This window comes from Camelus dromedarius, chromosome 8, assembly GCF_036321535.1.
Source record: "Camelus dromedarius isolate mCamDro1 chromosome 8, mCamDro1.pat, whole genome shotgun sequence".
In the NCBI taxonomy this organism is placed as follows: Eukaryota; Metazoa; Chordata; class Mammalia; order Artiodactyla; family Camelidae; genus Camelus; species Camelus dromedarius.
In genome coordinates, this window is record NC_087443.1 from 2389066 (window position 1) to 2530630 (window position 141565).

Below are 141565 nucleotides of genomic sequence, written 5' to 3' on the forward strand. Positions count from 1 at the left end.
TAGCAGTAGGATTCAAGAGAAAACTATTTGTCAAAAGGTCCTTTTTTTGACTCTTACTTGAGATGAAGCAGTTTTGCAAAGCATCAGCCTTACTGCCTATGAATGACAAAAAGACTTTTAAAAAGCAAGGTTAAAGATCTGGCTACAAGGTTTTCGACAAAGCAGCTTAATCAAGTCTCTGGACATACAACTTTTTAAGATAGCTAGGCTAGGACTGGAATTATGACTGGCAGCATTATACCAGCACGTATCTAAATTTCAGGAACCTTATATAATTTCCAGAATGTCCATGTTAATAACATTTTTCAGCATCGTATACTCTGAGGAGGCTTATCACTCATTTGACAACGCTGTGTAATTTAATGTACTAGCCAATCCTAGTTGGTTTAATATTTTTCTCTGAGCTGTCTCAGGGGTCCTCTGAAGCCTCCCAAAGTCTGCTGAAGTCAAAAGAACTTTGATTAGAATTTGACAGGAAGTTTGTCAACAACATCAAAAAATCTCATACAATCTGTTGTCAGAAGCATCTGTTATGACAAGCAAGTAAACTTCTTTCTTAGCCCGGTGCCAGGATTTTACTAACAAAATCCATTTACCGTTTACTTAAGTTTAATCTCAGCCTGACCATGCACAAGACTCCTCTTTTTAGGGGTCCCTTTCTACAAACTTTTCCCCTAACAAAATACAATTCCATGCCTCATACTTTTCACTCAAATCATATATCCTACCTCCTCACTGTATACTGAAATGTTTCCTTTATTATTTTTAGTAGCTTTAGTGACATATTTAAATTAGAATCCCCAACTCTTAAAAACCATAATTTCTAGTGAAAACCAAGAAGTCAGCATTTATAAGCTGTCTTTTACGTTCACATTCTGTAGATCGGCAAGCATAACTACCAGCAGTTCCTAATAACATGTGCTTTTTACAGAACATACCTCAGCGTGGCACCAAACATATTTAATAACAGTCCTAAGCACCTTTAGTTTCTCTGTAAAGGGAGGCCAGTGCTCAGCAGACAATGTTCCAGTATCTTCCTTTGTTTGGGAATGAGCTAGCTGTTCAGCAAACTTCCATCATCTACCTCTAGGACAGCTCTAAAATTTTAAGTTACCAAATATCTGGAGAGATCTTTTTTTTTTTTTAACAGTATAACTGGTGTCTTTATTTTTATTTTTTTAAAACTTTTTTTTATTGAATTATACTCATTTTACAATGTTGTGTCAAATTCCAGTGTAGAGAACAATTTTTCAGTGATACATGAACATACATTCATTCATTGTCACGTTCTCTTTCGCTGTGAGCCACCGCAAGATCCTGTCTATATTTCCCTGTGCTACACAGTACAATCTTGTTTATCTATTCTACATTTTGAAATCCCAGTCCCTTTCCACCCCCCTGTCCCCTTGGCAACCACAAGTTTGTATTCTATGTCTATGAGTCTGTTTCTGTTTTGTATTTATGTTTTTGTTTTTGTTTTTTAGATTCCACATATGAGCGATCTCATATGGTATTTTTCTTTCTCTTTCTGGCTTACTTCACTTAGAATGACATTCTCCAGGAACATCCATGTTGCTGCAAATGGTGTTATGTTGTCATTTTTATGACTAAATAGTATTCCTCTGTATAAATATACCACTTCTTTTTTATCCACTCATCTGTTGATGGACGTTTAGGCTGTTTCCATATCTTGGCTATTGTGAATAGTGCTGCTATGAACACTGGGGTGCAGGTATCATTTTGAAGTAGGGTTCCTTCTGGATATATGCCCATGAGCAGGATTCCTGGGTCGTATGGTAAGTCTATTCTGGAGAGATCATTTTTAAGTAGATATTCCTAAAACAGAATTATTTCCAATGAATTTACCCAAAACCTCTTATGTTATTTGCATTTAATTTACTTATAAAGAATTTTGTCACACCAAGTTAATTAAATTTTTTTTTTCTTTCTGACAAACTCTGCAACACAAACAACATGAACCTATTGACCTTCATTGAACCTGGGCACAATGAGAGACATGTTTGTGTCGATGACACCAACAAGCTCAAGCCAGGTCTAACATCAGATATTCATTTAATATTGGCCACTTCCTAAATCACATGAGCCTGAAATTTGTTGTCTAGCTTCTTTTATACTTAAAAGTAAGCACTTATAAATTAAATACTTCTAAGTCAATTAAGTAGAGCTCTTTTACATGTTAATTTTTATGTAAAGACAGAACCAGAGATCTCACAGGTTTTCTGCCTGAGTTTGAAAAAAAAGCTTTTTGATACAACATTGTAAAATGATTATAAATCAATAAAAAATGTTAAAAAAAAAAAAAAGAAAAAAAAAACCTTTTTGCTAGAGAGCCAGGTGGATCACTTACATCTCAAAGGCACAGGAAGAGAAAAGCAAATTCCTCCTCTAATGGTTTCTACAAACTCAATCATCTTGGCTATTTTCAGGGATTTTTTTTCTGGTTCCCAAATATCCACTCCAGCTTAAAGAAATAACAATCATAGAGAAATATATATATATAATCATTCACTCCCATTCAGATGCCTCACTTTCAGCAAGAGTAGGAAGAGAGAACAGGATTTGGACTCAGGTACCAGGATACACACACACACACACACACACACACACACACACACACACACACACACACACAAAAGACAAAAGCCAAATTGCAAAAGGTCCACTTTGATACAACGGCAGAGCCGTCAGGGCCACTGCCCTCCAGATCGCAGGGAGCACTGAGGTCACACAGCATTACAATAAACATATCATTTTTTTTTAAATTTATGGGAGCATAGCTGAATATCTCCCAGTTTTGCAAAATATACTCTAGGAGGACTATATATAAGATGGAACAGAGCTCTGATCATCCACACTTAATTACTGACAGCCGATGGTATCAAATATCCAGTAAACAATAATTCAAAACGGTCCCTCTGGGTCACAGTTCCCGGGCCCCAAAAGGGAGACTCCTGACTAGAGCCCTGTCAGCCCACAAGGGGCAAACCCCCCCAGTGCCCCAGCAGGGATGAAGCTGAATGGAGGACCGAGGCTACGCTCCGCCCAGGCGAGGCCAGTGCAGAAGGGAAGGACACTCTGGTGCCGTCACACCGAGCCCTGTTACTCAAAGACGTCTCAGCTGGTCAGTGCAAGTCTGACACACACATACACGCAATAAATATTTTCCCACAAACAAAAGATCAGGCAAGGTGTAGCCCCCAAATCCCACTCCCACTCCCAGACGGAGGCCTCCAAACAGGTGGGCCCAGCTCCTGAGAGGGAACCCCCCAGAGCGGCTCCCTTCCCGGTGGGAATGAGCCCAGATGGATGGAGAGGGTTCCCGGCCTGCGCGAGCCCGAGCCACTCACCCCCAGGCAACTCACAATGCCGGTGACAGTAGCTCCAGCAGTTTCTCGGCTCCACACAGCCTCATGCCGTAGGGCAGCCAGCGCCTGTTGGGGATAGTCCTTCTCGGTTCCCTGGAGTCAGCTGAGCTCTGGCAGTTGCTGGGACCCAGGCAAGGGGCTGCCCCGGCCAGGGTCGCCCTGCCACGGCACAGACACCTGCGCTGGCTCATCAATCTGTTACTGAAGGCAAGTTGGTGTGCCCACCGCACCGTGAGGCCAAACAAACTGAAACATCAGAGTTTGGAGCAGAGAAAGGTTTACTGCAGGGCCGAGCAAGGAGGACGGGGTGGATTGTGCCCAAGAAAACCCTGAACTCCCTGAAGGGTCTCAGCAAAGCATATTTAAGGCCAGGTGGGGTGGGGGTGGTCACAGGGTGTGTGATCAGCTCGTGCACAGTCCTCTGGTGGCTGACGTGGAGGTCACAGGGCGGGCAACACTGTCACCCCCTGGGCGCCAGAAGGTCTGGGGCCACGTGCTCTCCATCATCAGGTGGTTATTTCTTCACTTTGGAGGTGGTTTTAAGCATCTGAAAAACTCAGGAAATACACATGAGATACTATTACCTGGGTCCTTCAGAGAGGGGCTCCCACAGAGGGCATGGGGGAGGGTCTGACCCTGGAAGGCCCCCCAGGGTCCTCCTGCTCGGTTACAAAACTGGGGGCCATTGTCAGCTAGATCCATGACACCTGTCACCTGCCTCCATGGGTCAAACTCACTTTAATTGTTGATTTTCAGGAACTCAGAGGCAGCTGTGTCCAGTTTGAGCCTGAGCAGGTCAAGACTGGTTAGGACCATTGACCCCTCAACTGGGCACGCGTGTGTGTCCGGCCAGTGACCTTTCCACATCAGAGGCTGAAAACCCCACAGTCAGATCACGCTGACGCTGACGTTTCTGCACGCATGTCCCATGAAGACTCCTGTAGCTTAGCTGCACCTGCGCAACACCATGGCGACCTCACCTGTGTCTTATTGACAATCACCTTTCTCCATGCTCCCTGTACCACAGATCATCCTGCTCCTTATCCCATAATATTCTGAGCCCTCGCCGCAGAGGAGGTGGATTTGAGATTTGTTCTTCCATTTTCTCGCTTGGCTGCCTCATGACAAGACTTTTTCTCTGCTGCAAACCATGGCATCTCAGCATTCGACTTGTTGTGCATCAGATAAGTGAAACTGGTCTGGTAAGAAGCCTTTTATTCTATTTTATTTTATTGCAGTGTAGTTGATTTACAGTGCTGGGTTGCTTTCAGGTGTACAGCAAAGTGATTCAGTTACATACACATTTTTTCAGATTATTTCCCATTATAGGTTACTACGAGATACTGAATATAGCTCCCTGAGCTACACAGTAAGTCCTTGTTGCTGATCTGTTTTGCGTAGAGTAGTTTGTATCTGTTAATGCCAAACTCCTAATTTATCCCTCCCTCCCGGCTTCTCCTTCGGTAACCGTAAGTTTGTTTTCTGTCTATGAGTCTCTGTTTTGTATATAAATTCATTCGTATTATTTTTTTAGATTCCACATATAAGTGATATCATATATTTGTCTTTGTCTGACCTACTTCACTTAGTAATATCATCTCTAGGTCCATCCATGTTGCTGCAAATGGCATTATTTCATTCTTTTTTATGGTAACAAGCCTCAGGGTGGAGAACATTCCCCAGCTGAGGTCAGAGAGGGACGAGAAGGGTCAGAAAGCCCCAGCACCCTGCTGCTGGCCTGGAAGCCAGAGGGGCCATGAGCCGGCGAGGAGTGGGGGGTGCTGCCGGCAGCAGCGTCTAGAAGTCGAGGACAATCTCTAATCACCCTCCAGCCAGAGACTGGGGCCCTCAGTCCCACAGCCACAGGGGACTCAGGACCACCAACAGCCTGAACGGAGCCCCCAGAAAGCAAGGCAGTCCTGCCGAAGCCCCTGACTCCAGCCTTGTGAGAGCCAAGCTGAGAAAACCAGCCCAACTCAATGGATTTCTGACCAACTGGTTGGCTAGATAATAAAATTGTGTTGCCTGGAGCCACAACATTTGTGGCAGTTTGTTCTGGCAGCAACAGAACACTAATCCAGATATCCTGAAGAGAAAAGAAATAGCCAAGAGACTGATGTGCAAACAAACAAACAAAACCACCATGCAGCATAGAGAGAAACAGAGAGAAAATATGAAAGAAAGTTTTAAAAATACGGAGGGTGTGCAGCAGTCTAACGTATGACCAGTTGGAGTTGTAGGAGGACCACACGGAGATGGGCGGGGGCAGAAGTCAAGGAAGTAATTACATTAGATTGTCCCAACAGATGGGAGGTCCTAGTCCTCAGATTCTGGGAATGTACTGAATTTCAAGCAGGATAACTAAAAAAAAAAAATCCAATGGAGATTCCTCAAAAAACTAAAAATAGACTTACCATATGATCCAGCAATCCCACTCCTGGGCGTATATCCGGAGGAAACTGTAATTTGAAAAGATCCATGCACCCCAGTGTTCACAGCAGCACTGTTTACAGTAGCCAAGACATGGAAACAACCCAAGTGTGCATTCATAGGTGACTGGATAAAGATGTCGTGGTATAGTTATACAATGGAATACCATAAAAAAGAATAAAATAATGCCATTTGCAGCAACATGGATGGACTAGAGATTTTCATACTAAATGAAGTAAGCCAGACAGAGAAAGACAAATACCATATGATATCACTCATATGTGGAATCTTAAAGGACACGAAAGAACTTATCTATGAAACAGAAATGGAGTCACAGACATAGAGAACAAACTTATGGTTACCATGGGGTAAAGCGGGTGGGAGGGGATAAATTGGGAACTTGAAACTTGCAGCTCTTGAGGAGTGATAGAAATGTTAGCGTTCTTGGTTGTGGCGGTGGCTTCATGGGTGGTGGCTTCGATAGAATCGAAATTCATCAGATTGTACATCTGAAATATGTGTAGTTTATGTACAGGAATCATACCACAATAAAGGTGTTTAAAATAAAGAAAAAGAAAAAAAAAAAAGAAAGAAATCCATACCCACACACATTATGGTGAAACCACAGCGCAGCAAAGAGAAAGGGCTCTCGGTCAGAAAACCCAGACAGTTTGCAGCAAAGAAACAAGAGTTAGATTCTCAATTCCTCAACATCGACCACATAAGCCAGGAGACGGCGGTAAAGTGCGTTAAAGCCTTAAAGCTATGGCACTTTAAAGAGAGTAAATTAAAGACATTTTCAGGAAAAAGAAAATCTGAGAGAAATCGCACTGATAAACCCTCACTGAAAGGAATGTAGTTTGGAGTAGGAATGCAAGAAAGCACACACAAAAAAGTGGCAAAAACATCTTTTTAAAGATCAGCTACATATCTGCAGGAAACAGTAATAGTAATAAATGTCTTGATGGTTGAAAAATCAGAGAGAATAGACGTACGGTAGAATATTGTTCTAAGTATGATTATTTTCTCTTTTTTTTATAATTTTCTTATTATAAGTACAGTAAGTTGAGTAGTTGGAACAGAGACCTTATGTAGCCAACAAAGTCTAAAATATCTACTATCCAGCCCTTCACGGTGAAAGCTAGCCAAGTCCTGCCCTGAAGATCACAAAGGTAACTGGAACACCATTTCATTTTCCCTCTATAACCCCAAAGTCACTTGATCTTACAAATGCCCCGGATTAGGAGGGAAATCGGTGTCTGGGCACTCAGGACTGCTTGCAGAGCACAGAAGAATGTTCTGGGAAAATTCCACGTAGAAAGGAAGACTTCATCGTCTCCAGTGCTTTCCCATCATTAGCATTTCATAAAATTTGAATATGGAAGCATCTTGTTGCTTAAAAGGAAATCTAACCAGCCACCCCCCCCACACAGAAAATCACAAGTGTCAGTGAGGACGCGGAGAAACTGGAGCCCTGCGCACTGTGCACGGGCACATAAGACGGTGCAGCCACTGGGGAAACCGGCATGGAGAGTCCTCAGAAAATTAACTGTAGAACTATCTCATGGTTCAGTGTATGCCCCACAAAACTGAAAGCAGGGATTCAAAGAGATACTTGTACACTGATGTTTACAGCAGCATTATTCACAGTAGGCAAGAGGTGGAAGCAACTCGAGTGTCTATTGGCACATGAATATTCAAGCAAAGTGTGAAATATATATTTCATCCTTAAAAAGGAAGGAAATTCAGACACATGCTCCAACAGAGGTGACTTTGAGGACATTATTTAGAGTGAAATAAGCCAGACACAAAAGAACAGATACCACATACTTCCATGTATAGGAGGTCCCTAGAGGAGTCAGATTCATGCAGACAGACAGGAGAGTGGGGGTGGCCAGGGGCTGGGGGAGGAGGCAGTGGAGAGTGACTGTTTAATGACTATAGAAGCGGGGAGGGGGCAGCCCAGTGGCAGCATGTGTGCTTAGCACACACAAAGTCCTGGGTTCAATCCCCAGTACTGCCATTAAAAAACTACAATAAAAGTAAATATAAATAAACCTAATTTCCTCCCCCCAAAAAAAATTTTAAAAAAAATGGGTGTAGAGTTTCAGTTTACAAGATGGAAAGTTTCTGGAGATGGAAAGTGACGATGTTTGCACAACAATGTGAATGTGCTTAATGCCACTGAACTGTACACTAAAAAAACTGGTGAAAATGGAAAATTTTATGTCATGTATATTTTGCCACAATAAACAAAATCAAGATTAACTTAAAGGCATAACAGCGATAGCATACACACTGGGAACAGGTGCTCAGCATCACAGGGGTCTAAGGTCCTTGCGTCATCGGGGAGGAATATGAAGGCGTGTGTAACTTCAGATGTGAACGTACATATCACACTGTTACTCCCAGCTAACGACTAACAGAATAGAAATACAGTGGCGAGCTCTCAAAGTGGTGAAGGGGGAAACTGGATGGAGAAAAAAGAAACAGCTTTATTTGTAAAAACGCAAGAAACAAGAAAGGAAAACTGCAAAGTAGGACATATTAGAGCAAATTTTCTTGTCGAGGGCGAGAATGCAGAAGGAAGCAGGAGAGCGATGACTCGGGGCAGAAGTGGGAAATTTGGAGTCAGGTCTCTGTGAAAGAGGAAGGAACTGGGACCGGAGCTTTTGAGGAAGGGACAGGGGCTCCACTAAGGAGCAGACGTGCACAGATGTGAGTGGCCGTGGACCTGGTCCCAGGAAGAGGAGGCGCTCCCGTCCGGTGGCTTTTACAGCGAAGTGGAGGAGGCAAGGGCGTCAGCTGAGAGTCAGAGGAAGGGGGCTGGGGGGCACCAGAGAGATGAGATGTTCTGCCCAGAAAAGGCAGAATGAATGCAAACGGAGGGGAAGAAAAACTCACCCCTTCACGTTGTGCCTCGTTCCCCAGAAGACTGCTTCTAGATGGATGTCAGAGGCATTTAGAACTACAGCTGAGCCCAATTTGAAATGATAAAATGGAAAACGAAACCCCCCATTTTATCTTTGCTTCATTATCCATCCCCAAACCTTCCTACTTTGCAAATATCCCTGTCAGATGACACCACGGAGTTACGGAAGCTCGGTGTCTCAGAGCCTGGAGGACATTGGAGGTCATTTTTACCGATGAGAAAGTCCCAGAAATATTCATCCAGTTTTCCTTTCTCAGACCTCTGTTTTCATTAATTTTATTAAAAAAAAAAAAAAAAAAAAAAAAGACTGGATGGGTGGAGGGTGTATCTCAGCGGCAGAGCGCGTGCTTAGCATGCACGAGGTGCTGGGTTCAATCCCCAGTACCTCCATTTAAAAAAAAAAACTTGCATAAAATTACTTAAAAAAAAAAAGACAACTCTGGTCATACAAGATGACTAGCAGTTAGTATTTCTGTGGGATTTTGTGTGTGTGTGTTTGAAACTTAAATTTTACTATTTGAGCCATTTTTAAATGTGGATTTCAGTGGCACAAAGTACATTCATCTTGCTGTGTACCCATCACCACCTTCCATCTCCAGAAGACTTTTATTTTCCTAAGTTGAAGCTCTGTCCCCTGTGGACAGGATGAAATAGGGTATCAATCTGAACCCACATGGTGACTGGTTTGACAGCTTCATCTGGACAACAATGGTGTCTCAGCCCCCTTCAAAGCAACCCCCAGTGGTTTTTGGAGAATTTAAGAAGGGATTGTCAAATGTTCATAGAGCGATCTGTTAGCATCACGTCCTCACGGTGCCAGACCTGCCTTTGCGCTGCCGCCTATCTGGCAGAGCAGCCCTGGAGCCTCGTTCAGTGACTGCCCATCGGTAGGACAGCAACCTCTGAGCCCCGGTGCTCCTAGGACTCGGGATGTCAGAGTGCCGTAGGATTCTGATTCTGTGCAGAGGCCAGGGGGCGGGCTTGCGTGCCATCTTCCTCATCTGGAACACCACAGAGCTGTGCTTGAACCGAGAGTCTCCGTCCTTGAAAAGTCCTTTCACCTCCCTGGCTTCATTCTCAAGACCCCTTCACATACCAGAGTCTCTAAACAGAAGCTGGTCCAGCCTTTCCCTCCTCTTTTTGACTCTTGTTCTCTCTCCAACCACAAGCTCTTCTTTCTACCTCCGGGACAAAGCACAGTTTCTAATTGCATATTGGTTGAGGCAAACAGATGTGCACCTGACTGTGTCTAAATGCGTGTGTGTTTCGGGGAAGAGGGAGGGTGAGGGGGGAGAGAGGTGAGCTGTCACGTACCTTGGCGGCAGCCCTGTCACCCATCAGCCGCCCTTGGACCAGCTGCATTTGGCTCTCAGCATCTCCCTATCTCCATCAGCAAGATGAATAGAGTTAGGTTTTCTAGCAGATGAAGAGCTTCCTGTACACAGAAAGTTAAAGACAAGTAGTTATCAGTTCCAATGTGGACAAGATGATTTATTTTTCTGTTGTTTTCCTCACTGTCCAGTTACCTGGGGCTGTTGGCACTGTGATTGCTTCCAATAACACTGTATGCTACTGCTAGAAAATGTCGTATTTTAAAATTTTTAAAATTATAGACTGTTAACACTTGAATATGTGTTTAGAGACCATCAGTGCAATCTCCATATTTTATAGACAAAAAAAAAAAAAAAGTAGCCAGAGGAAGTAGGTGACTTTACCAAGGTCATATAGCTGGTCTTCCGACACCAAAGTTAATGTTCAAGGCATCATGCTGTGTCTACACGTCAGATCTTTTTTTGTGAAAGCAGTATTTCTCAACCCCCTTTTCATTATTACTCCCCCAGGAGTCTTTTTTAGCCTTTTCCCCCCAGAAACCTGCCCCTCCCCCATGTAACTGAGATACGAGAGATAATTTGTATATTAATTAAGGTACTGTATGTGTATCTGTGTTTTATACATAAAAAGAGTAGGATTTTTTTCTCCCTTTCATTGAGAATGCTTGTGTTAAAGCAGTACAGAGCGATGTAAAAGGTGTAATTAAAAAAAAAAAACACCACTACCAAGAACAAATAGAAAAACTTTATTATGTTAGGACCCCTTCAGCTAAAGTAATAGGAAGTTTGACTAGCAGTCACTTAAATAGTAAGGAAAATGTATAGCCCCACATAACCGGAAATCCAAAGGTAGGAGATTCAAGCCTGGTTAATCCTTTATTTTACTGTAAGTTTATATAATCTTCAATTAATAGGCTTACTTTTTGAGCCATTTTAAGTTTGCAGAAAAATTGAGCTGAAAATATAGAGGGTTCTCATCTACTTCCTCACCTATTTCCCCTATTAGTAATAGTTTCCCCTACTATTAACATCTTGCAATTGGTGTGAAACATTTCTCACAACTGATGCACCAACATTAACACGTTATTGGTAACTATAACGTCCATCGTTACATTCGGATTCGTTCTTGGTACTGCACGTTCTAGGGACTTTGACAAATGTGTATGATGACCTGTGTCCATCATTATAACATCCCACTGAATAGCTTCCCTCCTTAAAAATGTCCTGTGCTCCACCTGGTCATTGCACCCTCTCCCCAGACCCCTGTCAGCCACTGATCATTTTACTGTCTCAATAGTTTTGCCTTTTCCAGAATGTCATACAGAATCACACAGTACATGGCCTTTCCAGAGTGGCTTCTTTTTTTATATTTAATTTTTTTTCTTTTTTTTATTGAAGTATAGTCAGTTATAGTGTGTCAATTTCTGGTGCACAATGTCCCAGTCATGCATATACATACATATATTCATTTTCATATTTTTTCATTAAAGGTTATTGCAAAATATTGGATATAGTTCCCTGTGCTATACAGAAGAAATTTGTTTTTTTTTTAATCTGTTTTTATATATAGTGGCTAACATTTGCAAACCTCAAACTGCCAAATTTATCCCTTCCCATCCCCTTTCCCTCAGTAACTACAAGATTATTTAGTATGTTTTGTAGATAAGTTCATTTGTGTCTTTTTTTTTTCAAGACTCCATGTATGAGTGATATCATATGATATTTTCTTTCTCTTTCTGGCTTACTTCACTTAGAACGATGATCTCTGGATCCATCCATGTTGCTGCAAATGGCATTATTTTATTCTTCTTTATGGCTGAGTAGTATTCCACTGTATAAATATACCACATCTTCTTTATGCAGTCATCTGTTGATGGACATTTAGGTTGCTTCCATGTCTTGGCTATTGTCAATAGTGCTGCTATAAACACTGGGATGCATGTGTCTTTTCAAATTAGAGTTCTCTCCAGATACATGCCCAGGAGTGGGATTGCTGGATTATATGGTAAGTCTATTTTCCATTTTTAAAGGAATCTCCATACTGTTTTCCATAATGGCTGCACCAAACTGCATTCCCACAAGCAGTGTAGGAGGATTCCCTTTTCTCCACAGCCTCTCCAGCATTTATTGTTTGTGGACATTTTCATGATGGCCATTCTGACTGGTGTGAGGTGATAACCCAGTGTAGTTTTGATTTGCATTTCTCTGATAATTAGTGATATTGAGCATTTTTTCTCGTACCTATTGGCTATTTGTAAGTCTTCATTGCAGAATTGCTTGTTTAGGTCTTCTGCCCATTTTTGGATTGGGTTCTTTCCTTTTTTTTTTTTTTTATTAAGTTGTATGAGCTGTTTATATGTTCTGGAAATTAAACCTTTGTCAGTCACATCATTTGCAAATATTTTCTCCCATTCCTTAGGTTGTCGTTTTGTTTTACTTAGGTTTCCTTCGCTGTGTAGAAGCTTGTACGTTTAATTAGCTTCTTTCACTTGGTAACATGCTTTTAAGGTTTCTCCATGTCTTTTTATGGCTTGATAGCTCATTTCTTTTTTTCATTGAATAGTACTCCCTTGTCTGGGTGGACCACAATTTGTTCAGCCATCCACCTCCTGAAGGACATCTTGCTTGCTTCCACGTTTTGGCAATTATGAATAAAACTGCCATAAACATTCACATGTGGGTTCTCATATGGACCTAAGTTTTTTAAGTATTTGGGTAAGCAGTAAACACTATTTTCGGATCATATGATATGAGTATGTTCAGTTTTATAAGAAACTCCAGGTGTCCTCTAAAGCAGCTGCTCTGCTGTGCACTCCCACCAGCACTGAATGCGAGAGTTCTTGCTGCTCTAACCCTCGCCAGCGTTTGGTGCTGTCAGAGCTTTGGATGTCAGCCATGCTAACAGGTATGTGGTGGTATCTCATTATTGGTTTAATCTGCAATTCCCTAATGACATATGATGGAAAACATCTTCCCATGTGCTTGTCTGCCGTCTGAATGTCTTGTTTTCTGACGCATCTGCTGGTATCTCATTGTTGAGTTTAAGCGTTCTTTGTATATTTTGGGTAACAGTCCTTCATCAGAGATGTCTTTTGCAAATATTTCCTCCCAGTGTGTGACTTGTCTTTTCATTCTTTTAATAGTAACTTTCACAGAAGTTTTTTTTTTTTTTTAATTTTAATGAAGTTCAACTTATCATTTCTTCCGTAGATTGTACTTTGGGTCTTGTATTTAAAACCTCATCACTAGACCCGAGGTCTCCTAGATTCTCCCCACGTTACCCGCAAGGAGTTTCACATTTAGGTCTACAATACAATCTGCTTTCTTTGTGGATCAATACCGTCCACGATTTCCCATGTAAGTCATTGTACTGGCAACTGTTTTCCATTTACAAATGTAAATTGCACTCTGAACGTTAAGTTTTCCTCTTACTTTCTATCCCACTATGTTTATTTGCTTCCTTTCCACTGGCATTTCTTCTATAATAATCCTTCTGTAACATCTGTATTGTTTGGACTCATACAGTATCTTCTTTCCTCAACCGCATGTTATCCAATTAGTCAGTTGTCAAGATTTCTCATTTGCAAGTGGGGAAATAATTCAGGCCCTAAAAGAAACTAGCTTAATACATACCTAACTCAATATAAGTCAGCAACCCAAGTGCAACGGCACAGCTGAAAGGCTGTGAAGATTCGTCAAGTGGCCCCTAAAATGGCACATTCAAAGAAAGCACGGTGTTCTAAATAAGCCTGGAGCTGCACTCGCCCTTGGCAGCCTAACACATACGGTGACAGGTGGAGAGACTGCAAATAGCCTCGGCCTAAGAATGGAAAGAATGCAAAGCTGGGCCAAGGCTTTCAAAGGGACTTAGCGGCAGGAATGCAAGGGGCAGGCCTGCGGATGCAGAAGAGGCCTCGGGGCTGCTCAGACCAGGAGAGGAGCCGGCAAGCCTCCGTCGTGGGCTGGGCCGAGGTCCTTGGGTCCACACAGCGTGAGTCACAAATTCCAGCTTCTTGAGCACGGCCACGCCCTCCGGCAGTCCTTGTCCTCACACCAAACTGAGCCGGTCTGAGCTGCACACTTCCTGGGGTGATCAGCTGTGTTGGTTCTCACTGGGTTTTTTTTTAATTAAAAAAATTTTTTTAATTGTAGGGGGTGGTAATTAGATTTATTTATTATTGTATTTTTTAAAAAAACAACTTTGTGGTATAATTTCTGTACGGTAAACTACACATATTTTAGATGCACAATTTGATGAGTTTTGATAGATGTCTACACCCATGAAGCCACCACTGCCATCAGGAGAGCTGACATTTCCATCACTCCCCAAGAGGTGCAAATCTGGAGCTCCCAGTTTATCCCTTCCCACCCCCTTTAACCCCTGGTAACCCTAAGTCCTTTTCTCTGTGTCTGTGAGTCTGTGTCTGTTTTGTAAATAAATTCATTTGTGTCATTTTTTTAAATTCCACATATAAGTAATATCATATAGCATTTGTCTTTTTCTGTCTGACTTACTTCGCTTAGAATGATGATCTCCAGGTCCATCCATGTTGCTGCAAATGGCATTATTATTATTATTTATTATTATTTTAATGGCAGTACTGGGGGTTGAACCCAGGACCTCGTGTATGCTAAGCACTGCAGTCTAGCCCTGAGCCACACCCTCCCCCCGTGTTGGGTTTTGATGCTAGCAGGAAGTGGACAGCCACCCAGCTCACCTGTCCACTGTATCGTATTACCTGAAGACCGAGCACGGGGCCACGGGCAGGGGATTTGGGAGCATTGGGGATTTAATCCCAACTCCCCTTGACGACTCATTGAACACTTCTGGCATTTCGATTTCCTCATCTTTAAAATTGGGATATGAGCTGGCTCTACTGGGGAGGTGGCTTGGTGCTTTGAAAATTCTTCAGCTGAAGAGTAAAGAGTGAACCGTGAGCACTGGGCCTCGCCTGCTTCTCCTGGCCCCGAACTTCCTACCAGTATGGGATAGGCCGCGTGACCCCTAAACTCCCCTTTTGAAATCTATCACTCTAGCCATTGAAATCCGCCACAGGGAGCGGTTCTCAAACTTGAGCAGGAGACAGAATCACCTGGAGAGCTTGTTTAACCCCAGAGAGTGATACAGGAAACATGTGGGGCGAGAGGAGGGCCATGTCCCAGGTCTCAGGAGAGTCCTTGGGATGCGCCCCACCAGGTAAGGGTTCTTGGCTTCACAGCCTCAGACCGTGGGGTCTGCTAGGAAAAATGAGCTCCACCACGAGCGTGGGGGTGGTTAGGTTTTCTGGGCTGGGTAACGTCATATGCTGACAAGTGGGAGTACTGTTCCCACTGCTTTGGGGCAGGGCTGGGGGTCCCCAGATGGGCCGTCACTCACCCTTTGACCTTCCGTGGGCAGCCTGGAAACTGCGCTGGCACCTGTGGGAGTGTCACTTGGCGGCCACTGTGTCCAGTGAGCGTGCGCTGACGCACACAGTCTACTGGGAGGTGACCCTTCCACCACCTTGGTGCTGATGGCTGTGCCAGTCCTGTAACGGCTGCGCCCTGCCCCCTCCCTCCTGTCTCAGTAGGCGCTCACGATTGACATCTCCAGCCAGTTCCCAGGTGTTGCTGAACTGGCTTTCTGGGGACCTCAGCCCTGAGAACAAACCCTGGCTTGTGGCAGTTGAGAAAACTGGTCAGAGAGAACTGGTGAATAAAGCAGGCAACCTGGTCTGGACCCCAGGCTCCCCACCGCCCCTTGGAAGGCTCCCATGCTGGGGTTAACGCTCTGCTGTCACCACCCACTGGAAATTGTTCATTTTTGAACCAGAGGTCTTGTATTTTCTTTTTGCACTGAGCCCCGTAAATGATGTAGCCAGTCCTGTCCCTAGTTTTGGTTCTACAAGTAAGCTCTGGCTCATGAACAAATGTCATTTCGGAAAGGAATCTGAAAAACCACTAAGAGCCTCTCAGCTGCTTCTACACCCGAGAAATAGGCTTATTTAGAAATTGTTCTCTGTTTCAGGCATTCTGCCAGTCTGCTGGTCTACCTGGCAGAAGCCGGTGTGTGTAAGACGGCAAGCCCTTGGCCAGCAAGATCCTACCTAGGTTCCGGCAAAGGGCTGGCTTTGCTTCTGCAGCACAGGATTAACTGAACATCCTATCTCCTCTGAAACTTTCTTTTCAAAAGGTGTCTAAGCATACTGAGCACTACCGTAACACCACCTGGACCAAAACCAGACGTGCTCTAGGAGGGGAAATCTGGCCACAACACTATGCAGAACCCTCCTGTCCCGTAACAGGTTTGTCTCCCCCAGTCTGAACTGAGCGCGTTGCTCATATGAAGGGTTCTTACACTGAACCAGGTGCCGAAGGCAGCGCTCTGCACACAGAGGATCAAACAGCCTCCACCCCTGCCAGGCGGAATTCTCACAAGTCGTGCCCATTGCCGAGAGGGCTGTGCTAAGTTCAGATCAAGGCAATATCTGCTATTTTCAGAAGGACTGAAACCAGAATCTAAATCCTCGAGTCCCATTGCTTTGGTGGATCCCATCTTAATTGACTGCTTAGGGACTAAATAAAATTTGGATTTCTTAATCCCTTTGATACCAGTGACAACTGACATCCGAAACCATGTCTTCCTTCGGGCTACTCACGATAATGATGCTTTAAAATATCAGGGAACTAAATTGCTGTCCCATCGTGTCACCTGCTGGTTTTGTCCTGCGCTTACATTCAGACCCACAGGGGTAGCTCAGGCTACACGAAGAGTATGGTGTGTGTTCCACGTCACCTCCGTGCCAAACCGCTTCTGCCCTCGTCTCTGTCAGCTGAGCCCAAAGGAGGAGAGCAGGACTTGGCACACAGCTTCTCAGGACACGACGGTCGCACGCTAACATTCTACTGGGCTTGAAATGAAAACGACAATTCTGTATTTCCCTGTGAAGGAAGCGCTGATGAATGGTTTGGTTCGGGTTTTCAGAAACAAACATCGAAAATCTGGAGGTCTCGTGGGGAGAGGAAAGAGTGGGAAAGAAGCCAGATGAGAGGCAGTGGGCAGGATGCTTCTCGCCATGATCATCGTCCACAGTCCCTCGCAGGGTGACCAGGATATGTGTCTCCAAGCCAGCATGCATCTGAAGGGGCAGGGTCAGGAACGACCACCCTGTTGATTACACGCTTCTTACCTGTTGGGACTACAAAGATGCCAAAAATGCAGCTTCTTCCATAGGAGGCTTAAATGCAGTTCAGTGGGGTGAGTGGGTAATAGCTCAGGGATACAGCACATGCTTAGCAGGCATGAGCTCCTGGGTTCAATCCCCAGTCCCTCCATTAAAAAAAATAGTAAAACCCCAGTTTAGGTAGTGAAATTATGTGAAGGCTTCACTGCTGGCTGAAACTGTCCTGAGAAATGCAGGTGAGCCAAGGATGTGATACACATAAAGGACTCAGAGCAGCGAGAAACTAGAAACAGGCCTTGGACGCCAGTGCCGTGCTGTGGATTGGAATTAAATTGGCAGTTCTCGAAGTAAAGGACTGTGCGACTCACTAGATGTGAGAAGACGAGGGGGCTGATCCTGTGTCACTAGCAGAGTGGACCACTAGTGACACAAATAGGGGTGCTTAGAAGGGCGGCCCTTACCCGCACGTCTTACCGGGCTTTCGCACCAGGGCGTCCAACTGGCCTGCCTTGTGTTTCCATCGCTGTGTCATACTCCGCGGCCCAGCTGTACCGAGTCTGTTTTTTGTTTTGTTTTGTTTTGTTTTTCAACTTGATTCAATCTTGATCTCTCTCACCTTTTGTCAAGCTTTACACTTTCAGCTCTAAAGTCCTCTCCTTGTGCATCCGCACCTTACAAACGTCAGAAGAAAATGTGTGGCTTGGTAACTGTGTGCTTTGAGGATGCCGTGCATTTGGCATGAAAAACGTGTATCAAAAGGCATCCGTAAAGTCTGACTTGGTGAACCAAATTTTTCTGTTCAGAAAACACTGAGTAGTTCCTACATGCAGGTCACAGGTCATGGTGCTTTGGTCTTGACTTAAGGAATTTAGAATCAAACAGAGGAGATACACAGGCAAAAAAACCCACATGTAATTATATATAGGTATATATAAAATAGATATTGCAATTAAATATTTTCTAATTAAACATGGATACCAAGTGATCTTGCAAGGTATATTAATAACTACATGCTGAGTGTGAATGTATGTATGTAGCATGTTACCATTTATTACTACTTATATTTAAAATACCAATTTACTGCTCATTAGATACATCATTTCTGCTTCCGCCTGTTTCTTCCTCTTACCTTTTCCTTTTCCTTCGTGCTCTTCTTTCTCTTTTGTCCTCCTCCTCCTCACCTTCCTTCTCCTTCCTTGCGTTTTCTTAATTTAATTTTTAAGCGAGTTATATTTTTTTAATTTAACTTTATTTTTGAGTGATATTTTTCACTGAATTTTATTTTTGAGGTGTATTTTTAAATTTTATTTTATTTTTAACTGAGTTATATCATTGCTTTTTTAACCGCAATACAAAAAGTCTTCCAGTCCCATTTTTCCAGGGACCTACTATAATCCTTAGAGATAAAAGAATATTCCATGAGATTTGGGGAATCGGCTTTTAGTCTGCCTCTTTCATTGTTAACCTAAAAGAAACCCCTTCATCTTCTTTATTTGTCCAGTGATTTTTTTCTTTTCTTTCTCTAATATTTCCTTTTTCCAGTACGAAATTACACGTAAGGGTCAGCTCTCCCTAGTGCCCGGATCGGCCTCGGCTGTGAATCTGTGCAGCACTGGAGCGCAGGAGAGCCGGAACGCGCGGGGTCTGAAGTTCAGCAGGCCCTCGCCGTCCCTCTTTCACCAACAGTTTCTTTATGTGGTTGGGCCGTGGAGGTCATGAGGTCAGCATCCTATGTTAGACTCCCTCGTGAGCCGGTCAGAGTCCTGAACTTCTGTGCTTTTAATCCAGACACACCTTCTCTCCCGAACACAGACCTCGGACAGGAAGAAAGTGCACCTGAGGGACCAGCCAGCGGGAAGAAGGGAGGACACAAGGGCCCGGGGGCGGCTCTCCTCCCGCACGTGGCTCCCTGGAACTGCTCAGGTGTGGTCAGTGAGAAAGTCTGCGCGCACAGGCCAGGTGTGCCGTCTGCCCCTCCCTGGTTGTGCTCCTGCAGCACATAGCAGTTCACCGTTTGCCCTTCCTCAGAAGGAGTGTAAAGGAGAGAGAGAGAAAGAAAGAAAGGAGGAAGAGAAAGAGGAGTGGGAAGGGGAGGAGGGGGAGGAGAAGAGACAGCGCTTAATCACAGATGTCCCAACAGCACTGTCTAAGCCCCCTGTCGTCTGGGAAGGGAACCCCCAGGGCCAGAGTTGTGCCGGCCAGACTGGCTGCCCTCTGTGAGGCTCCGTCTAGGAGTGAAAGGCAGAAATTAAGTTTTGTAGCAAACAAATGGAAGACAGCGCATGCATCCTACAGAGGTGAAACCTGACAGAGAGAACCAGGGCCTGAGAAACTGGTGCAAAGAAACAGAAGAATGGGTGTGAACTCAGTCCATTCTGTCCCCGAGCAGGACACACCCCACGTCACTCCCTGTGCAGTCCTTCCGTCCCGGGTCCGGAAGCTCGTCTCTGACAACAGAGGGACTCTCCAGCCTTGACGACCAGGGTCTGGGGGAGTCCAACGGGGCATCCCGTCTCCCACCCCCGCCATCCATCCACCCACCCCCCGCCTTCTCCTTCACACACACACTTTCCACCTGTGAAACAGTGTCAAAGCAAACGTAGGCAATCTTAAGGGGAAAAAATAAGGCCCAAAGGAGGTGTGCCCTGTGAAGAATATGAGAGAAGTGTGAAAGGGGCCGAGGCAGGCGGGCCCACCTGCCGTCCCGTCTGCTGGGACCCCGGCCAGAGACCGCAGCTCAGGACAAGAGGAGCAGTGACAAACGATCAGGTGCTTCTGTTTCCAGACATTATTTTCTCACACGTCGTTTTCCCGGATGAGGGTGTCTGATCGTTGAAAGTGGCCGGATCCCCTGCTCCTCCCCTGCATGGGGGTGCTGGGCTGGCTTGGCCAGACGACCACCGAGGAGCTCCTGGGGGTGCAGGTGGTTGTTAGGTTCCCAGGGGCCAGAGCCAACAGCAACAGTTTTCACCTAGATTGATGGGGGATGCAACAGATGGAGAGAGTGCACCTGAACCTGTACGCTGAGCAGCCTTGAGAACCCAGAGGAACACCAAGCTGGAGAAGCCAGAATCAGAGATAAAGGGCCGAGTGTGTGGAAGCAGAGTCCTGTGTCCCAGCGGAGCGGTGAGGCGCCCCCAGGGAGAGGCTGATCTCAGCGCGTGGGTCCCTGGGCAGCACTGGGTGGGCAGGAAACCGTCGTCCGCCCAGCCACTGATCTGTCAGCAGCTCTCAGAAAGCACACCCGCCCTGCCATCCCACACAGTTTCTTTGTGTGTGTTGTTTTTGGTTTTAGGCACAGAGTCGTCTCTAAGTCTGTGTAAGGGAAAGAATGGAGTAAGACATTTTTCTCAAGGCAACCAAAATCCACAGTCCTGCCTGTCACGGGTGTAACGTTTAGAGCTTCTTAAGTCACCGAATGCATTAGCCGTGCTTGGGAGGCTGAGGCCAGAAAGCCAGACTCACAGGGGCTTAAACAAATAGTGTTTATTTTCCTGTTTCCTGATCCTTTGTTCGTTTTCCACAGTTTCTATAGCAGAACCACAAAGACTTCTTTTTTTTTTTTTAATGAAGTTTTTTTATTTGTTTTGGGGGAAAGGTAATGAGGTTTACGTATTTATTTATTTTAATAAAGGTACTGGGGATTGAACCCAGGACCCCGTGCACGCTAAGCACGCGCTCTACCCCTGAGCTATCCCCTCCCCCCACAAAGACTTCTTATTTATCAAGGTTGTACCTCTCAATATTTACCATATGAAACCTGAGAAATTTGATGAATGTTTATTAATTCATTTTAGAAAAACCATAGCGAACCCATTATGTGGTGACATACATTTCACACAAAGAATGTATTTTTATGAAACATAACTATTTTTCAAAAAAAATGAGTACAGTAGCATTGTTTTGCCTTGGCGCACGTTTCTTTATCGTGTATCTTAACAGAAGGCAGCTGAAGTCTCCTGTCTGCTCCTGCAGGCTGATTATCCACGCCGTACAGCGTGGGGAAACTTGCCTGTCCGCTCACGAGAGGACGGGAGCGGCAGCGACCAGCACAGTCTTAGTGCTGGGAAAACAGCTCCGACCCGCGCAGGCCTCGGGCCGCTCTGGGAACCGCCGCGCGTAGATGTGGTCATTAGCTTGGAAGTCCCTGTGTTAGCCACCAGCAAGTGAGCGTCTGCCGTGGTCTCATTTTCCAGTTTTGGGTTTTGCCTTCTACTTGCATAACTAAATGGCCAATTCAGGTGTTAGCCAGAGGGCCAAGAATCCGTCTTCCCCACGCTCACGGGCAGTTCTTCAGGGCTTACCAAACAGGAAGCGACCAGCGGTTTTGGATACACGGGCTCATTTTGGTCTCCCTAACATGGAGGAGTCAGCGGGGGTTGGGGGTGGGGTATAACTCGGCGGCAGAGCGCATGCTCGGCGTGCTCACGGTCCTGGGTTCGATCCCCAGGGCCTCGGTTAAAGGGAAAACCAACAGCAGCAACAAAAAGTCACAGGGTCGTTTCGGTTATGGCTCAGATAAGTGATGTCTGTGCTTCCCTCTCCCAGGCTTCTCTGCACGGAGGGCGCTTCCCTCCCGAGCTCACAGCACAAGAGTAGGATGCGGAGCGGGGAAGATGCGTGACCTCCACGTCTGGCTTTTGCTCCAGGCTGCGCAGCATACCTGTTCTGCAGGCATGACGGAAGACGTGGTGGATGACGTCCCAATTTACCCCTGCAATCTTCCGCAGCTCCCAGGATCAAACCCAAGACACTCAGTCAACTGTTGTCAACAGTCAGCCCCACGTAAGTGTGAGAAAGTTCACAGGCAGCCTCGGGGAGGGAGGTCTGTGTCACCGTCCCTAAGTGCCTCCGGGGTTCGTTCTGATGTGTCAGGAGTATTGTGGGCAAACTGCAGGAAAAACCAGACAAGGCCTCCATCAAAATCCAAGATGCAAGCAGGGTACAGCTCAGCGGCAGAGCGCAGGCCGAGCACGCGGGGGATCCTGGGTTCCGTCCCCAGTACCCCCACTGAAAAAACAATAAATACACAAAACATAAACCTGATACCACCCCCACCCCCCCCGCAAAAGTCCAAGATCTGTGCCAGTGGTTTTCGGAAGAAGCGCCGGGGTTTGCAGGTGAGGGGCAGAGTCTCCCCGGTGCCTTTTCAAACTCTCCCTGCTGGTTCCTTCCCCCAGCCTCCTAACGGCGGACCATTCCACGCCCCCATCCCGGGTTGCGAATCACTGATCTGGGTTGTTGGGAAAGAGCTTTATTAAATTTAAATTTAGCATGCGAGGCTGTGAATAACCCGATCTCTGTCTCTGAGAAACAACTGTTTACTATTCTAACATTCCAGAAACCGGGCAACCGGGGAAGGGAGGATGGCCAAGCTGAGCGCACGGAGCTCCTGCGCAGCTGCTCCGGAGGGGACCCCCGCCCGGCGCGCTCCCAGCTGCCCCGCTCGGTGTCCAGGTTAGGAGGGGTCCGCCACCGAGGACTCCTCAGGAGCCCGAAAGGGCAGCCGGGGCCTATTTTTGACGGTCCTGAGGATTATTAAGAAAGGAAATTCCATAAAGCCCATGTAGCTCTCAGAAAGGATTTCGTCCCACTGCTTTATTCGTCTTTCTGATGCTATTTCTGGGTGGTTCCCCCCCTCCCCACTTACGTTTATGGACCTGGAACAGAACCGCGATAAAATGAAAGTGATTGTCCTAGAGAGAGATTCCTGGGTGGGGACGCGGTAGGACGGCAGCCTGAAGCTGCAGCAGGAGTCGCGGGGGCGCTGAAGCCCTGGGTGCCCTTGTGGGGGAGGATTTTTTTTTCCACTGTCACTTACTCTAGGGAGAAGGTGACGCGGGTTACAGCTACCTACATACTGGGGCTGAATTTGTCCCTGAACACGGAGAAACTGCCTTGCTCTCACATTCTTTTTGAGACATTTGCTGCGGGCAAATGTTTAGACCCTCTTCTTCTAAATCACACGCACGGACATGACACTCGGAGTGGGAGTGGGAGTGAGCGCCCTGGACTGCAGAAGCAACAAACATCCCCGGTGTCCCCACAAGTGACATTACAGACATGCCGCATGATCCTCACAGCTAAAATGAGACTGCAGACGTGGAGGGAATGGAAAATGATGACGCAGGACACCTGAACAGTGCGGTAACCTCAGATGACGTTGTCGGCCAAGACTATATGAGCTGAATGGATGGGAGCGGAGTGCCTGTGACCACATCGTGGACCGGGAATGTGATGACGTCGCGTGTTCTTCCCTGCTTGGAGTGGCCCACCAGCCTGCTTGTGGACTAGAAAACAGAGCTTGTAGACGTCATCAGTATTTGAGGTTGGAAATGTGCCCCAGAAGAGGATAGAGTTTATGCACTTAAAGGGTATGTTTTAGCAAAATTTACCCCAATCCAACTCTTCTGTGGTCATCTTTAACACTTTTGTTCAGCAGACAACAAATACCTATTCAGTCCTTCCATGGTCAAGGCACTGTGCTAAAATCAGACAAATGAACAAAGAGAAGACAGACTTGGAACCTGCCCTGAAAAGGATTACAAGCCAGCAGGAGAGGAATATACGTAGAGTTGTCCCATGTGCCCACATATAAATATGTCTTCCCACATCTTACGGTGGTCCAGTACCTTTCCTTAAGTACATTCTACATAAATAAATGAATCGGAGACAGGAAAGCAAGGCTATTTTTATGGGTGATGCACAGAAATATGCTCCTGGAAAATTTTCTCCCCTAGAATTCTAGAAGCCAGAGTGAGATTTCAGAACCTTCTTTTAAACAGCCATTAGTTGCTGGTAGCACAAAACTGACGGTAAGATATAATGCTCAAAAAAATAAACAAACCCTATACAAATAGCTAATGTATACTCCTTACAGAACTGAATGAACGAGGTCTTTATCAGATGACTTTGTAAGCGCACAGGCCCCTCTGACTCCGCAGCAATTTCTGCAGGGACCCAGGGGGAGGAGGCTGCAGCTCACTGTCCAGCCACTTGGGGGGCTCTGTAGCTAAATGGAGATTTTTCCACATCATTCTCCGGGAGGAATAGATCTTTTAGGACCTTGTGCACTGGGGAAATGAGCCTGAAAAGTGCGTCACAGCCTGCGTGCTGGCGAGCATCAGGTATTGTCCTTGTCTCCTGCATAAAATCCCCCTGAACCCTTCGTGTCTTGAAAGAAGCACCACCATTTGTTTGTTCGTGATGTTGCAAATCTGGGCAGGGCCTGGTGGGGGGAGACTTGGCTTCACTCCGTGAGGTACTGGCTGAGGTCACACGTGCAGCTGTGTTCAGCTGCGACTTCCCCAGGGCTGGGACGAGGAAGATGGCTTCCTGAACAGGGTGCAGGGAGCCCTACAGGGGGCTGCTGGACCTTTGCTCTCCGTGTGGCCTCTTAGAATTTAGTGGGCTATCCCAAATTCCTTTTTCAGACACCTGGATCCCCAGAGGGTGAAAGCAGAAGCTACAATCCTTTAACGTCCTGAGACAGGAAGTCCTAGAATGTCACATGCGCCACATCTGCCTGTATTCTGATAAAAGAGATTTTCATATCTTGCAGTCTGGGGAAGTCATTCTGGCTTATCCATGAGTCACCTTGAATTTGATGCTAACTAAAATAGCCTGTTTGCGGCCTGTCAAACAGACGTTGTACATCTGCCTCAATTATTTAAGAAAAGGGCACATAGACCAGAAGTAAAGGATGTCCATGTTAGAGATTAAATGCCCCTCTTCCTGGATGCCAGTGCTGGTCCTCCTTTGATGACAAGACCACCTTCCCAGGTGCCAAAGCCACAATGACTCAACCGGGTACGTGCTGGTCTGTTTTTTGTTTTGTTTTGTTTTGTTTGAAGAAATGTACCCCTGACTTGTTTAATATCCTTTGTTCTGACAAGACATAAAACCACTGGAAGTCCTGCTTCTCCTGAGCAATTTCACAGAGTAGCCTGGGAAGCAGGCTTCCGGGCTCGTCCTCGGTTTGGCTCACATAAAGCTCTTTTCTCTGCTTACTGGTTGTTTATTGATTATTTTCATCAACAGTTCAAAGGCACTAGAGATGCTGAAAATAAGACACGATTTTATTTTCCAACCCAAGAGGTTGAGAAATGTATCTTCTAACTTTTGCTTGAAGACAGGATAGATCCTTTTTTTTTTAATGGTTAAAATAATCAATGTTATTTATTTATCTTTTTACCACCATAAAAAAATGATACATCTTCTGCCTGTTTCTCTTGGAAACTTATAGCCATGTTGTGAGGAAGCCCAGACCAGGCTTGGTGAGGAGGCCCCGTGGAGATGCTCCAGGTGTGGGTCCAGACCTGCTGAGCTCCCAGCCGCCAGCCAGCACCCACCACTGGGCTGTGGGTAAGACACCAGCAACGCACCCCCACCTTCCAGGCTCCCCAGCTGAGGCCCCAATGTCCGTTTCAAGCCCTGACCCACAGAATCCAAAAAGAGTGTTTTCCGCCACTAAGCTTGGCAGGGGTTTGTTTCCAGCAACAGCAGCTGGAGCAGGTGTCTTGGAGATCATCAGTTTCCAGGAGTGTCTCCCCTCCTTCTGGCAACCATTCCTTCTTCAGCTAATCTCTTTCTTCTTCTCCTCCCACTTAAAATAAGTCAAGGGGCACTTTCCTCCTTCTGCTGGAAAATCTCCTTGGCAGGCCCCACAAGGACACAGCCAAGGCCATGAGGTACGTGTTGAAGCTTGGTCCCCTCAGCCCTTCTGTGGACTTACTTCTTTTCTAACTGGAAGTTTGTACCTTTTGACTCTGTAGCCAGGCCTAATGGTTCAAACAATGATTATGTATTATTTCTCACAGTTCTATGGGTTGGATGGGCAATTCTCATGCTCTACAAATTGTTGGCCAAGGCTCACTCGTGTGTCCTCGTTCAGCTGCGCCTTGCTGGAAGAAAGGCTGGGCCCCTGGCCTGACCATCAGTGGGACACCTGGCTTCCCCTCCACGTGGCCTCTCTCTCCAGGTGGCATTTCATCCACCAGGGCCTCTCCTCTCTATCCCAGAACGGCCTGGACTGCCTCACAGCACGCCCTCTGGGTTGTAAGAAGGCAGAGTGAAAACTACCAGGCGCAACATCACTGCTTTTTCAATCTGCAGGTCAGAGCTGGTCCCAAGGCCAACCCTGATTCAAGGAGAGGAAAAACAGGCCCCACCTCCTGATGGGCGGAGCAGGCACCGACGGGAGATACTATCAGTGGTCGTATGGATAGGACAAATGACCCCATCAGGTCCAGCTTCCTTCTCCATCCCCACTGACCTCCCTGCTGGGACCTTGCAGAGATGCTCACCTCGTCAGGACTCGGGAGCTCACCTGAGTCCCTTTGGATGCATGTTCAGCCCTGACTTCGGCCCCTGCTTCACGTCAGTGGGTTTATCCACTCTTCAGAAAACCCAAAGCTTGAATTCTATAGCAAGTGTGGTAAGCAACCCTCTTTCTTGCTCTTGTTGAGGTAAAATGACTATTGTTATTAATCACTAATGTCTATTAAGCCCATTTTCTGTGTCAAGCAAAAACCTTGAGGGCCTTGCATTATCTCTGTTTTGTAAACGAGGAAGCCATGATCCAGCCCACGTTAGGTGGTCCAAGGGAGTAGATGGCAGACAAGAATCGGAGCCCTGGTGGGGGAGGGTACAGCTCAGTGGTGGAGCGTGTGCTTAGCATGCACGAGGTCCTGGGTTCAGTCCCCAGTGCCTCCATTAAATAAACAAACAAACAACCCCAATTACTGCTCCCTTCACAAAAAGAAGAGTCAGAGCCCAGGTTGTGTGGGGTAACAGCTGTCGCACCACTCCTAAGCTCTGCTCACTCCTTCCGGGTTGCGTTTGCCCGACTCTTGCCAGCTCTCCTTCCCTGAATTAGGTTCTGATCCCTCACCCCCTGCTCTGTGCTGAGCTGCTTCCTATTGTTGGCCCTATGTCTTCTTTCTTTTAAAAAAATTAAATATGTATTCTATTGAAGTATATACCATCCAAACAGAAGAGAGTACAGCGTATAGCTTGGTGACTTTTTTTTTTTTTTAACAAACTGTACTTACTGCCCAAATCAAGAAATAGAACATTACCCCAGAAATCCTGCTGCCGCCTCCCAGTTAGCAGCTGTCCCCGCTTGGCCAAGAGAACCACTGCAAATCCTTTCCTTTGTGACAGGTTAGTTTTGAACATTTTGTTCATGGACATAGGATCATGTTCTAGGCGTTCTCTTGTTTCTGGCTCCATGTTGCTGCACATTGTGAGCGTCTGTCTGGGGTGCCCGTGAGCGCCGGCTGCTTTCTTCTCGTTGCTGGATGCTGTTCCATCGCGTGATGTTTCCACAGTCAGTACCGTTCTTCTGCAGATAAACCCCTAGAGTATTTCCATGTTAAGCCGTTAGAAATAATGCTGCTATGGACCTTCTTGGACGTGCCTTTTGGTGCACAGATGCATGCATTTCTATTGAGTTTATACCTGGAAGGCATAGTGATTATGAAACAGCAGTTTTACAAAGCGTTTGTGCCACTTGTCGCCTCCACCATCAGTATAAGAGAATTTTAAATGTTCCACATTCTTACCAACACCTGGGGTTTGCCAGGCTTTTTATTTATTTATCTATTTTAATTGTATTTTTGATTTGGGTATAATTGACATAAAACATTATGTTAGTTTCAGGAGCACAACCTAATGATTCGATATTTATATATATTATAAAGTGATCACCACAGTAAATTTAGTTGAAGACATCACCATACATAGTTAATACATTTTTTTTTCTTGTGATGAGAACTTTTAAGACACATTCTTTTGGCGACTTTCAAATATGCAACACAGTATTACTAACTGTAGTCACCATGCTGCACATCACGTCCCCAGGACTTACTTATCTTATAACTGGAAGTTTGTACCTTTTGACGCAGATCACCCATTCCCCCTCCACCACTTCTGGTCATCACTAATCTGTCCTCTGTATCCGTGAGTTGTTTTGCTTTGTTATTTTACATTCCACGTATAAGTGAGGTCATACAGTACTTGCTTTTCTTTGTTTGACTCATTTCACTTAGCACGACACCCTCAAGGTTCATCCATGTTGCTGCAAATGGTAAGACTTCCTTCTCTTTTATGCCTGAATAATACTCCATAGTATTATTATGAATAACAAAATAGATAAAATATATATTATGCCATAAAATGTACCACATTTTCTTTATCCATTCATCCATTATTGGACATTTAGGGTGTTTCCATATCTTGGCTATTACCAACAATGCTTCGGTGAACATGGGGGTGCACGGGTCTTTTGGAGTTAATGTCTTTGTTTCCCCTGGTTAGATACCCACAAGTGGGTTTGTGGATCATGTGGTAATTCTATTTTTAATTTTTTGAGGAACCGCCATACTGATTTCCATAGTGGCTGCACTAAATTACATTCCCATTGACAGTAGTGCACTAGGGTTCCCTTCTCTCCACATCCTCACGGACACTTGTTATCTCCTGTCTTTGGGACAAAAGCCGAGTCTAACAGCCTTGAGGCGATATCGCATTGTGGTTTCGATTTGCATTTCCTGATGGTTAGTGACTCCGAGTACCTTGTCATAGACGTGTTGGCCATCTGTATGTCTTCTTTGGAAAAATGTCTGTTCAGATCCTATGGCCATTTTTAAATCAGATTTTTTTTTTTTTTTTTGCTATTGATTTTTGTGAGTTCTTTGTATGTTTTGGATGTTAACCCCTTATCAGACATATAATTTGCAAATATGCTCTCCCATTCAGTAGGCTGCCTCTGCATTGTGTTGGTGGTTTCCTTTGCCGTGCAGGAGCCTTTTGGTTTGATACAGTTACACTTACTTATTCATGCTTTCCTTGCCTTTGCTTTTCATGTCAAATCCAAAAAAACAAAACTCATCACCAAGACCGATGTCAAGGAGCTTATGGCCTGTGTTTTCTTCCAAGCATTTTAGAGCCTCAGGTCTTATATGCAAGTCTTTAATCCATTTTGAGCTACTTTTTGTGCGTGGTGTAAGAGAGGGATCCAGTTTCATTCTTTTGCAAGTGGCTGTCCAGTTTTCCCGACACCGTTTATTGAAGAAATTATTGTATATTCTTGGCTCTTTTAATAAATTACTGACCATATACGTGTAGACTCATTGCTGGGCCATCCGCTCTGTTCCGCTGATCTGCGTCTGCTCTTCTGCCGATACCATCCTGCGTCTTTCCAGCGTTCGCCATTCTGGTGGCTGTGTAGTAAAATCTCCTTGTGACCTCAGTTTGACTGCCTGCAATTGATGCCGAGAATGTCTCCATGTGTTGATAAGATGTTTAGATATTGTCTTTTTGGAAATGACTGTTAAAGACTTTTGCCCACTTTTCTTTGGGGTGGCCTATCTTTTTGACTTGAAGCAGTTCCTTAAATATTCTGGATACAAGCCATTTGCCAGATAGACTTATTGCAAATACTTTCTCTCTATGCTTTGGCTTGCACTGTCTTAGTGGCGTTTTTCAATAAAGTCTTTTAAGTACCGCTGCTCTGAGATGACCAGCTGCTAAACTCTGCTTCCCACCGGGGTCATCCCGCTCCTCCGCACCCTCTCTAGTGTTGGTGGCTGTCCGTGCCCTTGCCTTCAGGACTACGTGTCCTGCTGGCTGCATCAGACACCCTCAGAGTTCAGTGCACCTGTTCCTGTCCTTTTGGGGCCTGCTCCAACCCAGTGGGCAGATCTGGTTCCAAGTTCTGGCATTTTCCAGTCTTCTCAGACTCCCTGCAGTTAACTAGCTGTGCCCAATCTGTTCTGAAAATAAGTTCAGGATGTCCAAACAATCAACTTATAAATGACCTTAGAACCCATGACTCTGTCCACTGGGGAAGTCCTCGATGTTCTGTTCACCTCTGTCTTAGTCACTAGGCTCAAGTACCTCTTCTAGCCAAAGAGAACTGAAACATGAAAACCATAATTGTGGTTTTTTGTTGTTGAGTTATATGAGCTGTTTGTGTATTTTGGATGTTAAGCCCTGATCGATTGCATCATTTGCAAATATTTTCTTCCAGTCTGTAGGCTGTCTGTCTGTTCTGTTAATGGTTTCCTTTGCTGTGCAAAAGCTTGTAAGTTTGACTAGGTCCCATTTGTTTATTTTTGCTTTTATTTCTGTTGCCCTAGGAGAACTGCTACAATTAATGTCAGAGAATGTTCTGCCTGTTTTCTCCTTTAGGAGTTTTGTGATGTCACATCTTGTATTTAAGTCTTTAAGCCATTTTGAGTTTATTGTGACGTATGGTGTGAGGGAGTGTCCTAACTTCGTAGATTTGTACGTGCCTGCCCAGCTTCCCCAACACCACTTGCCAGGGAGACTGTCTTCTCCATTGAATATTCATGCCTCCTTTGTTGAAGATTAATTGACTGTAGATGGGTAGGTTTATTTGGGGCTCTCTATTCTAATAGTTCCATTGACCCATATGTTCAATACCTAAACAGTTGAATATCTTCTCCAGAGAAGACAGAGATGACCAAGAGGCACGTGAAAAGATGCTCAACATGGCTTATTATCAGAGAAATGCAAATCAGAACTAAAATGAGGCATCACCTCACACCAGTCAGAATGGCCATCATTAAATGTCTACAAATAACAAATGCTGGAGAGGCTGTGGAGAAAAAGGAACCTTCCTGCACTGTTGGTGAGAATGTAGTATGCTACAGCCACTATGCAAAACAGTATGGAGATTCCTTAAAAAACTAAAAATAGACTTACCATATGATCCAGCAATCCCACTCCTGGGCATGTACCTGGAGAAAACTATAATTCAAAAAGATACCTGCACCCCAATGTTCACAGCAGCACTATGTACAACAGCCAAGACATGGAAGCAACCTGAATATCCATCCACAGGTGACTGGATAAAGAAGATGTGGTATATTTGTACAATGGGGTACTATTCAGCCATAGAAAGAATGAAATAATGCCATTTGCAGCAACAAGGATGGGCCTGGAGATTATCACACCAAATGAAGTGAGTCAGACAGAGAAAGACAAATATGATATGATATCACTTATACGTAGAATCTAAAATATGGTACAAATGAACTTACTTATACATTTATTTGTGTATCCCTTCAAATACAAGTTTCATGTATTTATGAACCAAACAAAAACAAAATCTCCCCAAACTGCAGTCTCTACTTCTTCTGGGGAATCATCGAGGCTCCACCTTTCCCAGTGCCATCCACTAGTAGAGGGTAAAGGTGACAGGTGACATGGCTTCTGTGAAAGATGGTTTAGATGGGTGAAATTCACAGACAGCCTCGTGTTTCTTGTTTTAATCTATAGTTTCAATTGTCTTCCTTGATACTGCTTTTGAAATGAGTATTGATAAGAAGAAATCAAGGGGTTGTCACTATGTGTCCTATTCTGAACCATCACTGTAGGAGTTGGTAATAAGTATCCAGTTGTTTTGGACTTTAGGGTGGGTGAGGAGGAAAACTAAGAAACCAAGTAAATAACATTTGTACTATTGGGAACGTACTATAAATAATGCCTTGCTGTTTTTCACTTCACCCAAAGCAAACTCTTACTCACCAAGAGTGAGCGGATTTGAGGTGTTTTTAGCCAAGAATACTGCATGGTAACACGTCACGACTTGCTTACAAGTTGTTCTTTCAGCTCTGCATTTTAGCGCTCGCATTATTTTTAAGGAATATGGGCAAGTATAACTGGAATCCTGTGTTACAGAGGGGAATATTAAGGCATGGAAAGAGGCTAGAGAAATTTCACAAGATGGAAAAGTCAGCCGCCTATCAAATAATAACTATTAATATTTTTACTCTGAGAGTCAGTGGCCCATCACATGACAGATTTTAACATCATGGCTTCATCTGTCCGTGTAAGTGTGACTCAGACCTTTTAAGCTCCTAATCAACATTTTCTTAATTCCTAAGAAAATAAAACAGCAAATAGCTAATTAGGTCCTTTGTCTTCCCTTCTTCCTTCTGCCCTTCTACTGTTTTATGACGATTAACTCAGGTTCCCCTCTTCAGTCCACTCTGCCTAAACATGTGTCAGGACCCGAGGCAGCGCTGGGTTACCGGCTCTTCCAGCCTCATGTGCGAAGCAGAGCTGTCTGCCAACGGCGGAGTCCCGGCAAGAGGCGGCTGGTGTGTGGCGTCTTGCTGGGTTTTTCCCCTGGAATGGTGGTTTCCGCCCCAATTCCATCTAGGTTCCAATAGCTGCTGCATTTTCCTCATTTATCATCCTAGCAAACAAACAAACAAAGACTCTGCCACGTGCTAGACACGGTGCTGAGGCTTGGCTGGAGGATGGAGGGTGGGATAAGGAAGGAAGCCCCAGCAGGGGCAGCCCAGGTGTGGCTGCTGCTTTCCTGTGCCCAGAAGAATGTTCTCGTTTCCCTCTCACCCTGTAACACGCCTTCTTTCTCTGCCTCCTTCCATCACGTCCCCTCTTGGAAGTCCCTGGCTCTGGGCATCCCCCATCTGGGATCTGAGCTCCCCCTAAGTAAGCCAGCAGTCAGCCCGCTCACCTCCTTTCTCTCTTTTCTTGCCTTCTGGCCTCCTTTTCTCCTTTTACTGAAGTCCATTTTTTCTTTAAAAAGATCAGGCTTCAATCAGACCTCTCCACCAGCAAGGAGACACACAAATTAATAGGAGGATATGTCACTCTCTCTTCTGGGAGTGCCTGAAGGGTTTTGTCTATGTATGATAAGTGTAATTTCTTTTTTTCTTAATTTTTTAAATTGAAGTAGAGTCAGTTTACAATGTTGTGTTAATTTCTGGTGTACAGCATAGTGATTCAGTTACACACACACACACACACACACACATATATATATATTCCTTTTCACATTCTTTTTCATTATAGGCTATTAGAAGGCACTGAATACAGTTCCCTGTGCTGTGCAGTAGGACCTTGTTGTTTACCTATTTTATACGCAGGAGTGTGTGTCTGCAAGTCCCAAACTAGGAGATCCTGAAGTTGACTATTGTTCCCAGAAAAAGACAGTCAGGAATGATCGTTTTAGATTATATTGGCTTCCAGATCTTCTTGAAAAATGTTCTTTTCTGGTGTCAAAAGTAAATACTCCTTTAACAAAATGAGAAAACACAAGGAAGCTGAGAAAAGAAACCTGAAATCGGAGTCTGTCACCCAGACTTAACATTAATGTTTGCATCCATTTCTTTCAAGCTCTTACTCTATGCCTGGGTGATTACATACAAAACATGCAAGTTTACTGAATAGGGACACTTTGAAATACAAATTTTGGGGTATCTCTTTCTATTTAGCATAGTGTTGTGACATTTTCCAACATAATTAAATATCCTTTTAAACATGTGACTTTCTTAAAGTGTACCCATGAATGACTTTGAGATGTCTCATTTCATTTATTAATTGGGGAAAAGACCAACTGAATAATTACAACCATTTCGAAAATTCAAAAATTCTAACTCTAAAATTTTAGAGTTAAATTACTTTAGAAAGAAAGTAAGTAAAAGGTATGATTTTAATTTCCTGTATTTTTTAAGTTTAATTTTAGGGATTAAAAATTGCTTTGGAAAGTAATTAAATTGTCTGATTTCCTGCTTTCATCAAGGCAAATCAAGGCAAGTTGGCCTCCTGGTCAAGAATATATTCTTCTCAAAAAAATTTTAATCCCTAAAGTTAAATGTTCATGTAGGAAAAGCTAATATTGCTGTAAATTTTAAGATAAACAAATTTCTCATGTATTTTATTCTGTTTAATGGAGAGCAGTGGTGCTCTCCATGTGAATACCAAAATGCAGCTAAAAATAGCAACCATCCCAAGTAAGACCGCAGGAGATGCTCTCAGAACAGATGAGGAAGCGGGACAGCAGGTGCCTCTGTAGTCTGCGAATAGCCTTGTGCTCTGTCGGAATGTCCATCTTCTGTTCAACCACGGAATCACATCCAGGCTAATTTCAGTCCTGTCTGTGTGGGCCAGCGGTTAGGGAAGCGGTCAGAACTGGTCGTGTACGTAAAAGACAGTAACTCTAAACGAGTATCTCCCTGATGATTACAACAGGACATAGAGGGAAGAAAATGAGGAGAATATATTGCTGACCAGGAGGCTCAGAAATGGATCTGCCTTGATAAAGGCAGGAAATCATCCGTTTTACTGACTTTCTTAAGAAATATGAGACCTGACTACATCTACGTTCAGGCAAATTAGACGTTCAGGCAAAGATCCCTCAAGGCCCTGCTCGAGGAGGAAAGCACCCCACCTGGTTCGGAAAACGTGGGTTCTGGGCCTGTCATTTTTACTACGCATTTAAGTGATTTGAACAAGTGACTTCACTTGTCTGAGGCTCAGGTTTTTCTTCCCCAAGAAAAGAAGAGAAAAGAGAAAAGTAAGGACAGAAGCTGGACATCCTCATTGTAAAACTCTTCAGCAGTATTTAGGTGCATAAAGTGAAAATGGACTTGGCCTCACTTTCTGAGTCTACTGCGTGGTTTAAGCACTATGAGAAATTTGGTGTATACCCATTACTACATAAAAAACAGATAAACAACAAGGACCTACTGTACTGCACAGGGAACCACATTCAATTTCTTGTAACAGTTCATAATGGAAAAGAATCTGAAAAGAAAAAAAAAATACGTACGTCTACGTATAACTGAATCACCTTGCTGTACACCTGAAAGTAACATTATAAATCAACTACACTTCAATAACATTTTTTTAAAAGTTATGTTTATGTTAAAAACATTTGGTGTGTATCGCTGTATATACATCTTAATAGGTAGTTAAATATATTTTTAAAATAAAAATGAGATCAAACTACGTAGAATCCCGTAATTTGCCTTTTCCACTTAACACTAGGTCGTGCACGTTCTTTCTGGCTGCAGTCTTAAGTTTCATGGCACAAAGATACCCTAATTCATGAAGCAGTTTCCATTACTGATGGACATGTCCGTTGACCCCAATTTTTTGCCATCTAAAAATCGTGAAACAAGCATATTGATACATATATTCTCCTAGGTATGTATTAGGTTTCTTTAGGAGACAGCTTTTTCAAAATGAGCCAAAAGGTTTGTGTATTTTAAATTTGTGTAGGTTGCGCCAAACTGCCCTCCAAAACGTACCATGTGGTGTTTCCCCTAATCGAGCATGACCCACTCCTCCTGCACTTCTTGACCAAGATCTGCTTCTGTTCAAGCTGATCAGTGAACATGGAATCATATTGAAACTTTTTAAAAAACATTTTTCCTTTTCTTTCTTTCTTTCTTTTTTTTTAAATGGAGGCACTGGGGATGGAACCCAGGACCTTGTGCACGCTAAGCATGCGCTCTACCACTGAGCCATACCTTCCCCCCAAAACTTTCTTAATCTATACGATGAAAAGTCGGATTGTGTGATCCTAAGGACATCCAGGTTCTAAAACGCTATGTGTGGAATTATGCAGAAAACCTAATTGCCTTCCCTAAAGGCATACATGTCTGGCGTCATCATGGGCTTTTCTGGACCCTTCCTGACCCATCTGGAAAACTGTAGTGCACGGTCCTGAGAGTTTCTGCCGAGAGTTCCAGAAAGGGTGGGACGCCCAGTTAGAGACAGGGGACCTGACACGCTCTTCCCCAGCAAAGGAAGACGAACATTGCCATCTTCAGCAATTTTAACTAAAAGGGAGAAAACAGTACCAAAAAAAAAAAAAAAAAAAACAAGAAGAAGAAAGAAAAAAATGTATGAGCCTTTCTTCAATACTTCATCTTACAAACCATGGACAAAAGCTCAGTATCTAGGATCCAGCATTTGACAGGGACTCCATAGCTGCTGATAATAATTCTGCTGATGAAATCATCTCAGTGTCTTCTTTCTGGCTAAATCTGGGGTATGCAGATATTATGCTAATGCAAATAAAACTTTCAGTTGGCCCCAGGGGAAAAAAAAGATTATGACGGAGCAATGGAAAATCTCCGTGGGGGAGAGTTACTTTGATTGATGTGCCCTTCTGGCTCTGGCATTCGGTTGTTCCATTAAGAATTACGATGTCTTTGAAGTAGCAGTTTGGAGGCTGCCTGGTAAATGTAAGGCACTAGCGACTTCTCCCCCAGTTCTGAATGTGGGTAAAGGCTTCTCTCTCAACTACCCCTGGTGTTTGTTTGATGCCTTCCTTTCTGGTGGCTCTTTTTATTTCATAAAATCCTGGTGCAGTTGTAAAACCTTTAGCTTTCGGATTCGCAGTCAATCACACAGGGAGAAGGGAGGAAATCATTTCCAAATGGCATCTGCAGGGAAACTGATTCGCTTGTGAACAGAACCCCAGTGCTGAGCTCTCGCAATCACCTCCTCCGGGTCTCTCCGCCACCAGTTTCTGCTCCTGTGCCCTGACCCACAACGTCCCTGCCTTCCGGGAGAAGATCTGGCTGAGAACACCCTCCATGCCTGACCTCCGTTACCCACTCCCAGCTCCTTCTTTGCCCTCGTCCTTCCAGCGCACCCCGCGCTCCAGTCCCGGCAGGCTGGCTGTGTCTCCGGGATCTCTGCTCCGTGTCTCCGGGATCTCCGTGCCTTTTCACAGGTGGACCCGCTGCCCGGAATGACTGTCCCCAGGATGTCACCCCCTGGTTTGTTTCTATTCAGCCTTTCAAGACGCAGCTCAAACGCCACCTTCTCTGGCATCCCAGAGAAGGTGAACTCCCCGGGGAAAGCTGACCCCGTGGTGTCCTCACTCTCCAGTCTGGGGCCTGTTAGATGACGGAGGTTACTTTAATTGGCTGCTTCTGCGCTGGACTCTGCTAACCTCTTTCTGGGTAAACATGGGCCCTGTGGATTGGCCACCTTTCCGTTACTTATCAAAGTGCCAGACATACTGTTGAGACACAGCTAGTATTCATTGAATTGGCTTGAATTGAAAGATACGGGGGCAAATCTGACGTGACTTGAAGACTCATTTTACTGCTGATCGTGGCATGAGTTAGAACAAGGCATTGCTTTTTAAACGACACTTACAGATTTTGCCAACTAGCAACGAATCAGGTCCTGGCACAGTGATCCCCAGACTCCTTATTACTGGAAGAAGGGGGCGTGAGAGACAGTTCATTCTGTTACTTTTCTAGCCTTGATGTACTTCTTGTACAGCAGCCATTCTGCAATCCTTTGAAACGTTTGAAAGGACATTCAACAAAAACACGAGACTCACAACACGTGTGAAGTAAAGCAGAACTCACTTTGCTAGCGTTCATCCAAACAATTTGTTAAAGGCGTACCACCATCCTTCCAATCTGTAAAACTTTCAAAAAATTTTGACCTGACCAATTTTAGAGCTTTTAATGGAATGGATTGCCTCTTTCTCTGTCTGACAGTCCAAAATAATAACTGCCCATGTGGAAATATGTCACCCTTTAATTGAGGGCCTTACATTCTTCAATGTCTGCAATTACACTTGTAGCTTAAAATTTTTGTAATAATGACTTTCACAGAAAGGTTCTCTGAAGATTTCCCAGTGTCTTTAGAAGTATGTTGAACGCAGGGACTTTATTTCATTACTTCTTCTGTTACAGAAGACTGATTCCAAGAGCTGAATATCTTCTTCAAAGAATGCTGTTTGTTCCCAGGTTAAAGAAAGGCCTTTAAAATAGCATAACCCAACTCAAAAGGTACAAACTTCCGGTTACAAGATACATAAATGCCGGGGATGTGATGTACAAGGTGCTGACTATCGCTGACATTGCTGCATGATGTGTGGAAAGTTGTTGTGAGAGCAAATCCTGAGAGTTCTCATCATAAGGAGAAAATTGTTTTGCTTTCTTCTTTCTTTTCTTTTTTATTGTATCTGTAAGAGAAGACAGATGTTAGCTGAACCTTCTGGTGGTAATCATTTCACGACATCCACAAATCAAACCACCATGCTGTACACCTTAAACGTATACAGTGATGTAGGTCAGTTATTTCTCAATAAAACTGGAAAAAACAGCATAACCCAAAAAGTGCATTTTAATTTAAATACTTGTTAACATATTGTCTCTAATAAGCTATATGGAACTATTTATGAAGAAAAAGGTTAACTATATGCATTGGGATCCAAGTATTAGAGGCTGATTTAAAGTGGAAAATTACATCATATAAATGTGGTTGGTATGCATAGATAAATGAGAAAAAGATCTTAAAATTATCAAATTACTGGTTTTTTTTGTAAGTTTATATTTCAAAATGTATTCTTAGATTAACTGTATATTTAAACATATCTAACTATATTTTTAGAAATCCACCATCCCATACAATAAAGTGACAACAGTCTGTGACTGTGGAATGTTGCATTGTTACAGAATTCCAGCAATGGAATTAGGAAGTTAATGAGTACGAACACATTTTGAGTTCCTGATGCATAGTTCTTTTTTTTCTATTTAAGGCCATTACAGTAGCAGTTTTATCTGTATTTGTTTAAGATGTTGGATAGGTTTTAATTTTTTTAAATTGTAGTATAGTCAGTTTACAATGTTGTGTCAATTTCTGGTGCACAGCACAATGCTTCGGTCATACAGGAACATACTTATATTCGTTTTCATATTGGTTTTCACCGTAAGTTACTGCAAGATATTGAATACAGTGCTATACATTAAGTCCTTGGTGTTTATCTATTTTATATATATTAGCTAGTATCTGCAAACCTCGAATTCCTAATTTATCCCTTCCCACCTCCTCCCCGCCGGTAGCCATAAGTTTGTTTTCTATGTCTGTGAGTCTGTTTCTATTTTGTAAATAAGATTTTTTTGGTTTTTTTTTTTTTCAGATACCACACATAAATGATATCATATGGTATTTTTCTTTCTCTTTCTGGCTTCCTTCACTTAGAATGACAATCTCCAGGTCCATCCATGTTGCTGCAAATGGCATTATTTTATTATTTTTTACAGCTGAGTAGTATTCCATTATATAAATATACCACAACTCTTTATCCAGCCATCTGTGGATGGACATTTAGGTTGTTTCCATGTCTTGGCTGTTGTAAATAGTGTTGCTGTGAACACTGGGGTGCATGTGCCTTTTTGAATTAAGGTTCCCTCTGGATATATGCCCCAGGAGTGGGATTGTTGACCATATAATATGTAAGTCTAGTTGTAGTCTTTTGAGGAATCTCAATACTGTTTTCCATAATGGCTGCCCCAAACTACATTCCCACCAGCAGTGTAGGAGGGTTCTTTTTTTCTCCACACTCTTTCCAGCATTTATCATTTGTGGACTTTTGAATGATGGCGATTCTGACAGGTGTGAGGTGATACCTCACTGTAGTTTTGATTTGCATTTGTCTGGTAATTAGTGATACTGAGCATTTTTTCACGTGCCTGTTGGTCATTTGTGCGTCTTCACTGGAGAATTGCTTGTTCGGATGCATATTTCTGAATTGCTTCCGAAAGGGCGACACTACGTTTCAGTGTCATTGGTAATACATGAAAATATAAATTAAAATCTGCTTTTTCTAAGAATAAACAGTCTTGCTTTTTTTAAAAATAATGCTAGTTTAGTGTGTATAAAGTGCATTATTCTAATCTACATTGTTCGCCTTCTAACTGAGTTCAACCTTTTCCTGTAAATTGAATAGTTGGATTTTGCATGTGTGAATCGTTTGGTCATGGTTTTCGGTGGTTTATCTGTTGAGACCTTAATGTTTTTTCTCATTACCGTTATGAGATTTGTGTTATATCTGTACACATATACAACACCCTTTTGTCTTCTACGTTTGTTTTTTCACTCTGTTTCTATTTAAGGTGGCTTGGTTTGTCTACGCGTTGTTTCACTGAGCAGGAGATACTTAAGTCTGTAGTTTATATGTGTTACGGCTTGACCTTTTCCTCAACGATTGTTTTCTGAAACTTCTAGGAAGTCCTTTCTCTCTCTCACACCGTCTCCCAAACTGACACATATGTGATCCCATCGCTTTCTGGGTTTCCTACTACTTAAGTAGTTATATTATTTTTCAGTGTTTGACTGTGATGGGTCGTGGCGTCACTTCCTTCTGGTTTCCCGTGTGGGTGTTTCTTGAGCTTCCTGGATCTATGGATTCATCGTGTTTCGACGAGGTTGGAAAATGCCCAGCCATTATCTTGTCAAATACTTTTTTCTGCTGCCCCCTTCCTTTGTAGGTACACATACATTAGTCCACCTGAAGTTGTCCCGTAGTTTACTGGTGCTTTGTTCATTTTTTAAACATTCTCTTTTCTCTGAGTGTTCCGTTTTGAATAGTTTTTATCGCCAAGCTTTCAAGCTCACTGAGCTTCTCTTCTGTGACACCTGCTCTGCCCTTGTCCCCGTGCGGTGTGTCTCTCATCCCACACGCAGCTCTCTTCTCTAGCAGCTCACGCAGGTCTTTGTTTTCTCTCTAACATCCCATGTCTTGTTTAACTTACTGCACATGTGGAATGTAGGTATGACAACTGTTTGCTGTCCTTGTCTGAAATTCTAGCACCTGTGTTATGGGCCTGTTTCCACTGGTGTTTCTCCTTCTATTACGTTGTACTTTCTTCCCTTTGGGCACGCCTCCTAACTTTTTTTTTTAATTGCCCGTCAGACATTGTGAAATCTACCTTGTTGGGGGCTAGATACTTCAGTATTCCTTCAGACATCCCAGAGTTTCGCTCTGGGCTGCGGTCAGGTTACCTGGAGGCAAGTTTACCCTCCGTGTTAGATGTCAGGTGGGACTGGCGCAGGGCCCGGTGGAGGGCCGGTGGGTCCCCACGTCGGAGGTGAGTTCTGTGCAGCTGTGAGGCTGCTTCTCACTGGGACAGCGGGCTCTGTTCCCCGCCCTGTGTGGCTATGATACTGTTCCCTCCAACCTGCTCAGACTGGCTCTTTCCTAGACTTGAGACAGTCCCCTTGCAAGCAAGCGCGGGCCAGTGCCCAGGGGGCCCTCTGCATTCTCCAGAGCCCTGCGCATTCCCGCACTCTGTCCCGTAGACTCCAGCTGCCTCGTGCTCTCTGGACTCTTGACCCTGTTTCCTCAGCTCAGAGACTCCAGTGCTCTGCCTGGGAATGCTCTGCTTGGACTCCGGCCGGGAGACTCTCCCAAGGCAGTAAACTGGGGCAACCCGTGGGGCGCCCCTCATTAATTTCGTGTCTTTCTAGAATCACTGGTAACTTAGTTGCCTGATGTACATTGTCTTGAAAACCATTGTTTCATTTATTTTATTGTATTTTTTAAAATATATTTTTATTGAAGTATAGCCAGTTTACAATACTGTGTCAATTTCTGGTGCACAGCACAATACTTCAGCCATATAGGAACTTACAGAAAACCATTGTTTCATGTATTTTGTCCAGTGGAAGAATAAAATGGCCCCTGTTACTCCGTTCTGTTGAGAACCATAATTTCTTTAGGTATCTGGGAGCCCTTCTTGCATATGGATCAAAGTGAATATCTAGTTTGATTTTTTTTTTTTTTTTTACTCCACCAGGATAACTTACCCCAATACCAGTTAGGGAAAATTTCTCACATGTATGGAGCTCTGTTTCCGGATTAGCTCTGTGGTGCTAAGGATCTGTTTGCCTTATTTTGCCCCAGAGCCTTACTCTTACTTGAAGCTGCTTTATCATGTATTTTTTTAAATTTTACTTTTATTGAAATGTAGTTGATTTACAATGTTAGTTTCAGGGGTACAGCAAAGTGATTCAGTTATTCAGATACGTACATATATATTTTTTCTTTTCAGATTCTTTTCCACTACATGTTATTATAAGAAATTGAATACAGTTCCCTGTGCTGTACAGTAGGTCCTTGTTTGTCTATTTGATGTATAGTAATATGTATCTGCTAACACCAAGCTCCTGATTTATCCCTCCCCCACCCTTTCCCCTTTGGTAACCAGTTGGTTTTCTGTGTCCATGTTTGCCATGTGTCTTTAATATCTGATAATGCTGATCTTCCCCATTATATTTTTCTATTAAATGTTCCTCTGAGAATTTTTTAAATGTATTCTGTTATACTTATTCTTTCATAGTCCATTTAAAAAACGTTTTTCCAAATTAAAAAAAATATTCTGGGATTTTTCTCAAGACTGAATTAATATGTAAAGTAACTTGGGGCTGGTATGTAGGCATTTTATATTAATATTTGTCTTTCTATCCAGAAGCGTAATATACCTGTTCATCTTCTCCATGCATTCAAATCTCTTGTTTTAGTTTTCTAAAGGTTTTTACTGTTTCTTACCAAAGATCTTATGAATTTTCATTTTCTCTCGGGTACTCCTCTGTGTGCGTGTTTGTTTGTGTGTGTGTGTATTTTGCTATTGGAACCTGACCTTTATTTTTGTCAGTTTGTTTTCCTACAATTGCAGATGAAATGTTCTTTCTTATGATTATTTTTTATTTCTCAGGGGTAGATAATGAGGCTTATTTGTTTATTTTTGATGGCGGTGCTGGGAATTGAACCCATGACCTCGTGCATGCTAGTCACACACTCTACCACTGAGCTACCTCGGACCGCTCTCTGCGATCATGAAAAGGCTCTGGTGCCATCTGCTGGATCCCAGGGACATAGCCGGCGCTGGCTCTGGTTGACTTCCAAAACAGGGCTTTCAACTCCCAGCTCCCTGCCGGTGCGTCGCAAAATAACCAGAAAAATCATTGTAATTTTTGGTGACAAGGCCACAAGTGCTCAACCTCATAATAATGTAAATGACTTTGTTTAGGACACACCAGGAAGGGACAAATGAAATTCTCAGCCATTTAACTAGCCTGGTGTTTGTTGGCCCTTGACTATCATGTAGATTTCACATGCAGTATTTGCATTGCTAATTATGTACATCTGATTCCCTTTCTCATCAGGAGATATATTTTCGAAGAGACAGTATGCCATTAGTTGTAACATATGATGCAAATAATCTGCTAATAGTGAAATTTTGAATTTTCTGAATAATTTACCTTTATTATAGTTAGAATAATTCTAAGTTATTCTTGTAACGGTGCTGCTCTTACTCACTTCCATTCTGATACACATTTCTTAAAAGGAAGGAGATACAGATAGTGCTTACAGACATTTACATTCACTCATTCGTGTCTTCAGCTAACAAATATTGTCAGTCATGTCCCAGGCACTTTACTTGGTAGCAGGGATTCAGCAATAAACATTAGGAATCCCTGGGGCCAGGGTAAGGTCAGCACCTTGCATAACACAAATGCATAAGAAATACATGTGTCTTAAAGTGCGGAAGCCTTAAAGGCGTAAATATAAGACATGACACTGTCAAACTCCTAGAAGAGAACACGGGTAAATCATTCTCTGACATAAATCGTAGCAATGTTCTCCTAGGTCAGCCTCTCCCATGGCAATAGAAATAAAAGTAATAATAAACAAATGGGACCTAATCAAACTTAGATGCCTTTGCACAGCAAAGGAAACTATGAACAAAACAAAAAGACAAAAAAAAAAAAAAGACAACATGCAGAATGGGAAAAAAATATTTGCAAATGATGTGACCAACAAGGGCTTAATTTCCAAAATAAACAAACAACTCATATAACTCAATAACAAAAAAACTGACAACCCAATCAAAAAATGGGCAGAAAACCTAAACAAACATTTCTCCAAAGAGGACATCCAGATGGCCGATAGGCACATGAAAAGATGCTCAACGTGGGAAATTATTAAAGAAAGGCCAATCAAAACCACAATGAGACATCACCTCATGCCAGTCAGAATGGCCATCATTCAAAAGTTTACAAATAAATGCTGGAGAGGCTGTGGAGAAGAGGGAACCTTCCTACGCTGTTGGTGGGAATGTAAATTGGCTCAGCCACTAAGGAACTACAGAGGTTCCTTAAAAAACTAAAAATAGACTTACCATATGATCCAGCAATCCCACTCGGGGGCATATGCCTGTAGTAAACTCGACTTTGAAAAGATACATGCACCCCAGTGTTCATAGCAGCACTATTTACAATAGCCAAGACATGAAAACAACCTAAATGTCCACTGACAGATGACTGGGTAAAGAAGTCATGGTATATTTATGCAATGGAACACTACTCAGCCATAAAAAGGAATGAAATAATGCCATCTGCAGCAACAATGATGGACCTAGAGATTTTTATACTAAGTGAAGTAAGTCAGAGAGAGAAAGTCAAGTATCATACGATATCACTTATACGTGGAATCTAAAATATGATACAAATGAACTTATTTACAAAAAAGAAACAGACTCAGACATAGAAAATAAACTTATGTTTATCAAAGGGGAAAAGGGGTAGGGGAGGGATAAATTAAGAGTTTAAGATTAGCAGATACAATCTACTATGTGTAAAATAAACAACAAGGTCTTACTGTACAGCACAGGAAATAATATTCAATATCTTGTAATAAACTACAATGGAAAGCAATATGAAAAAGAATATATATGTATATATGAAACACTGTGCTGTACACCTGAAATTAATGCAACATTGTAAATCAACTATACTTTAGTAGAAACATTTTTAAAATAAAATAAAATCCTGTCCCTGAAAAAACTGCTATTTAGCACTGCTGTAGCATATCCTATAACTCTGAAACTCCAGTCTCTGATTTATGTATTTAAGCTTCAGGGAAGCAGCTCTCGTGCTCTGTATCCTCAAAGCAAAGGCAGCCCTGTTGGAACATTCTGAAGGTCTGTGGATTGCACGGCTCCTGGACGCTGCTTCTCAGCGCAGGGAAGATTTGAGTTTGGAAGTGCTCAGGCAAGAGAAAAGACAAATTGGTGAAAAGACACATCCTTCCTTTCCGACTGCTTGTACATATTAGGTTTTCGCGTCGTAAAGTAGTATTTCTAAGTAGTTCCAAACACGTAATGTTCCATTTCATTTTGTTTTCCGATTTACGGCTCTGGATGAAATACTGTCCTGCATATTCTCAGCAACTGGATAGGGTAATGGAGGCCCCTTTAGCAACATTAAACAATTCATAGCACAGGGAAATAGACACAAGATCTTGTGGCAGCTCACAGAGAAAAAAATGTGACAGTGAATATACATATGTTCATGTATAACTGAAAAATTGTGCTCTACACTGGAATTTGGCACAACCTTGTAAGATTATAAATCAATAAAAAATGTTAAAAAATTCATACAGCTCTTAAATTTGAAAATAGGTAGATATAACATGAATGATGGGTAATACTGATTCTTCACACTGGCAACTAGATCGATATTGAACACTAAACTTGTGAACAATTTTTATGAAAACATCTTATTAAAATAAGGTAGTAATATTTACCAACAAATAAAAACCGTTAGCTTGATTTCAGTTTGATTAAAATCTTGTCATTGTCCTCTGCATTTTGCCTTCTTTTAGATAATTCTTTTGAAAACATCAAAAACCAGTGAAAGATAAATATACTATATTGATTTTTACCTAATTTACACTTTATGAAAATATATTCAAATTGTGTATACTTTGAATGTCATTCAATTTAATTTTTTTAATCTTTTGTCAATAGAACACAATTTGTGGACATCTGGCTTAAACAACATAATTGGTACTTTTGCTGAAATGAAGGCAAAATTTTATGGGCTAAATATACAGGAATGTGTTAGTTCTCTGTCTCTTTATTACACATCCAAAATCATCAGCCAATCAACATTGTACCCAGGACAGGTGCAATAATGGTTAAATGCTGTCATCTTTTGTATTTTGCTGTCCTTCAGCCACATGAAAACATTTCTGTTTTGTCATCACAATTGTTTACTTGCCAAAGTTGGAGGTTATAACATATGCTAGGTAACAACGTGTTAGGTTGATTTATAACTTTCGCGTATTCAGACTGACAGGTGATCATCTGTACCTTTGCCCAGGCTCTGATATCCTACATGAAGCCTTTATGAAGACAGTAGTCTGGTGGAAAGGGTACAAAAAATGAGTGCGTACGCAGACCAATGAGATCATTTGGGTGGTTGTAAGTGCCATGAGGGAAATGCAAGCGTGGTGTATTTGATGGGCAGCAAGGAGCCCTGCTGTGACCACACAAGTGTCAGTGTCAAGGTCAGTCCCGTCTGGGATAATCTCCACTTTATGGAGACCTGTCATTCTGGTCTTGTCTTCAGCGTTCCCTCCTTAGAGAGTCCATCTCCAGCCACTCAAATGCCCTGCCTCCATTACCCCATCATACGGCTTTGTTCTATTGTCCTCAGGTCACGTCTCACGTTACCTGCTGGCTTTCTGATTTATCTGTTTGCCTTTTCCCTGTCTCTTCCTGCTGGAATGTAAGTTTCGCGCAGGTAGAGAACTCACCTGTCTCTTCCAGCAGCATCTGCCTCGCCTGGTGTAATGTACCCATGGAGTGAGTCAAAGTATCTGGACTCTGGATTACAAAGGGGTGGGGTGAGGGAGGGAGGGAGGACATCCTTTGAAAAGAAGCATTCATTCATTCAGTTCACTCATACAGATTTGCTTTTTGAGGGGTAGAGTCCTTGCCATGAACAGTGATTGAAATGAGAATTCATCACTCTGTCCTACGACACCTCCCATCAGATGAAAGAATGTATGGTTATAACACCGTCTCTGAAAACAGTGTTCACTGTTGCATCGAGAGGTATGTATCATTATTGCTAAAGCTTTGGATTTAATGAATGTAGAATAGCAAAAGGCATTAAGAGGATTACTAGACAGGAAAATTGTAGAGCTGCATGGTCCATAACTGATATTTTAAATTCAATAACAACTGCAAAAGTAAGCTTGCTCTGGTCCTCTGCTGAATAACCAAACTAGGAGACAGGCTTTTTTTTTTTTTTTTTTTTTGTCAATTGAAGTGTAGTTGATGTACAATGTTGTGTCAGTTTCTGGTGTACAGCATAGTGACTCAGTCTTACACATATATATCTACATATTCTTTTTCATTGTAGATTATTACGAGGTATTGAATATAGCTCCCTGTGCTGTACAGTAGGACCTTGTGGTTTATCTGCTTTATATATAGTAATTTGTGTCTGCTAATTCCAATCTCCTAATTTATCCCGTCTCCCCTTCCCCTTTGGTAACCATGAGTTTGTTTTCTATCTCTGTGAGTCTGTTTCTGTTTTGTAAATAAGTTCATTTGTCTCATATTTTTTCACTTTTTAATTGGAGTATAATGGATTTACAATGTTTCAGGTGTACAGCAAAGTGATTCAGTTATACACACACACATGTATAAATCTATTCTTTTTTAGATTCTTTTCCATTAAAAGTTATTATGAGATAATGACTATAGTTCCCTATGCTATACAGTAGGACCTTGTTGTTTAATCTGTTTAAATTTGTTTTTGAGGGAGGAGGTATTAGGTTTATTCATTTATTTATTTTTAGAGGAGGTACTGGACATTGAACCTAGAACCTCCTGCATGCGAAGCATGTGCTTCACCACTGGGCTGTACCCTCCCCAGTCTATTTTACATATAGTATTGTGTATATGTTAATCCCAAATGCCTAATTTATCCCCCCTTTCCCCTTTGATAACCATAAGTTTGTTTTCTATGTCTGAGTCTGTTTCTTTGTTGTAAGTAAGTTCATTTGTGTCATTTTTTTGGATTCCACATATAAGTGACATCATGTGATATTTGTCTTTCTCTTTCTGACTTACTTCACTTAGCATGACAATCTCCAGGTCCACCCATGTTGCTGCATATGGCATTATTTTATTCTTTTTTATGGCTAAGTAGTATTCCATTGTATAAATATACCATAACTTCTTTATCCAGTCATTTGTCAATGGGCATTTAGGTTGTTTTCATGTCTTGGCTATTGTAATTAGTGCTGCTATGAACATTGGGATGCATGTATTTTTTCAAATTAGAGTTTCCTCTGGATATATGTCCAGGAGTAGGATTGCTGGATCATATGGTAACTCTATTTTTAGTTTTTGAAGGAATCTCCATACTGTTTTTTTATAGTGGCTGCACCAAACTACATTCCCACCGACAGTGTAGGAGGGTTCCTTTTTCTCTGCATTCTCTCCAGCATCTATTATTTGTAGACTTCTTAATGATGGCCATTCTGACTGGTGTGAGGCGATATCTCATTATAGTTTTGATTTGCATTTCTCTGGTAATTAGTGATATTGAGCATCTCTTCATGTGCCTGGTATGTACACATGCCCACATCTGTATGTTGGGAGACAGGCCTATAATCACAAAAGCTGACGAGGTGATAATCAGAAACAATTGGGAATATACCCAAAGAATTCTTTTAAAATGGAGAAAAAGATACAATTCAAGATCGCGGCCTATTTTTTAAACCAAAGGTTTTAAAAAACAAATGTTATATTTATGAATTGCAGGCTTGTTCTTCTTGCTTTCCTAGTTTACTTGCAGAGTAAAATTCAGCATGGCACCATGTATTTTTGGAACTGACGTAAAAAGGGTTGAACCAAATACCTGTAGCATTTTTCTGTTTATTTTCACTTTGATGAAGCTTTCAAAAATATGAGGATGGGGAGGGAGGGGTTGTGGAGAGGTAATTACGTTTTTATTTATTTAATGGAGGGACTAGGGATTGAACCGAGGACGTTGTGCACGCTAGGCACACACAGTCTACCACTGGGCTATCCCCTCCCCAGCCTGAGGATTTTTTAAAGCAAAAAAAGTCTTGTGGATAAAATAGGCCTGATTTTAATTTCTCACTACTTTCATTTCTTCCAAAGTTGATTGTTTTTGTAAAGAACAAAAAAAAAATTCTTTTGTGAGATCTGTTTGTAAGTATGAAATAGATACCAACTGAACTTTAAAAACGTTATTCTCTGCAAGGCAGTCAACAGCACACACAGAAGGAGATCATTAACTACCTGTGGGAATAACTGAAAAGATTTTTTTGGTGTTTCAAATGCTGTTAAAGCAAAACAAGAACAACAAAGGATTGTGTTACAAATAAAAGGAAAAGACCTGCATGGAGTACAGAAGGGAGCCCCCCCCCCCAATTGTAACTGTGTTTCCAACAACCTCGGAGGAAAAAGACTGACACCCCGACCTGGAAGAGCTCCGCCTCCTAAGAGAAATGAGTGCGTCCGCAAAAGGTAAGTAAGGTACCGTCTCCCTCTCCTGTCCCGTGAAGCTTCTTGGAGAGGGAGGGTCACTGCGTTTGTAGCACACATCTCACTGCTTTGGGAACAGCTGGTGGTGTAACCACACGGGACCCTGTTCGGTAACAGCAGCCTGTTGTGAAGCCAGGAAGACCGATGGTTACCTGGGGCCGGGAGTGGGGTGGGCAGCGCAGCCAAGGGGCGACAGGGAACTTTTGGGGACAATGGAAACTCTGTCTTGGATGGGGACATGATACCTACTTTCTCTTTGGTTAAAACTCATCGAATCGCTAAACTGAAGTGTATGATTCATTCTGAAGATTGTGTCTCACCGGGATTAGGGTTTTTGTTTTTGTTTTTGTTTTTGTTTTTTTTAATGCAGTGCGTAGCCTCCAGGAATTAAAAGTGGAGCGACAGGGTGGTCCCAAGCCCCAGGATGGTGGTACCCAGCATTTCCAGCGCGGCTGGCACTGCAACCAGCAGCTCATTCCAGCAAATTCTCAACCTGCTCCATTTTTTTAAGGGGGGTGGAGGTGGGGGTAACAAACTCAGAGAGCCGAGAACTCGCTGGAGCTCACACAGCCCAAAGGCGCTGGCGCAGGTGCACGAGCCCGGGCTGTGATGAGACTTCACGGCTCCCGGTTTGAACCACCGCGATGCCGTCCGTACCCAATAAAAGCTGGCTAAGTGCATGTTGAATGAGTGACTTTGGCTACAGATCCTTAAAACCTCCAAAAAAAAAAAAAAAAAAAAAGAGGAAGAGGAAGGAGAAATTTAAAAAAAAAAAAAGGAAAAAGAAAAATAACAAAGGCAAAAAAACCCCACCGGAAAACCCCGAAAGCAAAAACAACCCAACAGCAAAAAAAAAGAAGAAGAAGAAGAAGAAAAAGAAGCAAATTCCAGCCACGAGCCGGGAACAGACGGTCAGTACCAGCGGAGAAGGAACCCCGACCCCGGACCTGAGGCCCGGCTCTGCGCGGGGGCGGGGCTTCGCCTCCGGGAGGCGGAGTCGTCGTTTCGCGTTTCCGGCAAGCTTGTACCTCTTCCCTTGCCGTAGTGCCTCAAACCGGAAGCTCGCCTAAGGCGTGCACTAGACTTCCGGGCGAGAGTTGAGCTAGTTGGTAGCATGTGGGAGCCGCTGTGGAGAGTCGCTGGCGTCTGAGTCCTGCCCGAAGTCGAGCTCCGGGTGAGCAGGAGCCGTGGGTCGGGCGGCATACGCGGGAGGGTAGGGTGTCCGCGGGCTCTCGAGTCTCCGCGGAGTCGGCGCTGGCGCGTAGGCTCCTGCGGGGCCGCCGGCGGCGTGTGCGCGGCCGCGCTGAGCGCTGGGGCACTTGCTCCGACCGGAGGCCTTTGCCGCTTGCGGTCAGACCGGCTTCTCGTCCTGTAGCGGCTTCTCACGGTGGCTGCGTTTCTTCGCCCGTGTTTTTAGAAATCCGCCGGCCTGGAGGATGACGTCCTTAGCCCAGCAGCTGCAACGGCTCGCCCTCCCCCAGAGTGATCCCAGCCTCTTGTCTCGGGATGAAGTTGCCTCTTTGTTGTTCGACCCCAAGGAAGCGGCCACCATCGACAGGGACACCGCCTTTGCCATTGGTGAGCTACCCTTGAACCTAGGAAAACTGCGAAGCGTGCGTTTCCTGGATGTTGCCGTATGTTCTTTTTCTTCTCTGACTGCCCTCCTCAGGGGTTTCTAATTCTCTGATTTGACTTACCTTGTTAAGACAAAGAATGATAATCAAGGACGTGCTACAAGCTTGAAATGTATGTAGATAGCAGTGTCTGAATTTCACAGACGAAGAAACAAGGTTAGGGAAGTCACCTAAACGGAGAGGAAAAGCAGCCGAAGAGGGCTGGGGAGGTAGGGCTGGACGGGTAGGGGAGGAGTCTTCCCAGGGCTGGCCTAGTTATGTATTGAAATTGTGTTGTATTGGGGGGAGGGTAGGGGGAAGGCCTTCTGCTAGGAAGTACTTTCCATTCTCCTAGTTGGTGAGATGAGATTTATTTTCTATGCTGGAAACTAGAAAACTGTGTTTGGGGCTGTGTTACCAATTATATATGCTAAAAAAATTCAGGGATTTTTAGGGGTAAGTAAAGCTGTAAGAGAGGGGTGAGATAGATGAGTTTGCTTGCAAAGAATTGTGAGTAATCTGCTGGCCTTTTCCTAGGATGCACTGGCCTGGAAGAGCTGCTTGGAATTGATCCTTCCTTTGAGCAGTTTGAGGCACCACTGTTCAGTCAGCTAGCAAAAACCTTGGAGCGCAGCGTTCAGACCAAAGCAGTGAACAAACAGCTGGACGAAAACATTAAATTATTTCTTATTCACTTGTCGCCTTACTTCCTGCTGAAGCCAGCACAGAAGTGTCTGGAGTGGTTGATTCACAGGTAGCAAATGGAATTATGGAAATAATTATGGGGTCACAACATTCATCTTTTTTTTTTTAAGTAATGAGAACATTTATTGATTTAAAGTTGAAGAATTAGGTATAGTAAGAGGCTAATGTCATTTCTGTTGAGTGAGATTAGCTCTTTTCATACCGAACTCATTTATTTTGATGGTGAAAACAGGGCTGCTGAAGGCTCTGAGTAAATAGTCTAACCTCAGTCCTCAGGAGCTCACGTCACTTTGCCGTTACAAATGGCTGCTGCGTATTTGGGGCAGAGGGTAGTATTAAACGTCTTCCTTGACGAAAGAACGACAGCAGTGATTTGGGAAGAGGCTGATGGTGTTCTCTAAAATACCTTTACTTAAAAACAGCAACAGCTAACGCGTGTTGAACGTCTATACACCAGGCCTTTGTGTGTATTATTTCAGTGCTCACAGCATGCTTGTGGGGAGATGCTTCTCCCATCCCCGTTTTACAGTTGAGAAAACAGAGGTGTGAAGGGGTTAAGTTGCCTGAGTCACACGACTGGTAAGCTGAGATACAAGATTGTTTCCAAGGATGTGATCTTTCATCCACCTTGGAAACTGTCTCAGTGAAGTTTACTCAGTTTATTTTCTCGTTTATTTGAATCACATCGGTATATCGCAGTTTACACGTTTTTGTCTTTTCTCCCTTACGTATATTTTAAAAGTAGGAAGGTTTCACTTCATTAATTGGAGGCCTGGGGGTATGGGAAGCAAGCGAGTCATTGAGAAAACAGACATTTAACTTGGGTCGTCTGATCATCCGAGTATTAGACTCATCAGACGAAAAACATCTAATATCGCCCCCCATCTTCTAGCATCTGGTCTCCCCCAAATAGATCATGAATGTGTAAGGAGTACTTTTTACATTGGGTTTTGTGTTTATTCACTCATGAAGCTTATTTAGCAGACATTTTAAGTTCAATACGAGGATGAATAGGCTGCCCTTTCTCACTGTTTTGAAATAAATGCCACGGTAAAGGTGTATACAAAGTTTTGGGCACCTAGCGCTGCCTGAAGTAGTTGAGGGGAGAGAGCTTGATGGAGAAAGTGACATCTGGGCTGGCACCAAAGCTGTATGTAGAACCACACTAAAGGCACAGGTGAGAGGATAGGAGAGTTCAGGCAGACATGAGAGATCGCTCAGCTGGGAGAATTAAAAGCATCTTGAGAAAGGAGGCATTTGCACTAGATCCTAAAAGCTAGAAGGAATTTGATGGATCTGACAGAATCAACAAATCTGTGTTATTAGAGAGGAGGGACCCTTACAAAGTTTTGTGAAGTTCACAAATTACATGTGGCTGTATTCAAAGAAAGTAATATGATTTTCTGTTTCACTCAGTCTTAAGGTTTTGGGTTGTAGCAGTTAGATAAACTGAGGAAGTTCCGCCGTGGCAGGTGGACTCTAGGGCAGGGGGAGAAGCCGACGTTGCTGCCCCGCTGACCCGTTACTTCTCTGTCCATTTGACTGCTGTGATCCCACAGTTATGTTGATGTAATAAGAGGTTTTTTAAGAAGTTGAGAGGAAGTGAATGGGTGTCAGTTTTGATACTGAATATTTAAACACACTGCTGCATAAGAATTGGCAGAAGCCTGTTGAAGAGTGCTGGGATGTCTGTTGTTTAAGTTATGTGGTTGTTTTCGGTGTGTAAGGAAATAAATGGCTGGGACTTTTGTGTCAGTTCGAATTTTTTCTTTTTCCCCCAGGTTCCATATCCACCTTTACAATCAAGACAGCCTCATTGGTTGCGTCCTGCCATACCACGAGACAAGAATATTTGTGCGGGTTATACAGCTTCTAAAGATCACTAACTCAAAGCACAAATGGTTCTGGTTGTTGCCAGTTAAGGTATGGTTGTTGAATGACATGTATCTGTAGTCATTACAAATCTTAATTATGAGTATAATTTGGAGAAAGTAAAATCGTTCATACTCCTGAGAGTGGTCAAGTGTTACCTCCATCACTTTTATTTCCTGACTTCCAGGTGAAACTGTTTAGAATGATAGCTGGCTTTTATTTAGTACCTGATACCAGGCTAGGCAGTTTATATTGTATTATCTTGGATTCTCACAAAACCATTTTTACAAATGAAGACAGGCTCAGAATTAATAAGTTACTTGCCAAAGTTCATGTAACTCTAGAGTGAAAATCCAGATCTGATTCTAAAGCTTGTCTTTACCATGCTGTCTGGCATTTTACATTTTGGAACTGAAAAGCTTAAAAAAAAGTTGGAGGTGAAGAAAAGCATAAAATACTTACAGAAATTAAAAGGATGAGGACAACTTGAAGGACTTCAGGAAATTAATAAAGTTGTAAAGAAAATGCTAGGAATTAATTTACAGGTGAGGAACAGGATGGTTGCCTTATAGGAAGGGCCTGGCTGGGATGGGATAGCGTGATTTTCTGTAAGACAACAGACTCGCCAGTATCACTTTGTTTGCAGACGTGGTAGAGGAAAGCAGGTGTACCTTGCGGGCAGGAATTGTACTGAACGTTGAGCATGGAGTTCAGGCTAGCGGACTGGGACTGTGAAGGAGTTACCTTTATGGGTGATGGCAGTGAGTTCCATGATCGGAATGAGAAGAAAGAGAGGAATGGAAGTTTATTTAGATGAAGAGTTTAAGAGTTTGGATGTAAAGCACTTGAACCGAAGAAGGTTGAGGAAGAGAAGCCAGCCCATGATAAAGCTTCTTATCAAACTACTCAGCATTCCCTTTGCTCACAACACGCAAATTAATTTTTTCCCAAGTCTACACACAGACCCTGCCGTTCTAGTCACAGTAGTTTCAGGTTTCCAAACCCCACCTACCTGTTAAAGTTCACCTTAGATTAGCCTTTCCCTGGCCGATTCAGAATGTATCGTGTACTGACACCTGCCATGCACACTGCTGGGCAGTGGGAATAGTGGTATAAATTGGCCAGGTTCCTCGTCTGGTTCTGTTAGTAATGCTGTAAAGCAGTGACAGAGCCATGGCACGTTGGCTCAAACGTTGGCACGTCTAACCAGTGGAGTTACTAAGAGTCTAGAGAACCCAGATACATCTAAATACACAGCTAATGCAGCACACAAGCACTTTCCCCTGGGAACCTCCACACTCGCTGTGGGTCCTTCTTGTCTGAATTTCTAAAGTTTGCACAGTTTTATGTGTTAATCTCATCTCTGCCACCAGTTATAAGGGGGGACTCTTTTGTATTTATGACCTGCAGTGTGAAGCTGCTACTTTGGCCAGTACTTGAAAAGTAATGCTGACTTGATGAATGTGCTGAGTAATCGTCGGTTCTTTTTGTCTCATAGCAATCTGGAGTGCCCTTAGCTAAGGGAACTTTGGCCACCCACTGCTACAGGGATCTTGGGTTCATGGATTTCATTTGTAGTCTGGTGACAAAATCTGTGAAGGTGAGTAGTGTATTCTTTCACGAATGTATAATTCCATTAGAAGGTTGCTTTGTCTGAATGAAAAAACATACAAAGGTCTTTTCTAATATCGGTGGTACCTTGAACACGTCCTTTTTGTTGAGTGATCTGCTGTCTTGGATCATGAACAGTTTAATCAGTCTTCCATGACCAAAGCTGTTTTTCTACAAAAATTATTCTCCTTGCCAAATTGTGTTTCCACTGACTGTTTAAACAAGGAGACAGCCTAAGAACATCAGGAAGGTGGTTCATTCTTGTCATATCTAATTGAACCATTAAATTTGTGTATTTAATGTTGCGTGTGGTCAGAACGCAGCTGTCAGCCTGCAGTAGGTGAGGAGAGCTGTAAACGAGTGTGTGCTTTCATCTGGTCGGCCTTTCCCTCTTCAGTGCGTTTTGTGCTTTGTGTTCCAGGTTTTTGCCACGCACCCTGGGGGCTCAGCTCAGCTGAGGGTGCTCTTGACTTTCTATGCTTCTACCCTGGTGTCAGCTCTGGTGGCCGCCGAGGACATATCAGACAACATAGTTGCCAAGCTGTTTCCATACATTCAAAAGGTTGGCCCGGCTTATGTGTAAAGTAGATTATTTTGTACCTGAAGGGATTTTCCTGCTTTTGAAAATTTCACTTCGACATAAATGTTTTTACCTTGACAGTTTATTTCAGGTGGCTGATGAGATTTAATTTTTAGGTAAAAATATAACTTCTTTTGTCTTAAAAACTTAAGAGTGGGATCTTAATTAGGGCCCCTTAATAAGCGTTTGGCCCTGCCAGCTCCTCCCAGACTCATTTTCTTAGCAGTCATTTTACATCACCGGAGAGAGGAGGAGGAGAGAATCTCTTCAGGGCAGAGGCTCTCTCATCGTTCTTTTTGCGTTGACTCCTGCTGCTCCGTGGTTCTCCCCAAGTGCCTCATCCCCGCTCAGCTTCCCAGGTTCCCCTCGGAGGCACTGCTTTAACTTCCCACCAGTGTCCCCGAATTACTGTCTCTAGTCAGACGCTGGTTCGTTTCTGGTTCGAGTCTGCCGTACGCAGGCGGTGTTCGCATGGAGAGGAGGACTCCCTGGCTCCCGCTAGGGTGTGTGGTGGGTGTTGGACTCGGGAGACCTTCTGTCACCCTTCTGTTACCCAGGACTCTTGTCTGGTTTCCGTGTCTGCTCAGAAGGGGGCAGCACCTTGATTTTTCATTTCCGAGGGGTGTTGACTCTCAGTGTCTGTTAGGCTGTGTTAATCTCTAATTTATGACACTTCCAGTTTGTTAAAATAAAATAACATTTAAAGTAGAATAAAATAACATAGTTTATCATTTTTCCTTGCATTTTAAAAAATATTTAGGGATTGAAATCATCTTTACCAGATTACAGAGCTGCGACGTACATGATAATATGTCAGATTTCTGTGAAAGTGACCATGGAAGACACCTTCGTCAACTCACTGGCTTCACAGATCATCAGAACTTTGACCAAAATTCCCTCTTTGGTCAGGGATGGACTGGGTTGCTTGATAGTGGTCCTGCAGAGACAGAAGCCAGAGAGCCTTGGGAAAAAGTACGTACAGCTGAATTGAGAAGTGATAGTAATTAGAGGAAGATGAAGTTATTTTTAGTGATTTTTTCATAGGACGTTTTATGCTATTTTTAAAAATTGCCATTTGTTGTCTCACGTGTAAAGCCAACACCTTATGTTGCTGCCGCTTCACAGGCCATTTCCGCACTTGTGCAGCGTTCCTGACCTCGTCACGCTGCTCCAGAGGATCTCGGAGACGCACGACGTCGGCCCTCTCCTGCGCTACATGCTTCCCCACCTGGTCACTTCCATCATTCGTCACGTCACAGGTGTGTGGGTGTACTTTTCTTGTCCAGAGACTTGCTCTCATGTGATTCTCTTAAAATAGGAACCACATCTTTGTTAGTATCTTTAAGATACTTAGAGCTTCTGCTTTCCAGTTGTTTTTGTGTGATTTAACTATTTTTCTCGTGTAAGAAACTTTTGGGGTGGAGAGCAGGTTGGTCAAAGGGAGATCCTTGTTAAGTCAGTGATATGCTTAGTATTTTTTTTAAATGTGTGTTTTCAGTCTCGAATAAGACTGGAATTCTTTTTAAAACAATTAAAATATGTTTCTGAGTAAAATTTTACCTTCTCATACAGATACTTAATGAGCTATATTACAGTGAATATCCAGTTACCAAAAAGTTTTTATCTCTTGAGTCATTGAGAATTTAAGACCAAGAAAATCTCATGCATAAAAAGCCAAAAAGTTAATTAGAGTGATTATTTGCATTATGTTTTTTATCCTTCAATAAATACAGAAAGATAAGAAGTTCTTGGTCCTGTTACTGCTGGGCTAAGAAAGACACACATCATCTCTACAGTTACGTTAGTCTGTTGGGAAATGAGGTGTGCGTAACCACACCTCAGTTTAAATGTGAGTTTCAGAAACATGGCTGATGCAAATGAAAGTGTATCTCTCTTGTTCTGTTGGTGATGAGTGGTGCAGCCAGGGCTTACATTCATTCAGTCGTAAATCTGGGCCAGGAGGTGACAGCTCTGGGCTCAGCGAGGAGGTAATGAGGTGGAGGTGTGGCCTGTTTTCACAGGGGGTTTGCTGAGACGTAGAATCAGGTCCCAGCTTCACCACTTGCAGTGAGACCTGGGGAAGACTGTATATTTTGGATTTCTGTTTCATTAATGAGAGAGGCGTGATAGTATTTGTTTTTTTAGAATATAGAGAGTTTCAGATAAAGGATAAATGAGAGAACTGTATACAGAATTGGTGTGAAAAATGTAAATGACTAAGTGGGTGAAGTGCATTTTTGAAAACAGGTAAAAAGCTGGAGGTCAGTATGTATGTTTTTAAAGCTATTTCTGCGGTTAATGACGTAATAACACCTAATAACATAGGCATGCAAAAATTCACCCAGTTGATTTTAACTTGTTATGTGCTAAGGAGAAGAAGCTGAAGAGCTGGATGGGCAAACCTGCAGGCGACTCTTGGAAGCCGTGCTCTCCAGTGTACCGCTGAAGAGCGGCTTGGACCACTTGTTGGCCAGGTACGCTGCTGCTTTGACGTTTATGATTTGTATTTCTGGGGCTAAGTGTAGTTTTCAGGGTTGGCTAACAGATTTCCAGTATCCCTTTGTAATGTAATTTGTCCGTGTCATTTCGTTTAATCCTAAGTGCTTAGCCCAATAATTGTGGCAGAAGAAAAAGAAGTAATGTCTCTCGTCTGTCTTTTGTGCCTGTACGTGATCATGGAAAGTTAGTAGTGAAGCTACATTTGGGTTATTCTACATGTAATTTGTGATTGTTTAAAATTTCCTGTTGATAAATGGACCAAAATACCTGAGACAGCACATCACAGCGGGTAGTAGTAATTGAGTGTTGGCATGAAGTAAAGCCAGCACCGTCTCCGTTTTCTTGCTTGCTTGACACGGGGGCAGGAAGGTAGGCAGTGCAGTCTCACGTCGGTCTGCCTGCCCTCTGTCACCCCCAGGCTACGAGGGGGTGGTTCTGAAGGTCAGGCTGCGTGGGTCTGGCTTTGCTGGGGTGTGTCGTGGGGCAGGCACCTGTCTGCTGGTGTGTGTCATTCGTGCCCTGGCTCCCACGGGTGGCGTGTGGGTTACACGAGCCAAGTAGGTGAAGGACTGTGGAGAGCTTGGGCTCGGGTCCGCCTGGGGCTGCAGACCCAGCTGTACTTCCTGGGGCGGAGCCGGGCACGCCCGGCGTTGGCTCTTGGTGCCGTTCCCTTCGACCTCGGGCTCCGTCAGGCTTCTTAGCCCCGGCTTTGTGTATCTGTGAACTAGGTCTGCTCTCTGCCGCGTGGAGGTCTGACAGAGGTGATGTTTTCCAGAGTCCTTAGAACATAGTAAGTGTTCAGTAAGTAGTAACTCTCGTGTCTGCTGGCATTTGCTTTGTTTTGCAGCCTCCTTTTTGAAGAGTATATTTCGTACAGCTCACAGGAAGAAATCCATCCTGATAAAGTCTCTCTGCTTAACGAACAGTTTCTTCCACTTATCAGACTTCTAGAAAGCAGGTGGGTTGCGTGTGTGGCTTCTTGTTTGTGAAGAGGTGGTCCTCAGGTCGCAGCTTAATACAGGGACTGGACTGCACGAAGCCTGCTCTTTGCTTCCTTTCAGGAGGGACAGTTTCAGGGTCTCACCGTGCCGGAAATGCGAGAGGAAATAGGGGTGGTGTGGGGACTATGAGCGTATGATTTTTTACAGAGAGACCTTCTGGTGTTGAAGCAGTGGTGATAATTGATCAGGATCAGTTTGCATACTCCATTTGTCCAAATTTGCTTCAGTCTCAGTAGTTTGAAAAGTTTTATTTCTCCTTTATGCACATACAGCGTGTGTGGTTAATACCTTTATTAGGAATAACAAACTAACCCTTTGATTTCATCCCAGGTACCCCAGAACATTAGATGCTGTGTTAGAGGAACACCTAAAGGAGGTCACAGACGTGAAGAAGCAGGAGCTTTTCCACCAGTTTATCTCCCTTTCTACAAGCGGAGGAAAGTACCAGGTAGCTTTGTCTTGGGGGTTTATGACACTTACGGGTGCCACACGGATGTGGTCGCGTGAAGAGCCCAGGAAGGAAGTTTGCAACCTCAGTCCTCTCTTTGGAAAGTTTCATGGAGAGAGAAGGTTTTATACAGGTTTGCCTAGTTACCTGAAGTAAGACTCTGAGGCAGGAATTAGATAACTGGAGAAGGGTACAATTAATTTTTTAAATAACTGTGCATGTCATACTTAGGAAAAGTGTTATGTTAGAACTTCAGGGATTTTCTGATAATTCACCCTAAGTCTTTATACTAAAAGTTAGACGTTTAAGTAGTTCTTATAATTAGCCTGGAAAATAAATATTATGAAGAAAAGTATAATTATTTTGGCTTTTCTCATCTGTAATTAGACTTTGATCTTTATTGGTATTTCATTCCCAAATTGTAGGTTGATGGACTTCCTTCTTAGTCGAAATACGTAAATAACCTAAGTTGTCACTAATCTGAGTGTCACTGTTGTATCATTCAGATGAATTGCATTCTCTCTTCAGTGATCAGTTTTTAAAAACTTTATCAAATGTCCTCGATGTCATAGCCAACAGTGCAGCACGTATTGTCTAAGAAGCGCACAGGAGTTGGCGGGACGGTCTCAGAGTATGTACAAACTGGGACTCAGAGGTTTAAACCCGGGTGTGCTGACCAGCGGTTTTGAACTCTGGGTAAACTGCATACAAAACTTACAGTTGAAATACCAGCCAATCTGTAAACTTCTCATAATACAAAAATGATGCTTTGAGGTGCGAAATACTTTTTTTAAACTAACAACCTATATAAACATTTAAAATAATAATTAAAAACAACTTCAGAATTTATAAAGATTAGCTATAAAAATATATTGACAGTCACTTTTCTTACATATGTACCATTTGGTACATTACAAAACAGTCTCTAACATAAAATTGCCTTAATAATGCTACTGTTTTAGAATCTGATAAACCTTGCATTAAATTGATTATAAAATCTTCTTGAAAAACCTTGGTCTGCATCTTCAGAAAGATTTTTAAATCCTCTAATATCATCTTAAGGGCCTGTAAGCATTCCATTCTGGTAAAGCACAACAAAATAAGTAGTGTATATTCAACTGCAGTTGGAGTAGAGAATCAAAAAACAATTTATTAAATATTTGTAGAAAATCACCATTCCCAGAGTAACCAAAAAAACAAACTAAAAGCATCAGACTTTTAAACAATTCTCTGCATTCTGATAAAAACTGTTACAGTCACCACACTCCATTCATGCACCTTAGATGCCTTTTAGGACAAGGCCTCAAACATGATTAACCCCATCTCAACCCTCTCAAGTCCAAAAAACAAGCTTTTAAACACCCATTTAAGATCCGACAGTAGAACAAGTGTACATAATCAGAGCACATAATTTATATATTTAGTTATGTGTCAGCTTTTCTGCTTGTAGTTTAGAATCTATTGGTGGGAGCTGGTGAATGTTCATTTCTTCTTGAGTAGGTATAATTTTTACAGAGCTTCCAGTTGTGCCAGTAACTTCCTTGAGGTCATTTTCTGCTTTATCCTCTGTCACCAGATCTCTTGCCTAAGATATTTTTGAGTTGCAAAAGCCTAAATAAAAAGCTTCATTTTTGACCTTTTAATTTATAAAGCTCCATCAAAAAGAAAAGAAACCCATCTACTTTTTAGGCAAGTCTGCAGAAGTATTTTCTTTAAGAATCAAGCACTTTTATTAGAATAAAGATCCTTCAGAGTTTTTAACTTTTCTGTTAGAGTTTTACTTTGATTTTCCAGGACTGCAGCTCGGTTTTCCAGGCATTTCACACACTCTTTCTTCTCTCTGTGGCGTTCTTGAGCAGCTTCTGTGTTTTTCATCAGTCTTATTTCTCCTTTCCTTGGGGGCCCTCGGTCGGAGTTGTCTGAGATGTAAGGGCGCAGGAGATGTCATCACCGCAGTTTGTGGTAGCAAGTGGCTGAAGGTGTGTCTGCGTAGCTCCCAGCGTGGTTTGTGCAGCTGCCTGGTTGCTGCGCACAAGTATTACCGCCCAGCAGAGGCTTGTGTCTGCTGGAGCGTTGTGCCTTGCTGGGGACCCTCTGAGTTTGTCGTGGTAGGCATGTGAAGCCCCTGGACCGTCTGCCTGGGCTGGCCAGCTATAAGGCTCCACTAGGGGCAGTGGCAGTGTGCCGTCCAGTGCTAGTCTGATCAGACTGGAAGTGACTACAGAAACTCCAGGGTTTTCTCCTTCTCCTTTCCTGCCCCAGATATCTTTAGAAGCTAGATCTTTGAAAAGATCTCTGCAGATGGGCGCCGTGCTAGGATCCCGTGGGCTTTCTGTGCGGAGCCCGTGTGTTGGATGAGTCCTGAGACTCGTCACTTGCTGATGAAGTTGTTGAGCAATATGAGGAATAGGGGGTCCCTGAACTGTTGAGTCAGATTGAGGTGCTGTTTCTGAAGCGTTACTCTTGTGAGAGCCTTCCATAATCAGCTGTGATTCCTCGGGGCAGCGGGACCTCCACCTCCACTCCCCCCAACGCCTGTCTGCTGAGGCCAGCACCTGCTCGGGGCCAGGAGGCCACTCGGTGGGGTGGTTTCCTTGGCTTAGTGGCGTGGCGCTCAGCTCAGCTGCTGCTTGATCTGGCCCAGGGCTGTTGGCCCGGCCTTAACTCACGCCCGACCTGCCTGCCTCTTGTAGACTGCAGTCAGCGATCCATTTTTTTAATTTATATTTTCATTTAGGTGCTAATATAGAGATTTGTCTTTGGTGTTTTTCACCTTGGAATCAGATGTCCATAAAGAATACAGAATTACTTCACTGCTTTCAACCTAAAGGCACAAATATACACGAAATCACAACATTGTAATTCACACTGTGTTCTGGAGGCTGAGATTTTGCTTAACTTTTTACCTTTGGTTTGCTTTGCTTTTTGGTCTCTGAAATCAGACAGTTGTTACTGAACACGTTGGGCAGCTTGGGGTGGTTTCCTCTCCTCTGGTTTTCCTTTTTGATAGCACGTTGCTCAGATTTAATGGCGAAATCATTTGGTAATTGTGATGAATCCTCTAGTTTTTAGCAGATTCTGATACCTCCTTGATGCTCAGTCTGAATCATCCGCTTGCTCCTGTGAGACTTCTGGCCGTTAATCATCTGAGAAACATCATGGAAACGTCACAGGTTGGTGTCCGCGTTCTTTTCTGACGTCCTTATCCTTACGATGAACAGTGTAATTCTAGAATAAGAAGCTGAAGTTACCACCGAGAGTCAGTGTTAATGACAGAGATAAGCCTAATAAAGTGGCTGAGAGTGCACGGGATGGAGAGTCAGGGCTGTGACCTGTGTGTGCCTGGGTGGCAGCTGTTCTCCTGTGTTTCCCCGTCACGGGTGGTTAGTTTAGCTGTAGGTGAGTTTTTCAGGCTAGAATTCATAGATTAATTCACAGAGGTTCATGTGTTACCGGAATTTTCTAGTTTTGACACTTGAATTTGATGGTCTTAAATTTAACGTGAGCCTGTTTGGGGACATCAGAGTGATCGCTTTTGGAGCCCTGTTTATGATTTCAGTCCCTGCTGGTCACAGTTTAAAATTTTGGTGGCTCCAAGTAGTAAGTACAGAAGCTATAGCTTAATTTGTAGACAAAGCCTTTGTACCAACATGGTGTTTTACAGAGGCTCCGCAGTGATTCACATAGAGCGGTGTTTTCCGAACGTCAGCCATTCAAGCAGACTTTTTGCCGCGTTCGCTCACCGCTGACGCTGCTTCCTTGAAGCTTTTCTTCAGCGTCCTTCACATGGACTCGTTTTTTACATAGGCTTTTTAAAATTCAGTGATGGTCGACTTGTTAGTTTCAAGTGTACAGCTTAGTAATTCGGCATTTTTGTAGATTATACTCCATGCAAGGTGGTTCTAAAACACTGACTGTATTTCCTGTGCTGCACATTGTATCCTCGTAGCTCATCTAATTCATCTACTTTACATAGCCCTTCGTATCATGAGTTTGAAGTTCTAGTTGTATATACATTTTACTGTTCTTAATAAAATTAAAATAGGACTGTTCATCTGTGTAGTTTCTAAGATCACCTCATGTACTGCCTTTTGCATATTTGGCAAATTTCTGGGCCAGAGAAACACGGTAGCAGAGCTTAGTTTCCTCACAGCACACAGAGGTGTGCACGCACCGAACCCCAGACTTGTGTCCTGGCAGTTAAAACCACATGCATGTTATGTGTAGGATTTAATTTCAGCTACTTATAATTACCACGTTAAATTCATCTCAGTTTGAATTTTACTGTCTTTAATATTTGACTTGTAATGTAAAAAAGATTTTTTTTGTTCTTTTGTATTTTTAGGTTATACTTAATTTTAAAAGTGGTTGATAAGTTTGTCTTATTGATTTGTTTGATAATTAAACTCAGTGAATACTGCTCTTTGTTGTAATAGGGAGATTTTAGTGTCTAGAATTAAAAGGTTGTCCTGGAATCTCTGAGTCTGGAAGCCCTTCTCAGCCTTCCTTTTTTTGATCCTGGCCTCCCCTGACCTCGGATGTGTTAGTTTTTCAACGAAGCGCAATGCAGACATTCAGCTTCACAGGCTACGTGCTGTGGCTGCAGTCGGCGTCTGTCTTTGCGTGCTTCGACTTCCTTCCCCTTCTGCGTCAGTGGCAGGACGTAGGCTCTCTTCTCTTCTAGAACCCAGACTGGGCTGTTTTTGTTGGCTTTTGGGGGAATTCTGGCATTTGATACATGAAGCTTTGACTTCAGTTTTGCGAATTCTAGGGGTTTTACTTCTTGTCTCCCAACCTTCTGATGCACATTTTTTTTTGTAGGGTTACTTTTTTTTCTCTCTCCCCATCTGTGGATAGAGAGAGATTCGGTTTGGTTAGTCTTATTTTCCTGTTATGGTGCACGATCGTATGCTTTATTGTCTTTTGTTACTTAAAAATAGGATTTTTTTTTTTTTTTGGCAGACTGGCTTCTCAGTGCATGTCCCTGTCCTTGTAAAAATCTTGAAAGTTCGTAGCTAGCTTTTAGCAGTGCTTACTCTATTTAAGGCACGGACTTGTATTATTTAATCCTGTAACGGCCCTTTGACGTAGGCGCTCTCAGTAGCCTTGTTTCGTAGATGAGAACGGGGAGGCCTGGAAAGGGTAAGCAGCTTGCTCAAGGTCACACGGCCAGGCGGTGGTGGAGCCGGGGTTGAGACCTGGGCAGTCTGGTTCTTTAGTCAGTGCACTCCCAGTACCTAGGCTCTTGTTTCAGCACGATGAACTCTTCAGTGCGGAAGCTACATTTGGCATTTCCATTATATCTTACTATATCTTCAGTGGAAACTGGGGAGAGTTTGTACCAACTTCTCATCTACAGGGACCTTCTGAGATTGCCTGGTTCACTCAGGTGTGCTTAGCTCTGCCTTTGCACCCGGGGCCGCGAGCCTGTGCCCCTTGATGGGTGTTCTGGGGTGTTCCCGCTTCCTCTCTAGGGTCACGTCTCGAGAGGTTTCAGGGACAACTAAACATTTTTTTTTCTGTTGCTCAGGAGAGTATTGACGAGTCTTTCATAAAAGAAGCTGTTTTAACCCGATTAGGCGATGAGAGTATAGACGTTGTCTTGTCAGCTGTGAACGCTTTTGAGGTGAGTGACCTCGTTTTGAAATGCACGTTTTGTCTGTGTTTTCTTACTCTTTCTCACATGATGCTCTGCTCTTGGCAGGAACGTATGGGGAAATTATTCTCCCGTGGGAAGTTTGTTCTCCTGAGAGCACAGACTTAAGCCTGGTTGGGGAGAGCTCATGGGAGTAATTGGACTGCACAGTTTTATGCATTTGGAAATTCTTTCAAGAAGGAAAAGTACACTGAATTTTTATTAAGAGTGAATTCCTGGGGGTCGTGGAAAATTGGCCCATGAACGCCACTTTTGAGAAGTCACTCTCAAACTTAGATGATACTAGGGTTCTTGGGAGATACATTCTTCATAATTCATAACTTCTTAAGTTTTGTTTAACAAGCACCGTATGTATTTGAAGCAAGTAAAAATTAATTATGGTTTTTTTTTTCCTCTAGGTTTTCAAACAACACTTCAGTTCAGAAGTGACAGTTTCAAATCTTCTGAATCTTTTTCGAAGGGCAGAACTTTCAAAAAATAGGGGATGGTACGTATTCACTTACACGATACATGGGTGAGATTCTTGTATCAAGCTCACTTGTATTTGGGTTTGCTTGGGTTCACGCACTGTTCTCTGTGTTTGAGACTTTCCTTAATGCAGCGGAAAGAGAAGTATAATGTGTGATGTGTTGCTGAGATCTGGGAAGTAGGGTGGTAAGGAGCTTTAGTTTTGTACTTTGCATAGTTCTGTGTGTTTGATTTTTTATGAGTGTAGTATGTTACTTTATAATTAACAACAAATAGGAATATATTAAACAAATACAAAATGAGCTTAGAGGTACATGGTTCCCCCTGTAGTATTTGCTGAGCTTCTGTCATTTCATTTTGACACCAGGGCTTTTGCATGGAAAAACGACTGAGCTCCTCGGAAGCTGAGGGCGTGTCGTAGGTTTTTGTAGCCTGTTTAGTTCTTAGCGCACAGTGTGTGCTCGGATAGTATTTTTTGACTTGTAAGTGAATCTCTGATTTCTAGTGGACTTGAGACATATAGTGTAATAGTATGTTTAACGTTGTAGTTAACCTAATGATTTCTTTAAAAAAAAGATTTGACAGAGTTCATTTAAGATTACTGTCCCAGACTTGCAGATGTAGTAAACAGTCTTATGGTTACTGGGGAAAGGGGGTGGGAAGGGATTAAATTTTGGAGTTTGAGATTTGCAAATGTTAGCCACTATATATAAAAATAGATTTTTAAAAAAAGTTCTGTATAGCACAGGGAACTATGTTCAATATCTTGTGATAACCTTTAATGGAAAATAATGTGAAAACAAATATATGCTATGTATGACTAGAACATTGTGCTGTACACCAGAAATTGACACGTCGTAACTGACTGTACTCCAATTAAAAAAAAAAGATTATTGTCCCAAATAATTCCTTTATGCATGGATTTGGGCGGAGGAGGGGGTGGATTAGGTTGGTTGGTTTAATGGAGATACTGGGGACTGAACCCAGGACCTCATGCATGCCAAGCACACGCTCTATCACTGAGCTATATCCTTTCCCCTTAGCATGGATTTTAAGTGATGTCTTGATATTTGTGAGTAATGGGTTTGGTAAAGAGACCAGGATGATTCTTTGCTGAACTCAAGTCTCTAATGTGTCTCTCAACTGAATTGTGCTTCCGTATCTTTTAGGTACAAGGTACTCGAGATAGCAGCAGGCATACTGACTAGAGAAGAGGTCCTGAGAGGGAATGGTCAGCTGTCAGATCAGGTGGTGGTGCATCTGCTGCCGTTTATGGTCATCGCCAGTGACGATGCGGAGTCCCCTGAGGTGAAAATGGCGGTCTATTTGTCAAAGTCAGGAATTTGCTCTTTGCACCCTGTATTAAGGGGCTGGAGAGAAGGTAAGAAATGCAGTTGTTTTTTAGAAAAGGTGAACAGGTGACCAAAAAAAAAAAGATAAGTGCAGGTAAAACTTGGCTGTAGCTGTTACATGCTAGCAAGACTGTTTAAAATTTTTGCTAAGATGGAAAGGACATAGTGAAAAGGAAGCTGGCCCACTGAACTGGATGAAAGGAAAAACAGACAGCAGACCTTCGTAGGAAAATTGTAAACCTTTTGCCTGAATTCCTTGCTCTGTGTGATCTTTAGGTGAGTGTTGGTGACGTAAGTGCCCTCTGGTGTTCAAGTCTTTTTTTTTTTTTAAACAGCTCTTGAAAATGTGATTAAAAGCACAAAGCCAGGAGAACTAATTGGTGCAGCAAATCAGAAGATGATTGAGTTGCTGGCTGACAACATAAAGTCAGGGGACCCCTCTTCCATGTTAAAGATGGTGGGTGTGCAGCCAAGTCCACGCCACCCCCTGGACTTCCTTCTCCCCGTCTCCCTGGATTCTCAGTGTCTGCTTTACTAAAGCCTTTTTTTAAATAACTTTTCCATTCTTGAGTACGTTGTTTTGTTTTAAAAATATATAATGTTATTTAGTATATTTTGCAGATCATCTAAAATTCGTAACATTTTGTATCATTTATTTCATTGTGGTTGTATATTGGAGAAGGACTCCAATATCATGTACTTTTTAACCGTTTTTTCCTCGTTTAAAATGGTAAAGTCACATTTTTTTGTTAAAATAACAATCTAAAAGAGGTGAAATTTTCTTTCCCTTTACTAAATAAACCTTTCAGAGGTATTAGATGTAAAAACATCTAGTTGGCAAGTACAGTGATGTTCACTGTTAATTTCTGAAATTATTTATTTTTATAATTACTCAGAAATCAAGGCTTACTACTTTTTTAAGACTTTATATTTATCATCTCACTCTAAACATGAGATACAGGATACCTAGATAAGCAGAAGTAGAGAAAATTGTTTATGTGCAAACCGAGAGCTACCAATAACGGAGTATGTTTATTTCCCGAGGTGGAGGATTTAATAAGCATTGGAGAAAAGGAGCCCTGTAGCCCGAAGCAGAAAGTGACCTTCCACGTGGTCCTGGCTGTGCTTGTTTCTTGCTGTTCATCCTTAAAAGAAACTCACTTTCCATTTGCGACAAGAGTCTTCAGTTTGTTACAGAAAAAAATAAAGCAGCTGGAAGGTGTCATTACTACAGTGGTAAGGAGCTGCAGAGTCTGGGAGGCTGAGCGTGGAGCAGAGTGACAGCCTGGCCTGTGGGTCGCAGCAGAACTGAAAATCGGAGGCCGAGGTGCTGCGTCTTAGGATCCTAGGGGTGAGGGGTGAGGCAGCTTGGGCGGCAGCAGACAGGGAGTTAGTGCTCTCTCCCTTTTGCAGAAAGTGTCGCTGAACCGCGGACTTTCAGGGTTGCGGTGTTCTGTGTCTGATGGCTGACTCTCCCCGAACCATCCTCACTGGGTGATGATCCGAGCTGTACTCAGCTGCCTCTGGGGTGAGGCGCTCGCTGGATGTGTTTGTACTGAACAAAGTACTGTTCCATTCTTTTGTTTACGAGGATAGATCTTTTGTGTTACTTTAGTATCACACAGACTTGGGCTTCGCCAGCCTGCTGTTGTCTCTGACAGTACTGCCAAGGCACGTGTGTCGTGTGTTGATACTTTTATCTGATACCACACCTTGAGGTTGTAGATGGTTTCTTCTAGTATCTGCCATATAGTAGTGTTTTGTTTTTGTACGCCCTCCAGAATTCAGAGGGGTCCTTGGTATGGGGGCTGCTAAACTGATCACATCTTGTTCACATTCATATGTGCCCTCAGGATTTTGTAAGTTCTGGTCATAGCCGTTGTCAGCTAAATTGATGTGACTCTTCATATTTAAAAAGTAGCCCAGATGGGCCCCTCTGAACTTCTCTGTATCTCTGTGACAGTGTGAGCCGGGCTGTCTTTGGTCTCGGCATTGCAGTGCGGACATGTTGGGGGTTGTTTGTGTGCGCGGACAGCAGGTCGCTTTACGTACGACAGGCTTCCTGAGAGGCTCGAGCATCTTCCCGGCTGTTGCAGCACACGAGCCAGGAAACCCCTCACCAGAGACTGTCTTAGGGGTCTGGCTTTGGATCGTTTTACTTCCAGGTCACTGCTCTGCACTCACCTGTACGGAGTTGGCCTGTCATTTTCCTGCCCCGTTTCCCATGCTACCTCCTGGCGTTTGTAGTACGATTTCTAAACACCTGAACGTCTTGCTTCTTGTTTGGAATCATCTGCAGGGTTGGGGCTCTCACCCTGGGCCCTCTTCAGATTAGCAATGCGAGTGTACAGTGAGAACAGTCCTGTTAACGATCTCCTGGAAACCCCACCCTTTCTTTCTGTTTAGAAACATGCCTATTTATTTCCACCTTTTACTTGATCAGCATAATTTATATGAATAAGGTTTGTCTTCAGGGGTGGTGTTTTAAGAAAACATAGGTAAAATCAAGCCACAGTTAACTTGTTTGTGTCTTTTCTCGAGAATAGTGATGATTAGACCTCGTTAAGAATCTGATTAAAACTGTTAATCCTCTCCCCACCTCAGTGCACGTGTGGACACAATTTTGCCCGTGACCCAGTGGTACATCCGCTGGTCTGTCTGTGTAACCATGTTCAGGGCCCCGTTAAACGTGCACTGGTTTTGCTCCTTTTAACATTTCAGGAGATCCCCTCGGAGTGGCATCCGGAGCTGATGAGGGACAGAGGGATACCCCTGGAGCTGTGGGCACATTACGTGGAACAGCTTAGAGCTGCCCAGAGCATGGCCGTGGAGGACGCAGTTTTACTCGTGTTTTCACTGAAAAATTTTATTCACGCGCTCAAGCGTCCTAAGTCATTTCCTGAAGGTAGGCGAGCTGGGGGTCCTCGATGGTGGTGTTCTGAGAACCGACTGCTGACTTCACGGCTGTCTTGTCTTGAGTGCAAGGCTCCCGGCTGTGTGTCCCCGCGGCTCACACACCGCGTCTCCTTTCCTCCCCGTCCCGTAGGCGGCGCCTGGTGGAACCCCGAGCGGCTGCAGGAGGACGGCCGAGGCTACCTGCGCCTGCTGCTCGGGCTCTTCGAGGTGGTGCTCGGTGCTGCCGACGCCGCGCACTTCCGCGTCCTGATGAAGCTTTTTGTAAAGGTACTGGCGCGTCTTCTTCAGGCATGCTCTTCCCTTTAAGAAGGTGTCATGGATCAGTTTAGCTGGGAAGTTCTTAATGACAGTGAAAGTACTCTCAGCAGTGGAGAGCGTGAAGATAAACGCAGGCCCTGTGAAGCGGCGCTGAGTCCTGACGCCGGTCGGGCCTGGTCAGCCGTTTGCTAGTCACAGCGGGCCCGTCCATTGGGTTGACTCCTGCCCTCACCGGCAGGAAACTGATGCTCAGAGAAGCAGTTTAGGACACGTGGAGTCACTCGGCTAAGAGCTTTGGTCGCAGCGCCGCGCCCTCCGTCGGCCAGGACTGGGGTCGGTTCTCTGTCCTGGTCCTACCTGCCCTCTGCGGCATTTACCCTGACATCGCTCGTGCTGTCCCTCGAGGACTTTCTTAGTGGGGCTTCCCCCACGCCACTCCTGTCTCGCTTTTTCTGCGTAGTGACCTCGCTTTTCCTGCTGTCGTCCGGTGTGTTTGGGTGCAGAGTCCTAGTGAGTCCACTGGACGCCAGTCTCTGCCTTGTGTTGTGTCCTTCCCAGTTCACACGCCAAGTATGGAGGAACTGAGTGATTCAGCAAAGGAAAGCGTTGCAATGAATGGCGTGTTTCCTGTGGCTAACACAGTAGTGAAAGAGGATTTGGAACCAACTTAATTTGAGTAAGAATTAAACTTCACTGTCTCTTTTTTGTTTTAACGTAGGTGCATCTGGAAGACATTTCCCAGTTCTTCAGGTTCCTTTCTGTTTTATGGACCTACGGCTCCAGCCTTGCAGACCCGCTGAGCTGCAAAGTGACGGCTGCACTGCAGACCCAAGCCCTGTACGTCGGCCGCGTGCTGCTGTCCTCTCAGGAGGCGCCGTGCCGCCACCAGCTGGCGTCCGCGTCGTCGCCAGGTACTGCGTGTGGCGCCGTCACCTTCTGTCACCGCCGTGTAGCGTGTGACGGTTGTAGTTTAGAGAATTTCTTTTTTTTTTATTAATACTGAGTGTGCCGTCTCTGTACGAGTGTGTGTATGCATGTATGTGTGTATGTGTAGGTGGTTTCTGGTTACTTCTAAGCTTGTTTTTAGGTTTTAAATGTCAGTTGTAGAAACTCACCGAGACAGACAATAAAAAAGGCAGGTGACTGATCACAGGCTTTCAGTATCCAGCTGTCCGTGTTCTCAGCTCCAGCAGGAGCGGGACCATCTAGGGAAGCCAGACCACATAATACAACTCAGTGTCCAGCTGCTGCTTGTAAAGCGGGCCTCTGTTCAGACCGCCCTCCTGGGTTTGTCTCTCACCACGTGTAAGACATTTTCAGGCTAGGCACTCACTAATGAAATTCCCCAAAATAAAATTTCTGTTTTCTATAAAGTGAAATTTTGCCTTTTGCAAGAGATGCAGAATTTCATGAAGTTGATGACTGTGACACTGCAGAGTGGCTTGACCTAGAAAGCGGGTGACAGATGAGAGGGCCTGGCAGAATTACACCTGTGGGGGTCGAAGGTGACAGCCTTGCTGAGGATGACGGGTCACCTAGGTTCCGGTGGAGTAAGCGGCCCATGGGAAACCTGGAGGCGTTCTTGCTTGATTTTTTTAATTCCAAAATCACTCTTTCTAAATGGTCTATGAATGGTTATACATTTTTCCCAGAATAATTTCTCAATGTTTATCATTTATTAGCTCCTTGAAAGAACATGTTATCACAGATGTAACCAAAATTTTGTTATATATGAGGTAAAACAGACACACAGTTTCAAGTTTTACTTACAAAATAAAATCCCATGAGTGTAGTTCTTCCCCCACTACTTACTATAAAATTGCAGCCTCTACTTGAGGTGGATTTACTTTTACGGTTTTTTTCAAGTGTTTTGGATGAGAACTTCCTGGGCATTTTTAAACTTTTTCAGTTAATACACTATAAACGTCTGTCTGTATTAACAAGCGTAGACTTTTATCTTTCTTTTATATGTCTGAAGAGTATTCCATCCTATGGAGATAGCATAATTTATTAATAGTTATCTGCTGGTAAACTTGTGAGTTTTCAGAAAGATCATAACTGTTTCGATTTCTAACTGGGTGTGTAATGTCTGCTGTGCTTTGGCGTCAAAGGTGGTGGCTCCTGAGGAGGCTGTGTCCCGCGGTCTGTGAACAGCAGGGCCGGGGACCTGACTCCCCTGGGGTTGCCGCAGCCTGGGCCCCCCCCCCCCGCCCCCGCTGCCTGCCTTCCGTCACCTGCCCCTTCCCGAAGCGCTCCGGCATTTATGCTGCGCAGCCCTGGCACAGTCCTCCGCTGAGTGCAGGGGAGGCACCGTGCTCTCCTCGAAGCTCAGGTCCCCCAGGGCCTCGCTCGTCACGCCTGTCCCAGAGCCTCCGCGCCGCGGGAGTGCTGGCTGCTGTGTGTGTTCATAGATTTACCAAAGACAGTGTGCTAGTCAGAAGGGGGGGGGGCGTTGCAATATTACAATTACGCGAGTTAAGTTCTGTCAGTGGCTTGGGACTCCAACCATCATTTCACGTTTCTGTGCAAATACGTCCCCCAGCTCGGGCTGGCATACGGCGCATCCTCGCTAAATGAGTAAGCGTCTGACACAAGCTGGGGCTCCCGTTGGTTTGCTGTGCCTTATCGGTGTAGTGAGCTTACTTACGTGTTCAAGAGCAGAACTCAAGTATGGTTTCCAGCTTTTATATAAAATACGCTATTTTAAATCAAAGTAAATTTGTTGGTAGAATGAAGTCACACAGATTTTTAAATGGAAAGACCTTCCTAAAAGCTGATTACTTTTATAATGTAGCTTTGACTTATCTTGAGTTCTAGTACCGTATGTGAACATGGTAACCATTGTAGTTAGTACTTTGAATTTGTTTCTGAATTTGTATTTTTCTGGAAGCCCTGCCCCACCTTACTGGGAATTTTAGCAAATAGATATCTTGATCTGAAACTCCCCTTTGTCTGAATTCAACTTTCCGGCTGTTTACTTGTGGCTTTATTTTATAAATTAATGTGATGGAGACCAGGAAGGACTTCCCAGCTTTCCCATGACCGTGTATGTGTATGAAAGCTTGTCACACTCTGTCTTAGCATTCCAGAAGTAGTATGTGTGGAGCAGATCTTTTATAGTAAGGGGAAAGTCACCAGAATGTGCCCCAGTAAGTGGTATGGGATAGAGCGTAAGTAACTAATTGCCATAAAAGGAGTTGGGCGCCTCTTTATCCCAGAGATTTCTTTTAAAAAACCTCTGAATCAGTGATTACACAGATGCATTCTACCAGATCCCTGACGCAGGTAATCTCAGTGCTGTTGAACAGGCAGGGCATAGAGCGGAGGAACGTAACTCATAGGACCAGCGTAACTCTGAAAACTGACACTGCTTACAGACAGAAAGCCATGACTGCTTTGAATAATAATGCAAAAATTCTAAATAGAATATTTGCTGGGTCCATTAGCATTATTTTAGAGAACAAACATTTTCCCAGATAGAGTTCATTCCAACAATACAAAATTATTTCAGAATAAGGAACTCTGTTAATGTAATTGATCCTATCACTGTTAAAGGAGGAAACTTTACCATCGTGTCCAGAGGTCTGAAAGGGCGTTAGCTAAAGATCAGTAATAAATCGTAATTAAGTGACAGCAAAACTGGAGTAACGCGGTGGCCATACTTCTCAAGTCAAAAGGTAGTATTTTCTGTGCGTTTGCGTGAACAAGCATTCCTGTTAAAGTCATCACCGTTACTGAACTTGGTTCTGGAAGCACTAGTTGACAGAAATAGCTAAGTTTCAGATACTGATGGGACGTGTGAAATGATAAAGCTGACGTCCCAGACCTGTGGGGTTCTTGGGTGGATTGTTAAACAGGACACACCTGGCTAGCCTTTTGGAAACATTTTAAAAGTTTGACTCCAACATTATTTCTTAGAAATTCCACCTGAAGTAAAGACTTCACATTAAGAAGGTTAGCTCTAGTGTTAGAAGAAAACATGGAGTACATACGGTCTCTCTCTAACTACAGAGGCAGGTGCTTGAAACGTTCACTTAGAGTGGGGAGGGCCTTTCTAAGCAAATACGGAACTAGAAGAAAAATTTTTCTATAAAGCTATAAAGTTTGCACAGCAAAAGGTAAAGTGAAAATATACATCAGTTCAGGACAAAATATTTGCAAAACAAAATGCACAAATGGGTCAATTCCTTTGCACACTTGTGCGAGGATGTATGTACAGTGGTGTTTGTGGCAGCATTTGTAATGTGTAAAGAGTAGGAACAATCTCAACTTTTACCAGTCAGCAACTGGTCTAAAAAAGCTTGGAAAATACACATGGAAATCTGTGTACAATTTTAAAAGGATTCTGTAGGTATGTGTGTACTTTCACGGAAAACACTTGCAGCAGACGTTGAGCTGTGGCGCCGGGCAGCGCAGAACAGGGTGTGAATACTGTACCTCATCTGTGTATTTTCAGGAGGACGTGCCAGCGGATGCCTGACATTTCTCTAGAACAGCAGACAAAATTAAACAGCGACTGGTCTTTAGAGAGGGAGTTTGGGTTGGGAGGAAGGCTGTCCGTCGTGCCCCCCTTTGGTACTATTTAAATTTTGTAGTCGTTCAGTTTTTAAGTTGTTACATACACGTTTTTCCCTTTGGTTTAGTGGTGCCGTCTCTCCTCGTTAGTCTGGGGAGCCCCGTGAAAGAGGTCCGGAGGGCTGCCGCGCTCTGCCTGCAGGCCCTTGGCGGAGCGGCCTCCCACTTCCACCTGCTGGTACAGCACTTGGTTGCGAAAGCGGAGGAGACCACCTCAGACGCCACCTACGTTGTTCAGGTAGACTCGTTCGCAGAGGAGATGGAGGCTCGCTAGCCTCTTCTCCTTTCCTGGCCTTCTGCTTTGTAGGGATTCCGGTGACTACGTCATCAAGTTTAGAAACTGCTGTGTCAGCGTCTGCACGTCTTTCTCCCCCTATTTTCTTTCCTTTTTAATTTTTTTAAATTAAAAAGAATTTTTAAGCGGCAGTTACCTTTTATGTATTTACTTATTGGGGGATTAAGTTTGCTTGTTTAACGGAGGGACTGGGGATTGACCCTGGGCCCTGCGTGCTAAGCACACGCCCCACCACTGAGCTGTGCCCTCCCCCCAGCCCGTGTTAGAAAGACAGTACCACGTTTCATTTCTGCTCCTTGTCCACCGGCTGAGAGGGCAGCGTGGAGCTTTTGATAGTAAGCTAGCCGGTGGGTGGTTCTCCGCTTTCTGCTAAGGCTTCAGGGGAGGTGAAAAATCACGAGTGGCGTCGCATCGCGTGGGAGAGAACCCTCAGTCAGTAGTACCCGTGGCCTCGGTGGCTCCTTGGCTTTTTTGTTTGTTTTTTTTAAATCCAGTTTCCTTTTCTGTATCCTAGGATTTGGCTACTTTATTTGAGGAGCTACAGAGAGAAAAGAAAGTGAAATCTCATCAGAAGTTGTCTGAAACTTTGAAAACCTTACTTAATTGCATATATAGTTGCCCATCGTACGTTGGAAAAGAATTGATGAAGGTGCTTCGGGAAGTCAACAGTGAGGTATGCCCGTTCCGCGCGGTGTCACTGAAGGCTTGCTGCCACTCACATAAGCAGGACGCAGTGGGAGCTACGTGTCCACACAGGAGCATTTTCTTACTGATTGGGGGCGGGGGAGAAAAATACACAGGATACAAGAGGCAAGAATCAGTGAGTTTCTTTCCATTTTGAAATCGTGTGTCATCCCATCTAATCGTGGACTTGATTTTAAATGAATTTAAAAGTCACATGGGGAAGAACACGGATGACGTGCTGCTGAAAACCCATCAGGGTGTGTTTGTTCTCCGGGTGAAAACCCTCCTCGAGGTGATAGATTTGGACATAAAGGCTTGTGTACATCCCAGGATCACTCACTTTATTTTAAAACGTATGTCAGACGTTTTTCTTGGGGGAGCGTCTGTAGCTTTCATTAAGTTGTCGAGGAAGCCTGTGACACAGAGGAGACTTGGTGGTGTGACAGTGTGTGCTCATAAGCAGAGAAAAAATGCTCTTGGTCCTCGTGTTCCAAAAATGCCTGTGTACTTTACCATCCTTGGATGGACTGCAACTTGGGGAACAAAGGGGGGTAAAACGGAGTAAAAGCCATTTGCCTCCACTGCCGTGGTGCGCTCGAACAGATAGCCTTTGTCAGCTCCGGTTGTCCCCGCTAGGGTTGAAACTGGGAGTTGACCATCTTGTTCTGCAAAGGACCAGACGGTGACTGTTTTAGGTTCTGTGGGCTGCAGTCTGCAGGGCACTCAGGTCTGCCATCGTATTGGGAAAGCAGCCCCCGACAGTACGTAGACAGTGAGCGTGCCTGTGTTTGAGGAAGCAAAACTGCCAAACCCAGGCGGCCCTCGGGATTTGGTCTGCAAGCCATAATTTGCTGCTCCTGGTTTCGTTGTTAAAAGACTTCACAGACATAATTTGAACTAGTATTAATTACGCCAAGTTGGAAACATTGTTTGAGGAAGTGTGCAGCATTTTAGAAAAGCTAAAATTTATTTCTTTTGTGTGAAACTTGAAGTTTGTATTTCCTGTTTTCACAAAGTCAGGATGCTCGCAGATCGTTTCTCCTGTCATTTTGGAAGAGTTTAGAGCTTTTGCCCGTTGCAGACTGAGCTGTCAAAGGGGACCTGGGTGTCCGGCTTGGATGAATAGCCGTCTTGGTGTCTGGGAGGTCGTCATTTTGGGCTTTTTCCTCAGGCTGGGCTCTCAGTCTTGCAGCGTGGTATCTTTGGGTGTCTTTATACAGCACGAGAAGCTTTCATCAGTATAGATAACTGTTTACTAATGAGTTTTCCAAACTTTAGACAGTGCTTTCTCAGCTGTTGCCTATGATCGAACAACTACTAGACAAGATCCAGAAGGAGCCCACAGCCGTCCTGAAAGACGAGGCCATTGCTCTGCACCTCTCTCTGGGAAAATACAACGAATACTCAGCTTCCCTTTTACACAAGGACCCGAAGAGTCTCGATATATTCATAAAAGCTGTGCACACAACAAAGGAGCTTTACGCAGGAATGCCAGCCGTTCGGATTACAGCTCTTGGAAAGGTCAGTGACTTCTTTCAGAAACTAACGCGTGTTCAAGCTTTTAAAAACTTGTACTGATTTACTTGGAGAAGATCATGGACTGGGTATGTTTTAAAGGAATAATATGGTATATCTGACCCATTTCGCAGAACTGAATGATGTACATGAGTCACTGAAACTGACAAACTGACGAACAGTTTCACGCTGTAAGAGGGACAGACAGGAAGACTGTTCTGGAATTCACGTGTATTCACTGAGCTCAGTTGCCCTCTTTCTGCCTCTAGATTACGAAGCCGTTTTTTGCAGCTGTATCAGATGAAAGGGTTCAACAGAAGCTTCTGTGCGTGTTGTTCGATTTACTGGTGAACTGCAAAGACGCACGCTGTGCTCAGACTGTTAGCAGTGTTTTTAAAGGGGTAAGTTGTGAGCTTTCTGTCATTTGTTTACTCATGTTCGTTCTCTTCCAGGTAACACTGTGTGCAAGCATCCTCCATTTAATAGTGCTTTTAGGAAGTCAGATGTCCCCAGTAGCCAGAATCGTAGAAACGCAGGTCGCAGAGAAGTGCAGAATTGAAGTTACAAGTCTTCACCATTATCTTTATCGTAGGAAACATCTGTCGTTTAGAACAGGCAGGGTGTGTGGGAGGGTCTGCCTCTCATGTAGGGAGTAGGAATGCGTGGTGCCTGCCGTCCAGCTGGGCAACAGACTCTGCTGCTTAATCTGAGCAGTCGTGGAATGACTTAACCGGGCGGAATGGAGGTGCCGCTCGTTGGTCTGCGTGCGTATTGAACCTGGCTGTAGAGGGTGACCGCCTCGTTACTCTGCTTTGTTCTGTTACGTTTCTAGGAAAACGCTTCCACAAAAACAGGTAATTGTGTGGTGAAGTTCTGGTATTCAGGTTCCGCAGGTCTCAGAATTTTAGCGTCTGTACTTAGGTGTCTGAGATAAGTGACACAAAGCAGGGTGCAGAGCAGCAGGGTGTGTGACACGCTTCTGCCTGCACGTGTGTGAGCTTCATCTTTTCTTAGCCTGCCCCCACCTGACCTGCACGTGCCAGCTTCACCCCCTGTTGGACACACAGCACCTGGTCTGCTACTGCTGTTTTGAACACCTTCCCTCATGCTTATTTACTGAGTTTTCTTGTGAAGCACATTTTTTATTGTTTTTGTTACCAAGAAGAGCCTTTTACAGAATAAAGATACTAAAATTATATAATACTTGCAGTGTTTCCCGATCCTTATTTCTGTTTTTACTATTTTTATATATGTAAACGTTGAAATTTGGAATATTCATGTCTGCAGACTGCTCTCCTCCCTTCTGTCTCCTTTTATCCCAAAGATGAGACATCCACTCTGCGAGTCTGGCAGGGGCTCAGTTCCACTTTGTTCTAACTTTCCTTTAATTTGAATTATCGCAGGTAGCCTTTAATTCCTCTGAAACTTACCTTGCTGTCACGTAGTAAGCGGGAGTCTAGGTTACTGGCCCTTCCATTCTTAAGCTCTCTACACTCAGGTTTAAGACCATCCTCTTGTTTCTCGTGCCCCCCGGCATGCACCTGAAGTGCACCCCAGATCCGTTACGGTCTTAGCTGTATTTGGTTTCAGTTATCGTAGTTTTTCTTACCCCTTTCTCTCTGACTTTCCAGATTTTTAACTTCATGCTTTTGACTTTTTCTCCCTGATAAACTTTGGAAAAACACTGTCAGGGTAGAAAGATTACCAATAAAATTTTGAATGGAAACAGTTTAATTTGGGAAGTAAAATCATACATTATCAAGAGTCTTTCTTTTTCAGGAAGATGATAATACATTCATTTCAGTCTTTTTCTTAAATCCTTCACATAAATTTTAAATTTTACTTATATTTGGATTCATTTATTTCTCAAGATAAGAATCAATAAATACCTTTAATATTTCTCCTGACGGAAATATGTGTATTTAGGCAGTTAGCTTCCGTGTCCCTCTCGTGGCACCAGAAGATCTCACACGCTGTCAGCGGATGCCTCGCTGGCGCTGCTTCTGTAGCTCCGCTGTGGGCTCGCTCTGGCGGCTTCACCCTCGGGAGTGTTCAGACCATCCAGGGGTGTCTGAATTCTGTTACACGTTTCATCCCGATAGAGCTGTTGGTATGTGGGAAATTTCCAGAAGAATATGTGAGCAGTTGTCGGTGGTGTTTGCCTTTGGGGATCAGTCTGGCCCTCGCATCGCAGGGAGGCAGAATATGTTTTCACTGCATCTCTCCAAGGTGACTGCTCTGGTTGTACCCCGTGGAATTCTGTCATCAGCCTTCTTCCTGTTTCAGATTTCCGTTAATGCTGAACAAGTCAGAATAGAACTGGAGCCACCAGATAAAACGAAGCCCTTGGGCACGATCCAGCAAGCAAGGAGGCAGAAGATGCAGCAGAAGTAAGAGCCCCGAGCGCAGGGAGAGCCTGCGGCTCCCCCCCTCCCCGAGCATCATGGAACTGCTGTGACTTTCCGATGCCCGTCAGCTTGGCGTAATCGGGTGCGATGATTTTTCCTTAGCATCGATAGCGTTTGCTTTTCTAACTGTTTGTCGTGTGTGTTCCCCAGAAAATCACAGGATCTGGAATCTGGTCAGGACGTTGGAGGTTCTTACTGGCAAAGAGTAACCCTCATCCTGGAATTACTGCAGCACAAGAAGAAGCTCAGGAGCCCTCAGCTGCTGGTCCCGGCTCTCTTCAGCCTGCTGTCGAGGTAACGCCCGGCCTCCAGCCTGGCAGGGAGTGAGGCTCTGACTCTTGCCCGTCTTGCTTATTCAGCGCTCTGCAAGGCAAAGCGCGTGAAGGCTGCGGCTGAAGGATGTACAGAAGGCTATGGGGACGCACTGCCAGTGCCTGAGCCTGACCTTCACCCCGCGGCCCCGCGGCCCGCGGCCCCGCGCCCCTGCTTGCCTTCTTGGCTTCCAGTCCCACGTCCCTGGGACGGCATTGCTTGTATTTGTTAAACAGGGGACACCGGCTGCATTTTTTGGGTGCGTGTGGTTAGATCGCTGTAGTGTCTGCACTGAATTGTGGGTGTGAGCTGTCGACCAGAAGGAAAGAGGTTGTCCCGGCTGTCCTAGGAGGTTCAGAACAAGGCGATGAGCGTGCAGGCGGGGGGTGGTTGTCGTAAGCGTCCGCCTGCAGGAGGAAACTAGACTCACACCGTGCTTGTAGACTCGGTGGTTAATGTTCGTAGTGTAGTTTCCCTTTCTGAATGTGTGCTCTGGACAGTTGGGCATCAGTGCAGCGCTGACCTTCTGCGTCTCTCTCACCCCCCACCCCTCCTCCCCGGGCGTCCTGAAGGAGCTTGGAGCCTCTGCCGCTGGAGCAGGGCAGCATGGAGTACACCAGACAGCTAATTCTGAGTTGCTTGCTCAGCATCTGCCAGAAGCTCTCTCCAGATGGCGGCAGGATACCCACAGGTGTGTGCTGTGTGGGAAGGAGGGCAGGGAGGGTGGTCTGCTTGAGGGGGGTCGTGCCACCCACTTGGGGTTTTTCTTTTTCACCCTGCAGATGTTCTTGACGAGGAGAAGTTCAACGTGGAGTTGATAGTTCAGTGCATCCGCCTCTCCGAGATGCCTCAGACCCACCACCAGGCCCTCTTACTTCTGGGCGCTGTCGCTGGGATATTTCCTGTGAGTGCCGGTCGCTCTGAGTACTCGGGCCGGGGTTCCGGCGTCTCTTCTGTGGGGACCCACCGGCGTGCACTGCTTTGAATTCAGTGGTGGTTGGGATCTTCCAGCGCTGGGACCTGTCAGCCCTGCCTCTTCAGTGGCCGAGACTGTGAGCTGGTTGGTCTTGCTAAGCTTTGGTGCCCCTTTTTGTAAAGTGCAGAATAACAGCGACCTTCATAGGGCTGCAGTGAGGGTTCCTGGCTAGCTCCTAGCACAGTGCCTGGGGCAGGGTCACTCCCACACGTGGGGCTGTGCTGTGCTGTCTGGAAAGACTCCCGTGACTCCTCAGGTAATCCTCACACGGCTTTCAACCAGTGATTTAAGAAAATTAATGTGGTGACACACTACCGCTGTTAAAGAAAAGCCGTGTCCCTTACAGAAGTGTGTCATCTGAAGATGTTTTGAAGAGGTTGGGATTACTTCCACGCTGGGGAATCAGCCACCCCCATGAGCACAAAGGGCTTGTCTTCTGATCCGCTGCGGCCATGTGTGGGAGGTCTCATCTGGGGGGGGCTTTTCCCTTGGGATACAGTCAGTGGCTCTCACAGGGTTGGTAATCCAGTAACAGTTAAGAATGGCTGATATTTTTCTTTTGTTTAGCCAACTGTACGTAGTTCATATGCCGTAAACCCCACCCCTTCAGAGTGCAAGGTTCAGCCGTCTTGGTACCTGCACCAGGTCACACGGCCATCACTCCGGGAGCAGCCATTTGTCCCCAGCTCCACCCCTGCCCTGCCCGCCTTCTCTGCTCTGGACGGTCCCTGTAGATGGAACCATACAGTGTGTGGCCTTCCTTGTGTCTGACTTAGTGCACTTTGCACAGTGTTTTCAAGAGTCATCTGTTTTGAAGCTTGAACCCGTGTTCCTCTTACGGCTGTGTGATAACAGCGTTGTGCGCGTGCACCGCGACTTACCTGTTCATTAGTTGATGACATTTCAGTTGTTTGCACTTTTTGGCGATTCTCAGTTACGCTGCTGCGAACACTCGTATGGGAGGTTTTGTGTGAGTGTGTTTCCAGCAGGAGTGGGGCTGCAGGGCCACATGCTGGCTCTGACTTTCTAAGGAACTGTCAGACTGTTTTCCAGAGTGTCCGTGCATCTCGTGCCCACCACGCAGTGTCTGCGGGTGGTGGTTTCTCCTCTCCTCACAGCTGTTACTGTCTTTTTTTTTATATTACAGTCACCCTCATGGGTGTGAAGCAATGTCTTAAGATTGGGATTTTGAGTTTCCCTGATACTGATGTGGATCAGCTATTCATGTGCTTAATGACCATTTGTTTGTTTTTGGAGAAATGTCTCTGCAAATCCTTTGCCCATTTTTAAATTGGGTCTTTTCTTTTTATTGCTGACCTCTAATGACTTATTGATATTTGATGTGCTTAAAATAGAAAATGCTGAGAAACGTGTTTCCTTTCAGGATAAGGTTCTGCACAACATCATGTCTATTTTTACGTTCATGGGAGCCAACGTCATGCGCCTGGACGACACCTATAGCTTCCAGGTCATTAGCAAGACGGTGAAGATGGTCATCCCGGCGCTCATTCAGGTACGCGGGCTCCCTGCTGTCGTTAGTGTGGTTTAACTTTTACGGTTTTTACATAGTGACATTGAGGTGGTGGTGAATGACACTAAAAGCCTTTCTGAAACGCTCAGGGCTTTGTGCCTCTCAGAGCAGCGAAGCCAAGACACACTCTAGGAGGTAACATCTTTTCCAGAAGTCTCTGAACGTGCGGGCTGGCTCTTCCTGTGACAGTGAACTCGCACTTCCTGTGCGTTGCGGGGCGTGGGCTGAGTTTGAGGGGGCCCTTACGCAGGGCGGGGGCAGGGGGACAGGAGGTTTTGAAGCAGACTTGCTGATGCACACGGCTCAGCAGACATGCACCGCACGCTCGGAGCCCGGCTCCCGGAGCTGAGGGAGGCCTGGTCTCCACCAGGCGGGTCTCCAGAGGGAGTGAAGGACTTGAAGGTGCGAAGCGGCCGCAAGGCTGAGTGAGCGTGCTTCTGCCCGGGGGGCTTCTCCCTGCCCCGCTCTGGTGCTGTCGCTGCTCGTGTCATTGGCCGTGACCACTCCAGGAGCGCCCGTCGGCAGCACCTTGTCCTCTGCGTCTTGGTGTGAGGCTGGTGTTCTGTGTGCAGCAGGTTAGCCCGGGCAGCTCCCATGTGTAAGGACAGGAACGTACGCCGGCAGAGGAGAGAGATGCAGAGGGGCTCAGGAGGGGGGCGTCCGCGGGGTGGGGACTGCCGGGCTTCGGGAAGCAGCCCTGGAACCTGGTGGGGTGTGCAGGGTGCAAGGGGCCAAGAGCCCAGGCGGGGCTCAGGCATCGGGGTAACCACTCAGGCGAGCGTCTATGGCGAATGTCTGTGTCTTCCTTCTGCGGTTTGTCCAGGAACTGTTTCTCGAGCACGGAAACAGAAGTGAGACCAGGTGGAGTTCGTTCTGAAGGCAGCAGGTGGGGCAGCCATCGCCCCTCTGGCGCTGGGCTCCCCAGGGGGCACCGCCCTCCCCAGGCAGTGCAGGCCTGGCGGGCCCTGCAGGGGTCTCTGCTGGCTGGGCCCCCAACGTCACCTCTACGTGTCCCAGCTCAGCCCAGGGGCAGTCTGCACTCCTGGGATACTTGCTGACTGGGTTTATTAAAATTCCCTCCACCGCTCTGGGGCACATCCGAACGCCTCTCCTGTCTGCAGAGAGCCCGTCTCGCGGGGGGTGGTTTGCTTCTGCTCAGCGTCCTGCTTGCCGTCCCACAGTCTGACACTGGAGGCTCCGCAGAGGCCACGAGGAGCGTGGAGGAGATCGTGGTGAAGATCGTCGGCGTGTTTGTGGACGCACTGCCCCACGTCCCGGAGCACAGGCGGCTGCCGGTCCTCGCACAGCTGACTGACACCCTGGGGGCAGAGCGATTCCTCTGGGTTCTTCTCATCCTGCTCTTTGAGCAGTATGTCACCAAAACAGCCCTGGTGGTGGCCGGCGGAGAGAAGGTCAGAACAGGGCGGGCTGGTGGGAGGGAAGTGTTGCTGTTCCAGGTTTCGGGTCACTCTCCGCTGTAAACGGTGGGGGGGGGGGTGCTTGATCAGAACTGCTTTCAGACAAGTTTGTGGCCTCCCTTGATGTTGCTGTCAGAGCCCAAGGCCCTCTGAGCACCCTTGGGCCACAGGACTTCTCCTGAGCTGACCTGACGTTTCTAGAAACAGGGCCAGTGCCGTGCTGGGCATTCTGGCTCAGGCTGTGCAGTGATTAAACTGTGTCCCTTGAACGTGGTTTTGAAGGCATTTCAGAGGGAAGGGGAGGAGGGTGGGTGTCACTCAGCTCAGTGAGACACAGGTGACTGAAGAGCACTGCTGAGGGGGGTAGAGCTGCTCGGTCCAGGGCTGTTTTTAAGTGAATCCTTGGGCTTGGGTCTGCAAAGAGACCTAGAACCCACTGCCAGTGAAGCGGCGCTCCGTTCTCCGGATCATCAAGTGCTTTATCCTGGAAGCGGGCCCCATGGTTCTCCCCAGTTGGTTTTTTATGTCAGGAGCTCGTTCACTGATTCCTAAGGCCACACACACAACCGCAGGGACAGCATAGAGCAGCTCTGTGTGCCAAGAACTGTCAAAGCGTCTCCCTTCTCTGTCCTTATTGAGTAACATGAGTAACATGAGCCTGAGTGGTGCAGCTTCTTACCTGCCCTCTTCTCTACGCAGGACGCGGTTCTGGAGGCCGACACTGAGTTTTGGATTTCAGTCTGTTGTGAATTTAGTGTCCAGCATCAGATACAGAGCGTGATGAATGTCCTCCAGTACTTGGTGCAGCTGCCAGAGGACCAGGAAGGTGGGCAACGATCAGGCGGTGGGTACCGTGTAGCCTGGGGCTCCCGCGACGGGTGCAGAGGGCAGTGGGCTTGTGCTCCGGACCCGCAGTGCGTCTTCCGAAGGACTGTGTAGACTGAGTGTCTGGTCTGTAACTTGAGTCTGGTGCAAACCTTCTCGAGTCCTCATGGAAATTAGTAGGGCTTCTGGCCGTTCCTCTCTCCGGCTTTCACACCTCAGTGCCTCATGCTGGTGTGTCGCTGTTGGGGAGCAGGTGTCGGAGTGAATTAGGGAAATGACAGCAGGTTAGCACGACCTGCTGGCTGTGTCGCAGCTTCCTGTTAAACTTGTGCAAAGACAGGGGAGGCTGTGGCTCAGGGGCAGAGCTGAGGTTCAGTCCCCAGTACCTCCACTAAAAAATAAAATAAAAAATTAATTTAAAAATACACAAACCTAATTACCTCCCACCCCCCGCAAAAAATGTGTAAAGATAATTACAAGAAGGGAAAAAACAAGTACCACAGCAGTGGCAACTAGTTACTACAATTTTATCAAGTGGGGGTCTTGAAGAAAACACCGCGGCTCACCCCACCAGTGAACCGCTTAAGAGCAGGTGGACCTGTTACGAGTTTTCTTTGTTCTGTGCCGTCTGGCGCAGAGCGGTGAGGTGCGTCAGAGAGAAGGCTCTAAAGACGCCATGTCGGTGCTCCAGGCAGCGGCCCCTTGCCCCGTGGCCCCTCGCCCCGTCCTCCCGACGCCCGGGTGTAGGGGGGGACCCGGGAGGTGCCTGCGGGGGGTGCTAGTGTCGCTCCCTAGGAAGTGGAGTCCACGTGCCCACCACAGATGCCCCCCGCCGGGGCACCGCACCCCCTTTTATGTTAGGTCCCCTCAGCTGTGGGAGGACGCACGTCCCCAGCTTTGAGAATTAAACGTTGACGCCGAGGGAGGCCCTCCAGTCAGTGGGGCCACGAAAGGGGGTGCCTGGCGGCCTCAGAAGCTGGCTGTGGAGCCGGCACCTGGAGGCCCCCTTTCCCTTGCGTGTCTCGGTCACCCCGCCTTTGGTTTGGTTTGTCTTGCGCGCTCTGTTCCCCAGACTGTTGGGCACTTCCCTGGTACGGGTCCTCCCCCGTCACTAACGTCAAAGGGGAGAAACTGCGTGTGACAGGTGAACAGGCCTCCCCGGAACAACCCGTTCACTGTGCTCGTTGTCTCTGTGGAGCCGGGGACGTGGCTGAGTGAGGCCTCCTGCTCTGCTGCCCTTTTCAGAAACCGCGCCCACACCGGGCCCCGGCAGGAGTGAGTCCCAGGAGGAGCCGCTGCGTGTTCTGGCCGTGGGCGCACACACCGCCAAGCAGCTGCGACACGTCACCTTCCTGTCCGTGTCCTTCATGGCTCAGCTCCTGGCCTCCAGCAGCTTCCTCAGAAAGGTGAGGTGTTCTTCACGTGTGTTGGTGGTACAGTTTTGCTTTTTCTAAGGGAACTGTGCTTTAAGCTGGTAAAAGTAGCTTGGCAGGTATCTCGTGGAAACCTGAGGCGTGCCTTTGAGAGTAATAGAGAACTGATAGGAGAGACGGCTTGGCATGGCCTCCTGTCGTGCCGTGCCCCCAAACCCCGTGGCTCAGTAATTCTGTCCCCGAGCGGCGGCTGCCCACGGGAGTGCACGGCTGTTCTCGACAGCGGTACTCACGGTGGCCTGGGGCTGGCAGCACCCGGTGTCCCTCAGCCGTGGCGCGGGCAGTGTCCGTCATCATAAATGGACATGAGGACACTCAGCCATCTGCAGACTCCCGTCAACGTGACATCAAAGGAAAGAAGCCAGACCCAAAAGAATGCATCCTGTGACTCCAGTCCTGCAAAGTTCAGAAACAGGCAGGCAGGCCTGCAGTTTTGGGGGTAACGGTGGTGTCCGTCTTTGGGCAGGAGGGGGAGGGCCGAGTGTCGAGTGGAGGAGGGAGTCTGCGGTGCTGAGAGCTTTGCTGTTTCTTGACCCGAGTGCGGTGGGCTCTGCGCAGACGCACTGTGCACCTGCTGTCTATGCAGCACTGAAGTGGCAGAAAGAGGGGTCTGGACGGCGACCAGGATTCCAGGAAGGCCGTGACGTTCACCTGTACCGCACCTCGCTCGGTGCGTGAGCTGCCGGGAGGGAAATGCTGACAGAGAAGTGACTCTGTGAGCTCAGGACTCTCGGTGGAAGGGCAGCAGCGCTCAGCACGTGGGGGCAGAACTCGGCCTGGGAAGGTGGCTCCTCGGAAGCCTTTGTTTTACGGCAGCCTCAGGATGAGCCCATTACAGCCGGGAGCCAAGCGCCCTCTGTCACTGTCCCATTTGGCCAAAGAAATGAAGAGGGAAGAACTAACAAACGCCCAGCCCTGATGCCGGCCCCACGAGCTCACAGGCGGTCAGCGCGGCTCCCGCGCCGCGTCGGGCAGGCGCTCCGGGGCCGGGGGCGGGGGGTGGTGGCGCAGGCTGCACGGCAGCGGGCGCCTACGCGGTCCAGGGGACGCGGTGCTGCGGGCGGGCACCACTGAGCAGCGTGGAGGCAGCTGTGCAGGGTGGAGCTTGGACGGCTTTGTTCACATGTAAACGAGAGCTGAGGTGGATGAAACTGCCTGTGTGAGAAGCAGTGCTTCTCTGAGAAGAAACTCTAGGGAAACATACCCGGGGGATGGAGGAGAATTTCTTCAAAACAACAACAAAGTTTCCGTAAACATGAAAAAACTGCAGGCTGAAAAGCTGCTGCCCTGGGTAAATCAGAAAGCCTCAGTTTCTGTGAGAACAAATGGCAAAGAAATGAATTCACTCGAGGAGTCACAGATGGCCAGTGTGACGAATCAGCCGCCATAGTAGGAAGGGAAATGCAGGTGAAATGAGGTGCCACTGTGGTGTTCATCAAACTGGCAGGAATCCTAAGTGCTCAGGGGTGGCAGGACCAGGGGGACAGTTGTTTGTGGGCGACGTTGGGCAGCGGGAGTCGGGACAGCGTCTTCAGACAGCTCCGGGCACTGGGCAGCGTCCAGGCGTGTTGAAGACGCCCACTTGCTGTGGTCTCGCGGTTCCCCTTTTTCTACAAAACTTGCCAGATGCTCAAGGAGAAACGTGCTTTCTTAGCGCTGTTACTAGAAGAACAAAAGTGGCCATAAACTAAATGTCTACGAACAGAAGTGAACAAAGATGTAAGTTGTGTTGTGTACAGAGGGCGCTGTGTGCGGGTAAACCAGTGGCCCAGAACAACTCAAGTCCAGAGACAGGTCTCAAACCCAGTGTGATCAGGAAGGCGTGTTGTTGGCTGGCGTGTGGTCTCTGACAGCCTTGAATGGCAGGGTCCGGTGTGGGGCCTGGGGTCAGAGGTCGGGGCCTGGGGGGAGCAGCTAGAGTCAGACACTGCTAAGGAAAGATGGGCGCTCCGTAAAGCTGGTGGGTAGAGGAAGGTCATTCGTTTGCTGTATTTTTCTCAGACTTTGTAGTACCTTCCAGGTAGTCTGAGTATCTTAGGATGTGATCAGAGTCGGTGGGAAGCGTGCGAATGAGGGAAGTGGCGTGGGCATGTGTGGTGGGCTGGTCTGAGCCTGGTTACGCTGCGCCGTCGGGAGGCACTGGGAGGTGTGAGCCGAGTGGTCTGGGATGTGTCCCTGCGCTTCCTTCCAGTGAGTCCTTATTACTGGCTTCCGGGCTGTTCTGACGATTCCGTCTCTAAACCCAGGTGGTGGAGAGTGGTGGCCCCCAGGCGCTGGCCGGCCTCGAACAGAGGTACGTTGCTTTCCCTTCTCTAATGTTCACTTGGAGGTGGTTTCACACTGTCAGAGCCGGGGCCCGGCACAGGCCTCTGAGTGCCCCGTGTCCTAGGTTGCTGGAGGCCGTCCTGGGCTACATCGACGCGGTGGCGCAGTCCCTGGAGAGGAACACGGACAAGCTGACGGGCAAGTTCTGGCGAGCCCTCCTCAGCAAGGCCTACGACCTGCTGGACAAGGTGCGCCTCCCCTTCCTGCCTGCTCAGTGCCTTTGCTGCTCTCTGCCGTTGTAACATCATCTAGCAGAAGTTTTAGCTTAAGAGTAAACTTAGCAGTAGCTTTTCTTAATATAATGCAGCTCAAGATTTTTCTTGGAAGAGAATCTCTTGATGACTAGAAATCATTTTCTCTGAAAAACATTTGATTCCACATCAACTGAGAACATGTGCCTCAGTGAATAAGACGCTTCGCGTGTTAAGCCGTGTCTGGCTAGACAGCGTCCCGCTGCCTTCAGGTGGGACAAGAGAGAAATCCCCGTGGGGCCTGTGACATTGGGGTCGCTGGCTCAGGTCTGGCTGAAGGCGCCACGTGGCGTTGAGCGACTCACTTGCTGTCAGCACGCTTTATTACTGCCTTTGTAGCAGCTGTGGTCAGCACTGCCTACCTGAAAGGCCAGTGCAAGAACCAGATGAGGGAAGGTGCCTGGAAGGTGCAGTGGGCGAAGGGCTGTCAGCCGTGAGCGAGCGTCCCCCTGCTGTGACTTTCCCCGTTTGTTAAATGTAACACTGCCATGTAGGTCAATGCCCTGCTGCCCACGGAAGCCTTCGTCCCCATGATCCGGGGTCTGCTGGAGAACCCGCTGCCGTCCGTCCGCCGGAAGGCTCTGGACCTCCTGAACAGCAAGCTGCAGCACGGCGCCTCCTGGAAGCGGCAGACGGTGAGTGCTGCCCACGTGGCGGCGGCGGCCCAGAGCCGCCCGGGACTCCCTCGGGTTTCCCCAGGGCTACAGGCCAGATGAGCGCCCGGCCCTCCGAGTGCGGTGCTGGGCCCCGCGTGTGTTCAGCGTGGGGTGTGAATTCCGACAGGAGAGCCCTTAGGCTACAAGTCCAGCCCGGTGGGGGTCTTGCTTGGTGTGGGCCACATGTTGCCTGAACTTGAGCACAATTCGAACCCCCTCCCACTCTGGACGAGGCAGGGCGCGTTCTGTAAACACAGGCTCGGCCGCAAGCGCGCGCAGCCGCTCACCGGCCACAGAGCAGATGGAGGAGCAGCGGCTTCTGCATGATTGCGAGGCTTAGAGCGTCTCGATCCGAATTCCGTCAAGACCGAGCAGCAGAGGTGGGGTGGGGGTGGGGGGCTCGCGCTCCGCTGGCAGCTGCACTCACTCGGGGTCGTGGCCCCTCCCCAGGTTTGCCGCTTCCTCGAGCTGGTCCCCATCCTCCTGGCCTTCGTGAAGCGCAGAAGAAAGACGCTGGAGGAGCCGCCAGTAAACAGACAGACAGCCCTGTTCTCCCTGAAGCTCCTGTGCAGGAACTTCGGTGCCGAGGACCCGCAGCCTTTTGTTGCTGTGCTGAGCGCTGCCGCGAGGCTGACGGCTCCCGAAGCCAGGGAGGAGCGGCACGTCCTGGGCGGCGCGCTGCTGTGCGCGGCGGAGGCCGTGTCCGCGCTGCGGGCGCTGGCCGTCCCCCAGCTGCCCAGGTAGGCCGGGCCGGGCAGCGCGGGCGTCCCCGCCTCTCGGCAGGAGCTTAGGAGCTGATTGCTGAAGGGGCGACCTTCCCCCCGGGAGCACAGCGAGCCGGGCCCTCCGGCCGCAGCGCTGGCCGCCGTGCGGGTGCGGGCGGGCTCCTGGGCCTCTCACACCTTGGCCGTCCACACGGTTGGAAGACACTGTTCTTTTTCTTTTTCTTTTACTTTTTTTTATTGAAGTGTAGTTGGTTTACAGTGTTGTGTTAGTTCTAGGGGTTCAGTGAAGTGATTCGCTTTTTATATACGTAAGTCTGTAATTGGTCAGAGTCTTCTAGGTGATCACAAGACACTGAACGCAGCTAGCTGTGCTGTAGGACGCTGTCACTTTTCAAGGTGACGGCTGGGCCAGTGCTGTCGGCCCTGGGAGACTCTGGCTTGTGGTCGTGTCCAAGGTGTGGACATGTGAGGCTGTGGCACCAGAGGTGTCCCGGGCACAGCTGTGTGGCCTTGGTCGTGATGGCCTCTGCCCCTCCTCTGTTTACCGTGTCTGTTCGAAGTCCCCTGAAGCCCGGTCCTTCCTTCCAGCCTGATGCCGTCGCTGCTGACAGCCATGAAGAACGCCTGCGAGCTGGCGGCGGGCGAGCCCTACCTGCTCAGCGCCCTGGCGGCCCTGCAGAAGGTGGCGGAGACCCTGCCGCACTTCCTCAGCCCCTACCTGGAAGGCATCCTGCTGCAGGTGAGCCGGGCCGGGCCGGGGCGGGGGGCAGGGGCCGAGCACGGCAGGAGGGTTTACTTTTGTAAAGGTGTGCTTGTTTCTCCCAAGCGTGGGCCTTTTCTCTCACGTTCCTCGTCCCTCCCGCTCGGCCAGGCCGTCCACGCGGGTGTCGCTGTGTGAGGCTCCTCCCTCTCCATGCTGCAGAATGTGTCTCCCTGCATTTGTCCCCCTGTGAGCTCTGCACTTTGCTTCCTCTGCAAGCCGGTGCCCTGCTTGTGTCCAGCATGGAGCATCTCAGCCCTGCGGTGTCTGCCGAGCAGGATGCCTGCAGATAGCCAGCAGGCCAGTGGCATTTGTCGCAGAAGGAAAGTTTCCAAGAATGGCCTCCTGTTGACCCCTGTCCTGTTGACCATTGGCCATTTGAGGTCAGGAGCCTTAACTGTCATGACGCGAGTGAGTGGGGTCAGGCCTCGGAAGTGGGCTTGTCAGAGAAGGAGACCGCTCCCCCGGGGAGCCTTCTGGGTTTCAGCCAAGAAGAACCCGACTCTCCTCGCAGCCCCTGTGCCCCGTTCTCCGAGACCATTGTCTTGAGTGCTCTGTGTCCTTCTGGCCACCATGTGCCACGGCCCCGACACCCGTGGGACCAGGCGCCTGTCCGCTTTTATCTGCAGATGTTCAGGCTCGGCTGCAGGAGTGCTGTGTGAGGCCCCGCTGTGCTGGGCTTGCCCAGTCGTGCCATTCGGATCGGCCTCACCGGGTCACCGCGGCCTGTGAGCGCGTGGACGGCCATCTGCGGCGGGTTCCTGCGGTGGGTTCCCGCAGCGGCCCTGACCGTCGTTTTCCTGTTCCTGCAGGTGATTCACGTGGAGAAAATCACCAGCGAGCTGGGCGCTGCCTCCCAGGCTAATGTCCGTCTTGCGTCCCTTAAAAAGACACTGGCTGGCACTCTGTCACCACGAGTCTTCCTGCCAGCCGCCAGCAAAACATACAGGCAGATTGAGAAGACCTGGAAGGTTAGATTATCCGGGCGTCTGGCTTTGGGGGAGGTGGTTACAGCACCGACATTTTTCAGTTGTCACTTAAAGAAGAATGCGGTTATTTAATCCCATTAGAAATGCATTAATGAACTAAAAGGGGGCTCCTCTCTCGACTGTGTGTTAGAGTCACATGGGCCCGTGCATGAGCATCCTGCGTGAGCACCTCGGAGTCATGAAGAAGGAGGAGCTGGCCTCCCACCAGCCGCAGCTCACCGCCTTCTTCCTGGAGGCCCTGGACTTCCGAGCCCAGCACGCCGAGGTAGGCTGGCTGCTGCTGCCCCGGGCCCCAGAGCTGGGGGCCAGAGAGCAGCCTGGCTGTCTGCACGGCTTGCAGATGTCAGGACTCTACTGAATCAACACTCCTGTTTTTAGGGTGACCTGGAGGAAGTTGGGAAGACAGAGAACCATATCATTGACTGTCTGGTCGCCATGGTGGTGAAACTCTCCGAGGTCACGTTCAGACCCCTGTTCTTCAAGGTGAGCCTTCTCCCCCGCGCCGCCTCGGTGCTTGTGTGGCGGCCGCCCGGTCTGAGGGGAGCTGACGCCACTGTGTCCTCGCAGCTGTCTGACTGGGCCAGAGCGGAGGACGCCCCAAAGGACAGGCTGCTGACGTTCTGCAACCTGGCGGACCGCATCGCTGGCACGCTCAGAGGGCTCTTCACCCTGTTTGCCGGCCACCTAGTGAAGCCCTTTGCTGACACCTTGAACCAGGTGAACATCTCCAAAACAGGTTGGTAGCTGACTCCAGGTCAGTTGGCGCCCTTGCCCTGTGCACCCCACACAGCATACAGTGAATACTGGGCTGGGTTCTTCTGAGTCAGGTGTCAGACGCAGAGGTGTCTCAGCGCGCTGTGAACTGACTGACTCACTTAGGAGAAAGGATGAACAGACGTTCGAATGTTACTGGGAGTTAACTGTGAAACATTAAAGCTCAGGCTGGTTTGTCCTTTCATGCTGATGCGCAGCGCACTTGACAGCTGTGATGTGGCCGGCCAGACTCAGCTGTCTTCACACACTCCCACCAGGTCTGGAGGAGGGCCCCTCCCTGAGAGGCTGCTGTTCGTTGTGTTGTGCCTCATCTGATGGATTTCCAGACCATCTTAGAAACACCTTCTGATCACAGCTCTTTTCATTGTGATTTGAAATTACACACCAGAGATTAAATTGTGAAATTCAGTTTTTTGTTTCCATTTTTACTCTCTTATCTACTACAGACGAAGCGTTTTTTGACTCTGAAAATGACCCTGAAAAGTGCTGCCTGCTACTGCAGTTTATTTTGAACTGCTTGTATAAAATCTTCCTTTTTGACACCCAGCATTTCATAAGTAAAGAGAGAGCAGAGGCCTTGATGACGCCGCTGGTGGATCAGGTGAGCAGCTGCTGCCGTCTTGTTAAAGGTGCGGAAGCCGCGGCTGGAACGCGTCTGTGGGTGTTCCGTCTGCCATGGCGACGGCTCGCTGGGCTGTTTTTCTTCCTTTTTATGAGCTTATTTCAAAATTGGTTTCTCATTTCTCGTGAATAAAACCTATCTTCATGATGGCATCTACTAGGTTTTACTTTTGAATTTTTCAGGTAAGAGGCATGAGATAAGGTCTATGAATTAAATGTTTAATTCTTAAAACCCGGGTCCATTGGGACTGTCGGGGTGTGGCTGCCTCTGGAAGAACTCCTCTCGGACGTCCCGCAGAGGGAGGGGTGGTGCCAGGGGCTGAGATTCCGTTTGAGGTCAGAGTAGGTGGTAAGTTAGAATAAGTGGCCCTGGCCCCGAGCCTGCTGACCTCAGGAAGGATGGCGGAACACTGTTCGTACGTTGGGCGTTTTCTCAGACAGCGGCGAGGCCCTCTGCTCAGAGCCTGTCTCTCCATTCACAGCTGGAAAACAGGCTCGGGGGAGAGGAGAGGTTCCAGGAGCGGGTGACACGGCACCTGGTCCCGTGCATCGCACAGTTCTCCGTGGCCGTGGCCGACGACTCCCTCTGGAAACCACTCAACTACCAGATTCTGCTCAAGACCAGAGACTCCTCGCCCAAGGTGCGTGGCGGCGGGTGGCACCGAGGCCGGCCGTGGTCCGGTGCTGGTCGCCCGGCCGGGAGCATCTGCTTGTCACTCACAGGCCGTTTACAAGTAGCAGTGGCCTTGTCACCCCCACGGTGTTAGACACGGGTCCGAAAGTGCCCAAAGGACTTCAATTCCTCGTGTTTTTTAAGCACCATTTAAATGTAATGCTTCCAGAGACAAATGCTCCCAGTCTGTCCAGAGCGCTCCTTGGACTGGCGGCGTCCTGTCCCGTTGCGTCTGGGGGGGCGGGGAGGGCGAACCGGAGCTCAGACTCCAAACAGCCCAAGCGTCCGCCGTTCCAAACTAACGGTGACCACACTCAAAGCTCAGTGGGTGAGACGACCAAAGCAGCATTTTATTAATGGATTTATTACTTGAAATTCATAACATTTATTAGGAAATAAGGAGAAGAATGAGACCATTTCGATGGACCCCCGAATTTTAAATTGTAGGTTCTTGGAAAGTTGCAGTATTGAATAAAATTTTTTTTTATAGTACAACAGCAAGAAAATCCTGGTTGACCACACGCAGTTACAAATATGTTTTTAAACAGCTCACTTTACTGTATCCAAATATCCTTTAAACTACCCCAAACCAGAAAGAGGGCAACCAGCTTTTTTTTTTTTAAGGAAAATGTTACAAAAAGACATTCACATGGAAGGCCTGCAGCACAAGGATACAGTTGGAAAACACTGATCTGTAAGGTTGCCCACGGCATCCACGGGTCCCACCTGTCACATGGGGACCTGAGATGCTGGCTGAATGGACACAGTGAAACACATGTGAAATAACACTGAGTTTAAAATTCACTTTGTCTCAGGTTAGGTCATAAAGTAATAAATGCAGAAATACTAGCTTTTTAAATGTTCTTCACCTTGTTATCCCTTTCAGGTTCGATTTGCTGCTCTGATTACTGTGTTAGCAGTGGCTGAAAAACTGAAAGAGAACTATATCGTCTTGCTGCCAGAATCCATTCCTTTCTTAGCTGAGCTGATGGAAGGTAATTCTCAAACTATTCAGAAGTGATGACCGTACAGTCCTGTGGAAATGTGCCCGCTGAGGATGCAGACTGGGGTGTGATGTGGCCGGGTCTCGGGCCAGCCCCCTGCCCCGCTGCAGGGCTGAGGCCCGTTCCCGGGGTGGGGGGGGGGTGCTGGGTGAGCGCCACGCCTCAGCCCTCGGGGACGGACGGTTCCCGGTGGGACGCCGTCACTCGCCCTCGCTCCCAGGCTGCGCCAACAGTGCCCGTGCGGTGCTGCTCTCCCGTGACCTCGTCCACCTCTGTGGCTGACTGCCCAGGTCCCCGGGCGTGGGGCTGACCACAGGGAAACGTCCAGCGCTGCCAAGGATGCAGCAGGGAGCCTCCCCGTCACTGAGCAGCGTCTCCCCGGCGCTCTCCGCCAGTGACCCCGTCAGGCCTCATGACGAGGCACGTGCCCCTGCCTCACAGAGAAAGTAGGGGCTTGAAAGGGTTAGGTGACCTGATGAACTGAGTGTGGGCCTGGGATCTCAGCCCAGATTTATGCAGGTCCTGACGTGGCCCTGTGAGCACAGTGCCACCGCGCAGCCCGGGAGTGAGTGCAGCCTGTTGAGACTGGGGGGGGGGGGGTGCAGGGACTCAGTCAGCAAGTCACTGCCAGCCCGGAGCCCAGCGCGGGCACCTCTATCCCCTCCCTCCTGGAGGAGGCACCGCTGTTCGGGGTCAGGTTCCGGTTGAGAGGAGGGGGCGGGGAGGGGCGGCGGGGCGGCCGGGCTGACACGGTGTCTCGATCTTGCAGACGAGTGCGAGGAGGTGGAGCGCCAGTGCCAGAGGACCGTCCAGCGGCTGGAAGCTGTGTTGGGAGAGCCCCTCCAGAGCTACTTCTAGGACGCGGCTCTTGGTATCTCAGACTGTTCCGCGTTGAGATCGTCCAGTTTACTCTGGAGTGTTGAGGACCATGTTACTTTTGGTGCCTTAACACCTCCTCAGACTTCCTTACAAAACTCCCCCCTGGTTTGTGCCCCGCGCAGGCCCCTCCCGCTGGTTGTGGAGATGTCACCGAGTAAAGGACAGTGCTGTCCCCGTGCAGGCTGCCGTGTGGTCTGAGCGCTGGCTGTGGTCGTCCCTCGCGATCGCTAACGTTTCCTGCGTCTCCTTTCAGACCCGGAGCTGGCAGTGGGGTCGTGCGGGCTGGAAGCCCTGATTCCTCTGGTGGAGGAAGGTCTTCTGTACGCAGTATCCACGTCCGACTTCACTCCTTACCTTGAGGTGACGGTTACTCAGCAGAAGTGCTCTCGGCTAGAAAGCCGTTCAGATTTTACTTGCGTTTTGGGTGGGTGACACCTTCCTGTGTGCGCGTTGCCCCAGATGGCGGAGGCCTCCTTTCCCTTTCAGTCTCTAGGGGGCGGGGGAGGTGGGGCTTGTTCACAAACGCCCCCCACCCCACCCCCGCCGCCTGACCCGCAACCGGGGAGGGCCCAGAAACGCTGGGGGACGCGAAGCGGGCCTCCCGGGACCGGACATGACCGCACTTCCACTGCAGCTTAACCGGGAGTGCCTTGTATGAGAAGGAAGGTTTTTTCAGAGCTTTGAAGTTCTCTGATCTCTGTGCTGTGTCACGGTGAGGCTGGAAAGTGAGGGCTCAAAATGAAACCAGTCTGCCTTTATTTTGTTTAAGGCATTTTATTTTTTAATTCATGCCTTTTTAAAATTTACGGCATCTTAGAACTCTCCCATAGGTGTTCAAACTGAGTTTGAAAGCCCCTGATCTAATCTGGGGGTTTAGTGCAGAATTAGGACCGAGCAGCAGAGGCTGGTTTGCGGTTTGGAGTTAGAGCTTGCTGTGGGTGAGTGCATTTTTCTCTTTAAGAAATGTTTTTCAAAAAACATCTTAAGATTTTGTATTTACTGTATCAGAGAATCAGTCTGAGGTCTTAGTGATGCAGCCGTGTACAATGAAGATGCACTGTTCAGACTTGGAGAAAACAATGCAAGCGGGCTTCCCTTTTCTCCTAACTGGCCTTCAGTTCCTGCCATGCCCTCTGGTGGTTTTTTTTTTTTTTGCAAAGAGCTCAGCTTTTATCAGATGTGTTGCTAAGGAAGTTTAAAGAGGCTTAGTCTGAAAGACCAAAGACCAAAACCTGTGTCGTCAGATGTTCTTTTGTGAAGGGAAAAATAGCCCTGGGGGATTTTACCCCCTTCTTGCCTTTCACAACTTTCCCAACGTTCCCCCTCCATTTTTTTTTTAAGCTTGCATAACTCAGCACAATAAAATAACAGGAAAAGGTGGGAAAGCATTAGTGCTGAAAGATTGGTAATAGACGTTATTATTACAAATCACGCCTAACCAAAAACTGTTACAACGGTGTTCCCCCAAATCCTGGCCAGTTCAGCCCAGCAATTTACCATAAGATGATCTGACTGAGCTGTTTACCTCCCCGTCCCAAGCCTTTGAAGTTTCCTGCAACGAGACCTGACCTGTAAGAATTCTACAAAGACCTGCCAGCTCTCTTCAAAGAGCAACAAAACATCCCAGCAGCGCAGCACCGACTTGCTGGCACAGGTCTGATTTAATCAAAGCGGGGCGCTGTTCTGATCTCAGGTGCTAACGGTGACGGGGCCGCGCTCGGAAGCGCAGGGCTGAGCTGGTTTGCACGGGGCGGGCTTGTGCTGCCTCTCGCCAGGCAAGGTCACCTGGTGGGGCCTGCCTCGTCGATCAGTCTAATCCTGACACTGCCCTGTTTCCCGTAAAACTGTACACGTTGAATTCGTCTTGCTCCCACCTTGAACTTTGTGTAGAGTGCGTGCAGGCGTCTGGCTTGCGTCAGTGCCAGCATCTAAAATGAGCAGTTACTGGTGCGGAAAGCAGAGGCCTTGAGATTGACAGCAAGTAAATCTCAACGCCATTTGGTTTGTTTGCCAAACAGCTTTTTTTTGCCTTCTCGTGCTGTGTTGAGTTCATCGTGTTAATGACTCAGTAACGCTTGCGGCTAGTAGAGCTAAGAACGGTGCTAAAGAAAACCGCCAGGTGCAAGTCTTTCGGTTACGGGACGTGGCTGAGCCTGGGTGTGAGCGGTCGCCCTGTAACTAGTGTCTTTAGGTGATTTAAGAGTGATCCTCTCAAGTCCCTGGTGAGTTTATGTAGTGCCTGAAAAGGAAACAATGGTGCGATGGCAAAGGAGGGTCTGAGCTCAGCAGAGCAGGGAGCCCGGGGGCTCCCAGCACACAGCTGGCAGGGGAGCGCTCAGTGAAGTGGGTCTAAGCAGGGGAGGCCAGGGGAGGGGAGAGGCCTCGGTAACGGCGAGAAGGTGCTACTCAGACTCTGCTACACGACGCCGCCCTGCCCGGCACGGCCGGGTGCGGGGACCGAACTCTGCAAGCTCGCTAGTTAACAGTGTACATGAACCGTGCCGTGCCGGGGAGACGCACGCCAGCCAGGCCAGTGTTACGGAAGCCACTCTGTATTTCAGCTTCTGCAGCGGGCGGGCAGGCGGGCGGCTACCAGCTCCTCACTTCCAGCAAGCGGATGTCGCCGTCAACCTCCAGCGTGTCGACGTCACCGAGCTCCTTGAACCTGTGCTTGTACTCCAGGCTGTGTGCGCCGTTCACTGCCACCTTGAAGTCTCTCACGTCACAATAAATTATCATCTGGAAGGGAAGCACACAGCGTTAGTGGTTCCTCTGGGAACAGAGTGTCAGCAAGTAAACCGCTTGGAGACATTCTCCCAGCCTGCTTCTGGGACCTTCCCTGCCTTTATCCCCAAGACCCAGATCGGGCTGAAGCGTGTCTGCCGGGGGCACCTCCTGCCTCGTCCTGCTCAGGGATACGCTCTGGGAAGCCCAGGGCCTGCTGGCCTCCATCCTCAGCACACGCCCCTCCACCCCTTGTCCCTGGAGGTGGCTGTCACCCTCTTCACCGATGGCTGGCCACGCTAAAAACCGCCAAGAGGAACCGTTCAGGGACAGGAACCACAGCACATGGGTCCTGACTTTTCGCTTCAAGTCCTAGGGTCTTGGACCGCTCAGTGTGAGCTTCTGCAAGTTTCGGGCACTGGCTAGGGACTGGCTGCACAGCTGCCTGGCAGCCCTGCGTCCCCTCCCAGCTCAGAACATCTCGTCTGTCTCTCCAAAGCTCCTGGGAGCTCGGCAGCCCGTGACGCTAGAGGGTGATGAGCGTGCTGGCAGATTCGGTTCTGATGCATCACTGGCGTCGGCCCCTCAGAGGTCTTTGCCTAAACTCATAGTAGTGATAAAAACAAAAGAAACCGCTACCCGTTTAATCACTTTTACATCTAAGCCTTGTGCTTCTGATACCACGGATCCTCTGCCTGTTTCCGGCCCACATGGAGGCCGGCGGGGCGGATGTCCCCACCGCAGGCTCCCCAGCTCCAGCCCTGGCACCAGACTGAGGCAGAGTCTGAATCTGCAAAGCAGCAAGCTGAGTCTTTTCTCTTTTGCTGGGGAACTCACGGAAACAGCTGCGGGGAGCTTAGGAGGGAGGGGTGTCCCAGAGACAGTGGAGGAACTGACAGGTCAGGGCCACATGGAGAACCAGGGGACACCCAGGCCCGGATTACCTGCCTGCAGCAATGGCGGGCAGCCGGCGACCACCAGGTGGAAGGGGCCGCAGAGGCCGCACCCTTCACCGCATCTCACAGGACACAACACAGCCGCCCCCCAGAAGGGAAGATGAGCAGCAGGTGGACGCAGCGGAACAGGAGTCAGTCCCCTTCACGGCCTCGGACCAGGCGGGGCCAGCGCGTTACCAGCGGAAAAGGAAGAGGACCCCAGACCCAAGGGAAACCACAGAATCCCTCACACCACCTGAAGAGCCGAACCATCTGAACAGAAGAACGCGAATCTGATAAAAAGCTCACAGATGAGATCACAGCTGAGAGAGGACTAAATGAGGAGCTGGACATCAGGGAGCAGAGACACCACGTAGAATTGAAGCAATGCCGGAGGGGAGGCCCCGAGAATCCCCTCCTGAGGCGGGAGGTCGAGGCTACTGGAAAAGGTCTGTCACGACAAAACACTGACACGTGACCCAACAGGAGAGCAACCACTGTTCCTGGAGTGGGAAGCTAACAGGGAAAGATGATTATCCATTACTGTCCTTTTAAATTTTAATACAGCAGTTCCAAACTCGGGCTCAGGTCAGAAGACAAGCTGCTAGTTTCCTGTCACCAACCACAAGATCCACTTCCTTCTGGAGCAGCCCCTCCTCTCCTCCAGGGACCCCGAGTCACCCTTCACGCCCAACCCCTGCCGGGTCAGCAGACCCTCACCTGGGCCCTGCTCAAGTCACCCCCACATCCTCTCAATTCCAAACCAACACCCACGACTTCCAGGGAGCCTGGGGTTAGCTCATGTCTGACACCACATCCAGGGTGCTGTGTTCAAATGTGAATAAACATTGGCGTCAAACCGCCATCTTCTATTCAGCCTTGGTATTCCTGCTCTTGACAATTTAAAACGCTGTCGAAGCAGGACCTGAGTAAATGACCCACGGTGACCCTGTGAGGCAAAGAGTCACCAAAGCCAGTGAGCGAGCCCCGCTGAGCACCCAGCACCCACATGCTAGGCTGATCGCGCTCGGCAGCCCAGGCACCTACTGGGGTTATAACAGTCACCCACTGGGGACACAGGACCAGGTGCCTTCAAGTCCCAACGGTCTAAACGCATCCCTTGCTGACAACACACAAATAGGACTACTTGGAACAGAGTCCTGCCCCCAGGGCCACGCCGGCCCATGCAGCCAGGCTCCTTTGTCCTCGTGTTCACTTGGGTTAGACACGTTCCTCCAGCCCCGAGACCAGGTCCCTGTCAAAATTCCTACTAGAACAAATGCCACTGATGCCTGCGCAGACGCCACCTGCCGCGGCCACTGAAACTGATGGTCCCCAGGGCGAGAGAGCTTCCAGAATACGTCTCTGAGTAAACAGACCGCAGTCTCCACCCGCAAAGCTGGACCTGACTTAACAGACCACTGCCACCCCCAGGCTTCTCTTTCCTGCCTCATTTCCAACAAAGATGCTCTCACCTCAAAGTACATCCCAGGACTAAATGGAAAGCAGGTAATATTTCTCTCTTCTTCTCCCCAGGACTCCTGAAGAAACGAATTCCTCACGAACGCTTTACTGTTGAGGCGTGGGTTCAGGTGGAGAGCAATCGCCCTGGATTTTGCTGAGCGTAGATTAACATTAAAGCTTTTGAGAGAATTTTAAAAAAACCCTAATTAACCAAGCAGAAGACAGCAGTGCGATTTCCTAGTTTTAACAGTGAGGAACTCGGATTCTGACTACATGGAAGTACGCATGAGGACCCTGGAATGCTGCTCAAAGAGAAATTTAAAATTCTGAGTTGGCGTTTCATTGATACGTTTTTTACAAAATAAAAGGATGGAAAACTTTAAAATCAACATTAAGGCTACAGAACTGGTTGGGAGAAACCGAAGGATTCCGTCGGCCGCAGGAAGAGGGCCTTCCAAGCACACCCGGCCTGCTCTTCAGTTTGAAGCTTTCGGGAGTCTGAACGGCTCTAAACAGGTTCTTAAAGCAGAAACTTCGCAGGTCCCACGACAAGAGGACTAACAGAAGGGACCTGCTCCCGCGGGGCCGCCCTGAGGTTCTGGCCACAAGCCCGGGCTGCAGCTCCCTCTGGCTTTAATGTTCTCACCTTGCCACCCCCCTCCCCCCACCCCGAGACTTAAGGGAGTGCAGCCCCGAGTGCCACCCGGGGAGAGCCTTCCCGCTGCGGCGGTCACGCTCATACCCTTTGGCGCATGTGTTCACTTCTCCTTTAATGACGACCGTCCGTCCAGGGCCCATGGAGGAGTTCAACTTCGCCACATAGGGCAGGGTCTGCGAAGAAACCACCGTCAGCACCAGGAAGCCTGCGGAACGGGGTCTCGCGGGGAGTCTGTCCAGACACACCAGGCAACGCTTAAAGGCCAAGACCCCCTAAACCCCAGGGCAGGTCCCCCGCAGCCAGCCCGTGTCTGGCTCTCAGCAGACGCCAGGGTGTGTTCAGACAAGCGTGGATGGACGTGGGGGGACCGGACATCCTTTGGAGCAGGGAAGCTCCCTCGGAGGAGGCCCTCAGCGTCAGGGCTCAGCCGGGCTCAGGTGGCCAAGGGGACACGCACTGACGGCTCAGGACGTGATGCCAGGCTGGCTGACATCATCCTGGATGCCCAGACAAACGCAGGGAGGCTGCCGTGGGCGTCTGCGAGGGCAGGTTACACATACAGCTAACTAAAACTTAACTCATCACACAGAATTAAGAAACGTGTGGCTCTTCAAACCTTTGACAGACAGTTGGTAGGCAGAATTTTGGCGCAAGTCAAAGTGTGACTGGCTGTTGAACCTTTGCTCTTGGTGTAGACAGTTCTGGGCACGACTTTAGAAATGCCTCCTCCTCTATTACTAGGCTGCAGGGAGACAGGCCTGCAGTAAGGGATGGGACCAACGAAGCTGTCTTCTAAGGTTTAAACTATTCCTTTCCTGGGCAATTCGATAACACATTCCATGGGTTAGCGCGAAAATACTTACAAACTGCGGCATGTCAGACTTTGGTACCTATTGGAAAACAAAGACAAAATGACATTTGACAGGGGAGAGAGAACATTTTATAACAAAAGCAGTCAGACCACACGCTCGCACTGACCCGGGGGTGCCGGGCGGGCGGCCGGAGCTTTCCGACACGGCCACGCAGCGGTGAAGCGCCACGCGGGCTGGGGCAGTCTGCAGTCCCAGCTGTCTGAGGCCCGCATCCTCCACCGTAAGCTAACCGCTTCCCCGGATTTCCCCGCACGTGGGCTTGCTGCCCTGCGCAGGGCGCTCCCAACACGCGAGGCTCTACTCTGCGCCAAGGTCTGTGAGACCCCTTTGTCCCCACCGACAGCAGCAAAGAGCTGTTTAAACTGCACTCGTTTCGACGGGGGGAGAAGACAAAACACCCGCCGACAGTGCTGCCCAGCGGTTAAGAGTCAGCGAGGTCTCCGTACACAAGCCTGGGTTGTGGTCGGACCCCTGACCATCTGAGCATTGGCAGAACCTACGGCACCTGGCGCCCGCAAGACTGAGCCTCAGGTTTCAAGTGACTGCTTCCAGCCTAGTAGTTATTAAAGACATAATTTTTCACATAAAGAACGTAATTTCAGAAACCTCAGCCCGCCACCTGACTTACATGGCAACTAAAACATTTTTAAACCAGTAGTTCGTGGAGAGACTTAATGTCTACGTGGTCTTGACTCACCTCCGTCCAGAGCGGCTGCCTGGGCACTTCTCACGCCCTGAAGGAAACTTAATTATTTTTTAGGATTTAACATCCATCAGAATTCTAAATGTAATCTACTTAATACATCAAAGACAATAACACAAATGGTACTAAACAAGAAAATGCTAGGAAATTATGACCCCCTAAATGCAGGTAACGCTAGGGTCCTCCCGCTCCCGGAACAAGCAGGAATGAGCGTCAAGAACGGGAGGAAACGGCGCAGGCGGCGAGGCTGTCGCCCACTTCTCTCTCCCTGGAGGGCAGGTTCGCGGTCTCAGCCATGACGGAACGCGGCCCGTCCGCTCCCGGGAGCCTCCCTGGAGCTCCTGCGTCGAGGACACGCCCCTGTCCAGCCAGAGCGCTGTCTGCCCGCCTGTCTGCCCGCCCCGCTGTTACTGGTTTGGGTTTCTGTTAGAACCGGGCCAGATCTGCCATCCACAGCCAGGAAGGCCCTGGTCGATCTGGGTTCTCTTACTAGTCTGGAAGACTGACTTCTGAAACTTTATACAGAAATGAGGGAGCTGTTCACGTTTTCTCATCTCAACAGAAGACATCAAAGACGCTTCCTGCCGCTTTGTCAGACGACGGGCGTGGCACTCACCGGGCTGAAACAAAAGCCGACGGAGCGAATGGTCACCTGGCCGCGGATGCCCAGCGTGTCTACCTTGTCCAGGGGGATGCGGTGTGCGTACAGCAGGATGTGTCTGCCATTGACGGCCACCTGCACAGACAGAAGGCAGCCCCCCAGGGGACCGCGCATGAGTTCATTTTATTAACTTCCCCAAATTAAACCTGCTGACACGGATTTAACCTCACAGCTCTCCCCACAGGCCTCCACATGCCTGTCTGACAGGCTGTGATGAGGGTGTCTCCAGCCTGAGTCCACCTGGTGAGACGAACGCTGCACTCACGACACGTGTCCGCATGCACGAGGCACGCTGGTCAGACCGCGGGGTGCAGTGAGCCCCCTGCTGTCCCAGGGGCCCACGCTCTTAGGGGACCAGCCCGCATGTGGCAGGTGCTCTCTGAACCCTTGCTGCACCTGCTGAACAAGCACCCAGGGCGGACCACTCGGCTTCCCCAGGCTCCTGTCTGAGCAGGAGATGGCTCTCCTGCCAAGGGCCCCTGGTCACTCGAGGAGGCCCCAGCCAGGGCCTGAGGCACAGCAGACACCCGCGCCCTCCGCAGACGCCTCGCACCGTGTTCAGGGAGACATGCAGAACACAGCCCCAGCTCCGACCTCGAGGAGCTGAGAACCCCACCAGCAGGCAGGAGAGTAAACGCCGGGAAACACCAAAGCACAACAGCACAGGAACGAGAGTTACACTGTGTGATGCAGACGCTCCCCAGGCCAGAGGAGGGGGAGGCGTGCTGGGGGGAGCGGAAGGGGGAGGGCCTTCACCAGGGGTGTGGGGGCTTCCTCTGAGCCTCAGATCTCTGTGCCGGGAGGCTGGACAGGCTTTGGGGGCTGGGGGGGGTCGGGCCTCTAGGACCAGATTCCACTTTCACAAGCTATGCCGGATGGCGCCAGGGGACAGTACTTGCTACACAGAGGACTTCTCAGATCTCTGGGTCTAAAATCTCACGCTCCTGCAGAACCATCCCACAGCAGGACTTAACTCTACAAAATCTTCCGACTTCCACTCCGGGATCCTGTGTCTGTAACCTGGACCCCCCACCCTGGGGCATGGGGTGACAGCTTACTGTCCCTTCCCGAGCACAGCGCTGTGCCACACGGGGAGGACACAGCCTGGTAGAAGCCTGGCCGCCCTGGGCCTGCTCCCACCGCCCGGCAGCGCCCACAGGGGACGCTGGGGGCCCGCCCCCGCCCCCCCGAGACGGGAGGAAGAGCAAGCTCTCCGGGCGTCAGCAGCGCAGGGGGAGCCCCCCCACAGGGGACCCCCTGCACGCTCCTCGTCACCCAGGGCCCTCCACCCTCCACGACCCACCTGGAATTTCTCTTTCAGGACCATGATCACGATTTCAAAAGACTCTTCCTTTTTGAAAGGCATGTCGTAGGTGATCTCTTCCCACCCCCACTTTTCATTTCTCAGAGTGTTGCAAACAATGCAGTTGGCCCTTTTGAACCGTGGGTTGAAGTGAAAGGCCACGTCCGCCCGGGGCTTCACGCTGCTGCCACACTGCAGGTCCACCTGGAATCTGCGTGAGGAGAGGAACACAGGCCACACAGGCTCAGAGAGGAGGCTGGGACACGTGACGGGTCCCCTGGTCCCTCACCCGCGTGGCCTGACTACCTGGCTGCCTCACCCCCTCCCCTCTTCCTTCTTAACAGACCCTGAGCTGTAGCTGGGCTGACCCATCTGGGTAAGTGCCCATGTTTCCAGCCTTCGCTTCAAGTTTGGGGGTGTGGGGGAGTGTTCAGGGAAAACCACTAGAATCAGCCTCAAAAACCAGCTGGCAGCTGCCTCTGTCCACCCCGGCCCCTTCCCCGCCGGCTGCCCAAAACACGGTGTGAGGACTAGTCTTGGCTTCCAAGAATCCAGAGAAGGAGGACCCGGCCCCAGGGCTACAGGGCGAGGGCCCGAGCAGCCTGGAGACGCCCGGGCGGCTCCTCCAACTAGTGCTCACATCTCACCTAATCGTCACCACCTGGGCATCGGCCACGGAAAGGCAAGTCCAATTCAGACTGATCCAGCCTAGTCCAGGGTTTGCCCCCAGAGCAAGCATACCTGAGGTAAAACCGCCCAGCACAGATCTTAGCAAACGCTGTGGGGTGGCTGTCCTGCAGCTGGACTCTGTCCCTGTCATCTGGCTGCGGTTCCCTTCATCACGTATCTGATTCTTTGTACTAAAAATCACAGTATAAATAAAAACCCCAGGTGACCCAGATTTCAGTCATTCACCCCTGTCTCCCCAGCACCTTGGCCGGGGCCGCCGCTGAAAGCACAGTCAGGCCTCGGCCGCACTGCTCGTTGCTGCCGTCCCGCAGTCACAAGGAGACAGTCTACCCCGTCCCTTCCCTTCTCACACGAGGACTTACCTGTCTGAGTCACCAGGGACGTGCCCACGTAGTACAATCGAAGTTCCAGGCTCCAGCGGCTCAGAAATGGTCCCGACGTAGGGGATTCCCTAGGAAAAACGTAACAAATGTTCACTTACATGAAGAAAATCAAAAGACAGCATTTTTAAAGGTTGTGTATAAAGGTGCTCAGACCCTAGCATTTTCCAAGTCATCTCCACTATTTAAACGGCTACACAAAACAGCAGGGCTAGGAAACTCACCGCATCTGCAGACCGCTCCGTGTTCTTTATGAAAAGGTACATAAGTGTCATTCACAGTACTGTTTATTTGGCTGGAGGGTTTGTGAAGTAAAACTTCAACAGGGTAACTCAGATAACAGACGAAACTTGTGCTGCCAGGCCCCCCGCCCCTCCCTCCTTCCTGAAGTTCCACTGAGGGTCCCGCCAGCAGGATTCTGGCCCGCGGCCAAAGGCCAGTGTGGACAGAGACAATGACAAACACTCGTGGCCTGCAGAGGGCGCTCCAGGTGAAGGCACTTGGCCACACCTGGGACTTGGGGGAATTGCCTGCACCCCACAGGGCACCAGAGGACTGCACCACCTGAAGGATGAGCTCTGGGCGCCCGTGGACCTCTCACGACACGGCATCCACCTACCCGCCCAGTGCAGGGCACAGGCTTGTTCGGGTCTCCACTGACCCCCTCCTCACATGGAACCCAGCCTTTCTGTCTGGGGCCGACACACTATCAGATCTTGTCACTCCCCTCCCCGAGAAGAGGCTCCGCCATCACCCCTCCCCCGGTCAGCCCGCCGGCTAGACCTGCCTCCCCTGTGTCGCCACCACCTCCTCGGCCACCGAGCACTGGAGCGGGTGACCAGGCCACACACCATAAGCCGCCTGCAGGCTCAGCCAGCTTACGACAGCGACGCTGTCCATCCCAGGTAGCTCAGACTGTCGGCAACTGAGACGTTAACGACAGAGGACATAAAACAGTGGTAATCATTGGAGGCTCATGAGCTGAAACCCTCAGCTCAGGCACATTCTCCACTGGAGCCTCTTTCAGACTCGGGGCCAACTGAGCCAGCCTCCTCCGAGGGGCTGCCCGGCTCTCCAGACTCCGCTCACTCGCACACACACACCTGGACTGTCAGCTGTGCAGGGCAGGACATGGCCGTCACCTTTACATCCAGGACACAGGTCGAGAGATGGCCAGTAATCACTAGGGATGAAGGCGCTCTCACCAGCCCACAAACTGGGCTGTGGGAGGCCAGGCACCTGCAGGTGAGTAACGAGACGAGCGGCTGCCGAGGGCAGGCTGGGTGGGCGAGCAGAGCAAGGCTCCAGCTGCACACCAGAGCGGACGGTTCTGTGTGCAGGGAACGTGGGAGGCACTACTCCTCCACCCCGATCTTCGGGGCCTCGGCCCGAGGACAAGAAGAGCAGGACCTTCCACGCTCTAAATCTCTCAATAAAATGAGAACAGTTTTTGTAACTTTGAATGTTTGTATACGTTCAACTCATACTTATGCAGACTATTTAGTAACACAAAAACACTGGTGATACAAGCATTCGTGAGAAAGTGGCCTGCAAAACTAGACGGCTGGTCTCCAGTAACAGTAAGCGCTGAGCAGGAAAGAGCGAACACTGTAAGGAAGTCAGCCACAAGTGCTGCAGTGGTTTTCCTGAAGGATGAGATTCTAATTTTCTTCACTTATTTTCCAGATGTCTTTTCTTTAAGTATCTTACTATTTTATTCAGGAATCCATTTCTGTGAGTGTCACGAAGCCCAGGCCGAAGTAACAGCGATGAGCGCTGGAGGTAACCACACCCCTCTCTGGACTGGCTTTTCCCGATTTCTGTAATAAGCACTTACGATGTTTATAACCACAGACATTTTATTATATATTTAGTTTCAAGGTTGGGAAGAGCTTTTTGAGGCCGTCATCGACTCCGTCACTGCTGACAGACTGCTGCAACTGTTAATACGTTGTTCCTGAGCAGCAGCCGTGTTGCAGAGTTCGGCCATTTGCCGTTTCAGTTGTCCGGGTGACCGCTCTCTGCCTCGGGAAGCACCTCGAGTCCCGGCAGCAGTACTCGGCACTTCCGGACCACGGAAGCAGGCAGACGCCCCGCGGCCCGCTCGCCCGCTCACAACCACTGCTCCTATGGCAAGGGAGGGGGCGGGCGGCCAGCGGGCGGCCTGCCAGGCCCAGTGGCCCCCACGCATGGGCTCCCCGATGCCCGCCTGCCAGCCCTCAGCAGATGGACACTCTTCACTGGCGCGTCTGCCCTAACAACCCAACAGCCGGGTCACACCCAACCTCACGACAGCTCAGGCGGGCTGCGTTCAGCACCCCCGTGTCAGTCACAGACCCCACCGCCCTTCCCGGGCCCTAAGCCTCTCACCTCACCTGCGGCCACCCAGAGCCCCGTGCCCGAGCCGGTCAGGCCCCTGTGACGCGACCAGTGGCGGCAGCCGGTGTGACAGGAGCGCGGGTGGGGCTGCCGTCTGTGGCTGTCTGGCTGCCGAGCCTGGCTCTTCAGTCCTGCCTACTGAAGACCCGAGACTCCTCAGTGCCACCCGGCACATCCCTTTTCTACTTCAGTTGGAGACTGGTCTCTGTGCTTGCAACTACAAACCCTGACTGTTTCACCACAAAAAAGCGGGGCAGTAGGTGTCAAATAAACGCTTCAGAAAACTGTATAAAGAATTCTGAGGCAGCCGAAGACAGTTTAGGAAGGAGGCACGGCGTGAGCGGGGAAGAAGTTAGGCAGAGAGGAAGCCAGTTCAGGCAGAGATGTCACCTTGCAAAAGCAGAGGCAGGAGAAGACAAAACGCACCTGGGAGACAGCAACTAGGAAGGAAGCAGTTAAACACGGAGCCAGGGCCAGGTTTTAGAGTGAAATTCTGACAGTGGGTTTGGGAACAGCAATCCAGTGGGGGTATAATTAGCTGGAGGGCAGGGGGTTTTTGGGGACAACTTCCAGCAAGCCTGGGGATGAGGACATAATCTGGGCTGATAGCAGGAGACACTGAGGGGGTGGGAGGACGCAGATACAAGAAATACTTCAAAGGAAACTGTCCACATGGGGCCACTACCTACAGCAGTACAACTGGGGAGGAAAGCGATCTCAGAAGGAAGATGGCGAGTTCACGCTGAACGCTGTCGGCATGAAGGGCTGGCAGGACAGCCTACCACCCTGAGGGGGAGACTCGGGGCTAACACTGAGTAAGTGACCAGAACTCATACTTCACAGTCAGAGGAGAGACAGTCACTCACGACATCACGGGAGATACACTGAGAGCACGGTCAGGTGCAAAGCCTCAGCGGCCTGTCAAATTAGGGGGTGCACAGGGGTTCACCAAGCAGACCTGGCCGTGGTCTCTGAGAGGCCTCCTTCCAAGGTCAGCCCTCGGCTGGTGTCTGGAACTGGATTTGGAGATGGCGCCCACCCGCTACCTGAGAAGGGTGGGTTACTTACCAAAACGGCTTGTGCGAACAGTATGGTTTACGCTAAACCCCTGCCCTCCTGCCAGGAGTCTGGAATTTTGGTCCGTGCCGGGCAGGGGCTGTCCATGTGCGGCCAGCCCTCAATAAAAACCCTGGGCAGTGAGTCTGAGGCGCTTCCCTGGGGGGTAACGCTTCATACGTGCTGTCCAGCTAGCTGCTGGGAGACTGAGGTGCACCTGTGGGACTCCGCTGGGCACTGGTTCCCCTGGGCTTCGCCCTCTGTGCCTTTCCCTTTGATTTCACTCTGCAAAGACGCAGCTGGCGGGGTGCCCGCCTGCTGAGTCATGAGAAGTGAGGCCGTGCTGGAGGCCTCGCCAGGGAAGGGGGAGGAGGGCCGGCAGCGGTGCAGGGTCGCTGTGTCAAGGAAGTCAGTTCCAACACGGGGAGGACTGTCAATGTCTTTAACGTGCAAAATAAGAAAGGTCCAAAAAAAAAAGAAAAAGACAATGAATGGATATCACACCCTCTGGGCCAGTGACACCGCTTTCATGGGTTTATCTTACAAAACCTGGGTCAGGTGCTGAAAGGCTGTGTGTCCATGCACAAGTGACTCCAAAAGAAGTCAAATAAAACAGCCACTAGCACATGTGCACAGATACGCATACACAGGCACTGGACATGACCATCAGAGCGAACAGCCCTTTACAGGGGGCTGGTTAAGTAAGCCACAGTACGTCCATGTAACAGTAATTATGCAGCCATGAGAACAGTGAGGAAGCTGTAAAGACACCAGTATCTCTAAACCGTGTTTAGTGGAAAAAAGCAGGGTGCAGGATAGTTCACGTGGCCTGACACATGCACGTAAGGAAACAGGACATGTAAGAGGCAGTGCAATGGCCCAAGCACTCTCAACACAGCTGCACGACACGCGTGCAGAGTACCTGAGCCTGCTCACACATGTTCTCAGGAAGGGTACACACAAAGCTGGTAGGAAGTGACGGCCTTTCCGGGGGAAACCAGGCACTAAGGGAGCAGGGAAATTTATGTTTTATGAAACCCTGAAATACTGCTTGAATTTTAAAAAATGATTTACACATATTTTCTTTATATTTTAAAAATAATTTTTCAAAAAAGGAAAAGCCACTGGGTTTGACATAAATGAATTTTAAATTCTGAACACAGATTGTCTTCAAACTACTGGGGCTTGGTAGTATGGACAGACAGAGAGAAACGGAAAACTGTAAAAGAGAAGCTGGTTCGGGAAGGAAGATGGGAGTTTAGTTTTGAACTCACAGCCCTCTGAGGGGATGGCCGGTCGTCTGAGAAAGCGAGAGATTCACCGCGGGTTACACATGGTCAAGAGGTGATGGGCAGAGATGCTGACAGAAGCAGAGACGCTGAAGACAAGACTGGTAAAGAAAAGAAAGAAGTTAAGGGAGGAAGAAAATCAGAGGGCAAAGCCATGGGGAGGAAATGCAGGCAGCATAAATGGACTCTCTCAGGAAGGCCGTCAGCAAAGGAAGAACAAGAGCACAAAGGCTGGAAGGGCCCTCGGAGCTTAAAAAGATTTTACTGTTCTGCGTTTTCAGATTAACTCGCAAGGTAGAAAGGGAGGTAACTCAGAAAGCTAAGGAGAAAGGACAGATGTGGAGGTAAGGCTTCTAACGAGAGTGGAAGCAAGAGCTTTAAGGGAGCAGTCGGATTAATGTTCACACGTGGTTCGTTAACTTGGAGCGACCACCAGTCTGTTTAGTCTCTAAATAACTTCTCAGCCAGCCAGCACTCCATCCCTCCTTAAGAACGCTACGTATAAACAGCCACAGTAAGTTATTCAGGTTGATACTGAGTTGCCAAACAGCAGATTTCACGGAGGCCACTTCTGGTATTATTCATTTAACGTGAGTGGGAAGAAAAGCGAGCCTGACTTTTTAAGTCCTGGGATCTATCAGTTGAACTAGTCATGGAAACAGACTAAATATGGGAAATTGACAGAGGCCAGTCACACAAGTTACTCTGTCTTTTCCAAGAGTTAATTAATATGAACAAAACTTGTCTACCACCAATGTGGACCAGAACGTCAGAAACACTAAGAAATAAAAACTAAATGGTGACAGTGCTGTGTCTGCAGAGGGCTTGATAAAGAACACCGCAGAAGCTGAATAAACACGTCCCCACTGTTTGAACTAATCACTAACAAGATAAGCGCCAGGCAAAGCCAGTGTTTACTTAGGGCACCCGTCATCGTGAACTGCCTCGGACGAGGCCGCTGGGAGCCCTGAAGGCAGCTGCTGCTCCGAAGCAGGGTCCCTTCCTCAGGGGCTGAAAGGTCGGTGTCTCGCTGTTTCAGCTCCACAGGTGAGGGTGCGAAGTCCAGAATTACAGGAGCCATCATTATGCTAGAGTCAAGGTACGCAGGGATTTTAATCCATAAGTTTATTTTCCAAATAACATTCAAATATGGCATTTCTGTGATGACAGCCAGGACTGAACAGCACAAGCCGACCAGCCGTTCCTCCTGCTTCAAGGACCCTGGCCTACCCTTCAGCCACCCATCTTTACAGGACGTCAGTCTGCAACTTTGAGATGTTTTTAACTCTAAGATGCACAAATCATTTTAAATGTCCTGCCGACCTGAAAGCCACCACGTCTTCCTTTACACACCTACTGCCATCGAAGGCTGTTTCTTCTAAAACTGAATTCGCTTTATCAGGTGGTTGTACCTCACTCTTGCACAAAGACATTAAAACTGAGGGGGAAAAAGAGCTCTGGACACAAAGTCAGTAACAGAACACCTGAACCCACTTACACCAGAAAGACTGGTTTAGGGCCTTACTTCAAGGACTGCCCCACTGTCCCAGAGTCTCCTCCGGGGTTTCCAAAAAATGCAGCAGCTCTCTCTCAGACCAAAATTCAGGATTCAGCTTCAGATACATGGAAACTAGACACTTCCAAGATTCTCACACCACGTGAAACTAAAACAAGTTGGCACTTCCCAGGACGTACACTGGCATTTCCAGCAACTGCACACAGGGGTTCCGGGACCAGCCTGAGGCCAGGCCACAGCGGTTACCTTTCCTCCTCCTCCCCCTCAGCACTAGCTGTTGACGTCTCCCTGCTCAAGTACCAAGCAGTATTTGAAGGGCAGAGGGAAAAGCTGAGACATGAACTTATCAACCGGTCTAATTAAAACAGAAAAGTAAAACCTGTAGAGTCAGAAATCCGTTCCTTTGAAAACGGTGTCTTATGATCTGAGCCTTCCCACCAGCAGTGGAGGTGGCGTTTCCTCCGTTCATGACACCCCACATGACCTTACACAGCTGACCCTTGAACAACACAGCTCTGAACTGGGCGGTCCACTTACACCTGGATTTTTTTCAGTAAGGGCGTGCTACCCGACAGTGGCTGGAACGGCGAGCACGGAGAGGGCCAGCTTGCGCCGAGCATCTGCGCGGCTCCAGGGCTGTGTCTGCGCGAGCTGGCCCCACCACAGTCCCGATCACACTGCCTGCTTCCCTGCTGTGCGGTGAATTCCACTCTTGCTCCCACGACCCTGCCTCAGCGGTGGACAATTACTATCCAGTTGGATTTGCTCTCAAACCTGCCACAAGCAAAAGTGATTTTACAGAAATCAGTTACCGGCTCATAGATGACATTCTGCAGGCTGTTTAAGGACGTCATTCTTTTCCACCTTATTGTCGACTGGAGTCTTTCTTCTGTGTCTGATCAAAGATTTTAAACCAGTTTCATTTAAAGAATTCCCAGACTGAAACTGAGGCACCTGCCCTGTGTAAAATCCAAATGGAGGGAAAGAAAAATAAGCATGCACCATTTTTCTTCACAACTATTTTTAAATACGTAAGTTATTTTACTGATATTTAACAAATACAGCATGGTATTATGATCAAAGATCTGACCCCAATTCTTATGTAACATAAACGTACTTAACTAAATAATTTTGGATTATGCCTGCAGGAAATACTGATTTAAAAAAAATAGATTAGTAGGAAATTTCTAACTTGGAAATACTATTTCAATACTTATTACCAAAAATACTAAAGCAAAATAGCAAATACTTCTTTCTATACAACTATCAGAGACAGTCATTTAACTTTTCTCATCTGTACAGTGAGGGTAAGTTTTCACCTCACAGGTTCTGAGGACTAAATGAATTAACAAAGCAATGGAAGAGTACGTTCTTCATAAGGTTCACCTACTGTTATCAGTAGAGGGACTGTGCTTCCACCTCTGAATTAAACAAGTTTAAAAAAAAAAAACACCAATGCCTCAAGTATTAAAAAGATAGTTTTCCCTGTGGCTAAAAAAAAAAGTGGGGTGGGGAGCATGAGCCGGTTTTAAAGACAAAAGTGCCCATAAGTACTACATTTAGCAGCTCCAGGGAAGACACGAAGACTAAGCAGAAATAAAAGAAAAACGAAACTGATGCTTCCTACACTTGACTTCCGCAAATTCCGTCATCACACCACAGGGCAGTGCGCAAACAGCAGTCTCCAACCCTGGATGGTTACGTTACATCCACGTTCCACTGCAGAGGAATTCTGCAGGTGTGATTAATGTGAGCCAGCTGACGTCAAGACAGGGAGACTGTCCTGGATCCCCTGCGGGGCCCGATGTAATTCCCAGAGCCGGAGAGGCGGTAGCAGGGGAAAGCAGGGGTTTGGAGCCCGAGCAGGATTTAACGCATCACTGCTGGCATCTGACATGGCGTGCAGGTGGGCACACAAGGAAACTCTAAGGAGGAAAGGAACCCTGCAGGCAAAAGCTAAAATACCCTGGAAGGCATTCTTCCCCGGGGTCTCTAGAAGAGCCCAAACCGGGTAACTCCTGACTTTCAGCGACGCCTAATGAGAGTACTCTGCCTGGTCCCCAGATTTCTGATCTAAGCGCTGTATGAAAATAAGTCGGTGTAACCGAAACAGCAAGTTTCGGTTTGCCCTAAATATACACAGTTTCGATGTGTCACATACGCCTCAGTACAGCGGGGGAGGGGCACCTGCATCTCTAGGGACACAACTGCGGCCCCGATCTCTTCCCTTGCTCGTAGGTCAAAACCTCTAACTGTTGGTTCTGCTCCGTCAGACTCAGGCAGCATCAGCAAGAGCAAAAACACACACATGCCGCAGCCACAATCATAATTTACACCACGACCAGAGAGCCACCCGATTTAAGCCCGAGGCTTGCGTGACGCCAATCGTCCCGAAAGCACACGGGGACGGGACGGGCGCCGGCTCGCTCCACCAGGAGCCTCCGGGGCGCGGACCAGAGCGGTTCGGGTGCAACACTGCGGCGTCTCCCAGGAGCGCGGTCAGCGTCGGGGCAGCGCTGAACCCCCAGAGCCGCCCCTGAACACGCCGGGCGGGGAGGCGGCGCGAAGGCGGCCGGGGTCTGCAGCCGGGAGGACCGCGACGGCGACGGCGGCTCGGCCCCGGGCGCCACTCGCAGGGCGGCCGCGCCCACCCCGCGCCCCGGGCTCCCCGCTCTCCCCGGAGACGGGGCGGCACCGCCCGCGCCCCTCCGCGGCCCGCGTTCCCCCCGCAGCCGCCGCCTCCCCCGACTCACCCCGGCTGGCGTCGCGGCGCTCTGCGCGTCGTCGGGGTGCGCGTGCGCGTGCGCGGCGGCTACGGGCCGTGGGAGGCGTCAATCCGCCGCCATTTTCCGGCTCGCGCGCCCCCGCGTCCCCGCCGCCAGCCCAGCGTCTGTGTCGGGGGCGCGCTCGGGGCTCTGCTGGGCTGGGGGCTCGCGGACCTCTGGGCACTCGGACCGCGACCGGCTTGCTGCGGGACGAGCAGACGGGGCGGCGGGCAGGGGGCGTCTGCCAGATTCCGGGGCGGGTCCGGCTGCCTCCGCCCCGCCGTCGGGGGTGAGGGCGGGGCGGGGAGGGGCGGGGAAGCGGGGAGGAGAAGCCGTCCTCCCTGGGCCCGCGCGCGCCCGCCGCCGGGTCTCGGGGGCGGGGCTCAGGGCCGGGCTGGACCCGGCGACGGCCGAGGGGCCCCACGCGCCGTCTCCGCCTTCCCCGGGTCGCCGGCGGGGGGACGGGGCGGGGCCGGCGTCAGGTGTTCCCCAAGTCTGCTTCCTTGCCTGCCTGGGTCAGAGTCCAAACAGGACCATCCAAGAGGACCTGACTTGGAGGGTGGGGAAGTGGGTCCGACCCAGAGCCCCGTCCTCTCTCTCGGGCCCACCGGGGCTCATGGGCCAGTTTGGTGCGCGGCTGGTTTCAGAGTTACCTACTTCCCTGGGGAAACGTGTAAGCAGTTTAGAGCGCAGGTCCGACCACTTCAGATGTTCAGAGATACCGGATGCGTCTCAGTCCGGGGCCCACGCGCTCCCCCCACCCCCAGCTCCTGCCTCTCCTCTGTAGGACAGCCGGTCTTCCAGGCCTCCCTGAGACGTAAAAGGGCAGGCCTCAGCAAGTAATGATTGTGCCACTGGAGTCCAGACTGATCGTCTGAGGCACATTCCTGAGCGGTTTTACAGATAACCAGATCTGACCATCAGATGTCTTCCCTAGCCTCCCCTTTGAACAAGGAGAAAGCTTCCAGTAGAGGGCTGTTCTGGCCCCTGCTTCTGGCTAATCACCCTTCCTAACTAACAAGCCCCCGGGCTGCACATTCTTTTCTCCTTAAACATTCTTTTCTTAGAATAGTTTCTCTTTAACCCAGAAGACTTGTTCAAGGAAGGAGATCACAGACGGGGACTGAGAACTTCAGAAAATTGAACAGACCCTCCGGAGTTTCTCCATGATACCAAGTGGATTTCATCGCGATTGAGAAATACAGCGCCCTGCACACACCCTGAGGATCATTCTCCTGTTCCTATCAAGTTTTTGTAAAAAACCTCGGGACCCTTTCCCCAAGATGGGCTCACGGTCTCTGAGGCAGTCGTCTGCTGTGACTCCCTTTGCCTGGCAAAGCAGTAAAGCTGTTGTTTTCTATCCTCCCCAAACTCTGTCTCCGTTTCTGTCTTGGCTGTGGGCACAGAGGCCGGTTTTTCCGCAACAACTCTGACTGCCCGTTTGACCTACTGGCTGTGAAAACACCGGTGAGAAATGTAAATAAAGCTGTGTTCAGTGTTCAGTGTTTTCTGTTAGGGACCACAAAGTTCTCGCCTTTCCTACGTGTCTCTACTTGATTTTTACTCGTGTTTCCTTTAAAAGCCATGTTTTGGTGTTCCTCCTCCTCTGTAGCTTTGGTTTTTATTGTTTTTTATTTAAATTGAGGACTTCATTACCCATCCCAGACCAAACTCACATTCGAATTCACTGTTCTCTCTCCTCCTATTCACTTGCCAAGTCTGCCTCACCCTCCAGGCTCCAATAGCTGCATTTAATCTTAACATTCATTACCTGGGGTTGTCCTGATCTTTCTGTGCCTTGTGTTTTATCTACCCAACTCAGTTTTAAACTGAGAAGAGGAAGTTACATATTCCCCAATGCCTAGTGTAATGCTTTTCATAAAGCAGACTGTCTGACTATTAGGTAGAAATGATAGGTTATTGATAAAGTGAGGAGCAACTGAATGTCTTCCCAACCTTGCCTGGGTCTGTTACCTCTCCCTTACAAAGCCTTTGGAAAGAGGAATTTAGGCATAAATGGGACTGCATAAAAGGGCCAGAAGTCCTGCGTTGGTGCAGTAAATCTGGATTAAAAGATCCACAAATCCAGAGGATGTATTCTTAGAAAACCCCCTTCATTAGTCCCTGTTTTGTTTCATGAGCTCGGTGTGTTTTTTATATCATTTAAAATCAACAAATATGTGCTCACTGCCCACCACAACAAGGCACAGGGACACGAGACACAAACATACAAAGGGCTTTGTAGTATTTGCCTCACGGGACCCTTCTAGCTGCAGACAAGAGACTTCAACATACAGGAGTCTGACATCTCGTCCTTGGATTACTGCAACAACCTCTTGAGGCATCTCCCTGCTTTGGCCCTTGCCCCCCTGCAATCTATTCTCAACACGACAGCCAGAGAGAATCTGACAAAATGTCATCCAAACAGTGCTCCTCCTCTGCTCCTTCCAATAGCTTTGCTCATTCTCTGAGGAAAGAGCCAAGTCCTCACACTTCACGATCTGCCCCCCCCCCCGCTCCCCACGCCCCGCGATCCCTGACTTCATTTCCCACCACAGTCCTCCTCCCTCATTCTGCACCAGCTGGGTATCAGTTCTCAGCGAGGCCCTTCCTGATCACTGTGTTTAAAATCGCTGACACTCTCCCAAAACACACACACAAAATCCCTGTTGCTCCTTCTGGCTTCATTTTCCTCTCACACCTACCAGGTTCTAATACACGATGTAACCTACCTTTTTATTTTATTTTACTTGCCCACCAGACTACAAGCTCCCTGAGGACAGGGAGTTTTGACGGTTCTTTCTTCAATGGCCCTTACATTCCAGGGAGGGACACACTGATGCATTTAGGTAGGATTAAGGTAGGATGAGGTCATTGGGATCACTTGGGTGGCTACTCAAGTTGCTGCCCAGGAAAGGCTCTCCAGAAGGGTGATGTTTAAGCTGCGGGTGAATGAAAGAAAGGAGGCAGCCACATGAAGCTCTTGGGGGAGAGCATTCTCAGCTGAAGGAACAGCTAACGCAAAGCCCCTAAGGCTCCTGAGAACATATTTAGTGTGTTCAGAAGCTTACAGCTACAGGTTACAGAGGCCGGGGGTGGGGGCAGGGTGGGGGGAGATGGGGGGTGGGAAGGGATAAAGTGGGAGTTTGGGATTTACAGATGCACACTACTGTATATAAAATAGATAAATAACAAGGACCTACTGTACAGCGCAGGGAACTATATTCATAGTAGCCTATAACGAAAAAGAATATGAAAAGGAATATATACATACATATATATGTATATATGTAACCTGAAACTAACACAACATTGTTAACTATCTGCAATTTAAAAAATAAGTTAAAATAAACCAAAACAACAATTCAGGAACAGAGAGGCCCCCGGCACGACTAAGCACAGTAAATGAGGGGGAAGGACGTGAGACTGAGTCACAGGGGTCAATGAGGTCACCTGAGAAGGCAGGCAGACGCAGACGCTGACCTAGGACACAGCCCCAGGGAGGCACGAAGAGAGAAAGCCATAAAGGAGGCCGGGAAGGGGCAGCCGCGGACACCTGCCGAAAATGGTGTCGGAGCAACCACAGAAGGGAAGGGTCTTAAGAGGGAAGAACCACCAGTCGTGCCAAACGCTGTGGAGAGGTCAAGGACCCAGAAGTACCCAGCGGATTTAGCAACACCGGGTTAACCGGTAAATAACTCTGCAGAGGGCGGAGAAATGGGAGGTCAAGAAGTGGTAGAAACGATGACTGTAACAGTTTCACGAAGTCCTGCCGTGAAGAGGGACAGAGAAGCAGCGCTGAGGCTGAGGAAGCAGTGGGGCAAAGGGGAGATTTTGATTTTCTTGTTTTTAATTTTTGTTTGTTTCTTCAAAGGAAAGATACGCCAGTGGTGCCTTTTAGACTTTTACCAAGTAAGCCACAACAAATACATTTAGATTGTGACTTGTAGCATACATACTTAAAATCATGGAGACAAAAATTTGACAAAACGGTACGCATTTTGTCTCATTGTCTTGTTATGTGTTGTCATTTTTTCATTTTGAAGAACGCTGCTTATAACTCACTAAAATGTTCACAAGACTAGACGTTTCAAATTGTTTGCAGACAATTAATTGCCTTAGACTTCCAAGGATGAAGGGATCATTTCTGGTTGGGTCAATTTCTTTTTCATCTGTCTTTATGGTCCCCTTTCCATACCCAAGAAGCCAAATTTATAAAGTACAAATTTAGAAATCATGTATGTAGAAGTATTAAAATATGCTATATATATATATATATACACATATACATGTATTGCCTCAATTTTTTAAAAACTAGTAAAAAAAAAAAAACACATGATTTCAGACTTATGACTTGAAACTATATATGTTCTTGCTACCTCTCAGGACGAACTGACCGAACAGAAATACCTAACACTCTTTGTCACTAAAGTGAACTATGCTGTTTAAAGCTAGGAAACACTTCTCATAGTGATTTTGCTTATTATTGTGTGGCTGTGTCACTTTTGTTATAATAATAATTTTTAACTTACGTATTTATTTTTAATAGAGGCACTGGGGATTGAACCTGGGGCCTCGTACATGCTAAGCACGTGCTCTACCTGCCACCCCAGCACTGAGCTATACCCATCCCCCCCAAATTAATTTTTTTTAATGTTGATCCCCCAAGCATTCATTCAATGGTGGTGCTAGTGCTGGGGAAACATGCCCCGAAATCAATAATTTTGGAATACAAGTTAGATGTGACAACACACTGTTAAGAACTTTAAATATTTACTTTGATCTTTTTTTTTTTAACTATGAATTTAGGAGCCAGAACTCTAGAAACTCTGGCACTAGTGATGACAAATAAAAGCAACATTAAAGTTAAAACTTGCCACAACAGTTACAGATTCATGAACTCTGAGAACACATACCCTGCCTTCCATCTATTCCCAGGCGAAAATGTCTTGAATTACGCAGTTTTCACATTACACAGTATTTAGGAGTGCATTCTTTGCGCCTCCCCCTCACAGGGGAGGTAATTGGGTTTATTTACTTACTTATTTTAATTTTTTTTTAAAGGAGGTGCTGGGGATTGAGCCCAGGGCCTCATACATGCTAAGCACACGCTCTACCACTGAGCTGTGCCCGCCTCCCTGGTTCGAATTCTTTACAAAATGACAGCAATCGTATTTCTTATAGGCACGTCCGCTTCCCAGGGAAATGCTCATGGTTGGTGCCAACTACCCCTCGCTCTACATGGACTCATTTCTTCTTGAATCCTCTTGCTTTGAACTAATCTCCCCCACACCCCAGTTCCGGTACCACCCATGAGGACTCAACCTCTTTTTTCACCCTCCAGACCCCCAGGTTCAGACTGATGGGGCTTACCTCTTATGTCCTACAGGATCATGTCCCAGAGCTAGTCTTCTCAGGTGTGAGAAACAAGCTTCTAGAACCAAGGCTTTGTCATAAAATAAAAGAATCTTGGAGATGGGCGAGATCTTCAGAGGACTGTAAATTAAATTAATTTATCCCAGAGGCTCGAAGTATGAGATGCTGTCCCATTTTTAAAATATTTTTCTTGAAATGGCTTGGCAGACTATCATATGTTAACTAGAGAATGCTGTAGTGTTATTTAACATGAGAATATATATCTGAAATGATTTGAAAGTAGAAACAAAAAAGAATACTTTAAATACATATATATATAATCGGACAACATGTTAGGCATTAGAGATATGGTGGGTAAAAAAATACAGCTTTCCTGGAGCTTGAACCTAGTGAGAGTCAGACAGTAAGGAATTACATATATGGATTTTTTTTTAAGTACAAGAGTAATACTAGTAACTGTTAATGTTCATTGTCATCTTTGTTCCTGCAAAGCTGCTGAAATTCACAAAACCGTTAAAGGCCTCCTTCTCTTAATACTTTACCAACCTTTCCTGCCCATCACTAATCTTCTCCCAACTTGTACTTAACACAGCTCATTATAAAATAAAGGGACAAAAGCAAAACTTCAAGGGAAGAATTTCTATGACAGGTTGGAACAAGTAGGAAATTCAGGTGTTTTTTCCAAATAGAAAATGTTATCAAGTCCAAATGCTTTAAAAGAAAAAACTTATTTAGAAAATGTCAAAACATACCCAGAAGTAAGGAGACAGTGTGATGAATTCCCATTCACCTGTTGTCCAGGTCCAACAGGGACACATCAACACAGTCCACTCCTCACCCGCTCTCTCCCCACCACTGGCTCATCTTGAAGCAAATCTCAGGCTTCGTTTGTTAGACTTGAAGGTTCGTAAGATGCAGGTTCACTTCTTTGGCCAGAAGACTTCACTGGTGGTATGTGTTTCCAATTGCAGTTCAACGGGAGGAACTTCGCTCGGGCCGGGTAGCTTTTCTTTTCTTTCTTTTCCTTTTTTTGCGTTCTTTTTTTAACTGAAGTCTAGTCAGCTTATAATGTGCCAAGGTCTGGTGCACAGCATCATGTTTCAGTCACCCATGTACATACATATATTCCTTTTCATATTCTTTTTCAGCATAGGTTGCTTTTCTCCACACCCTCTCCAGTACTTGCCATTTGTGGACTTTTGAATGATGGCCATTCTGACTGGCGTGAGGTGATTCTTCGTTGTAGTTTTGATTGGCATTTCTTTAATGATTAGCAATGCTGAGCATCTTTCCATGTGCCTGTTGGCCATCTGGGTGTCTTCTTTAGAGAGATGTCTATTTAGGTCTTCTGCCCATTTTTTGATTGGGTTGCTTGGTTTTGGGGTTTTTGTTTTTTTTTTTTCAATATTAAGTTGTATGAGCTGTTTGTATATTTTGGAAATCCCTTGTTAGCTGCATCATTTGCAAATATTTTCTCCCATCCTGTAGGCTGTCTTTTCATTCTGTTGATGGTACCCTTAGCTGTACAAAAGCTTTTAAGTTTAATTAGGTTCTATTTGTTTATTTTTGCTTTTATTTCCATTAGTCTAGGAGCTGGCTCAAAACATACACTGCTGCAATGTACAGAGTGTTCTGCCTATGTTTTCCTCTAGGTCGGTTGTTTTTCTGTTAGCAATAATGACACCTCCAATAAACCTCGCTGTCTAGGTTACTGCAGCTGGGTAACACTGTGTTTTCCTTTGTTTGATATAAAGATTGGTCAGTGGTTACAAATGTGGTTAGCCCGATCCGCCCATCCACTACAAAGTTCCCCTCAGTTTTTGAGCGAGTGGCTTTCGCAGCAAGCTGCTGATGTTCACTGCCTGGATCCACTGTTTCATTAGAAGTTGGAGAGTGTTGCTGTATTGGTTCCATCACTCCTCCTGCCTTTATGAGCTGGAATTCTTCTATCAGGAAATACTGTTTCCTGTGTGGCGACCCCAAGGTGGAGTTTATGCCAGAAAGGCAGGGTAACTGCTTGATTCTTCCCCTTCACTCAGGAGTTTTCTTAATAATAAGTTGGTTTCCTGGCCTCCACAGAAGGTACCCAGTGAGTTGGTTTTTAGAAGTGTGTATATTTGATGTGTTTCTTTTTTTCCCTGATACTTAAGTTATCCCATCTTTAACCAAAGGGCACCCCTTTGAATTGGCTTCTGTCTTCTTTTGACACAACATAGTAATCTTAGCTAGTTTCCTTGCTTTCTGGTATGACACCAAACTATCATTTTCATTTCCTGCCAACCTTAGACTGAGCAGTTTCTCCATAGAAACTTTTAGTGGGAAATGGTATAGAAAGACTACAATTTTTAAAAAAAAAAGTGTTTGGAGGAAGGAGGTAATTAGGTTTATTGATTAATTTATTTATCTAATGGAGGTACTGGGGATTGAACCCATGATCTCATGCATGCTAAGCACACACTCTACCTCTGAGCTATACCCTTCCTTTCTAAAGGCTACAGTTTTGACAAGGGGTGCTCATGGCAACTGGGTTGGTTTCCAGACTTCCTCAGTGGGGAGAGCCAGGGAAAAAGAATTCGTTTACTGTCTGAGTTTATACTGATTTCATTCAATTTAGGGTTACTTTAGCTTTTAAATTTTAAATTTAGCTTTTAAATTTTATATTTATACCTCACTTTTCTCATGAAAATCTTAGTTTCTAACAAAATTAACATAATCACCTATTTGCTTTATCCTATTATATATAATAGTTTCAGGATAAAGAAATAAATATTATCATAACAATATGATTACAAAACCAAACCAAGGTTTACTTGCAATCTTTTTCTGTCCTTAGGCTTTATGTCATAAGATTCATATAATCAAATTTCTGTGTTTTAAAGTATTTTCACAGTACTACCCAAAGTGATCTACAGATTCAGTGCAATCACTAGCAAAATCCCACAGCACTTTTAGCAGAAAGAGAAAACAAATCCAAAAATTCACATGGAATCTCAAGGGATCCTGATTAATCAAACAATCTTGAAGAAGAACAAAAGAGTTGGAGGTCTCATGATTCCTGATTTCAAAAACATATTACAAAGTTAGTAAGCAAAATAGTGTACAACTGGAAGACTATACTACAAAGCTACAGTAATCAAAACAGCATGGTACTGGCACAAAACAGACACATAGATCAATGGAACAGGGTAGAAAGTCCAGAAATAAACCCACACGTTTATGGTCAATTAATCTATGACAAAGGAGGCAAGAATATACAATGGAGAAAAGACAGCCTCTTCAATAAGTGGTGCTGGGAAACAGGACAGCTACATGTAAAAGACTGAGATTAGAACATTCTCCAACACCATATACAAAAATAAACTCAAAATGGATTAAAGAGCTAAATGTAAGACCAGATGCTATAAAACTCCTAGAGGAAAATACAGGCAGAACACCCTAGGATATAAATCACAGCAGTATATTTTTTGAACAAGCTCCTGGAGTAATGGAAATAAAAGCAAAACTAAACAAATGGGATCTAATTAAACTTAGAAGCTTTGTTAGGGAAGGTATAGCTCAAGTGGTAGAGTGCACGCTTAGCATGCATGAGGTGCTGGGTTCAATCCTCAGTACCTCCTTGAAGAATAAGTAAAAAAGTAAACCTAATTACCTCCCCCAACCCCCCCCAAAAAAGCTTTTGCACATCTAAGGATACCATCAACAAAATGAAAAGACAACCTAAAGAATGAGAGAAAATATTTGCAAATAATGTGACCAACAAGGGACTAATTTCCAAAATATACAAATACCTCATACAGCTTAATACAAAAAAAAAAAAGCAAACCAATCAAAAAATGGGTAGAAGACCTAAACAGACATTTCTCCAAAGAAGACATCCAGATGGCCAAAAGGTACATGAAAAGATGCTCAACATCACTAATGGTTAGAGAAATGCAAATCAAAACCACAATGATATATAATCTCACACCAATCAGAATAGCCATCATTAAAAAGTCCACAAATGATAAATGCTGGAGACGGTGTGGAGAAAAAAGAACCCTCCTACACTGTGGGAATGTAAATTGGTGCAGCCACTATAGAGGACACAATGGAGGTTCCTTAAAAAACTAAAAGTAGACTTACCATGTGATCCAGCAATCCCATTCCTGGGCATATATCTGGAGAAAATTATAATTCAAAAAGACACGTACACTCCAATGTTTACAGTAGCACTATTTACAATAGCCGAGACATGGAAACAACCTAAATGTCCATCAACAGATGACTGGATAGAGAAGTTGTGATATATATATGGAATACTATATATATATACTATATATATGTGTGTGTGTGTGTGTGTGTATATATATATATAGAGAGAGAGAGAGAGAGAGAATACTACTCAGCCATAAAAAAGAATAAAATAATGCCATTTGCAGCAACATGGATGGACCTGGAGATTGTCGTTCTAAGTAAGTCAGAAAGAGAAATAAAAATATCATATATCACTTATATGTGTAATCTGAAAAAAAAAGAGACACAAATGAACTCACCTACAAAACAGAAACAGACTCACAGACATAGAGAACAAACTTATGGTTGCCAGAGGGTAAAGCGGGTGGGTATGGATAAATCAGGAATTCAAAATTCGCACCTCTTGGGGAGTGATGGAAATGTTAGCTATCTTGATTGTGGTGGTGGTTTCATGGGTGTATATACATCTATCAAAACTCCTCAAATTGTTCATCTCAAATATGTGTAGTTTTCTGCACAGGAATCATACCACAATAAAGGTGTTGAAGAAAAATAATGTACTACTGGCATAAAGGCAGACATACAGACCAAGTAACAGAATAGAGAACCTTGAAATTAACCCTGCTATAGGAAAACTGGAGATCCAAATGCAAAAGAATGAAGTTGGGCCCTCACCTCCCACCATATTCAAAAACTAACTCAATATAGATTGTAGAACTTAACATAAAACCTAAAACTGTAAAGCTCCTAGAAGAAAATGTATGTGGAAAACTTCATGACATTGGGTTTTGGCAATGATTTCTTAAATATGACACCAGAAGTACAGGTAATAAACTTAAAAATAGACAAAGAGGACAACATTGAACTTAAAAATTCCAGGCATAAAGGACACAACCACTGAATTGAAGGTAAAACTGTTACAGTTTCTGCGTCTGTAAAATCTCACTCCTGATGAACTCGAGTCCCTTCTAGCTCTAAATTTCTATTTTTGCATAATTTTATGCATACCGTATGCACACCATGGTGGCCAGTTTCTACTAGACTGCCGGATTTTCACCAGCTCTTTATCACTCAAAGATTATTTTCATGATGATGTCATGTATAGAAATACATCAAAAACAGATAAATGTTTTCAATTGATTGAAATTTTTACTTTATCACAAGTTTGTTTCTCTTAGGCTCAGCCTAATTTCTGTAGATTGCCTGTTCTGTGTGTGTCTAGTTTTTTTTCCTAGTTGTAAACACAAAATTTACACAAGAGAAGAAGTTTCTCTAGCCTCCAGTTCACTGGAACTTTACCAAATTAGACAGATTATGAAGAATGTGTGTGTGACAGTGAAAATCTCAAAAAGACACTGACTTCTGAGTTGTACAAGGGCTTCCCAGGAGCAGAAAGGAGACTTGCAAATCTGCATGATCAGGCAGGAAGTCATCCTGGTTTGACAACCACACACACTCAGGAACCCTGTGCCCCTCACGGTATCTGCATAATATCCTTCCTTTAACTGGTAGGACAAATTCATCGAAAAACTATTAATATGGTCACAGAAAGCTGCTGGAGGCCCAGGTGAGACTGTGGCCTAGCTATTGGGAAAATTTCTTTGGGACCTTTGAGAGTGAGAGTTTTAGGAGAATTAGTCATGAAAAAAATTACCCAGGTATTTCAATACAGAGACTGGAATTTGAGACCTCCAGCTCTCCTTGCTTCTTATTCCTTCTTATCTATGATTTGCCAGCCGGCCAACATTGTTAACACAGCCATTTTGTAGGCACCGGGGACACAGACATAAAGGAGAGCTCTAATCGTCACTCAGAATCGGAGCCATGCGAGTTGTGCATACTGTCAAAACTCTGCCTGCCACGGGTTTGGTCCTGAGAGTTGCTCCCTAAGGTCGAGAGACTAGACCCTAACACCCTAACAGCACCTCCAGGGAGCAGAGGCCCTGGCCACAGGCGACCGAGAGCGGGCCTGTTTCTAAGAACAGAGCCTGTTTGCATAGGACGCCATGTGGATTTGTAAGAGCAAAGTGACTAGCACTTCGGGGGTCGGCGTGTCAGTTCAACCACCGCAGTTACTCTTAGCAGTCAGGACATTCCAGACTATGGAGAAGAGACCCACAGACATAGAGAACAAACTTATGGTCACCAGGAGGGAAAGGGGGCGGGGAGGGGTAAACTGGGAGTTCAGGATTTGCAGGTACTATTACATACAAAACAGAGAAACAACAAGGTCCTACTGCACAGCACAGGGAGCTATATTCAGTATCTTGAAATAACCTACAATGAGAAAGAGTACGTATAAGAATACACGTGTGCACACGTAGGACTGAAACAGGATGCTGTGCACCAGACGCTGACACAACAGTGTCAACCGACTGTACTTCAGTAAAAAAATAAAAAAGATTTTCTTAACCCAGAAGAAAAAGATTATGTATACGAATGAGAAACTGTTAAGAGAGTCAGCCCAGTTCTCCTTGGGAATTCTTCAAGGATGAACCCCGAAGAGCTGGGAAATGAACAACCAAGCACTAGATCAGGCATGTAAAGCTGGATTCATTTAGTAACTATTTTGGAAAAGCTGAAGTCAACGAACTTTAGGATCTAACACACTCCCAAACACCCAGATGCCTTCTTGCTGTAAATTTCCACCCTCCCTCATGACACCGTCCCTCATGACACCACCCCTCGTGACAAGCTGCAGGAAGAAGGGAAATGCAGTGATTTTTATCAGGCAACCCTCTGGCGGTGGGGCAGACGGCCTGCTTGCCAAGATTTGACCCCTGCCAGCAGGGCGGGGCAGGTGAAATTGAGAAACTGGGCAAATCAGGGCACCTAGCTGGTACGTTTAAAGAAGGCACTTACGCGGCGTTCTGGGCCTGGGTCCAGGAAGCAGTGTCCTTCGGTGTGCTTTCAGCGCAGTGAGGTGTTCAGGGCTTTTCCTCAGTCAACTGCGCGCCACGTAGAACCTGAGCTCCCCAGCCACCTTCCCAGGCCCCACCCATCCACTCACACTCTTCCTTCTAGAATGTCACCCTGTGATGAAGCAATACGGTGCTTTAAAAGACAGACGATTAATCCCAGGTGATACTTCAAACCTGTGAGCATCCCAGCTGCCTTTGGGAATGCGTGCCTTTAAAGTTAAAACACATTTGTTTGAGATCGTAGCCCTTGGGGGATGATTTATATTTGAAGGTGTTTAGGTAAAAATTGTAAAATTGGATTTTTTTAAAAAAGATTCCTATATACATGACATCTTAAATATATATATATATATATACACAAATTTTATGTACAAACCAGAAATAGACTCACAGACATAGAAAACAAACTGTGGAAACCAGAGAAAAAAAAAGGGAGAAGGGATAAATTAGGAGTTTGGTATTACCAGACACACACTCCTGTATATAAAATAGATAAACAACAAGGACCTACTCTATAGCACAAGGAACTATATTCAATTTCTTCTAATAACATATAATGGAAAAGACTCTGAAAAGAAAAAAAATGTGTGTATGTATATGTATAACTGAATCGCTGTGCTGTACATCTGAAACTACACTTCAATAAAAATAAGAATTAAAGAGAAAGAAAAGAAAAAAGTTCCCTAGTCGTCCATCTCTGCTGGGATACAAAGCTGCACAGCTCATAAAATAATCAGGAAATGCTTTCTTGGCAGGTCAACTAATTTTCCTCCCAAGCCAGTGCAGTGCGGGGACCTAATCCCTACACCGCCATCGCTTCTTGTTGGGCATTCTGAACAAGCTGGCAACATTGTGCAGTAACCGTGAATGCAGAGTCAAACGATCGTCTCCCCAGTCCTAAAACAGAGCACTGCAGCACTGGGTGGTATTAATTTAATTCTCTACCATAGCAGACGTGTATTCTAACCAATCAGTTGGGGGTTGTCATGTCCAAATATTTAAGATCATTCCTGGCAGTTTAGTTTGGAATTGTTGGCTTTGCCCGCCGAGCACCCTGCCAAGAAATACAGCAAGCCTAGCGGAAACAACCAGCCCCATCCACACCCTGCATGTGACCGTGGGGCTCAGGGCGAGCCTCGAAAAGGCAGGAGATTCCTCTTCCACCTCCATGCATCTCTGCCAACCCTGAAATGTAATGTTTTTATTTCATAAAGGAAAATTCAGTGCCTGGCCTGAGGGTCCTGATTTTTTTTTTTTTTTTGCATCAATTTGCATCTTGATTTTTGTATGGTAGCTGCCTGCTCCTTCCTTAATTGAACAAGGGGAGCCTGTGGCCTCTCTGCCCATCAACGTGCACACCTGCTTAGGGGATGTGGCTGGGTACCACGCATGCAAGGACACTCAATGGAAATTGTACATTTAATTGGATGTACAGTTCCTATTCTGCCCATGAGGCCTGAGTGAGCCTTTAGATGTTGTTAACCTTGGCTAAGTTTCTTGTTTTATTCAAGCTGAAAGTCTAAAGGCTACTTTTCATTGTAAGGGAGTTTTTGTGGTCCTTGGTTTGTTTTGAATGAAATTATTTTTACCATGCATTTTTAGTACAAAGTCTGTGCATTCTCATTATAGACACAATGTCTAAATAAAAGAACACTGTAAAGGTACCTACAGTCCCACCCACCCGGGCCACCACACCTTCATATGCCAAGAAAGAAACCGCTTTTCCTGCAACGTAACTTTTCACGTGCAGAATTCTGCGAATCCAATTTTGCAGGTTTTTTTAAGCCATTATCTCTCCTAAAAATCTAGGTCTTATAAATATGTAATCTGAACTTTTAAATACACGTAATGTAGGACTAGTCTGGTTTTAGAAAACTCACGCAATCACCCAGCTGCAAAACTACTATCCCTAGTTGGTGGAGGCGTGTGTGAAAAACATGTGGCTTGTTCTTCGAAATTTCAGTTTCAGCTGCTATTTTGTAATGCATCAATAATGCAGTTTATATAATTTTTTTCCTTTTTAGAAGCAACTCCTCTCTTCAAAACAACTGTATGAGCTCAAGCAGCTGTTTTAAAACTTCCAGTGTTACCGGCCATGGGCGACTCTAACTGTTGAAGGCCCCCTTCCCTCCAAAAGTCTTCCTTCCCTACACGCTGCCCCAGTCAGAGAGAACCACCCCTTTAACGTGAAGATTATGCCGGAGAGCAGCGCGGTGAAGAGAGGTCGGGAGGTGAGGAATGAACGTGCGCTGACGGTGCATGTCTGGGAACCCCGGTGCCTCCTCTCTGGTAAACCAGGGTCCACTGTTCACCTCCTTCTTCTTCCTCCAAGTCCCAAAGGCTGGTCCTATTTCCTATGCCTTCCTGAACCTGCTGCCCCTACATGGCTGCACACAAGCCCCTGGGGGAGTGGAACAGCCAGGCGCTCCCCTCCTTGTCTCCGGCCCACCCACACTCCCACCACCTCCTGTCTCTTCCTCCCTCTCTCCTTCCCTTCCCTCCCCTCCCCTCCCCTTCCCTTCCTTACCCTTCCCTCCTCCCCTCCTGGATTTTCCCAAACTCACTCCAGGGAAACCCACATGGCTTTTGGAAGATAACAAGAGTGAAACGACAGACATTCCAAGAATCACAGGACTTCCTCATGGTGGTCATTTCCAAGCATGTGCTTCTCCCCTTCCTAACCTTAGTTGTTGTGAAACCACAGCTGAGGGCTCAGCACGGAGCCCCTGGGACCAGAGTCATGGGTTGGAAGCCTGAGTCCACCACCTACGCACTGCATGACCTTATTAGCAAGTGACTGCATCATTCTGTGCCTCAGTTTTCTCATCTATAAAATGGGGATAAGAAGAGTACTTACTTCATTGGGCTGTCAGGACTAAATGATTTGTCACGTGTAACAAAAATAAACATGTAGCAAATGCCATGTAAGTTCATTAGCTATTATTGCTTTTAAAATTCTAGAAATCCCACATCCTTTCTGGTTTGGATATGCCTTTTGCTCCTGCGGAATCAGGTGGAACAAGAGACAGGAATTATTTAAGTGCCACAGTACCACTGCCTCAGAGATACTCCAGAATATCTCCAACTGCAACAGAAAATAAGAATAGGTTACACCTTGACGTAACATTTATCGTATTTTATCCAGGTCTTTCCTTGCAAAATCACCTAAGAGAACAAGAATTGGGGTAGCCAGAAGTGGACACTTTTTTTCTTTAATTGAAACATAGTCAGTTTACAATGTGTCAATTTCTGGTGTACAGCATAATGTTTGAGTCATCCATATGTATACACATATTCCTTTTCATATTCTTTTCCATTATAGGCTACTATAAGATACTGAATGTAGTTCCCAGTGCTCTACAGAAGAAACTTGCTGTTTATCTATTTTATATATAGTAGCTAATATTTGCAAATCTCAAACTCCCAATTTATCCCTCCCCACCCTCTCTTCCCGCAGTAACCATACGGTTGTTTACTATGTCTGTGAGTCTGTTTCTGTTTTGTAAATAAATTCATTTGTGTCTTCTTTTTTCTTTTTTTAGATTCCACATATGAGTGATATCATATGGTATTTTTCTTTCTCTTTCTGGCTTACTTGACTTGGAATGACGATCTCCAGGTCCATCCATGTTGCTACAAATGGCATTACTTTATTCTTTTTTATGGCTGAGTAATATTCCATCGTCTATATGTACCACACCTTCTTTATCCACTCATCTGTCGATGGACATTTAAGTTGCTTCTGACAAGTTTTCTGACTCAGATCATACAATGTTGGGAGCTGTGAACCGGCCAGGTACGGGGATTTAGCGGGGTGGTTAGGACAGCTCTGGGAATGCACACTAGATCCCCCAGGAAAAAGGGGGTCTTAACACTTTGAATACTCTGGGCATTTAACCTCTCTTGATATTCTGAATAGGTATTTCTTCATCCTTGTGCCAGTCATTCTAGTTTATGCTATGGAGAATGAGGAAAAATTTCCATGAGTTGGCCTTAGAATTAGTTTATAAATCTAACTGACAATTTGATCAGTAGCGCACTCTCAAAAGCATTATTGAAACAGCTTCAGGGATGTTCCTGGACTTGGGCCGAGCCAACAATATTCCTGCTTTCATTCCACATTGCAAAGTCCTCTTTTTTCTGATCTTTATTATAGACACCTGCGGGTGGAGCTTTGATGATTCCCCGAGTGATTCTCTGCCCTGAGGCCTGGATAATTTTTTTTTAAATGTACTAAAGGGTTGATATTTCCTAAAAGTATTCTGGGTTCAGTCAAACATGCTTTGCTGATTTATGTGTCAACTTGCTAGGGCCATGGGGGGCTCAGACATTTGGTCAAACACGATTCTGGGTGTGTCTGTAAAATTGTTTTGGGACAAGAATAATGTAGACCAAGTAAGCCGAGCACGCTCCCTGATGTGGGTGGGTGTCATCTAATCAGATGAAGGCCTGAGAGAACAGAACTCATGCCGCCTGGTGGCCTTGAGCTGGGACCTTGATCTTTCCCTGCCTTCAGACTTACACGGGAACACTGGACTGTAGCTGAACACCATGGGCTCTCCTGGGTCTACAGCTTGAAGGTCTTGGGACAGGTCAGCCTCCATAATTGCATGAATCGGTTCCTTCTACTAAATCTCTTTTTGCATGTGTGTATTACCTCCGAATGATTCTGTTTCTCTGAAGAAATACCTAATACACATGCATTTTGGAAACTGCCTCTTTGTTAGGTGAATACCTCCCCCCATGTGAAAGCTTTCTAATTAAACATTTAAGTGTTACCTTGGAGCAAAACATCACTTGCATGGTTACCCTGCTTGCTGACAGCTAAGCTGACTTTGCCAAAAACAGGAAAGACAATGTTCATTAGGTACTATTCTGAGTGGTGTGTAAAAGGACGTTGTGTTTTCATGAATGGAAGTAAAAACAGATCCACCAGTGACCTGAACACTGCTTCTAGCTACCAAGAGTGTGTCTGACTTGGACTGAGTTTTTATTTTTATTTATTTTTCTTTTTTGGGAGGGGGAGGCGAGGTAATTAGGTTTATTTATTTACTTATTTATTTCTAATACAGGTGCTGGGAACTGAATCCAGGACCTCGTGCCTGATAAGCACGCGCTCTACCATGGAGCTGTCCCACCCTCCCTTGGACTGAGTTTTTAAACTGAGTTTTAATATGAGTTTTTAAATTGTATACTTAGGCTACAGTTGGCAATGAGGCTTCATCACGACTGCTGGGATAGTCATGATCTATGTGTTCAGGACAAGCATATATCACATCCCTAGAAAGAGTGGTAACAGTTTCGTTCGTGTATACGGGTCAGTGAATTTATCTGGCGGGGGTGGGGTGGGTGGGAAGGTGGGGGAGGCACAGGGGAAGCCAACCGAGGAGTTCAAGCAGGGCAGTAATTTGACTTGATTGTAACTTCGGGTCACCCTAGCAGAGGTATGATGATCTGAGAAGCAGGTGGTGGGGTGCACAGGGAAATCGGGGGGGCTGGGAGACGGGTTATGGTTCTGGCAATAGGCCAGGCAAGAGGAGCTGAGCCACGGCTGGTCCAGGTGGTGGAGCCTGAGCGGGGCCGACGGGCCTGGTGATGGACAGCACGCGGTCACGAAGGAGGGCAACGCCCAGCTCGAGTCCCCGGGTTCTCGCTGGACTAAATGAGCACTCTGCACGGAGACAGGTAACTTACAGGGAGTAGCAGATGGGGAGGCAGGGGAAGATGTCTGCGTTTTAGATGTGTCTGAAGCACCTGGGACTTCCACTGGACAGGGCAGGCAGGTATAGGGGGCGTAGGAGGCGAACTGGGCTAAGAAATAAAATAATGGGTTCCCAGCACAGAGGTGGCGATTGAAGCCGGGAAGGCTGAGTGTAACGTGAGAAGGTTAGGGAAGGAGAGTGCAACGCTGAGGGCCCCAGAGGAAGAGGCGGCTTCGGAGGGGATGGGAGGGGGAGGGGACAGCTCAGTGGTGGAGCAGGGGCTCAGCATACAGGAGGTCCCGGGCTCAATCCCCAGTGCCTCCGTTAAAATAATTAAAAAGCAAAAGGTGGAAGGCACGCTGCTTCGTGGGACTCACAGAGCCATCTACACTGGCGGTCAAAACCAGCTTCTTCCTCTCTCACCCCTCGTGGCCCCCCCGCCCCAGCCGCAGGCCACCCCCACTTCAGGGGCTGCTCTTTTGTCCCACTTTCCCCTGTGGGGACAGCTGGGATTTTTTTTTTTCCCGACTGGGTTACAATTCACGTAACATAAAATTCACTACGGCAAGCATTTAAAGTGTACAATTCAGCGGCCGTCAGTCTATTCACAGCGTCGTACAAGATTCAATACCATCTAATTCCAGAACATTTTTGCTTTGACCTTTTAAGCCCAGAAAATGAATAGAAGGGGATGAACTTCATTACCATCAAAGCTCCCCATGCACCATAGGTATTCGCGGTTTGGTATATAAAACCCCTCATTTTGTGTTTTCTATTTATAACATTTTGCCTCCTCAAGGGCCATGATATTGTTTTAAAAAAGGGGGGGTTCTGTTTTATCTGAGTCTTTACTAATTCCTGAGCTCCAATTCATTCTTTCATCGTATTTTGAATCGCTTCTAGGCTGCTTAGTGCTGACGATACAGGGTGAACAGCGAGCAAGCCCTGTCCTCTGGGGTCTGCAGCCTCGCAGGGATGACACCAGCAACCGGGTTATTACTACCGTGATGAGCGCCGTGGGGCAGGTACTAGGAAGACAACGGAGTCTGGGAGGCAGGTGCGATTCCTCCGAGAAAGTGGTGTTAAAGGTGAGACCTGGAAGGACGGTGGTTCAGGAAAGGGTGTTGCTGGGGTGTGGACGGGGCGGAGGAGGCAGTGCGCAGTGAAGCCGTGACAGGGCGAGAATGATGGCCATGGGGACCCTGAAGCCGGGGACCTGCAGGAGAGTGCAGCAGGGTGACAAGGCACACAAGGCCGTGCTGATGATCTGGGACGTTATCTTCAGTGACCCCCGTGGAAGGCGTTCATGTGGGGATGACAGGGTCCATCCGCTGTGCGGAAGCCACGTGGGAGGAAGGGCGGCTGCCTGGGTTAGGCTGGGCGTGAGGTCGGGGAGGGAAGAGACAGGCGATGTTTGGGAGGCGGAAGAGAGAGAGAAGGAGGCAGGTCTTGAGGATGACTTAACAACAAGGCTGACGGTCAGATCGGGCGCTCTGGGGAGGAACACGTTTGGAAGGAAGTCACAGTTCCGATTAGGATGGGCCAGGCTGGAGGCTCCCGGGAAGCATCCACATGGAGATCTCGAGCTGGTAGTTGGGAGTCTGGCGGCTCAGCGGACACGCCCGGCCCCTCACACACAGACGTGACAGCACCGACGTACTTCACCACATGCTTGTTGACCTGTCTTTCCTCCTCCCTCAGTGATGCTGGCTCAGCTCTGCCCATTCCTGGATGGGGGCGGCTCTCTCCCCAGGAACGTGTCCCGCTATGGACGGCGACCCTCTCGTCTAAGGCTCCTTGAGGGTAGGAAGGTGTTGCTTATCTCTGCACCCCCGGGACACAGGTTAGAAAGTCACTAGGTTTCTGACTGATGACTGACCAAGAGAACACACGAATCCATGACTGCGCTGGAAGCTACGTAAAGGCACTGACTAGAGAGAGCGGTGGACATCCATTTAATTTTGTAGCACCCATTATCACAGTGAAAAATAACCTCTGTTCATAAAGAAACATATAAAATCATACAGGAGATCAACAAGAAGGCAGCTTGAGAAGCGCAGCACGAGGACATGGAAACACGGAGCATCACCACACGTCGGCAGTTCCCAAAGCACCGCTCCCAGTGGCTGGCGTGTCCGCCGCGAAGCTGCTGCGGCCAGGCCTCTGGGAAACGGTCACCGGCTGTCACGTGAAACACAAGAGCATGGAGCGGCTCAGGAAGTCAGGAGAAGCCGCCCTCTTCGCATTTCCAAAAAAGGCCGATGAACTCAATCATTTCATTTCCAGTGGCACCGTTCACTGCTTTGATCTTTTCAATTCCCAGTGGAGGAGTTGGTTTCCAGGAGGCCTCCTCAGTTAAACGCGGCCGCCTCCTCCTGGGTGGCAGGTCTTCCTCTAAGGGATGCAGATGGCCAGGGGAGGCCCCCACTCACCCGGAGGCCCCAGCAGACCCAGCATCACAGGCCTGACCCTCCAAACACAAAGGAAGCGAGACTTGCCCTCGTCCATTCATCACCAAGTGCACAGGGTCCAGAAGGTGGAGTCTGAATTCCCAAGCAGGAAGTTGCAGAACAAAGAGGGAGATTGTCTCTCAGTCACAGCCTTGGGGACACGCAGCTAAGTCTGTCTCAGTTACAAGGGCAGAAAACAGTTTCACCATGATCAGGCCAAGAGGGTCACAAACTGTGAGACAACCCAACAACTGGCCTCCGCAGGGGGAAGTGGAAAAAGGAAGTGGAGCAGCCCGCGGCCGGGAGAGAGGGGGCCGCGGGCACAGAGAAGAGATGCGACCAAGGACTGAGCCCACAGCCTGAAACAAGCAGCACGCAGAGCAGAAGCTGGGCCAAAGGAGAGGAGAGCACAGGGCAGGAACGGCGGGGGTGGACAAGTGTCACAGGGAGGGGAGTCCTGGCTCAAAACGACATGAGACACGTCTCCTCACCTGAAAAGGGGAAAGAAAAGCTGCTGGATCTTAGTTATTAATAACTTATATAAAACAGCGTGTTTTCCTCTCATGCATCTCAGGGGAGGAGGAAAGGCCGGCGCTCCGGGCCGGCGTCCGCAGTGACTAGGGGAGACCCGGCCCTCTGCCGCTTTATTACATGGAAGCCCCCGTTCTCATGGTGCTAACGGCGGAGCATCAGCACACTGAAAGTGGAAGAGACCGAACAGCCACAGACGGCGAAGGCGGGACCTCCACGGAGGAGAAGCCCTGCTGCTGCTGAGGCAGGATTCCCAGGCGAGGAACCACGACCGGAGCTGACCCGCACACGTTTCACCTGGGTGACGCGCACCTTCGGGGGCTGGAACCCTCCCCTCAGCTGTGCCGGCCTCGGTCCACGTACATGCCTCGACGTGTGAAATAACTGCCTCTCCCACCTTTCGGGGGGCCGCTTCCGAGGGGTCTGTCATACAGCCGGTGACTAACAGGAAGATGGTGGCTTCTGGGCGAGTCGGAAAGGACGTGTGGGGATGCTGGCCTCCAGCAGAGGGCAGTGCCACCTCAAGGCGTCTCGTGTCTAGGACAGTCTCCTATCACTGAGTAAGTGTTTAATGGCGCCGAAGTGGAGGGCTCGTCCTTACAAGTCACCCTGAGTATCGACGGGCGGTCCTGCCAAACTAGGTGAGCCCTAGAACAGTCCCTGCCACCCTGCGCCCCGCCACGCGATCGCAATGGGACTCCAAGCCTTCATAGCCAGAAGTGGAGACTATTAGCCACCAGGACTTGGGAACTAACACTGCCACGCGGAGACACCAGCGGGTGGTGCTCTGCGGCCTCACGGTTTTCCTGAGTTTCCTGAATGTAAGGAGCATCTTCAGCTCTGCCCCCGTCTGACCCACCTGGATTCTGTGCGACTTAACACTTCCGGTCCAACTCAAAGGTAGGTTCCGCTGACCCGTGTGAGCAATAGCCATGCTCAAGGTATCTGTGATAAGTTCTGTTTAACATCAGTTTTGAGATTCAAATCTTAAGTTCGGAATTTTGAAAACATATCCCTTAGAGGCAGTGCCAAGAGGGACCGGTCTTCCCAAGTCAGCCCACTGAGAAAAAGCTGAGAATTCACGAATTTTGTAAGCACAGAACCTCATCACCACGTATAACAGTGTTTCCACGAGAAAATCTGCATCACGTTTTCCGGACGTTAACTCTGGGATGTTAGGAACTGGGTTTTATTTTTGCCCCTGCAGCTGGGGCCCCACTGGAGGGAGTCAGCAGCCCACCTCCCTCCGTGGCTCCTCCCACCACCAAGAGGGGCCCTGGGGCCCGCCGTGGCTCCCGCAGAGCAGGGCCGCCCTGCGTGGGGGACTTGGGAGGCAGGGGAGTGCCGGGGCGCAGGGGAGGGACGGCAGGGTGGTGGGGGCGGCGGTGGCTTCCACCCCCTCCTCCCAGCCTGCCCTCTGGCAGAGGCAGAAGTCTTCGGATACCGGGGACACCTTCCCGCCCTCCCTCCACGGGATGACGGTGGGGGATGGGGGTGGCGGGAAGGGGCTTTCTGGTGGCACCCGGCCGGGCAGCATTAGCAAAATATCGGTCAGGCTGGAACCTGCTCCTTCTACCCCAAGGTGGTGTCAGGATACCAGGAGCCATGAGCCTCAGACACGAGACACTGCATAACCACACCCTTTCAGTCCCACGTCCCTAAACTGTCGATAATAAACGCCAAGAGCTCACCTATACTTCCCCACAGCACTCTCTGGGCCAACGGAGAACTGGTCACGTGCAGCTTGACAAGAACACGGGGCACAGAATCAAATTCCCGCAAGATGAGGGCCCCCTTCCAAGTTCTGCAGGGCGCCCGGAACACGGCTGACAATGAACACTGAACAGCCACTTCCGCAGGCATCAAATAGAAAAAGAATCTGTTTTTAACAATCTCTACATTTTATTAGTGGCTGTTACTTTTAGCCCATCTTTTGATAAGCCTGACACTTATCTGATAACTCTGACAAGAGGGGACAAGCTTGGTGTGACTGTCGCTGACTGAACCAGAAGTGACGGGTCAGTGGTAATTCTGCGAGTTTAGAGTCCACATTCGATGGTGAGGCTGCTTCCTGGCAACCTCCTAAAACCCTCTGTAGCCATCAGTGGAAAAGGAAGTCAGTGGTTTAGAATACAACTTTCTTTGGCATTAATCCTACTCTTTCTTGTACTCTGATCGATGTTTTTCATCATTTTTGCTTATTTTCATCACAGAATCCTCCTAATTTGGACGAAGTGCCTTAATTTTCTAAAGCCCCGGCAAAACCAAATGGCACTTCCAGGAAAGTGTGGGGGAGACCACAGCTTCTCTCTTTTCTTCCCCCAAACCTAGAAAATCTGATCTGCCCAGTAACAAACTCTCCCGTCCCCCACACCTTCTACAGGAAACCCTCGGAGAAGAACACTGGAGATTCTCGGGACCCAATTTTCCATTTGGTTTAAGATCCTTTAAAATCTGGATTTTAACGCACGGTTTCCCACCAAGCATCACCGTGAAGGAGCCCTCCTCCTCGGCTAGCGTGCCGTGTGGTGTCGCTGGGCCCTGTTTTCAGCTGGGGTAAGTGGGTGCTGAGGGAATTCCGTTCCACCCACGGGCCAGGTGATTTTTATTTACTTCTTAACTGAGCTTCCTCTCAGGGGTGAAACAGCCTGATAGAAAAGATGTGAAAGTAAATATTGAACTAGTTTTTAAAAGGCCATGGGTGCCAAGAGGGCCTTCGTGGACTCTCGGTCACGCCCCTTTCCCGGGGCCCTGCTCACCCTGCCAATTCCTGACTCCGCCCTCCCAGCAACCACTGGGCTTTGTGCTTCTTTTAGAAACACTCGAGTGAAGGCCATCTTTGATCCTGCAGAGACTACACGAGTATCTGAGTAAGAAAGATGGCACGTGGGGTCTGAGGGGCATCGCCACACAATGTAACAGGCTGTCAGTTCGCCTAAGTCCTTTACAGCAAGGAAAGTGACAGGCTGTTGGGTGACCCCTCTCTGCCGCTTCCTTCTGAGCCGTGGGAGTGCCCCCCGTCACAACGGCCCTTGTGCAGGATGACTGTTGGGGGCCACCAGGAATTTTGGTTCTGATTTCAATGGTCAGCAGTATTTAAGGGAGAGGGCACCTTTATTTCCATCGCATCACACATGAGTCCACTCTGATTGCAGGCTTTGGCCCTGGTCCCTGTAGGAGCCTATGACATATTTTTCCCAGTTTTTCCAGATTCAAATGTTAAATTAAAACAGATGTGCAAAACTAAAGGAAAATCCGCCACCAGAAACATACCCCACCCCTGCACAAAACCACCAGCTTTGGGGAAAACCAGTGTCTGCTGTTCGTCCTTATCCTCAACTTAAACAAGGATGGATTCTCATCGCTCCTTTTTTCCGGCGGGGGGTGGGGCAGGTAATCAGGTTTACCTATTTACAGGAGGCCCTGGGGTTGAACCCGGGACCTAATCACGCTGAGCGTGTGCTCTGCGGCTGAGCCGTGCCCTCCCCCCACTGCTCCCTAACGCGGGCTGCCTCGGCCCTGAGGGGCTGGGGAGGAGGCGCAGGTGTCAGAGGTTCCTGCGGGGGTCCGCGCGCCCCCGCCTGGGCCACTCCTCGTCCACCCACCTGCGCAGCACCTTCTCCACGTCGGCCCTGCGGTAGAGCCTGCACAGCTCCACCAGCTGGCCCACCGTCCGCTGGCTGTTCCGCAGCAAGAACTCCAGGGTGGGGCTCTGCGGCCTCTGCTCCAGGAAGCAGAGCTCGTCGTAGGGCATGCCCCACTTGCTCGCAAAGTTCCTCCAGTTTTTGACCGTTGGGTGACATGGGTCCAGCTTTATCCTGATCACGTCCAGTAAGTCCTGGTCGTTGAGCAAGTCGCTGATGGTGGGGGCCCGGAGGGAGCAGGAGGAACAGGTGCCATTCTCCGCGCAGGACGCGGCCTGGCTTCTCTCTGCAGAACAAAGAACATGGCCCACAGGTCAGCGAGGGGCCCGAGACAGCATCCGTCTCCTCCGTCCTCTGTTCTTCCGCTGCCTGGTGGACAGCGTCAGCACGACTGTAACAGAGGAATCCTGCAGGCCACCCATTTCTAGATACGCACCAACGACCTGGTGTTCTTAACAGCTACCTGGCTGGAAGCAGTGGGAAGATTTCACAAAGCCAGTTCTCCCCTCTCCCTGAGCGCCTCTGTGGCCTGTGACGTGCGTCTGTGAGACTGCTGGCCAGAACCAGGGCTCCACGGGGCAGAGATCCCTCCACGGGCAGGGCGCCCGTCCCGCGGGGGCCAGACTCCGCCATCCCAGCCCGTCCTCGCCCGCACCTCAACCCTGGCCCCTTCTAACTTACAAGTTGGCCCTGACAGGTTTTGAATGCCAAACACAGCATGTTAGGGTGTCAAGGATTGCACGAGTCTCTCAAATGTCTTTTCAAAAAACATGGAAATTGAACTATCCACTTCCTGTGCATATTTGAAAATAAGTGATAAGGGATAATGCCAGAAAACTTACTTTTTAAATTTATGGTCACCTTATCATCCCTTTGCCTTTATCTGTGTTTTCTTCACCCATGGGGATGCCTCTGAAGTGGAGCCAGCGCCTTGAGGTGCGTGCAGGGGGCTGGGCAAGCAAGTGGCTTCGAGCTCAGCCTCCCGGGGAAAGCAGCCCCGCCAGAAGGAAGGGCCACCCTCTCCCGTCAGTCACTTCTGGCCCCGCCAGGAGGTACGCGGTAAGCAGGTTAGACGTGAGAGGCCAGGAGGTAAGAGGCAAGTCAGTTATAATAAAGTTGTAAACAGGGTCTGCGCAGCATGGCCACCCAAGTGACTTAAATTCTGCAAATTTAAGAATCTAGGCACTGTATCTCCTGACCTCTGGCGAGGGATATTAGCAGCCAAAGGCGACGCCTGGAGATCACCAGCTTGGAAAATTCTAGGAGGTTATGTGACCTTTACTACACTGAGCCACAGGCTTCCCAATTTAGGAAAGTAAAGAATTGGGGAAAAGGCAGGAGAGGGTATATAGCTCCATGGTAGAGCGCATGCTTAGCATGCATGAGGTCCTGGGTTCAATCCCCAGTCCCTCTGCTAAATAAATAAATAAATAGCACCTAGTTATCTCCCTCCCCAAGGAAAATTTTTTAAAGTCTAAAAAAAAGAA

The 141565-nt window shown here is 47.3% G+C and overlaps 3 protein-coding genes, 2 long non-coding RNA genes and 1 pseudogene across 12 annotated transcripts in view; 3 read left to right on the top strand and 3 right to left on the bottom strand.

Moving 5' to 3' along the window:
* Window positions 1-50259: 50259 nt before the first annotated feature.
* Window positions 50260-96004, top strand: HEATR1 (HEAT repeat containing 1). Of its 2 annotated transcripts, XM_031460811.2 has the most exons (45): window positions 50260-50392; window positions 50636-50796; window positions 51369-51585; window positions 53318-53459; window positions 54907-55008; window positions 55441-55581; window positions 56360-56571; window positions 56725-56858; window positions 57971-58073; window positions 58946-59056; window positions 59430-59547; window positions 62613-62720; window positions 65078-65173; window positions 65602-65690; window positions 66841-67052; window positions 67359-67480; window positions 68068-68259; window positions 69745-69928; window positions 70070-70206; window positions 70916-71108; window positions 74841-75010; window positions 75582-75740; window positions 77030-77272; window positions 77536-77667; window positions 79553-79656; window positions 79825-79968; window positions 80559-80677; window positions 80769-80890; window positions 82347-82475; window positions 83675-83905; window positions 84611-84737; window positions 85982-86142; window positions 88416-88462; window positions 88559-88682; window positions 89240-89380; window positions 89852-90141; window positions 90715-90865; window positions 91699-91857; window positions 92006-92140; window positions 92254-92358; window positions 92443-92611; window positions 93096-93250; window positions 93753-93911; window positions 94830-94938; window positions 95717-96004. In XM_031460811.2, exons 2-45 carry the CDS (start codon window positions 50655-50657, stop codon window positions 95803-95805), a joined length of 6429 nt encoding a protein of 2142 aa, XP_031316671.2. In that variant the 5' UTR covers window positions 50260-50392; window positions 50636-50654; the 3' UTR covers window positions 95806-96004. The 2 variants fall into 2 exon arrangements, 1 of the variants encoding a protein (XP_031316671.2); XR_010381800.1 differs by lacking the exons at window positions 94830-94938; window positions 95717-96004 and having other exon boundaries at window positions 92443-92592; window positions 93753-93890.
* LOC116155688 (cyclic AMP-dependent transcription factor ATF-1-like) lies at window positions 60660-62617 on the bottom strand (annotated as a pseudogene).
* A 940-nt stretch (window positions 96005-96944) lies between the features above and the next one.
* On the bottom strand, window positions 96945-115348 carry LGALS8 (galectin 8). Of its 5 annotated transcripts, XM_064487834.1 has the most exons (10): window positions 114084-115030; window positions 113269-113415; window positions 106199-106287; window positions 105147-105357; window positions 103799-103918; window positions 102471-102497; window positions 102224-102349; window positions 101692-101780; window positions 100961-101126; window positions 96945-98565 (listed from the first exon to the last, which is right to left on the bottom strand). In XM_064487834.1, exons 2-10 carry the CDS (start codon window positions 113308-113310, stop codon window positions 98416-98418), a joined length of 1020 nt encoding a protein of 339 aa, XP_064343904.1. In that variant the 5' UTR covers window positions 113311-113415; window positions 114084-115030; the 3' UTR covers window positions 96945-98415. The 5 variants fall into 5 exon arrangements, with proteins under 5 accessions (XP_064343904.1, XP_064343900.1, XP_064343902.1 ...); XM_064487830.1 differs by lacking the exons at window positions 102224-102349; window positions 114084-115030 and adding an exon at window positions 115210-115348; XM_064487832.1 differs by lacking the exons at window positions 102224-102349; window positions 114084-115030 and adding an exon at window positions 115210-115329 and having other exon boundaries at window positions 113269-113410.
* Window positions 115349-115440: 92 nt separating this feature from the next.
* LOC135321777 (uncharacterized) lies at window positions 115441-116719 on the top strand. Its single transcript, XR_010381801.1, has 2 exons — window positions 115441-115510; window positions 116310-116719. It is a non-coding gene; the product is annotated as an uncharacterized LOC135321777 (long non-coding RNA).
* Window positions 116720-136044: 19325 nt separating this feature from the next.
* Window positions 136045-141565, top strand: part of LOC135321778 (uncharacterized) — a 21601-nt gene continuing 16080 nt past the window's right edge. Inside the window, exons 1-2 of the long non-coding RNA XR_010381802.1 lie at window positions 136045-137334; window positions 138818-141565. The exon at window positions 138818-141565 is cut by the window's right edge and continues 5675 nt beyond it. This is a non-coding gene — a long non-coding RNA (uncharacterized LOC135321778). The remainder of the gene's footprint in view (window positions 137335-138817) is intronic.
* Window positions 139530-141565, bottom strand: part of EDARADD (EDAR associated via death domain) — a 66252-nt gene continuing 64216 nt past the window's right edge. For all 3 annotated transcript variants that reach the window (XM_064487837.1, XM_064487835.1, XM_064487836.1), the window contains exon 6: window positions 139530-140364. In XM_064487837.1, coding sequence (XP_064343907.1) covers window positions 139982-140364 — 383 coding nt within the window. In that variant the 3' untranslated portion in view covers window positions 139530-139981. The remainder of the gene's footprint in view (window positions 140365-141565) is intronic.

What these genes read in the sequence shown, in the direction of transcription:
- LGALS8 (XM_064487834.1), bottom strand. Translation starts at nt 113,310, where the DNA reads ATGACGTCCTTAAACAGCCTGCAGAATGTCATCTATGAGCCG. An exon ending in GTCCCTGGTGACTCAGACAG is followed by an intron (nt 105,358 to 106,198) that starts GTAAGTCCTCGT and finishes CTCCTCACGCAG; the next exon opens with ATTCCAGGTGGACCTGCAGT. An exon ending in TCCTGAAAGAGAAATTCCAG is followed by an intron (nt 103,919 to 105,146) that starts GTGGGTCGTGGA and finishes CTGTCTGTGCAG; the next exon opens with GTGGCCGTCAATGGCAGACA.
- HEATR1 (XM_031460811.2), top strand. Translation starts at nt 50,655, where the DNA reads ATGACGTCCTTAGCCCAGCAGCTGCAACGGCTCGCCCTCCCCCAGAGT. An exon ending in CCTCCTGGAAGCGGCAGACG is followed by an intron (nt 89,381 to 89,851) that starts GTGAGTGCTGCC and finishes GCCCCTCCCCAG; the next exon opens with GTTTGCCGCTTCCTCGAGCT. An exon ending in AGATTGAGAAGACCTGGAAG is followed by an intron (nt 91,858 to 92,005) that starts GTTAGATTATCC and finishes ACTGTGTGTTAG; the next exon opens with AGTCACATGGGCCCGTGCAT.